The 140,828-nt window shown below is 54.6% G+C and overlaps 3 protein-coding genes across 3 annotated transcripts; 2 read left to right on the top strand and 1 right to left on the bottom strand.

Annotated features, from left to right (window-relative positions):
* Nucleotides 1–44,002: 44,002 nt before the first annotated feature.
* LOC142823864 (uncharacterized) lies at nucleotides 44,003–45,645 on the top strand. The gene is made up of 2 exons (XM_075915528.1): nucleotides 44,003–44,839; nucleotides 45,035–45,645. The coding sequence occupies exons 1-2, from the start codon at nucleotides 44,290–44,292 to the stop codon at nucleotides 45,505–45,507; spliced, it is 1,023 nt and encodes a 340-aa protein (XP_075771643.1). The 5' UTR covers nucleotides 44,003–44,289; the 3' UTR covers nucleotides 45,508–45,645.
* Nucleotides 45,646–61,035: 15,390 nt separating this feature from the next.
* LOC142823756 (T-cell-interacting, activating receptor on myeloid cells protein 1-like) lies at nucleotides 61,036–92,601 on the bottom strand. The gene is made up of 6 exons (XM_075915077.1): nucleotides 92,529–92,601; nucleotides 90,445–90,480; nucleotides 85,574–85,858; nucleotides 82,023–82,313; nucleotides 61,473–61,748; nucleotides 61,036–61,130 (listed from the first exon to the last, which is right to left on the bottom strand). Exons 1-6 carry the CDS (start codon nucleotides 92,599–92,601, stop codon nucleotides 61,036–61,038), a joined length of 1,056 nt encoding a protein of 351 aa, XP_075771192.1.
* Nucleotides 92,602–97,845: 5,244 nt separating this feature from the next.
* On the top strand, nucleotides 97,846–100,819 carry LOC142823797 (osteoclast-associated immunoglobulin-like receptor). The gene is made up of 3 exons (XM_075915239.1): nucleotides 97,846–98,124; nucleotides 98,694–98,981; nucleotides 99,711–100,819. The coding sequence occupies exons 1-3, from the start codon at nucleotides 97,938–97,940 to the stop codon at nucleotides 99,809–99,811; spliced, it is 576 nt and encodes a 191-aa protein (XP_075771354.1). The 5' UTR covers nucleotides 97,846–97,937; the 3' UTR covers nucleotides 99,812–100,819.
* Nucleotides 100,820–140,828: the final 40,009 nt, after the last annotated feature.

Below are 140,828 nucleotides of genomic sequence, written 5' to 3'. Positions count from 1 at the left end.
AGAAGGCCGGAATGGACAGCAGCCCCCACTACATCACACCTACATAAAGGGCACCTGCACATTTGAGGCACCCCTGGGTCTTCCTATTCCCTTTCTGTTTCCTCTGGAGAGCAGCTAGTTAACTGAATCTGGAACAGCCTGAGACAGGTATCAGCTGACAATGTACGTGAGAAAGAGCCAGGGAAGTGGTAATGTACCATTCAACGGGCATCTGCCAAGCCCAGGGCTGAACTGTCCATTTCTGAATTTACCTGGTGAGTCCTCAGAGCCTTAGTTTTAAATTGGCTTTAAAAATATTTCATTAGAGTGCGGCTGATTCTAACCGCAGCTCTAAAAAGTCTTGTCTCGTCCCTGGCTGCCACCGGCACACCCATTTCATAGTCCTGCATAGGGCCCAGTCATCCCTGCCTGGGCAGCTGGTCTGCAGAGCTGACTCCATGCCAGCATAACATGCGCTCAGTCACCATCCCAGGACAATCCGCTTTTGCATCAGTTGCACTGAAAAGTTGCTCTGGTTTATGATCCCGTCGGATTTCCCATGCGGCGCTCGGCTCTTTGGCTTTCCCCAGAGGTGTTAATGCCTGTTCGCAAGATGCCCACGTGATTCTTTGGCCTTACCCGCTGGTTTAGTCCCACTGATCCCAGGTCCCACCTGCTCAGAGGTCACTTCCGGATGCTCTTTCCCAGCTGCCTTGTGTCCTTCCCCATCTAGCCTGGGCCCTGGTGCCCATCGCTCAGCAGGGACAAGAGACCCCTCAGCAGCCCAGAGAGAGGAAGGATTGGTGGCAGTTAGCGCAGAGTGGACAGAAATGGCTGGAGCTGGGTGTGGAGCACAGAGCAAGTGGAGGCTTAGCAGGTGGGAAGCCCCATGGAGCCCTGTGGCAGATGTTCTTTGGGGGTGAAATTCACCCCTGGGCAGAGGGTCCCACATGAGGTGCAGGCCCCATTTATTTCCCTCAACTCCAGAGAGTCAATTTCCCCCTGGGGGAGCTGGGTCCTTCTCACCAGGGACTGGAGACCAGGGTGGAGACAAAAGGTTCAAGCTCCTCCAACATCCCAGGCCCCACAATCACCCAGTGACCATTCCCCCTGGCCTGGCTGTGCGTGTAGCCAGCGGCTGTCTGGGTGAGGTGAGGGGGGGGGATGTTTCCTCGGTGATTGTTCAGACACAAACAAGCAAACCAGCCCCTTCCGTTCTCAGTCCTCCAGCCCTGAATAGAGACGCTGTGGCCAGTGCGGGGTTGGTGGTGTGGGGCAGGAAATGGGAGCGGTGACAAATATCAGCCCGGAGGAGGCGACAGAGCAGGGCAGAAAGAGGCTGCAGCACCTCTGCTGCCTGAGCCCCGTTGCTCCCAGGGGGGTTGGGAGCAGGGAGAGGGGCTGCCTGAAACACCCAACATCCAACCAACATTTCACTTGTGGCCTTGTGCTGCCCCCTGCCTACGGAGTAGGAACCCCCCACCCCTGCAGTGAGCCACGCTCCGGGCCTAGTGCTGGCACCGCAGGGCCACACACTGCTCTGCACACGGCCCTCACCACGGCCCTTTCCATTTGCAGGGCCACTGCATATTTCATGGACTATTCGCTGCATCCTGGTCCTGCTGCTCCTGGTGTCTGCGCCCGTCATCACCTTCGTGCTGGAGAAACGGGGCCGGCTTGAGCCTGCGGGGCTGGAGGAGACTCGTGGCAGGAGCGTCGGCATTTTGCGGTGGATGCAGGGGAGGTTAAGGAGGGGGCCCGCCCAAGGAGCTCAGGACAGCCCAAGTAACCGACCTTTTTGTGAAGTCCCCTTAGGCCAGTGGCCTGACCTGCAATCAGGAGAGCCCCTGCGCTCTGGCCCTGCCCACAACCCGGGCTGGGAAGCTCCTTCCGTGAGCTCCCCTCGTCAGCAGGATCTGTCCCCGTGGCTCCCATTGGCTGAGAATCGTGGCCAAGGGGAGCAGTGGGGGGCGGGGCCTGCGGGCAAGCAAAAGGCAGCGCACAAAGCCACCAGGCCCCTCCCTGCACCACCAAATACCTCAGGAGATGCCCCAGGTACACGCCCTACCCCTAAGCCCCAGCTTTGAGCTCCCTCCTGACCCCAAATACCTCAGCCCCACCCCAGAGCCTGCACCCTGGGTCAGAACCCTCATCCCCCCGCAACTACCCCCCTGCCTCAGCACACGGCCCACTCCCACACTCTGAACCCCTAATTTTTGTCCCCACCCTGGAGGTCCTTAAAATCTAATAGCCCCAGCCTTGAGGAGAGTTAATCCCGCCCTGCACTTGGCATTGGCATCCCTCTGCCTGGCACCCTGCGGCCCTCAGCTCACTGCCAGCCAGGCCAGGGCCACGCTGAGCCCTGACATGAACTGCCCCCTCCAGAGAAGCCCAGCCCAGCTCCTTCCTTCCTTCCTTCCTGCCTTCCACACAAACTCTCTCTCCTTCCAGAAAGACTGTATGATGGAGAACGGGAGGTTGAGCTCGAGCTTGTGGCTAACATACCAGGGTAGAAGTTTTAGGAGATTGGGGTTCAAATCCCAGCTCTGCTTCAGAGTCCTAGGGCCTGTCCCTGCCTTTCCCTGGGCCTCAGCTCCCATCTGTGAAATGGGGCCAATTATTCTGCCTCGTCTCAAGGGAAAATTTCCAAAGACCCTAAGGGATTCAGGAGCCCAAGTGTGTGACTGTGCTCTGTGCCCACCGCCTGGTGCTCCTAAATCCCTGAAGTATTTGGGCTGCATTTGTCTGCACAGGAACTGACCAGCAGATCTATCCTATAAAGAATCACTGCTGTGATCTCGGGATAACTCCCCTGGGGGACACCTCTAGTCCGGAATTAGAGAGTGCAGTCACACCAGGAGGGAACCTGCACAAAGCCCGTCATGCGCTGGAGTGAGAGCGTCCCCACAGGGAGTTCTCCCGGGAGAGCTGGAGTGGGTTAGCCAGACCAGGAGAGTTCTGCTGGCCAGGTTCCCAGGCAGACGAGCCCTTGGCATCTGTGCATCACCAATGCAAAGGGGCCTGATCTAGGCTGCTGTACAGGGGCTGCTGTGATGTATAATCACAGGGAAGGAAATGCGGGGGGGGGGGGGGGGGTGCAGAGGAGCCAAGGAACGAGGTCTCTGTTTCTGTGAATAAATTGTGGAGTCAGTGGCTTGGTCACATCCTGGTTTGTTCTGAAGTGTGTTCAAGAGCCAAATAGCCAATGTCAGGCAGGTTTATTGCTCTAAACCAACAATAACACAGCACAGGGGAAAGGCTCCACACGACACCAGTCTCTGGGGAGCCCCTCATGCAGCCTTGTTACATTCCCCTGACACAAAAAATGGCTCTCCAAGTTACACCCCTAACACCACGTTTGTCTAACCTACCTGTGTGTAGACATAAGGTGCTGTGTCCGTCACCTGAGACTGCACGGCTATTTCTGGATATGCCAGGTAACCCGAAAGAGCTGCCCCACATCTACACAAGCTGCCTGTTATTTGAAATGTTTTTCGAAATGACAGGCATGCTATTTCTCCATCCTGTATCGCTGGTTGCACGAGGGATAAAGGATGGCTCGAAATAGCGCGTTATTCCAAAATTTGGCACTGTGTTAATGTGCCAAAGTTCAAAATAAGCTATTTTGAAATAGATTTGAGATAAAATATGGAATTTGCATAGTGCAAACCACGTCTCATTTTGAGTTCAGGGTGCTCTGTAGACACACCCTCGATGTAACCAATCAGCTTTCCATCTTGTTTCTCTGGTACCATCGGGTGTCTCTTATTTCTTTGTCCTGAACACATGGCACCAAAGAGCCTAATGACACCTCCTAGCTCTGCACGAGGCCGGAATAATCACATCTTGCCCTCTTCCTTTGACATTTGCATGCAGGACTAAAATAAAGCTGCAGGTCAGAACACATAATTGCCCTAATATTTGTGCTTGATACTAGTTATGCCTAATGCATGTATACATGGGGGCTGTGTCTACATTGCATCCCTTTTCCGGAAAAGGGATGCAGATTAGACAAGTCGCAATTGCAAATGAAGCGGGGATTTAAATCTCCCCCGCTCCATTTGCGTGAACATGGCTACCGCTTTTTTCCGGCTCAGGGCTTTGCCGGAAAAAAGCACCAGTCTAGACGGGGATATTTCGGAAAATAAAGCCTTTTCTGAAAGATCCCTTATTCCTGATTTTAAGAGGAATAAGGGACCTTTCGGAAAAGGCTTTATTTTCCGAAATATCCCCGTCTAGACTGGCACTTTTTTCTGGCAAAGCCCAAAAATTTAAATCCCCACTTCATTTGCAATAACGATGTGTCTAATCTGCATCCCTTTTCTGGAAAAGGGGTGCAGTGTAGACACAGGCACGGAGGATAATACATATTGATAACATGAAAGATATGGATGCTAGCCAATGTATATTGGTCAAAAGTATTTTACTGGGGTATTCTTCTGTCTCCAGTGGATGGTTGGGCTTCAGATACTAGACTGTGAGCTCTCTGGGGCAGGAGCTGTCATTTGCTGTATGTACAGTGCCTAGCACAGCAGAGTTCTGACCCGGTTGGTTTCTAGGTGCCTATTAATTATTTGGGTTACTCGTGTCACCCTCCCCCCATGCTTTATGAAAATTGGCAATGATCTGTAAATAGTTTTGTTTTTCCTGAAAACCCAAACTGAGGTCAGGTGACCAGGCCACCTGGTGCTGGAATCCATCTTGAATCTGGTAATTTTTCCATGGGGATGGGGAGTATTAAACAAAGGATTGCTGCCTTGGGGAAAGTCTTTTTAAGAATTGGAAAGCAAATAGTCTTTGACTTCAGCTGGCCTTTGAAACCATCTTCCCACCCAAGGAGGACACAGAAGTGGCTGTTAGACCCAAGACAGAGGAAGATCAACTTTGTCTTGTGAACAATTGCACGTGAATAAGAATTAGGGTGAGGAGTACGAAATGTTAGGCTCTCTCGTATTAGGGTTTTGTTTATTTTGTCTTGCTAACTTACTTTGATCTGTCTGTTTTCACTTGCAACCATTTAAATCCTGGTTTTTACACTTAATAAAAACATGTTTGTTTATTATCACACCCAGAGAAATAACTGTTTGAGGTTTTGGTTCCCTCCGAGGGTTGTGCTCAAGGTCGTATAAATGAGCCCTCAGAGCTGAGCTGGGTTAGCATTTTTTGTTGCTCTGTTGGGGGGCAAAATCTCGGCCTTGGCTGCGGGAGACCAGAGCTTCTGGCCTAGTGGGACAGAGCGGGGGTGGGGAGGAGTGTGCCCCAGAGGGCAGGTAGGTAGACTCAGTGACATGATCAGCACACCGGGTGACAGCTCCCAAGTAGACCTCTGTGACCGGACCCATCCCACCTCCCACCTGTTCGTTTCTTTACTGTGTATTTTCTGCACAATGTAAAGTTGCCATCAGGAAAGCACAGGGTGACTGGCTAGAGCGCAGTGACTAGGGAAAATCAGTGGGTGGGTGAGGGGGCATTTCCCACCACAAGAAGGGCACATGCCCCCTTAGATATATCACATCCACGGAGGCCTTCAGTGATATGCACTGGGCTACGTTTCACCCCTGGGAACATCAGTGGTGCTGTGGAGTTATTAGCCAATGTGCAATTCTTACAGTAGAGGAGCAGAGATTAAAAAATAAAAACCTGAAAGCTTGGCCAGGTGACCGCACCGTCCTACCCACTGGCACTTTGCACCAATCCCAGTGAAAAAGCCCATCGTACACTTTGTCCAATAAAGGATGTTAACTCTCAGGTCCTCTTGCCTCACTTAACCCACATCACACAGTATTGCCCCCATCTACTGGCCAACACTATAATTGCAACTGTGCAGATTTGTCATGGTTTTTATCTCTGCAACAGAAATTCTCCATCCCGTGGAGCTGACTGTAGCAGACAGACTGTCCAGCAAACATCTCCCCTGCCATGAGCACCCGCGTAACATCCCTGTGGCCTCCCCACAAAGACGTCTCCTCACATTCAGCATTAGGAAAGGGCTGGTTTCTCAGCAGGAAACTCTCTCTCCCCCGCCATCTGGTTCTGTCCCTTCTGTTCTAACCCCCTGACACTCCTAAACCAGCAGGGCACCTTGTCACATCCTCAGCTTAAAACAGGGATCTATTGGTTTCAACCTTCCAATCTCAGTTGGGCTGGATTAAGCTCTTTGTAGGCCCTAAACACTCTCATTGTAGGCTCTTAAATTAGACTAGTGATTGGTGCTCGGTGGAACCCCAGGGTTCCACAAAGCGAAAGTAAGGGTTCCCGGAGAACCTGGCACTTCCCGCGCCCCCTCTTAAAGAGACAGAGACAAATTGCGGTGGGAGTCAGCATGGTGGGGGTAGGCAGCTCTGGCACTGACCCCTCCCAGCCACTGGGGAGGGCCAGGCCAAGGTATGGCAGGCTTGGCCTGCCCCAGCTCTCTTGGCCCAGCTCTCTTCCCCCCCAACAAAGCCAGGCTAGCCCCAGCTCTCCTCTCCTGCCCCCTAACCCCTGGGGGTTGGGCCAGGACGAGGGTCTCCCTTCCCCTACTGTGTCGAGGGAGGGGGAGCTGCTCTGAATCTTTGCTCCTGCCCCCACGGGTACCCTGCTCTTGCCTTTTCACCCTGTATCCACTGGCCCTGGCTCTTTCCTCCCCCCCAGCCACCAGGGAGGGGGACCTGAGTGAGGTTGTGCCTCACTCTTCCCACAGCCATGAGGGGAATAACAGCTTGTTGTGTAGAAGCACCTCTTTATTATTTCGGAATAATGTCCATTATGCTGAAATAACACTGCTGTGTAGACAGAGCCATAGACTGGTGGATTTCTGGGTTTTATTCCCAGCTGTGTCACTGACTCATCCTGGGTACGTCTACACTACAACGTTAATTCGAACTAAGCTAATTCGAACTAACAGCTCCAGACTAAAAAACTAGTTTGAAATAGCGTTTTGCTAATTCGACCTAGCATGTCCACATTAAGTGGACCCTGAACCAGGCTTAAGGATGGCTGGAAGCAGTGCCGGCAGGGCATCAGAGGAGGACTTAGAGCATTGAGATGCTGTCTCAGGCTAGCCGAGGGCAGTGCTTAAAGGGTCCCGAACCCCACCCCGGACAGACAGTTCTCAGGGGTGCCCCGCTTGCAAAGCAGTCCTGGCTTGGATTGCCCGGAGTACCCACACTGGGCACATCACACCACTCGGCCATCAGCCCGGCTGCACTTGCCGCAGGTTGCCATCTGGAGAGAGGGGGTAATTGGGGGGCTGCAGGAGAGCTTTCACCCCCAGAAGCCCGCAGAGCCAGCCCAGTCCTCCCCATTGGGGGCGCGTACCCCAATCCTCCCTCACCTGCTTCCACTTACCCTTCCCTAGCCCCTCTTTTTGATGTACAAAATAAAGGACAATTGTGTTCAAAAATAGAATCTCTCTTTATTGAACAAAACTGGGGGAGACTGGGAAAAGGAGGTGGGAGAGGGGAAGAGAGAGGGTGGGAGAGGGGAGGGCAACTAAAATGATCAGGGGATGGGAACAGATCCCATATGAAGAGAGGCTAAAGAGACTGGGACTTTTCAGCTTAGAAAAGAGGAGACGGAGGGGGTACAGGATAGAGGTCTATAAAAGCAGGAGTTGGGTGGAGACGGTGCATACAGAAAAGTTCTTCATTAGTTCCCATAAATAAGGATTAGAGGACACCAAAGGAAAGGAATGGGTAGCAGGCTTCAAAGTAGTAAAAGAAAGTTGTTCTTCACAAAGCGAAGAGTCAACCTGTGGAACTCCTTGCTGCAGGAGGCTGTGAAGGCTACAACTAGAACAGAGTTTAAAGGGAAGTGAGATCAAGTCATGGAGGTTGGGTCCATGGAGTGCTATTAGCCAGGGGGTAGGAGTGGTGTCCCTGCCCAAGGTTTGTGGAAGGCTGGAGAGGGATGGCACGAGACAAATAGCTTGGTCACTGTCTTCGGTCCATCCCCTCCAGGGTCCCTAGGGTTGGCCGCTGTTGGCAGACAGGCTACTGGGCTAGATGGACCTTTGGTCTGACCCAGGACGGCCATTGTAAGCTCAGGGCTCAGGGTCGGGGGTCTCAGTGGACCACCTTGATTTTCATGCACACCTGCTCCTGGGTGGCCAGGCTGGCAGCTCTCCTGCCCTAGCCGGCCACTTTCCTGTGCCTAGTGCGGAGGTCGTGGACAAGGTCCACGATGTCCGCACTAGCCCAGGCGGGTGCCCGCCTCTTACGGTCCCGGGCAAGCTCCCGGGAGCCGCCAGCCTGGTCCCGGGAAGAGGGGGAGGGCTGGGGGGCATCGGGTGGGTGGCTCGATCTGTGCCATGTGCAGGGTCTGCTGGCTGGGTGCTGGCAGGCTTCCACCTGGCACGGGCACCATAGCCAGCCCGTGCCCCTTTAAGGAGTCCGGGGCCAGGAGGGGGGCAGACGAGTTTCCCTGGTATTGGCCAGAGTGGCCACCAGGGAAACCTGGGGAGGGCTAGCCTCCCACTAGTTCGAATTAAGGGGCTACATTCGAATTAAATTTGAACTAGCGCTAGTGTAGCGCCTATTAAAGTTAGTTCGAACTAACATCCGTTAGTTTGAACTAACTTTGTAGTGTAGACATACCCCCTGAGAGCTTTGGTAATTCCCCCTCCAGTCTAGATGCTCAGTTTGCCCGTCAAAAGCCAGGGCACTTAACATCTGGGCTCTTCATAGGGGTGTTAAATAACCATGCAAATCTGAAAGCAGGCATGGAAAAGCCACACACCAGTGTGTGAGTAGAGCCAGCGTCTGACCCTACGATCACAAAGCTGCATGCGCAGCCCAGCAGCATCAAAGGCCTCTACAACATAAAAAAGCAACAGTATTGGAGGAAAAAAACCGGTAACCAGCACTGACGTTGCCAAACACACGTGCAGTAGGAAAAACTATGTAAGAATCTAGTGCACTCACCTCTCTGTCTCTGCTGCTCGCTGCATCCTTGCGGGGCTTGGCTGCCACTCCCTGACATTTCCCGATATCTTGGGTTCAAAGGCCCAGGTTTCTGCTCAGGGTATGGCCAGTGAGATGGGAAATGGCCTCTTTTCCTCCAGCAGCACATTTGGGGTGTGTTCACTACTGTGACTGCCCCTGCTCCCTCAGGGTATGTCTAGACTATATCCCTTTTTCGATAAAGGATGTAAGAATAAGAGCCTCCGGAAAAGGGCACTTTTTCCGGAGGATCGGGACCAGTCTAGACGCTCTTTTCCGGCTTTTTTAAAAGCCGGAAAAAAGCGGCGGACATTTTTATTTAAATGCCGCGGGTGATATTTAAATCCCCCGCGGATTTCCCTACGACGACTGCTGAAATTTACATGCCCCTTCCGGAAGAGGGGCCAGTGTAGACGTAGCCCTGGGGTTTTTTGTTTTTTTGAAAAAGCCCCGTTTCGAAAAAAAAGCAGCAGCCGCCATTATGCTAAAGAAGCATGGGAAATACAAATCCCGGCTTCATTTGCACTTTCGATATATCTAATTTACATCCCTTTATCAAAAAAGGGATTTAGTCCAGACATACCCTCAGTCACACCGTGTATCAGAATGGGGTCCTGACATGAGAGGGAACCCTCTGACCTTCTCCCCACACTTCACTATCTTGATCTCTCTTGTGTAAGAGAAACAGGAAGGCCCCTGAGTGTGCAAAGCCCAAACCCTACGTCTGCCCGTATCCCAGCAGTGGGACTTATATGAAAGAGCCTCACCCCACATGGCATTTACACATGGAAACAGCTGGGGGAATCTCATTCCACTTCACATAGGTCTTAACTCACCCGGCTTTCAAGAGTAACCCGACAATAACAACCCCCTGCGACCGCAACCCCACAGCAACAATCCAGTGTGATCACAGTCCATGCACTCACGTGCAGCACTACAAAGGCACACCAGCAAGGGAGGCCCCAGCACTCCTAAAAAGACCCTTTGATAACACACCGGTGCACATGCAGCCCCACGATATGTGTTGCCTCAGTAGTTACAGAGAACCCTGTGGTTTCAATCCCACATGGAAAGTTTTCCAGTGCTCATGGAGGCACCTACACAAATAAATCAAAATGCTACTGCAGCAGTCACAAGCCTCCAAACAAACCCCTTTGTGCGCTGTCCTGGCGCAAACAATCCCACAATAAACCAGCTTGTGTGCTCGCAAGCAGAGCTGGGTGACAGACCCTGGGCGTACAGTTTACTCGCAGAACAACGCAGCATCGGCCGACCTAAAACCATTCACAAATTTAACCTGATCAGTTTTAACTGGGCAAAAGTTGATCATACATTTTGGGGCCATTACAACTGACTTTGGGCTCCCCTCATTCCCTTGGGTGACAGCTGGGGCTCCCGCACCCTTCCTGAAGTGACAATTGGGCTCCTCCCATCCCCCCAGGTGACAGTTGGGCTCCTCCCCCACCCTTCCTGAAGTGACAGTTGGGCTCCTCCCATCCCCCCAGGTGACAGTTGGGCTCCTCCCCCACCTTTCCTGAAGTGACAGTTGGGCTCCTCCCATCCCCCCAGGTGATAGTTGGGCTCCTCCCCCACCCTTCCTGAGGTGACAGTTGGGCTCCCCCCATCTCCCGAGGTGACAGTTGGGCTCCCCCCATGCACCCAGGTGACAGTTGGGCTCCTCCCCCACCCTTCCTGAGGTGACAGTTGGGCTCCCCCCATCCCCCCAGGTGACAGTTGGGCTCCCCCCATCCACCCAAGTGACAGTTGGGCTCCTCCCCCACCCTTCCTGAGGTGACAGTTGGGCTCCTCCCATGCACCCAGGTGACAGTTGGGCTCCTCCCCCACCCTTCCTGAGATGACAGTTGGGCTTCCCCCATCCCCCTCCTGTGGCGAACCCCCCCAACTCTGGGAGCCGACCTGGAACCCAGCTGGGTCAGGGGCTGCCGGGCCCAGGCTGTGGGTGTGTCTGGGTTTTATTAGCCACCTTTTCTCCCTCTAGGGTGGTTTTCACATGAGCGGCCATTTTGCCAGACCAGGTTGGGCACCCAAGTGAATGTAGAGAAGAAACACAGGCCTGGCCGGCAGTGGTATCAGGCCCATAATCCCATCACACAAAGTGGCCGAGTGGCTGAGGTGGTGGATTCATTGTGGGCTGCCCACGGGTGTTTGAATCCCCTTTGGTTGTTGGCCCGCTGGTCTCCTCTGCCTGGAGGCTCCTGCTGGCTTGTTCTCCCAGGCCTCCGCTGCTCAGTGGCCAAAAGAAGAAAAGCTCCCCCCAGACTGGGGGCCCCAGCACTTCCCACGCCAGCTACGGTTCCACCCCAGCTTAAAAGAACATGACTGATGCATGATGCCTCTACATGGGTGGTCTGTTTGCAGGCCTCCCCTCTGTATCTGCTCTCCCCTGGCATGGTGCCTGGCCTTGGCTGGCCGAGGGATAGTTGGTGGCAAAGGAGCCATTTTGGCTGAGTGGTTGAGACACTGGATTGTTAATCTGTTGCACTCTGAGTGTCTCAGTTCACAGGGTACCAGAGCAACTGGCATATGAGCTGTTGCTTTTTCTGGCATGTCCAGAGCACTGGAGCAGGGCAATTATGGCATCTGTCTTTTAAAGGGGGAACTGGACCCAGGGAGTGACAGACAAGTCAATCTCACTTCCTTACTTAGAGAGCTACGGGAACAGATTATTAGACAATCAGACAGTAAGCACAAGGAATAGCCAGCATGGACTAGCCAAGAACAAATCATGCCAAACCAATTTAACTTCCTTCCTTGACAGAGTTACTGGCTTAAGGATAGCAGGGAAACAGCGGACAGGATCTAGATTTTAGTAAAGCTTCTGACACAGTCCCATATGGTACTCTTGTAATAAGACAATGGAAATGTGGCGTAGATTAAATTTTTTGTAAGGTGCGTGCACAAGTGGTTTCAGAGGAAAAGTCCCCACACTTGGACTCTTAGGACGTGTCTAAACTACATGGCTCCGTCGACGGAGCCATGTAGATGAGGCTGATCGGCAGAGGGAAATGAAGCCGCGATTTAAATAATTGCGGTTTCATTTAAATTTAAATGGCTGCCGTGCTCTGCCGACCAGCTGATGATCAGCTGTTTGTCGGCAGACCGGGGCAGTCTAGGTGCTCCCTCGTCGACATGAAAGTCCTTTGTCGACCTCCCCCTTATACCGCGTGGGATGAGGTTTTCATTTTCCAAAGTTTCCATTTTTTCAAAGAAAAAAAAATTGGAAAATTTTTTAAAAAATAAATGAATAACTTAGTAGAGATTTTAAAAAAAAACACAATTTTTTTATTTCCCAGCCCTCCGTTTTTACCCGTTTCCCACCAAAAGTTGGGAAGAAATTAGGGGAAATATATTTTTACAAAAGGATTTGAAATAGGGATCAAATATTGCAAAAGGATTTAGCCTTCCCTCCCCCCGCTCTCTTCTAGGCCCTGCTCTAACAGCTAGTGTCACACTGAACTCCTCTGGCCCTCACCTGGGCCTCTGAGCTCCCCCAAGTACCACTTGCCCAGCTGCTCTGCAGAGCTGACTCCGTCCCAGGGGTGAAATGTGCCCAGCCTCCATCCCAGGACAATCCGGTTCTGCATCAATTACTGTGCACAACTGCCCTGCCCTGTGCTCCTGACACATTGCCCTTGGGCCTTCTCCTGTTGGGCTTCCTGCAGGGGCGATAACCTCTGTTCACAAGACTCCTTCATCTTCCTTTGTCCTCTTGCCCTGGTTCCCCCACTGGCTTTAGTCCCACTGATTCCAGCTCCCACCTGCTCAGAGGTCACTTCTGGATGCTCTTTCCCAGCTGCCTCGTGTCCTTCGCCATCCGGCCGGGCCCTGGTGCCCGTCACTCAGCAGGGACAGCAGCCTCCTTGGGAGCCCAGAATGGGAAGCAGGATCCAGTCACGGCAAGGCAGGCAGAAGCGGCTGGAGCTGGGTGACGAGGATGGAGTGAAGGACACTAAGCAGGTGGGGAGGCCAGTGGAGTCCTATGGTTGCTGTTCAAGGGGTGACATTCACCCCTATTCAGAGGGTCCCTGATCCCATTTATTCTAGAGAGTGAATTTCCCCCTGGGGGAGCTGGGTCTTTCTCACCAGGGACTGGAGACCAGAGGGGCGATAAAAGGTTCAGGCCCCGCCAGCACCCAGTGACCTTTAGCCCTGGCCCAGCTGTGCCTTTAGCCAGGGGCTGTCTCAGTCCCCAGGCAGTGAGATGGGATAGGGGAGGGGGGATATTTTCTCAGTGACATGTTTAGACTCAGACACGTACTCAAGTCCCTTCCATTCTCAGTCCTATAGCCCGAAATAGTGACGCTGCGGTTGCAGCGGGGTAGGGGGCGGAGCGGGGCAGGAAATGGGGAGCAGTGATGAACATCTGACCTGAGGATGGGACAGAGAAGGTCAGAAAGGCAGTGGGCTCTCTGCTACCTGAGCCCTAAAGACCCCAGTGTGCTCTCAGCTGCCTGAGCCCTACAGACCCCTGGGGGCCTGGGAGCAGGAGGAGGGGCTGCCTGGAGTATCCAGCCCTGGGGAGCAGACAGAACGGTGTAGAGAGACCCCAGAGCAGCTCATGTCCTGAACCTGGGCAGAGCAGAGGGGGCAGGTGGGATCTGAGTACAACTAAGGTTTGTGCCCATCAGAAACCATCAGGAGGGAACACTGGGGGGCTGTTTTCATCCCGATCTGCTTCCCCCACCGCCCGGATGCTCCTGTCTCTGTGCCTCTTGCTGCCCGGTGAGTACACGGGAATCTGCGCTAATTCGTAGCAGGCTGGGAGGACACAGAACCAAGAGCAGCCCCAGGCCCAGGCAGTCAGCTGATCTCCTGAAGTGGCACAGAGGGTTGCTCTGTTCAGGGCAGGCGCCGGGGAGGATGCTTCTGGGGTGACAGCGCAGCCTGAAGGCAGAGAGCAGGGTGGCCATAGTCATTGGAGGGTGGGAGGTTATTGGGGTCCAGCCCCAGGGTTCTCTGATACCAATGGGAGGGGTTGGGATCAGGGGCTCTGCTCTGGGCCTGTCTTTCAAACGTCCGTATGAGGTCTGGGCCATGTCCCTCTGTCTCTCTGTAGCGCATTCCATGCTGCAGGCTCCGCTGGGGAGGTGAGGGGCTGAGCTCGGCTGACAGGGCCAAGGATGAACGAAGCTGCTGCTAGACTCTGAGCAGAGCCCTGGGCAGAGACGCTCAGGGCTGATCCCTGGGCCATGGGAACCCTCCAGGCTGCCCTCATGGGAGTCACTGGCCCAGAAGGGACTCTGGAGTCAGGGCTCTGCGCAGAGCCTGGCCCAGCCCCCGGAGCAGGGAGAGTGCCCTGGTGGGACGGGTGAGGCTGGAACTGGGCCCTGTGTTCCTCTGCATTGTAGAGGGAGGGGCCCTGGCTCCCAGCTGCCTGTGTGTGAGTCCCATTCAGTGCAGGGGGCTGGGGAGGGTGATGGAACATGTGACACATCCAGACCCACCCGTCCCTACAGGGGGTGCAGTCACCTGGGGAGCAGGGACCTGGGGGGAGCAGGGCCCCCATCAGCTGCTCAGGGCGTCTCACCGCAGGGGAGATTCCATCCGGCACTGACCCCACGTCCCCTTTCTGTTCCCAGCACTGAGCCCCAGCAGCCAGGAGATCTGCTCAGCTCCCGGTGAGTACAAATGTCTGTCCCTAATGTATCCAGGGCCTTTATCCCTCCCCCTCCAAGGTGTCGAGCCACCACCCTTCGGGCCATGCCCTGCTCTGTGCGGTCCCAGCAACTAGGTCTGTGGGGGATCCAAGGTCTCCTGCAGCTGTCCTGGCTGGCTCCTCCCAGCCCTGTTGCCTCTCTGCTGTGTCCCGGACACAGTATGAAATGCAAATGGGGAGTCACATCCTCATCCCACCTCACCCTGGGGCACAGGCCCTAGGAAGCAGAGAGCTCCCTGTCTGTCTGCCCCAATGGGATTTACCTTCCCATGACACCGCCTACCTGCCCTTTGTACCTAGAGGGCTGCCCCTGGATCTCAAGAGGTCACAGCCAGGAAGGACAACGAGTTCACCCAGACTGAGCTCATTCCCCTAAGGCCCCGGGCGGAGAGCTGTGCCCAGCAACCCTCCCCCAGCCCAGAGGGGCTGGCTGAGCTGGGATGTGGCTTTTTGTTTGTGGCCACGGGGATGCTGCCGGCCAAGGCCCCAGTAGGGAATGCTGTTGGGCCAGGGGAGTTGATGGGCAGAGATTAACCTGCCCAGCAGCAGCAATTCAGAGCTGGGTCCCATCCCCTTGGTGATTCCTGGGAAAGGGGGGTTCTGCTCCCTGGCACAGGTACAGGGACTTCCCTTAGCCTGGGCCTGGAACAGCCCTTAAGGATATTAAAATGCGATTATCTGGCTAATGATCTGCCTTAAAGCCTGTTCCCCCCAGTGCCGGCTCCTGCTCCCCCCACTCTTGCTACCAATCTCTGACAGAAGCAGCAAGGTGGGGGGAAGTGACTAGTTGACAGGTCACTTACATCCCTATTAGCCCCCAGTGCACCCTGTGCCATCTGGGGACCAGGTGATGGGTGGGGGAGAAGAGTAGGGAGGATGTTTTAGCAGATGTCAAAGGGTTAGGACTGGACAGAGCTCCTGGACTGTTGCCTGGCAAGCCCCCTGTGACAGCGACTGGCCTTCACTGCATGGGCTGTGCAGACAGCTTTGGGTGTTGGCCATGCCCTAGACAGCTCCCAATAACACAGTGCAGGGCCAGATTAAGAAGCAGACTTTAGGGGCTACAGACCAGGGCACCCTGCTAACGGGGGCCCTGCAAAAAGATCTTCAGGCCACCAAACTCGGCAGTTTTGTTGACGGTGGTAAACCTCATTCTACGAGGAATAACGCCTTTTGTCGACAGAGTTCTGTTGATAGAAGACATTATTGCATCCACACGGTCCTTTGCGTCTACACTGTCATGTCGACAAAGCGGTTTGCTTTGTCAACAGAACTGGATATAGTCTAGATGCTCTTTGTCGACAGAAGCTTTGTCGAGAGTATCTGTCGACAAAGCCTCTGTCAACAAAAGCCTGTGTCTAGACGTACCCCTAGTGTTTATTTACACCAGGGGCTGGTCTAGGAGTAGGGTCACATCTCTCCCAACTGGGATGGACTCAGAGCCCCCTACCAAGTGGCGGCACATCACACCTGCCATTTTCCTCCTGTCCCATTGTTGGCCATGCCCCATTCTCCTCCCCAGGTACTCTCCCTGCCCCCACCCTCCACTTCAGCCAGATGTGGGCCCGGCCAGGGGACTCCGTGAGGCTCCAGTGCTTTGTGATCTCCCAGCGCTGGGTCACCCGCATCGTCTTCTGTGAGGATGGGGAGGAGGTGTCATCCCAGAGGGGCTTGTTGGGGAAACTCACCTACGTCTATGACCATGCGGTGTCCGGGGGCAGCTCTGGGAATTACTCCTGTGGGTACGAGATCAAGAACAGCAACAGCCGGGTGACCAGATCCCAGCTCAGCCCTGCCCAGCACCTCAGTGTCACCGGTAAGTCCAGCTCATCCATGCCCAGCAACTCAGCATCCCAAAAAGGTGAAAGGGGTGAACGGCAGTGCGAGGCTGAGGGCTTCCGAAGGGCTATAGACCAAATGGCCATCAGATCTCCCACGCTGCGTTCCCATTCAACTTGGGACAGGGAGCTGGGCTCAGTGAACCTATGTCCAGCTCTGCCAGAGCTGGTGGAGTTGGATGTGGCATTCAGTCATGACCGCAGTTCTTTGCTGGCTGAGCAGCAAGGGCAGGGGATGCTACTGGACGAGGCACTCTCAGGGGCACCACTGGATGCAGAAGATGACAGGCGGATATTGACCTACCCGGAGGCAGCAGCACTTTTCCTGTGAGATCTTAGCTGGGTCTCAGGTGATTCATGGAAAGTGGATCTACTCCCTGCCGCTCCTGCGGGATCTTCCCTTAACCTGGGCCTGGAACTGCCTCTGGTGCCTTGTGCCAACTGGGCAATGGGAGGGGTAGAAGTGCAGGGAGGATGTTAGAACAGACACCAGAGGGCTTAGGGACTGGGCACAGCTGCTTGGCTGTCAGCTACACAGTTCCTTGGGGCAGTGATTGGCCATCACCACATGGGCTGCAGAGGCAGGCCGAGGTGCTGCCTGGGCCCTAGACAGCTCCCATTGGCTGGGGCTGCCTCTCTCCCGGTCGTACAGTCCCAGCTGGGTCAGTGACCCCAGGGCCCATTGTAGGACGCTTCGCAGCACCAGGCACTGGGAGCCCAGCCCACCCAGCCCTTGGGCTCTTCTGCAGCCCCAGTGATCCCAGGGAATGAAGCTCCTGGGCCCTGGAGAGAGCTCATCCCCACACTGCCCAGCTGGGTTGGGATCAGAGCCTCCATCGGAGACATGGCCCAGCCCCCTGCCATTTACCTCCTGCCCCACTAAGAGCATCAGGCACCAGCAACACCCCACTGACAGCTCTGACCCCTTCTCTTGGCCAGGTGCTCTCCCTGCCCCCACTCTCTTCCTGAACCAGACGTCGGCCCGGCCAGGGGACTCCGTGCGGCTCCAGTGCTCCCTGTTCTCCTGGGTCCAGGCCACCCGCATCATCTTCTACAAGGACGGGGAGGAGGTTTCATCCCAGAGGAGCTTATTGGGGATACTCACCTACGACTATGACCACGCGGTGTCTGGGAATAGCTCTGGGAATTACTCCTGTGGGTACGAGATCAAGGACAGCGACAGCCGGGTGACCAGATCCCAGCTCAGCCCTGCCCAGCACCTCAGTGTCACTGGTAAAGCACATGTGTGTGTCTGTCTCTCAGCTCAGCTCTGCTCAGCCACTGTGCATCATGGGAAAGGAGGTGAACAGACAACAATTCAATAACAACCCTCTGAAAATTCAAACACTGAAATTCATCACTTTTCAAAAAGTAAAATGAAAAATTTCTAACATCACATCAGGTCATCAATCCAGCCATCAATCCTCTGTCACCTATTCCCAACTTCTGACAAACAGAGGCTAGGGACACCATTCCTTCCCATCTTGGCGAATAGCCATTCATGGACCTATTCCCCATAAATTTACCTAGGGTTTTTTTTTCATTGCTGGACTTCACACATACAAAGAGTTCCACAGTTGACTGTGCTGTGTGAAGAAATACTTCCTTTTGCTTGTTTTAAACCTGCTGCCTATTAATTTCACTCGGTTCTTGTGTTATGAGAAGGAGTAATAACTCTCCTTTATTCATGTTTTCTACACCAGACATGATTTTATAGGCCTCTATCATATTCCCACTTAGTCTACTCTTTTCTAAGCCGAAAAGTCCCAGTTTTATTAATCACTCCTCAGACTTTCCATAACCCTAATCATTTCTGTTGCCTTTTTCTGAACTTTTTCCAGTGCCAAGATATCTTTTTTGACATCAGGTGACCACATCTTCACGCAGTATTCAAGATGAGGGAGTAGCAGGAATTTATATAGAGACATTAAGATATTCTCTGTCTTATTCTCTATCCCTTTTTAAATTGTTCCTAACATTCTGTTTGCTTTTTTAACTGTTGCTGCACACTGAGTGGATGTTTTCAGAGATCTATACACAATGACTTCAAGATCTCTCTCTTGAGTGCTAAGAGCTATTTTATTCCCCATCATATAGTATGTACAGTTGGGATTATTTTTTCCAATATGCATTATGTTGCATTTGTCAACATTTAAATTCATCTCCCATTTTGTTGTCAGGTCACCTAATTTAGTGAGATCTTTTTGAAGCTCTTCAAAGAACGCTTTGGTCTTAACTATCTTGAGCATTTTTGTATCATCTGCAATTTTTTCCACCTCACTGTTTATCCTTTTTCCAGATCATTTATAAATAGTTTGAATAGGATTGGTCCCAGGACAGACCCTTGGGAGACCCCACTAGTTACCTCTCTCCATTCAGAAAACTTACCATTTATTCCTACCCTTTATTCCCTATCTTGTAACCAGTTATCAATCCGTGAAAGAACCTTACCTCTTATCTCATCAGAACTTACTTTACTTAAGAGTCTTTGGTGAGGAACCTTATCACAGGCTTTCTGGAAATTTAAGTACATTATATTCACTGGTTCCCCCTTACCCATATGCTTGTTGAAACCCTGAAAGAATTCTAGTAGAGTAGTGAGGCATGATTTCCTATTTCAGAAACCATGTTGAACTTTCCACCAATACATTATGTTCATCTAGGGCTAGGGCTAGCCAACACTCTTTTATCTGAACCGATTGCTTTTCCGGAAGAGGCTTTTTGGCCATTTGGTTCCATCTAGATGGGGCCAAATGGTGGAAAAGCCTCCTCTTTCAGAGGAGTTCTTATTCTTCATAGAACGAGATATACAGGGCTCCCCAAAAGAGCGCGTCTGCTCTTCTGCAAAAAAAAGCAGAAGAGCAAACGCATTTCCTGGATGTGGCAGAGTTTTTCCGGGATGCCTCCTTTCTATTTTCCTCATTAGGATTTAACTTCCACTATTTAAGCAATGCCTTTTTATCTCTCACTGCTTCTTACAGGGTCTGGGCCACTCTGTCTGTCACTGGCTCCTGTGGGGCCTAGTGCAGCTTGAGCAAACTGTGGCAAGAGTCTCCCTGTGCTGCACAAAGGCAGGAGTCTCCCCAACGGCCTCCATCACTTAGGCCTCCCATCAGGGGAACGTGCCCCCTGCAGCATGATCCCCCCTCCCCATAGAGTGAGCCTCTGGGAGCTCACACAGGGTCCCTGTTACACAGCAGCTGCTCTGGGTCTAGAGCTGGCACACGCTGCTCTGCACACGGCCCTCACCACGTCCCTTTCCATTTGCAGGGCCGGCCTCGTCCATCACCATCTGGGCTGCCCGCTGCGTCCTGGTCCTGCTGCTCCTGGTCTCTGCACCCATCATCACCTTTGTGCTGGAGAAACGGGGCCTGCCCCAGACTGGAGGGCAACAGCACCTCATGAGTGGGAGAGGGGCTGGGAGTGGAAAACCTCATTGAAAAGCCATGGGTTGGGCAGATACCAGTGCTCAGCTCTGAGCAGGGTGTTGAGGAGACGCCACAGGTCAGTACTGCCCAATAGGGCCCTGCAGTGACAATCTTTGCCCAGGTAACTCCTCCAGCCTCCTTCTGTCCCCTTCCTGCTTCTCTAATCCGGACACTGTCAGTCGCTCTGCTCTGCAGCCCTTGGCTCACTCCCAGCTAAGCCCGGGCCATGCGGAGCTCTGTCAGAGCTGAGCCCTGCCATGAACTGCCCCTGCCAGACAACCCAGCGTGTCACCCAGACCTGGATGTTTTTCTCTCACTGCACCCTCACCGAAGTTCTCACACTCGCTGCACCCGGGTGTCAGGAGACACACCCGCCGGGGTGCGGGCTGACGTCCCACGGCAGCCTGATACTCGGCTCCAGGAAGGGCTCCTCAGAAAACAAAATTATCCCAAAGATTCCAGGTGTGAAGTGGCTTAAACCTGCTTTCTAGCTCTCAGCCCAGGGCCCAGTGTCTCTGTCCCTTGGTGTCCATCCAGAGCTGGACACCTCAAACATCCCTCAGCTCTGCCCCTGGATGCACTGCTGTTCAGATTCTTCTTGTTCTTCCCTGAACCCTGTTGTGCGCAGACGGACCTTCCTCTGTTTTCGTAAAGCTCGTGGACCTTCACTCTCCCTTGTCAGTGGCTTCCATCCTTGTGGGTTACACTGTGGCTGTGTCTACATTGGCCACTTATTCCGGAAAATCAGCCGCTTTTCCAGAATAACTTGCCAGCTGTTTACACTGGCCCCCTGAATTTCTGGAAAAGCACTGACGATCTACTGTAAAATCATCAGTGCTTTTCCGGAAAAACTATGCTGCTCCCGTTTGGGCAAAAGTCCTTTTCCAGAAAACTGATCCAGAAAAGGGCCAGTGTAGACAGCACAGATTTCTTTTCCGCAAAAAAGCCCCGATCGCAAAAATGCTTTTCCGGAAAAGCATCCTGCCAATGTAGACACGCTTTTTCCGGAAATACTTATAACGGAAAACTGTTCCGTTTTAAGCATTTCCGAAAAAGGGTGCCAGTGTAGACGTAGCCTGTGGGTTACACTGTGACTCCACACACTGCTTAACTCTGTCAAAGTCGGGTTTCCTTCCGCCTGTCTGGGAGAAAATCCGTTCTCCCTCAGCTTGGTGACAGCCCTCAAAACCCAGCGTCAGTGAGTCTGTAATTCCCTCTCTAGGGTATAAAGGGTTAATATTAACACAAGCCTTGTACAACTTTAATTGACTGAACAGTAACACTGACTGATGCAATTGCTTATGCTACAGGACTCCCTGTTCTCCCCGTGGGGTGTTGGGACCCTGGTTGTCACAGTCAGCCCAGCTCCCACCTTCTTCTGCATGAAGAATTCCTCTTCCAAGAATTGGCACATGTGAAGGAAGGTGGACTTCTGGTTAAGGCACCAGGGTGGATCTTCTGGGAGACTGAGATTCTAGTCCCAGCCCTTCTCAGAGTCCTCGGGCCTGTCACCTCTTCTCCCTGGGCCTCAGCTCCCTTCTGTGAAATGGGCTAATTGTTCTGCCTCGTCTCAGGAGAGAATTTCCAAAGCCCCTAAGGGAGTTAGGAGCACAAGTGTGTGGCTGTGATCTGTGCTCACTGCTTGGTGCTCCTAAATCCCTCGGGTGCTTTTGAAAATCTCCTTGCCCTTAGATTCTGAATTTTTCTGGGCCAGTGGTGTCTCTCACCAAGGGTTCATCTGCACAACGAAATGAAGCCACTGCTGTCAGCCTGGGATATCTCCCCATGGGGACACTTCCCTGGAGCATGGGTAAGGAGGCCCCTGACCCTGGAGGTACCTTGAAGTCTAGGCAGCCCTGGGAGACTGGAGGAACATAAGAACATAAGAACGGCCGTACTGGGTCAGACCAAAGGTCCATCTAGCCCAGTAGCCTGTCTGCCGACAGTGGCCAGCACCAGGTGCCCCAAAGGGGTGGACTGAAGACAACGATCAAGCGATTTGTCTCCTGCCATCCCTCTCCAGCCTCTGATAAACAGAGGCCAGGGACACTATTTCTATCCCCTGGCTAATAGCCTTTTATGGACCTAACCTCCATGAAATTATCTAGCTTCTCTTTAAACTCTGTGATAGTCCTAGCCTTCACAGCCTCCTCTGGCAAGGAGTTCCACAGGTTGGCTCTGCGCCGTGTGAAGAAGAACTTTCTTGTATTAGTTTTAAACCTGCTACCCATTCATTTCATTTGGTGTCCTCTAGTTCTTCTATTATGGGAACTAATAAATAACTTTTCTTTATTTACTCTCTCTACACCACTCATGATTTTATAGACCTCTATCATATCCCCCCTCAGTCTCCTCTTTTCCAAGCTGAAAAGTCGCAGTCGCTTTAGCCTCTCTTCATATGAGAGGAGATGCTCTGAAGGGGGCAGGGCTGGGGGCAGAGTGTGTGTGGGGCCAGGCTGGCAGTTTAAGGCAAAGCCTTCCCCTGACTCTTAATATCCGCCACCTTAGCGAAGGGGGTGAGGTGTTAAAGGGGTATTTGCCCATTGAACTTCCACATGGGTTGAAAACGGAGGCAAAAGGCAGTGCCCAAGATGCTATGAGGCCAGTTTTTACTTTTCATCATTTTTCTAGCAGTTACTGACTTCTGAGTCGTTGTGGGGAAGTAGCGGCTCTTTGAGGGACCCAAAAATGGGGTTTACCTGGCCCTAACTCTGGAACCCAGCCCTTGACAGCAGCCCTTGGCAACAAATAGAAAGGTACGATTTGCCTCACTGTTGTTATTATTTGTCCTATCTCCAAGCCCAGGCTGCAAGGGGCTGCACAGAGCTAGAGCGGCAGGATGGCGTGAGCATCCAGTGACGACAAGAAATTGCCTGGTCTGTGTGGGCCTGGCTTGAGGTTTGGCCAAAGGGGGCTTGAGAACAGCCCCAGCCTTTTCCCAGGGCCCCTCAGAGCCGATGACGTAGGAAGAAGGGGACGCAGAGCAGTGACCCCAGCGCCAGGGGAGCGAGCGTGTAGCAACCGGGCTCTGGTCTCAGCTCCCTGCTATTTCTGCACTGGACACGGCTACTGTGCAAGCTGCTGCTGGTGAGAACAGGCTCCCGGTGGAGGACGTGGCTTCCCACAGGGTGCTGTGAACACACAGCCCGGGGCTGTGGCTAAGTGCAGAGCAGAGGGGTGCACGTGCATCTGAGCCACGACTAGAAATAGCTCCCTGCACATGGGCTGGGCCGGCCGGGGCTTCGGTTCCTGCCTCTGCACTTTGCTGCAGATTCAACCCTCCTGTCGCGTGAGCTGCGTCTGGTTTTTCCAGCCATGGTGCTCTTTACTCCGGGGCTCTCTGCTAGTACCTGCTGATGGGCCTTGCCCCACAGAGCTCTGGAGGTGCAGGTCCTGGCACGGGCCGGGCCCTGCTCTTGGCTGGGCCTGGCTGTCATGATACCCCCACCCAGTCAGAACAGGGAGGAGGCCAATGTTTCCTGTAAGCTGAGCACTTGGACGGCCACCCAGAAGAGATTCAGGTGTCACCCAGCGGATTCATGGAGTACCCACAGCCGGCTGTGTGTGTCTCCTGGCAGTGCACATCCACACATGGCTTGGTGCACATAACATTTATTCTGCATGTAGATGGGGGAAACATAGAGGGAACACTGCTCCTGGTGACCCACTGGGAGCCTTAAAGATCTTAGGCCCAGGTGCAGGGCTTGGTAGTGGCGCCATAACAAGGAGTCTGGTCTGGCCCCTTCTCACTAGCCATCACCAGCCGACAGCTTGTGCAGGCAAGGTGGGGGTGGCTGGCTCTGTGCTCCCAGACTGGGTGGGGCCTCAGGTGGAAGGGGCGTGGCCAGGGTAGCCAGATCTCCATGCTGCAGAGTGTGCAGCCTGGCTCTCTGGCAGTGATTTAAAGGGCCAGAGGCTTCAGGCACGTCCACAGCTGCAGTAGCAGTGGTGGGGAATCCTGGACCCCTTTGAATCACCGGGCCTCAGGCTCCCTTTGCCCTCCTGTCCACAGGCCTGTCTGGCAGACACCACCAAATGCACGCAAAGCCCCATGCACACCTGCCCGCTGACACCCGCTGACACCCATCAGACCAACACCCTACACACACCATTAACACCTACACCCAGCCAACCTGTCACACCCACAGTGTAACTGACACTGCCTGGGTCTGCTGAGAGCTGGAAATACATGGGATTTGCAATCCTACTAATGAGAGCAGAGTGTGGCTGTTCTGGGGGAAGATGCTCATATATTCCGCCAATAAAACAGAGAGCCTGCAGACAGCAGGGAGCTTGTGTCTTCCTCGGGTTTAATGCCAGAGGCATTGCGTGAAACAAACCCCCTTTATTCAGAATGCCCCAGACACCCAGCAGCCCCCAGCCCAAATCCTGCAGAATAGCTACAGAGGCAATGCTGAGAGAGCACCCCAGCTCACCCCACACCCTTCCCCTCCAGACGTGCCTCCCCCCACAACAGCCCCCTACAACCTTGCCCTGTGCTGATTTGGCCCTGCCGGTTACTTACCCCTGGAATGCCAAGGCCTGTAACAGCAGCGGTGCCCAGCGGGCCAGGTTCTGACCCCCGATTCCTGGCCCTGGGTGTTGATCTAGAGCAGGCATGTCCAAAGTCCGGCCCGCGGGCCAATTGCGGCCCGCGGTCGGATTTAATACGGCCCCCCACTTCTCCCGGCTCCCCGGTGCTTTTTTCAACTGGCGCGCGCAGCGCCGCTTCGGGCCGCGCTGCCACCGCCGCCGCAGTCCTAGACCCTGCCCTGTAGGGCACGTCCGCAGCCCCGCTCCCCCGCTTGGCTGCGGGTTCGCCCTGCCCCCGGGCCGCCGTGAGGCCAGCGTGCCCTGCGCTCTCCTGTGCTGCAGTCCAGATCTCAGTTTCACCCTTCACATTAGTGTAGGCAAGTTTTTTTTTCAATTGAGATGAATACATTGTAAAATCTCAGTTAATGTCAGTTGGTCTAAATCAGTTATAAATATATTTGGACACAGCATGTATAGTTGGTGTTATGTTCCTGTTCATATTTTTTTAACTTAAAAGTTGATAATATGTAATGTACTTTACAATGTTCCTGACATATATTTCAGCTTCCTGGATTTTTTTTTCATCTGGCCTTCAGATATGAAAGGCAGAGTGATTTAACACCTGTTTAGATTTGTCATCCATGTGACGAAATGAAAAGTATGCCGTTTGCAATAAACTTTGCATAAAATAGTTAATTTGCATTTAATTTTAATGGTTCAAAGAATGTCAGGCAAAATGGTCGGCCCTCACGCATGTTCACTTTTTCAAATCTGGCCCTCTTTGAAAAAAGTTTGGACACCCCTGATCTAGAGTCAACCCAGAGAGCAACTTGAGCTGCAGAGCCAGCGGTTCATTAACCTGGCCATCTGCTGCCATCTGCTGGTGAACAGCAGGAAGACACATGCTGAGCTCAGGGAAGGGACCCTAGTTTGCATGTTTCCTATCACTGGCTGGATGGGACAGGAGGGAAGGTTACAGAGTGAGGGGAGACCCAACCCTTGGTGGGATGGAGCAGAGGGGAGGTCAGGGCAGATCTACCCTGTACGCGCTGGGCTGGGAGCACGAAGACACAGAACCGGCAGGGGGATTTGCACATGCCCCATCGCTCCACGGAGACCTTCTGCTCAGGGGATGAGGCTGCAGTTAGTAGCTGGAGTCCCTGGGGTACCACCGTGGGGATAGAGGATGGGAGAGACAGTTAGATGGAAGCCTGGCCTGGCGTGGTGAATCGTCACCCAGCTTCTCTCTTTGAGCTAGTCTCACCCACTTGTTAACCAAACAGGGCTCAGCTGGTGTGGACTGGTGCAATGTTTCTCGCCCAGTGGTATGAGTACTCTCAGGGGAACTTGAGAGATATCTGGGGGGTATGTCAGCACGATTGAAATTTGGAGAAAACTGAATTTTTCTTTTAAGTTTTACAGCACTTTTATTATTTTTGTACTTTTTACACACAAACATTTCACCACCCACCTGGCTACGATTAAGTTGTTTAAACAAATGTGTTGCAATGGTATAAAAAAATGTTGTGTCTGAAAACTGTAGGTACTGGGGGTACTTATAATTTTTTTAAAAAAGGAGGGTACTTATTTTTTTTTTGAAAAAGGAGTACTTTATTTAAAAAAAAAGGTTGAGAAACATTGGACTATTGGGTGGGGAAGGTCTTGCTTCTTAAGATAACTCAGAGGAGAAGAAAGACGTTTCTTGTTCTGTGATGGCAGCTCTAACTAAGCAGAAAAGAAGCCCACGAAAGCCTAAAAATCTAGGCAATGCCCAGGAAGGACTTGTAACAGCCAGAACGAATTCCATTTAGTGGAAAATTCTGCAAGTGGAAAGCAGTGCAACTCAGAAGTGAAAAGGAAAGATGTGTCTGTCCGGCCCCACTGTGCCATTGCCCACACAGCTGCTGATGACTTTTCTTTCGTGGCCATCCCCCAAGGGCCAGGGGCGCCATTTCAGGAGGCGGGAGGCTGGTGAATAAAGAGAAGTTATTTATTAGTTCCCATAATATAAGAAGTAGAAGACACCAAATGAAATTAATGGGTAGAAGGTTTAAAACTAATAAAAGAAAGTTCTTCTTCACACAGCCTGTAGTCAACCTGCGGAACTCCTTGCCAGAGGAGGCTGTGAAGGCTAGGACTATCACAGAGTTTAAAGAGAAGCTAGATAAATTCATGGAGGTTAGGTCCATAAAAAGCTATTAGCCAGGGGATAGAAATGGTGTCCCTGGCCTCTGTTTGTCAGAGGCTGGAAATGGATGACACGAGACAAATCGCTTGATTGTTTGACTTCAGTCCACCCTCTCTGGGGCACCTGGTGCTGGCCACTGTCAGCAGACAGGCTACTGGGCTAATTGGACCTTTGGTCTGACCCAGTACAGCCGTTCTTATGTTCCTCTCCCCACCATTCGGAGATTTGCAGAGATGTACTCTCAGGTGGGACCCTTCGCTGCAGCACAGCCTGAACCTGGACAGTATGTCTGCAGAGATGCTCCCAGCTTGTGCTCCTAGGGCAGAGAGTCATTATTTTATTTACAGAGGCCGGGTGCTTGAGTACTTAACTAGAGGACCTGGAAGTGGCTAGATGAGCCTGCTAAACAGGAGTCTCTGTATGGAGGGAGAGAGGATGCTGAAGAGAGAATGCAAGGGCTGTCGCATTACTGAATTTGAGGGAAGCAACCAGATCACTGCTGCACCCATAGGAGGGGGTGTTGGCCCCAAAAATGGTATAAAAGGGGGCCATGTGGGGTGTTGAATAGAAGCTCACTGTCTGCTAATCCTATGTACGCTAGTCATGTGATTGTATAATGTCTGTGTGTGTAGTTAGGAATCTGTAATCTGTGTGGATACTGAATATTTCTCTGCATGTGGTTGAGCATTGGGCAGAGCCCGGCCTATGGACATGCTAATTAGTGAGGCCCTGTGGGACAATGGCACTCAATGGGCCAAGGACACACCTAAAGAATGAGGGCTGACACCTAAGGGCTGCCAGCAGGGAGCACAGGGATAGGTCGCTGGCCAGGAGACCTGCTGCAGCCAAGAAGAGACCAGGAAGGAGGTATAAAGAGGCCATGCGGCGGACTCCATCTTGGTACTCAGCTCAGCACTTTATCCCAGAGGCAGCAGTGCAGGGATTGAAAGGCCAGAAAGAACTGTGGACCCATCCTGATCTAGGATGCGCAACAAGGACTTTTAAACCAGCAGCTGTAACGTCTCTGCTAGAGCCTGCATCGAGAACTGGGAGATTCGATGCATGTAACGTATGATTCTTTAGCAACCTTGCTCTCATGCTTTTCTTTATTGTAGTAATAAACCTTTAGATGTTAGATGCTAAAGGATTGGCTCAGCGTGATTTGTGGGTAAGATCCAGAAGGTAAATTGACCAGGGATCTGTGGCTGGTTTCTTGGAACCAGACAGAACTTGTTCGGGGTAGGTGGGATTGGGTGCTAGGACCCCCCACCTGTGTATAGGCCCGGGGCCATCTGGGGCACGGATATTGCTGAGGTGTCGGAGGGGTTTTGCTTGTGAGGCTTCAGGCAGGCAGCTGAAGCGCCCTGTGGGACTGGTTTGTGGCCTGTTTGGGAAGGTCACCAGTCTGGGGACTGTAAGGAGCCCTGAAGTTGAGCAATTCGCCCTGAGTGGACACCCTCAGCTGTGCCCAGACACGGCCTGGTCCATCACAAGAGCTAGAGATGAAATACAACCAAGCCCCCTGAGAGCGTTCCCTATAATCTGGCTCCATGTGCGGCTGCTCAGGAGAAATTCAAGTTCCACCCAGCAGATTAGCAAAGCACCCACAGCTGGTGGTGCACACGCCTCAGTGCACATGAAAATTATTCCACACAGGGATGGAAATAACATCTGCACGTGGATGGAAAAAAACAGCAGGAACATTGCTTCTAAGCCACGCTTCTCTTTAGAAATGAGAGAGATTTGAAGAATGTGGGTGAAAAGAAAAGGCTCTAACCAAGGAAAGGGACAGCAGTAGTACAGAGAAGTTAATGTGCCCCCATCTCCATAATATGGGAGTGCTTCACAGTGTCTAACCTATTTATCCTCTTGTGCCCTTGGTAGCACAGTTCTGTTACCCCCATTGTGCAGATGGGGCACTGAGGCACAGCGAGAATAAATATCAGAGTTTCAAAGGGATTCAAGCACCTACAGAGATTTTCCAAAGCTCCTAGAAGGTTTTGGTGCTTTGTAAAAACCCACCACTGGCTGCTGAGCTGCACCTTTGGGGGCCTAAAAACATTTCTTCCAAAGGCATTGGCTTGCGGTCAGTCAGGAAGGAGCCTGTAAGGAGAGTCCAACTCAGATCTCTCAGGGCCAGCTCCCCATCCGCTGGACCAGCCTCTCTCCCTGCACCCTGCAAAAATGGATAGACAGGAGCCAAACCAAACCAGCCAGTTCTCCAGGACTCTGGCAAATGGTCCCAGGTGGATGGGAAGGACGTCACGGTTGACAGTATGAAAAGCAGCACAGAGGTCAGGAAGGATGAAGCCGGAATGACAGTGAGATGAGAAATCACTTAGGGTGTGTCTAGACTACATGCCTCCTTCGACGGAGGCATGTAGATTAGCCAGATCGGAAGAGGGAAATGAAGCCGCGATTAAAATAATCGCGGCTTCATTTAAATTTAAATGGCTGCCCCGATCTGCCGATCAGCTGTTTGTCGGCAGATCGGGGGAGTCTGGACGCGATGCCCCGACAAAGAAGCCTTTCTTCATCGACACAGGTAAGCCTGGTTTCACGAGGCTTACCTGTGTCGATGAAGAAAGGCTTCTTTGTCGGGGCATCGCGTCCAGACTCCCCCGATCTGCCGACAAACAGCTGATCGGCAGATCGGGGCAGCCATTTAAATTTAAATGAAGCCGCGATTATTTTAATCGCGGCTTCATTTCCCTCTTCCGATCTGGCTAATCTACATGCCTCCGTCGAAGGAGGCATGTAGTCTAGACACACCCTTAATGTTCAAGGGGTGGCAGGTTCTGCCCCCTGCTGGATTGCAGAGTGAAAGCTGCTGAGCTGTTTTACACTTTCATTGAAAACCATTTTGTTTTGTCATTTTTAATTCAGAATTCAAGGAAAGGAAGGAAGGAAAAAGCACCATAGGAGTACCAGACGCATGTACACCTCAGAGTCCTCTGGTTTCAGCTGTATTCAGGCCAGTTCCAGAACACAACATAGAAACTGAATCCAGAGTCCATTAAGTCAAATTTTATTAACTGTGTGCTCCGTGCTTTTGAGAATATGCCCAAAATGTAGCTCCTGAGCCAATGTACATAAAATGCTTAGTTCTAAATAAGATGCCTCAGATGTTGAAGTGTGAAGTGTATCATTACTGAGCACATGCTAATATCTGCAAGTGGAGGTACTGATGGCAATAGAAGTTTTCCTTGATTAAACACTAAGGTTACGTCTACATCGTGCATTCTTGCACAGTAAGCTATGTAAATGAGGTGCGGCGATGGAAATCTGTCAAAATAAATGGTGACGAAATCTATAAGCAGTATACTACCCAGACACAGGAGCGCGGAAGGAGATATGCAAATGAGGTGTGGTGATGAATATCGCCACACCTCATTTGCTTACCTAATGAGATAACATTTTGCACAAGGGGCTTTTGCACAGTCTACACTGCTCCTTGCACAAGAGCCATTCTGCCTTAAAATAAGTGGCAGAATGGCTCTTGCGCAAGAGGGGTTTTTGCACAAGAAGGAACAGTGTAGACTGCTCCTTCTTATGCAAAAGCCCCTTGTGCGGAAATGGCGGCTCAGTAGGTATGCAAATGAGGTGCGGTGATATTCATCGCCAGGCCTCATTTGCATATGTTCTTGCGCAAGAATGAGTAATGTAGATGTAGCCTAAAAGATTTGACTCTCCAACTTTATTTATAGAGGAAGAGTTGCGCAGCGCTCCTGTGTCCAGGTATTATACAAACCATAAAACAATAAACCTGACACATTAGCTAGACTTTTCCCTACTTCCACATATTGAGGAGACTTTTCTTGCAGAGACGGGCCTCCCATCTCCCTGTTACCTGGAAGAAACTGCTCTGACTCAGACAAAGGAGGGAAATGTTAAAAATTCCTTTGTCCCAGTTTGAAATCCCTACCTGCATTGTTATTGGCTGACCAGATACCTGGCTAGAGACAGGAGACATAGTTAACCCCTTAGTCCCCAGGTGCTGGCCAGCCCTTATATGATCAAGCTCAAGGACTTACCATTACTCCTGTAACTCTCATTGTACAAGGAATACGAGGAATAAAGGGAGTCAGAGGAAGAGTGCTCGAAATAAGTTCTGTAAGGATGCTCCCTATTCGAAACAAGCTATTTCTAAATAAGATAGACAATTGAAATAGCTCCATTTGCATTGTTTATTTTGAGTTAAGCCCTGCTGTGAAGACACAAGATTAATGAGCTACAGCATAGGGAGAGGATCTTAATAAGGGCTTTAGAAAAAACAAGTAATTTTATTTAAAAGGGAAAAGATGTATTTTGAAATAAAAGTATAGAAAACAGGAAGAGACAGGAGCAAAGAGGGTTTTTTAAAGTGCTTAAAAAGGTTATTTTGAAAATTAAAGAGACAAAAAGAGAATTGTAAAGAATTGGTGCTTGAGTTTGTGTATGTGTGTGTGTGTCACCTCTCCTCTCTGTGTGTCTTAGTAGGCCCCTTCTTGGGGTCTTCTAGTCTATTTTTTATATATTGTGTTTTAAAATTTTGTAAGCCTTGAATATTTTAAATAGAGAGGCAGGGTAAAAATATTTTTGAATGAATGAATGAATTAATGAATGAATGGGTTGTTTTGAATTAAAGAATAAAGAAATCCAATAAAGAAGTAAACAAATTTTCATAAAGAAGAGGAAAATGAGGGAAAGTGTTTTCAAGAATAGAGAGAAATAGGAAAGAGAAAGAAAACGAGGATTTTGTTGTTAGATTGAGAGAAAGCTTAGTGATCACATGGCAGAGAGGAGAAAAGACATGGCTAGCTGGCTGAAAGAAACATCCTTTCTTGCTAGTGAGCAGATTACAGAGAGCAGAAAAAGAGAGGGAGCACATAGCATAGAGCCAATCCTATCATACCAAACTTTTAAAACATGTATCACCTCTTCACTCCTCTCTGCTTGTAGATGTAACAAAACCCTTTTCTTTATTCTTTTGCTAACAGTGAAATAAAAATGTTCTACCTCTCTTGAAAAAAATCGAATAATAGAATCTTGAAGAGTCATCGAGTCCAGCACCCTACCCAAAGCTGGACCAATCCCAACTAAATCAACCCAGCCAGGGCTTTGTCAAGCTGGGATTTAAAAACCTCTAGGGATGGAGATTCCACCCCCGCCCTAGGGAACCCATCCCAGTGTTTCACTGCCCTCCTAGGGAAATAGTTGTTCTTAATATCCAACCTAGACCACCCCCACTGCAACTTGAGACCATTGTTCCTTGTTCTGCCATCCATCACTACTGTGAATAGCCTCTCTCCATCCTCTTTGGAACCCCCCTTCAGGCAGTTGAAGGCTCCCCTTCCATCCACCCCCTCCCACATACCCTCTTCTCTTCTGCAGACTAAATAAGTCCAAATTCCTCAGCCTCTCCTCACAAGTCTTGTGCTCCAGACCCCAATCATTTCCATTGCTCCCTTCCAATTTGTCCCCACCCTTTCTATAGTAAGGGTCCCCAAACAGGACACAATACTCTAGATGAGGCCTCATCAATGCTGAATAACAGGGAATAATCACTTCCCTAGATCTGCTGGCAATGTTCTTCTTAATGCACCTTAATATGTCATTACCCTTCCTGGTTACAAGGGCACACTTGTAGCTTCTCATCCACTGTATCCCCCAGGTCCTTTTCTGCCAAACTGCTACTTAGCCAGTTGGTCCCCAGCCTGTAACAATGCTTGGGATTCTTCCGTTTCACGTGTAAAAGTCTGCACTTGTCCTCATCAGATTTCTTTCGACCAATGATCCAATTTGTCTAGGCTGGTCTGGACCCTCTCCCTGCCCTCCAGTGTATCTACATCTCCCCACAGCTTAGTGTCACCTGAAAACTTGCTGAGGGTCCAATCCATCTCCTCATCCAGGTCATTAATAAAGATGTTGAACAAAACTGGCTCTCGGATCGATCCTTGGAGCACTCCACTTGAAACTGACCACCAACCTGACATAGAGCCATTGATCACTTCCCGTTGGCCTCGACAATCTCTCCAGCTTTCACTCCACCTTACAGTCCATTATCCAATCCATACTCCCATGCTGGAAAGAATATTATGGGCGACTGTATCAAAAGCTTTGCTGAAGTCAAGATATATCACATCCACTGACTTTCCCATGTCCACACAGCTAGTTACCTCATCCTAGAAAACAATCAAGTTGATCAGACATGACTTGCCCTTGGTGAATCCATGTTGACTATTTCTGATAATTTCTCCCTCTTCTAAGAGCTTCATAATGGATTCCTTGAGGACCTGCTCCATGAATTTTCCAGGCTCTGAAGTGAGGCTGACCCGTTGGTAGTTCCCTGGATTCTCCTTCTTCCCTTTTAAAAGATGGGTATTACATTTGCCCTTTTCTGATCGTCCCTCCCCACATCGCCACAAGTTTACAGAAATCATGGCCAAAGCTCTGCAATCACATCACCCAACCCCTCCTGCAAACTCGGATGCATTAGATTTGGCTCCATGGATTTGTGTAATTTACCAGTTTGTTTTTAGGAAAAAGTCTGTACTGAAATTATACAAAACATACACAGGATAACTTAAGGGGAAATTTATCCAAAACATGAAAAGCAATTTACATAAAAGAGTTAATATATTTTACCAGAGATAAGAAATCTCTTTTCCCCACCCTACACTTTTCTTTCCTATTTTTTTTAAATGTAAACCAAGGACAAAAAAAAACTTTTGAAACATTCCTTAATGTGACGAGGCATGTAGAGGAGTGTACTGAGATGAAATTACACTCAAAGACACTTATAAAATTATATCAAGCTTCCTTATTCCATTCACTGGAAATTGACTTTAGCAGAAAGCATTGTGAACAGAGAGGGATGATCTACATGGCAGGGCTAAAGCTGAAATAAGCTACGCAACCTCAGCTCTGACAATTGTGTAGCTGAAGTTGAAATAGCTTAACTCGGCTTTGGGCGCTGTCTCGCCAGCTGGAAGTTGAAGGAAGAAAGTTCTTCCTCCCACTTCCCTTACTTCTTGTGAAATGAGGATTACAGGAGTTGGAGTAAGCAGTCCTCCAGCTCAACATTATTTCGACATTATGTCAAAATAACTGCTTGTAGTGTAGACACGGACTATGTTACTTTAGAATAACAATAGTTATTCTGAAATAACGCTGCTGTGTAGACATGCCCAGAATGTCCTATCTCAGGCATCTGAAATAGAAGGTTTGTGCTCCTACCTGATAGGAATAAAGCTACATTTCCAGGGTTTTTTATATTAGAGCACATTAAGAAAGCAGCTCATACAAAGAGAGAAGCTACTTTTCCAGTTTTCAGAGGAAAACCTTATGTTGTGACCATACAACAAGAACCACGCAACTCCTTCTAGATTCCTTGAAGATGTCTGATAAGCATCCAAAGAAACAAACCATTTTAAAAATGCTTTTGCTAACGGTGAAATAAAGAGGTTACTTGTCTCTCTCAAAAAAAACCCCCCCAAAAAACGTTTGCTTTTCAGAGATTCGATTTATATAAAACATGAAAACAGGGAGGCTACGTCTACACTGGCCCCTTCTTCGGAAGGGGCATGCTAATTTTGAAAGTGGGAATAGGGAAATCCGCGGGGGATTTAAATAAACATGTCTGCTGCTTTTTTTCCGGCTTGGGGAAAAGCCGGAAAAAAGCGTCTAGACTGGCCCGATCCTCCGGAAAAGGGCTTTATTTCGGAGGATCGGGCCAGTCTAGACGCTTTTTTCCGGCTTTTCCCCAAGCTGGAAAAAAAGCGGCGGACATGTTTATTTAAATCCCGAGGGGGATATTTAAATCCCCCGCGGATTTCCCTATTCCCACTTTCAAAATTAGCATGCCCCTTCCGAAGTGTAGACGTAGCCGGACTGTATAGCCCCATCATTGACAATAAAAGTTGTCAAGTCTCACCTTGTTAGACTGTATTTGCAAAAACAACAAGAAGTCCTGTGGCACCTTAAAGGCTAAAAAAGTGGGAGGTTTCTCCACGAAAGCTGATGCCCAAATACATCTGTTAGTCTTTAAGGTGCCACAGGACTCCTTGTTGTTTTTAATAAAAGTTGTATCAGCTTTCTGATTTCATCTGGATTCTGACTTCAGCTGTAAGCTTCGTAAAGAGAGGCTGTCCTGTGCCCAGGATTTATAACTAGAGGACTTACCTGGCATTGCATGGGCCCAGAACCAGCTGGAGCAGGGGGTGGGGGTCAGCAGCTGCTCCGCAGGGGCAACCCCGGACGGAAGAGACTGCGCACTGGCCAGCAGCTGCTCTCTGGAGCAGACTGGGGGTGGTAGAGGATCTGCTGTTGGCCAGTGGCTGTTCCCTGGAGCTGGGAGCCGATTTGCCTTTAATGCTGGGCTCTGGGCCAACAGGCACTGCTCTTCCAGGGTATGTCTACACTACCACCCTAGTTCGAACTAGGGTGGTTAATGTAGGCATCCGAAGTTGCAAATGAAGCCTGGGATTTGAATTTCCCGGGCTTCATTTGCATCTTGCCGGGCGCCGCCATTTTTAAATCCCGGCTAGTTCGGACTCCGTGCCCGCGGCTACACGCGGCACGGACTAGGTAGTTCGGATTAGGCTTCCTATTCCGAACTACCTGTACACCTTGTTCCACGAGGTATGAAACCTGTGACTTTTCAAATTCTGTGACTATGAAATTGACCAAAATTCACCGTAAATTCAGTAGGGCTCTACCTAAAGTGCTCTCCCATGTTATCAGGGGGAGGGTGTTCGTTTTGGGCATGGAAGGCAGCACATTAGAATGAATATTCATGAGACCCTATTGTAGGGCAAAGCGTCCTAAACCCAGCTTCACACACACACACACTCCAGAGGCTAAGGGCTCCAGCCGAGGTTGGGGGGGATCTCCCATGTCAGCTGCCGAGTGCACCTCACAGCCCTTGTTACTGATCTGTCACCTGCTTACTCTAGGGCACCCCACCTGCGTACCCCACCAGTGTAATGTTGGCTCTTCCATGCTTTCCCGATTCCTAGGCCTCATCAGGAGGTTGCTGCAGACTCATTGAAGGGGGTTCTCGGTTGGAGCTCGGCACACAGTGTGGGTTGTCTTCTGTGCTCAACAGGGGCAGATTTTCCCTCTGGAATGTACAACACACTCTGCAGCCTCTGTCGATCCACATCAACAGCATCTCACCCTCCACCCCAGCCTCCTGGGGACAGTGGGATGCAGGTTTGGTTTTTACATTGGTCCCCTCCAATTGGCTTGCTCCTGGGTATCAGTGGGGCTGCATCCCAGGTGAGGGGAAACTGAGGCAGACCACACCTGGCCTTCAAAGGGTGCAATGGTACAAACATAGGGACAAGGTGGGAGGAGGCCTGGAAGGGGCGGGGCCTACGGCAGTCAGCCCTCAGCACCACCAGGATTGCCCCCCTCCCATGGCTGTTCAAAATGGTCAGGAGTTCCAGGCCCCCCATGAATGGGTGGGCCCAGGGGCAATTCCCCCCCTTATCCCTCCTGTTGGGGGCCTGAGCGGGTCTCTCCCTCCCCCGCACTGAGCTACCAACGGCCCCGGCCCAGCTTCCCCTCCTGGGGCCACCGCAGCTTGAGAAATAAATGGCCTTTGTGGCTGGGACGGTGGCGTAAGAGCCACGGGGCCGGCAGCCTCCAGCCCCTGAGGCAGCAGCTGCGGGCGACCTCTTCTGTGGCCGGGAGTGGGGAGCGGGTGAGGGCCAAGCTCCTGAGCCCTTCTCCCTTCTTCTGGGAGGCAAAGAGCACCCCCTCCCACCCCACCCATGCCTCTCCAGGAGAATGCGTCCGGGAGCCGGGTTCAAAGGAGGGAGCAGGCAGAGCGGGGTCCCCATTGGGCAGGAGGGCGCTGGAGCAGCACAGTGAGGGCAGCTGTGGGGGGACGAGGAGAAGGTGTTTCTGGCAGGTTGGGGGAGAGCAGGGGGCATGCAGGAGAACAGGAGGCCACAGGGGGCCACAGGGGGCACAGGGGAGGGCCAGCGTGCAGCTGTTGCTCAATCTGCCCTGCAGCTTCCCCGCACCTCATCTGGCTCCTGGCCTGGAGGCAGTCGTGGCCCTGGAGAGTCATTGCCCCCGGCTGGCACCACTGGCCAGGCCTCAGGACACTCAGACCCTTGGGGAGACAGGAGCCCAGAGACCAGCAGGAGGGATCGGGGCGGAGGGGGCGGCTCCCCAGAGGGAGGGGACGATTCCCCGTCATTGGGGCTCCGTGTTGTTTTCACTCCGGCTGTGCCAAGGCTGTAGTCAATTGAGGGTCGGTAACATGGAGTCAGCAGGCCTAAATAGAGGCCTGTAACATGAAAACAGCAACAGGCCTGCAATCTAGTGAGCAAGACTTTGGTTCAGTAAAATAGGAGCCAAGAAAGAGGCCCTGCTGATAACTAGATAATTGGGTAAGTTCGGAAGGACACAGGGAGGCCCTGAATGCAGACTGTAAGCCAAAAGGCAGTAACAGAACATCTTACGGGATGTCCTGGTTCAAGAACTCCCTAGGAACTAGGCACATACCGACCTAGGTTCAGGACCAGGTCAGAATTGACAGCATGAAGGATAGTAAGTAAACCCTCCTTCCGTAAGGTGAGGGGTGGTAACTAGGCAACAGAGGGTAGCACCTGGTACGTAGAGAATTGATGTAAGTTGTTTGTACCTGTCTATAAAAGGACACCGCAGAGGGTGCTCTCTGGGCGAGGTGGAGGGGGGTGCACCAGGCTTCTGAACGGCAGGTGTCATTGCCTAAACTTACAAAATGCACAGTGGATTAACTCTGGCTAACCGCTGTTCATATAAGTTACATGGCAATAGGCCTGCCCGGTGTTGGTACCTTGTCAACGCGGGCCATAGTGCCCAGTGGTGTAACATTGTAGGATCTCTTCTACCGACTGTTAGAGTTCCACATTTGACAATAAACCTGCTCGATTGATTTCAAACCTTGCCTGCCTCTGTCGTTTCTGGGAGCTCTCGGAGATCTCCTGTGTTGACCCAAATGCAGGGGGTCTAACGCTAGATAAAGGGAGCACCGATTGTTACGCACGCAGCCGAAAATGTATCATCCCTGACGGAGTAGAGGTCCTGTCAGGAGCGCGCCAGGACAACCCTGACCAGACGACGCTGACACCGACAGTTCAGACCACTGAAGTTACCGAAGTACGACAAAAGGGAATGTGGGCTTGGGGCGAAGGAGTCCGGCTAGCCCTTTGCTCGCTGTGTAGCATGCACTGAGGGCAGGACCCTGGATGGGATTCCTGCCAGCCCCCCACCTTCCTGGAGCTTCTGGTCCTGTGTCTGCAAGTGACAGCCTCGTGGGGATGGGCTGGATGTGTGGCTGAAGGGAGGATATTTGGGGCTAGGGTTTGGAAGGGAGGCACTGAGACCCTAACAATTGGGGGAGCCATCTGACTGCTGCCCAGTCTCTGCCCAGCCGGTGCCCCCGCCCCAGAGAGGCTGCGTGTGGAGCCAGTCTCCCGCTACGGCCCATGGGATGGGGGGGTCGTGTCACACATTGGCAGGGCTGGGGGCCTATCCCCATGGGGCCCTCACCTGACAAAGGGGCTCATGGCCCAGCCTGGGTATACAACACCCCCCCCCCGCCCAAACTGTGCCAGGCCCTGGGCGCCCCTGTTGACCAAGCTTCCCCCAGGGCCGCAAACGAGGCTTGGGAAATAAACCGCCCTGGTGGAGGAGCCAGGGGTGCAAGAACGGGGAGGCCTGGAGGCTTCTCTCCTGCACCTCACACTGCTCCGGCGCCTCAGCCCTGGCTGGGCTTCCCCTCCTGGCACAACGGCCGGTTGAGAAATAAACGGCGCCGGCAGCCGTTGGAGTGGGGCAAGCGCTGCCGGGCCACCGGCCTCCCGCCTCAGAGGGGGCAGCCTCACCTCCTGCAGGGAGCCCCTCATCCTTCCGGGGCTGAGGCGCCAGTTAGGGTGGCAGAGGGGGTGGCTGTAGCCACCCTTCCCCCCAGAAGCAGGGGTGGGAAGAGGCCAGGCAGGGCAGGGCTTGCAGGAAGGGAGGGTGTAAAGCAGGGCCTGGAGGGGGGGCAGGGGTGGTGCCAGGCCCTGAACCCTCCTTTCCAGAGAAACAGCCTGCAACTGAGAAGCAGGAGCTGGCACCACCCCCTACCCCACCCCACCCCATCCCCAGGGCAGGGCAGGGTCAGGGATCAGGGCTATAAGAAAAGGGGCTGGGAGCTGAGAGCCCATCACTTGGGATCGTGCGTGAGCATCTGTCAGCGAGTCCCGGCACCTCCTGCTCCTGCCCCATGGAAACCCTGGTGAGTCCCCCCCACCTCCTTCTGCCCCGTGGATCCCAAGGGCTTGCCCTCTGCCCCCATCTCACACACACTGTGGCTATGTCTACTCTGCAAAGTTTTTGTTTTTTTCAGAAGAAGTTACGCAAACTACAACCCACGCTTTGTGTACCTTCCTCTGATTCTTTTGTTGCTCGATGCTTTTCTGACATTTAGCCCATCTACCCAGGCCAAATGTGTGAAAACCTCCTCTTTTGGGGAAGCCCTTCTTCCTCAGAAAACGAGGAATACAGGGATGCCGAAAGAACACACCGACATTTCTGGAAACAAAAAAGCGGACGCGTTCCCTGGATACAGCTGAGTTTTCCCAGGATACTTCTGGTAACCCGGAAAAACTCTGTAGGGTAGACATAGCCTGAGTGGGGTTCAACCCCTCCCGCTGGGGCAGTCGTGTCTCACACACACCCCTGCCTGAGACCAATCACGTACATAACTGATTGCTGCTATCCAGCCTGGTACCTGGATACAGTTACTATGCTCAGAGCCTGCCCCCGCCCCTCACTGCATCTGTCTCCCCCCCGCCCCCGCATGGCTGAAGGGCCCAAGTCCCAGAAGCAGTGTGTCCTCTCAGGGTGGGATGCTGCTGTCACTGCTGATGCTCCATCTCTCCCCAGGTGCCTGGCCGGCTGCCCCGCAGCACCCTCTGGATGGCCGCCCTGCTGCTCTGCCTGGGGACAGGGACGCTCGGGGACCTCAATCTAAAAGCCCTCGACACCGTCATGAAACACATCACAGCGTGAGTGACTTCCGTCTGCTCCAGAGGCAGGGGCTGCAGCAGGAGGGGGGTTTATAGAGCTAATCCTGCCTCACTGGAGACACCCTCCTCCCAAGCCCACATTGTGTCCATGCAGAGCAATACAAGGTGCACTGGGATGGGAAGCAGGAGCTCCACTCCCATCTCTGCCATCTGGCAGCCATCACAGCCCTTCATACAGAGCAGGGCTCTGTTGCGCCGCCCTGGCTGCAGTTGGCTGGGAGTCCCCAGTCCTCTGTGACTCAGCTGTACCCAGCCACGTCAGGTGGGGGGGTGAGCACCCAGCTCTCAGACACAGCTGTTCCCAGTGAAGGTGCCACGTGTCTGTGCTGTTTGCCTCTCAACCTCCCTCCCAATCCCCTCTCCAAGGCATGGGGAGCATGGAGGAGCCCCGATCCCCAGTGTTTATCTCTGCCACATGGCACTGTGCATCCCGGGGGCTGGCTGTGTGCCTCAGGCCTGTGTAAACGCTCTGGATGGCCCCTGGGGCTCATGGGCAGGGCCGGCCCTGGGCACCCACAGAATACGCAGCCGCGCCAGTCCCCTGAATGTCCTGGGGCCCAAGGCAGCCATGTCCTAAGTATGAGGCGACGGCGACTCCAGCCGAAGGGAAAACTGCCACATGTCTCTGGCTGTGGCTCCTCCACTGCCGCCCCCTGCCCTATCTCCCCCCCGCAGGTCATGCTGCTCCCTGCCTGGCCCCTCCTGCCTCCTCCCCTGCCCTGTACCTGTCCCAACCCCCGCCCCATAACCCCTCTGCACAGCCCCCTTTCAGCTTCCCCCGCACTGGGGAGGGTGCAGGCGCTCACAAGACACCACACTTGGTGAGCAGGGCCCTGCTCCAGCGGGAACACGCAGCCCGGTGGCGCAGATGGACCAAAGCTCACCCTAGGCTGCTGATTTCCAGGAGGTGCCTGGGGCAGTGTCTGATCTTCTGAAAACCACCCTCCCGTGTATCCATTGGCCCAAGGCCCAACGAGCCCCTGCCCCAGCCTGTCGCCCTGAGAGCCTTGTACTGACCAGCAAGGGCACTGCATGCCCCCACCCCCAGAGTCCTGTGCTGCAGCCATTGGCTGCTCCAGGCCCTCATAGACTCATAGACTTTACGGTCAGAAGGAACCACTATGATCATCTAGTCTGACCCCCTGCACAGTGCAGGCCACAGACACTCACCCACCCACCCCTGGAAGAATCCTCTCACCTATATCTCAGATACTGAGGTCCTCAAATGATGATTTAAAGACCCCAAAATGCAGAGAATCCCCCCATAAGTCACCCATGCCCCATGCTACAGAGGAAGGCGAAAAAAACCTCCAGGGCCTCTGCCAATCTACCCTGGAGGAAAATTCCTTCCCGACCCCAAATATGACCTCACAGCCCTTTGCTTTGCCTTCCCTTAGGTATGGGGTGAATAATCAATACTCCTTCGCTGTCAGCCTGCCCTTACGCGTTTGCAGAGATCCATCTGGCCTGGGAAAGGCGCTGCCCGACAAAGAGCTGCAGGACATGAAGAACATCATGGGAAAACGGGAAGCCCTGTATGTCCGAGACAAAGGGCACATTGTAGCGTCCCGGCCGAAGTTTGGTAAAAAGGGGACTGAGACGCAGCACTCTGAGTGGCGCCTGCTCAATGGCGACCAGAACAACCCCAGACCTGTGCAGAAGCTCCTGGCCGAGACCTACAGGAATCACAGCTGCCTGATCTTCTTCACCCTCAACTCGCCCTGCCTGGGGATCTGCCTGAACGAGAGCAGTCCCTACTACATCCTGCCGATGGTGCGCACCACCTTCTCCCTTGCCAAGAAAGGCTACAGGGCCTTCGTCTTCCAGCAGATCTTCCATTCTGACGAGGGGAAGGGCCAGCAGCTGCTGAACAAATGGAAAACGCTGCAAAGGATCGCGCCCTTGATACGCTGCGACAATAACGGCTGCCGGAGATACAATGGGGAAGGCATGTCAAACCGGCACAACCTCTGCCTGGAAGGGAGGCCAGTTGTGAGGCGGCGGCTGCACCCACCACGCAGGGGGGCAGTAGGGTGAGCAGGGGGCACCCTCAGGGCATAGGAAATGCGGGGGAGAGGGCACTGTTGGAGGATGCTGGGAGAGGGATGGGGGTGGAGGGCTATTGAGCACCACTGGGGCAATGGGCAAAGGTCGGGGGTGGAGGTGGAGGGATTTTTTTTTGCAAGGCCTGTAATTTTGCTGAGTTTTCCTCCCATGTGATTAACACCAATAAAGTGTCAGAGCATCCTGGGCCTCCTGTCTCTGTCCGTGTCTGGGCTTTCCACAGCGCGGGAGGCCCCCCAGTGTCCCTGGCAGTGCCCCCGTCATCCCCTTTTCCCTGGGGCTCTCCCAAGCCCCAGGCTCTTGGCAGCCTTTGCTCGCTGGGGATCAAACCAGTGCATACTGCCTGTCACAAGTCCACGCTCGTAGCTTAGGCAGATTCCACCCTTTTATTTAACTGTGCGTCCCCTGTTCTCCAGGTACCGTCTGTTTTGCAACCAAACGCGGGTAGATCGCTGCATGCGACGAATAACCGCCCCAGCTGGAGCCTCTAAGATTGCCGCCGACGGCGGAGAAGGGGGCCCACCCACTCTCCTGGGCCCTGTCCCAGGGCCACAATGCAGGGAGCTAAGCTCCCTACCATAGCAAACAGGGATGAGAGGGGATTTTCTCATTTGAGAGATCTGGGTCCTGGATATTTCTCCCCATTTTCCCCACCCATCATCTTTGTCCTCAAACTGAAATTTGGCAGCTTCAAATGGCAGCACAAAATTGTCTCCTTAAAAAGTTTTTAAAAACCCCCATGTGTGTACCTAAAAACGACTCTCTTGGAACACCTGGTCCGGGCAAATGGGGGCCATTTCTGTGAACAGATCTTTCACTTTCAGTTTCACTTTGAGCCTGGGGGGTGGAAGAGAGTTTTAGTTTCTGTCTGGAGTCATGGAGGAAGCAGCCTAAACAAGGGGGCTGGGATTTAGGGGCCCAGTCTCCCCCATCTCAAGGGGGGTTGAGGCATCCTAGGCCTGCCCTGTAACCAGATCACATCTCGGCTACGTCTACACTGGCATGATTTTCTGAAAATGCTTTTAACGGAAAAGTTTTCTGTTAAAAGCATTTTCGGAAAAACGCGTCTAGATTGGCAGGATGCTTTTCCGCAAAAGCACTTTTTGTGGAAAAACGTCGGTGGCCAATCTAGACGCGTTTTTCTGCAAAAAAAGCCCCGATCGCCATTTTTGCGATCGGGGCTTTTTTGCGGAAAACAGTACTATGCTGTCTACACGGGCCCTTTTGAGCAAAAGTCTTCCGGAAAAGCACTGACAATCTTACATGAGATCATCAGTGCTTTTCTGGAAATTCAAGCGGCCAGTGTAGACAGCTGGCAAGTTTTTCTGTAAAAGCGGCTGATTTTCCGGAAAAACTTGCCAGTCTAGACACAGCCCTATGCTCTGCTGTATCCTGGAGAAGCAATAAACTCCCTCTTTGTTCTACTGGCTGGTGGAGTCTGTTCGTGCCACTACGGGGGTGCAAGAGTTGGGGGAACCCCGACACACCACCGCACGCACTCTAGCACAGTAAATGCAGAAGTGGGGGCCTGCAAAAGCACCCCAAAACCTGATCTCTACAAGCTCTGGTACAGAAACTTCTCCCCAAATCCTACCACCTAGACTTTAGAGAATAAAAATCGCTGCCACCACCCAAGTATTCCAAAGAGATCACTTGGGAAACCTCCTCCCTAGAACCTCAGGGGTACCTCAAGCTCTTTTCTGCAGGAGAGAAAAGACGAGCTGCCGTCTGTGGTAGCTGCCCCCTAGTCAGAGGCAGGCAGATACCCACAGACAGATTTTCCAGGACACAGAAATGAACCAATACCCGGCTAATTAGAAAAAGAAAACAAACTTTTATTATCAAAACAAAACCGCAGTTGCAAGCAAAATAAAATGGCTAGATGAAAAAAAGCCACCAATTAATATACTCATTAGGGGACCCCCCTGGGCTCAAATCTTAGTTACAAAAAAGAGGAAAACCCCACTTTTAACAGCACAGAGATCCTTTCCCCATTCCCAAACCATAAAACAACAAACCTGATGCATTATCTAGACTTTTCCCTACTTACACAAACTGAGGTGACTCTTCTGTTACCTGGAAGAAACTGCTCTGACTCAGACAAAGGAGGGAAAAGTTAAAATTCCCTTGTCCCAGTTTAAAATCCCTACCTGCATTGTTATTGGCTGACCAGATACCTGGCTAGAGACAGGAGACATAGTTAACCCCTTAGTCCCCAAGGGTATGTCTACACTAGAAAGTTAGTTCGAACTAACGGACGTTAGTTCGAACTAACTTTCCTAGGCGCTACACTAGCGGTCCGTTAGTTCGAACTTAATTCGAACTAACGGAGCGCTTAGTTCGAACTAGGTAAACCTCATTTTACGAGGACTAACGCCTAGTTCGAACTAGCTAGTTCGAACTAAGGGCTGTGTAGCCCTTTAGTTCGAACTAGTGGGAGGCTAAGGCTTCCCAGGTTTCCCTGGTGGCCACTCTGGCCAACACCAGGGAAACTCTATTGCCCCCCTCCCGGCCCCGGAGCCCTTAAAGGGCCACGGGCTGGCTACTCACTTTGTGCCAGTTGCAAGGCTGCAAGCACCCGTGCCTGCACAGCCTGCACCTGCCACAGGATGAGCCAGCCATCCGAGGGTTCCCAGCCCTCCACTGCTCCCCACGACCAGCCTGGCGGCTCCCGGGAGCCTGCCCGGGGGCGCAAAAGGCGGGCGCCCGCCTGGTCAAGTGCGGAGATCGTGGACCTCATCGAGGTTTGGGGGGAAGCCTCCAATGTCCACGATCTCCGCACTAGCCACCGGAACGCGGCCGTCTATGGACGCATGGCTGCCAGTCTGGCCGCCAGGGGCCACCAGCGCAGCCGGGAGCAGGTGCGCTGCAAAATTAAGGACTTGCGGCAGTCCTACTCCCGGGCCTGCCTGCCAGGGGCTGACCCGGAGGCCTGCCCCCACTTCCATGCCCTGGACCGCATCCTGGGGCCTCATGCCGTCCCTGCCCCCCGGGACGTGATTGACCCCGGGGCAGAGGGACCGCTCCTGGACACCGAGGAGGAGGAAGAGGGCTCTGAGAGCCAGGAGCCTGCTGCCAGCCTTCCCAGGACCCGGGACCCCCGAGGCACCCCACAGAGCCGCTCGCCTGCATCATCAGAGGCCGGGGAGGCGTCCACCTGTGAGTACCCTCGTGTTCCCCTTATGTGTACGGTGGGCTGGGGCGAGAGGGAGCCCCGGGACCGTGCGCCTGGGCCTTGCCCACCACGGAACAGCAGCTGGGGATCCTGCAGGGGCCCTGGCCTTGCAGAGGGGAGCTGGGTTTCACACACCTGGGCCCCTGGGGTCATTGACCGCTGGTCTTCTTGCACCACAGCTGCAGCACCGGGGCCTGCAGGGCGCACCACACCGCCTGCAGCAGCCGCCCGCGCCCGGGCAAGCAGGTCAGCCAGGAACCAGGAGGACTACCAGAGGCGGCATCTCCGGTTCCTGGACCGACAGCTCCGTCTCCAGGACCACTGGGTCCAGGAGGACCTCAGGCTGCGCCAGAGGAGTCTGGAGGCCCTGGAGGAGCAGGGCCGTGCCCTGCGAGGCCACCTCCAGAGCCTGCTGGACCGCTTCCCGTTTCCTCCTCCCCCTGCTCCCCCTCTTGCTCCCCCTCTTGCTCCCCCTGCTCCCCCTCTTTCTCCCCCTCTTGCTCCCCCTGCTCCCCCTGCTCCTCCTGCTTCCGCTCCTGCTTCCTCCACACCCCCTGTCCTCTCTGCCCCCCCCTCCACAACCATTCCCCACCGACGCCCCCGGACCCGCAGTGTGGCGAGACGGGAGAGGCAGCCGGACTCCCACCCCTGAGCTTTCCTTTCCCTTCCTCCCTTCCCTCCCCTCCCCTTCCAGCTCCCTCGTCCCAGGTTTCCCCCTCCCTTCTCCCACCTTCATTCCTCCCTCCCCCACCCCAGTTCTGTGAAATAAACAGACGTTTTTGTTGGAAAAACAGGTGTCTTTATTTGACAGTAGGTAGGGAGGGGAAAGGGGAAGGGGGGGGTAGGGTGGAAGAAGGCCCCGGTGGGGCATGCAGTGAGAGGTCAGTCCTCCTCCTCCTCCACCTGGAAGCTCTCCCGCAGGGCTTCCCGGATCCGGATGGCCCCCCGCTGGGCTTCCCGGACGGCGGCGGTGCGGGGCTGACCGTAGTGTCCAGCCATGCGGTCAGCCTCAGCCATCCAGGCTGGCAGGAAAGCCTCCCCCTTCCGCTCACACAAATTGTGGAGCACACAACATGCCGCCACCACGGGAGGGATGTTGTGCTCGGCCAGGTCCAGACGGGTGAGGAGGCATCGAAAGCGGGCTTTCAGTCGCCCGAAGGCCCCCTCCACCACGATGCGGGCCCTGCTCAGCCTGTTATTGAAGGCCTGGCGGGAGGGATTGAGGTGCCCCGTGTAGGGCTTCATGAGCCACGGCTGCAGTGGGTAGGCGGCATCCCCCACCAGGCAGACGGGCATGTCCACGTCCCCGACCCTGATGTGGCGGTTGGGGAAGAAGGTCCCGTCCTGCAGCCGCTGGCACACGGAGGAGTTGCGGTACACCCGTGCGTCGTGTGCTTTGCCGGACCAGCCCACATTGATGTCCGTGAACTGTCCCCGGTGGTCACACACGGCCTGCAGGATGACGGAGAAGTACCCCTTTCTGTTGACGTACCGGGACGCCTGGTGTTCCGGGGCACGGATGGGGATGTGCGTCCCGTCGATGGCCCCCCCGCAGTTGGGGAAGCCGAGGGCGCCGAATCCCCGGATGACGGCGTCCGGGTCGGCGAGGCGGACCACCCTGCGGAGCAGCACCCGGTTGATGGCCTTGACCACCTGCGGAGAGAGACACAGCAAAGCGTCAATCAGTGGGGCGCCTGGGTGGCTGGGAGCCCACTCCCGGAAGCAACCCCCCTGGCGGCGTGTAGTACGGCCGGGACAGCCCGACCCCTCCGGTGCGGGGCGCCTTCGCCTCCTCCCGCCCCCCCCTTTGTCCCTGGGGCGGCCCATCCCCTCCTCGCAGCCCCCCTCCCCCCCGGCTCGGTGGCCGACGAGCGCCGTACCTGCATGAGCACTGCTCCGACAGTGGATCTCCCCACGCCGAACTGGTTCCCGACGGATCGGTAGCTGTCCGGCGTGGAGAGCTTCCAGAGGGCGATGGCCACCCGCTTCTGGAGGGGGATGGCGGGCCTCATGCGAGTGTCCCTTCTTTGCAGGGCAGGGGCGAGCCACTCGCAGAGCTCCAGGAAGGTGTCCCTCCTCATCCTAAAGTTCTGGGTCCACTGTCGGTCGTCCCAGCGCTCCAGGACGATGCGGTCCCACCAGTCGCTGCTGGTGTCCAGACGCCAGATGCGGCGGGGCACGCCGGTGCCGGGGCGCCGCCGCGGCTCCTCCACGGCCCCCAGGGCGGCCAGGCGGAGAGGCAGGGGGCTGACATTCCCCAGGTGGTGCCAGGCAGCCTCGAGCCATTGGTGGCAGGCTTGCAGCAGCAAGTCCAGAACGTGCACCAGAAGGTACAGGGCGAGCCGTGGCTCCATGTTGCCACCTGCGGCAGTCCCCCCCGAAGGGAAGCACCGACACAGACGGGCACAGAGACCGACGCTTTGCTGTCCCTCGGCGAGGTTGGCAAGCAAGCAGGAAAAGCTGAGAACCGGCTGTCCGGGGGGGTCCCTTTAAGCACGAGCCTCAGATAGCCTCAGACAGCAGCCACACAAAGCAACTGCTGACCTGATGCCCTGCCAGAACCGGTTTCAGCTGCCCTTAAATGCCCCCCTGCATCCAATCAGTGTGGACGCGCTAGTTCGAACTAGCAAAACGCTAGTTCGAACTAGTTTTTAGTTCTAGATGCGCTAGTTCGAACTAGCTTAGTTCGAATTAACTAATTCGAACTAAGTTAGTTCGAACTAGCGCTGTAGTGTAGACGTACCCCAAGTGCTGGCCAGCCCTCATGGTCAAAATACTGTCAAGCTGGAGGACTTACCAGGAGTAACTCTCATTATACGAGGAATAAGGGAAGTTGGAGGAAGAGCGCTCTTCGAAATAAGTGCTGTGTAGATGCTCCCAATTTCAAAACTAACCAAATAACCCGTCATAAAACGGGATTTTCAGGTCTCTCCCTGTCGGTCTTCTCTCCTGAGCCTCTGGTCTCTCTCTCCATCTCTCTCTCTCCTCCTCCTCCTACTGCCTCCCCCCCTCTCTCTCAGCTCTCCTCTGCCTCCTGCCCCTCTCTCTCTGACTGTCTCTTTCTCTTCTCCTCCTCCCTCCTGCCTGTCACTTGGGGGACCGCGGAGCTCAAATGGTGGCCGGGGGGGGGGGGGGGGGAGGGGGAGAAGCGGCAGCAAGCGGCCATTTGGGGAATGTGGACCCTAAACTACTGCCTGCCTCCCCCCCATGGTAGCCCAGCTGAGCGGCGCCACACACAGTGGAGTGCCACAGTGGGAGAGGAAGGGGGCTAAGGTACACGGGCAGGGGGCGGGGCCATGTACGTCAGTGTTACAGACTCACAGACATTGGGCTACTCTATAGGGGTATGTCTACACTACAAAGTTAGTTCGAACTAACTTTCCTAGGTGCTACACTAGCGCTCCGTTAGTTCGAACTTAATTCGAACTAACGGAGCGCTTAGTTCGAACTAGGTAAACCTCATTCTACGAGGACTAACGCCTAGTTCGAATAAGGGGTGTGTAGCCCTTTAGATCGAGCAAGTGGGAGGCTAAGGCTTCCCAGGTTTCCCTGGTGGCCACTCTGGCCAACACCAGGGAAACTCTATTGCCCCCCTCCCGGCCCCGGAGCCCTTAAAGGGCCATGGGCTGGCTACTCACTTTGTGCCAGTTGCAAGGCTGCAAGCACCCGTGCCTGCACAGCCTGCACCTGCCACAGGATGAGCCAGCCATCCGAGGGCTCCCAGCCCTCCACTGCTCCCCAGGACCAGCCTGGCGGCTCCCGGGAGCCTGCCCGGGGGCGCAAAAGGCGGGCGCCCGCCTGGTCAAGTGCGGAGATCGTGGACCTCATCGAGGTTTGGGGGAAGTCTCCAATGTCCACGATCTCCGCACTAGCCACAGGAACGCGGCCGTCTACGGCCGCATGGCTGCCAGTTTGGCCGCCAGGGGCCACCAGCGCAGCCGGGAGCAGGTGCGCAGCAAAATAAAGGACTTGCGGCAGTCCTACTCCCGGGCTTGCCTGCCAGGGGCCGACCCAGAGGCCAGCCCCCACTTCCATGCCCTGGACTGCATCCTGGGGCCTCATGCTGTCCCTGCCCCCCGGGACGTGATTGACCCCGGGGCAGAGGGACCGCTCCTGGACACCGAGGAGGAGGAAGAGGGCTCTGAGAGCCGGGAGCCTGCCGCCAGCCTGCCCAGGACCCGGGACCCCCGAGGCACCCCACAGAGCCGCTCGCCTGCATCGTCAGAGGCCGGGGAGGCGTCCACCTGTGAGTACCCTCATGTTCCCCTTATGTGTACTGGGGGGCTGGGGCGAGAGGGAGCCCCGGGACCGTGCGCCTGGGCCTTGCCCACCACGGAGCAGCAGCTGGGGATCCTGCAGGGGCCCTGGCCTTGCAGAGGGGAGCTGGGTTTCACACACCTGGGCCCCTGGGGAAATTGACCGCTGGTCTTCTTGCACCACAGCTGCAGCACCTGGGCCTGCAGGGCGCACCACACCGCCTGCAGCAGCCGCCTGCGCCCGGGCAAGCAGGACAGCCAGGAACCAGGAGGAGTACCAGAGGCGGCACCTCTGGTTCCTGGACCGACAGCTCCGTCTCCAGGACCACTGGGTCCAGGAGGACCTCAGGCTGCGCCGGAGGAGTCTGGAGGCCCTGGAGGAGCAGGGCCGTGCCCTGCAAGGCCACCTCCAGAGCCTGCTGGACCGCTTTCCATTTCCTCCTCCCCCTGCTCCCCCTCTTGCTCCCCCACTTGCTCCCCCTGCTCCCCCTGCTCCTCCTGCTTCCGCTCCTGCTTCCGCTCCTGCTTCCTCCACACCCCCTGTCCCCTCTGCCCCCCCCTCCACAACCATTTCCCACCGACGCCCCCGGACCCGCAGTGTGGCGAGACGGGAGAGGCAGCCGGACTCCACCCCTGAGCTTTCCTTTCCCTTCCTCCCTTCCCTCCCCATCCCTTCCAGCTCCCTCGTCCCAGGTTTCCTCCTCCCTTCTCCCACCTTCATTCCTCCCTCCCCCACCCCAGTTCTGTGAAATAAACAGACGTTTTTGTTTGAAAAACAGGTGTCTTTATTTGACAGTAGGTAGGGAGGGGAAAGGGGAGGGGGGGGGTAGGGTGGAAGAAGGCCCCAGTGGGGCATGCAGGGAGAGGTCAGTCCTCCTCCTCCACCTGGAAGCTCTCCCGCAGGGCTTCCCGGATCCGGATGGCCCCCCGCTGGGCTTCCCGGACGGCGGCGGTGCGGGGCTGACCGTAGTGTCCAGCCATGCGGTCAGCCTCAGCCATCCAGGCTGGCAGGAAAGCCTCCCCCTTCCGCTCACACAAATTGTGGAGCACACAACATGCTGCCACCACGGGAGGGATGTTGTGCTCGGCCAGGTCCAGACAGGTGAGGAGGCATCGAAAGCAGGCTTTCAGTCGCCCGAAGGCCCCCTCCACCACGATGCGGGCCCTGGTGAGCCTGTTATTGAAGGCCTGGCGGGAGGGATTGAGGTGCCCCGTGTAGGGCTTCATGAGCCACGGCTGCAGTGGGTAGGCGGCATCCCCCACCAGGCAGATGGGCATGTCCACGTCCCCGACCCTGATGTGGCGGTCGGGGAAGAAGGTCCCGTCCTGCAGCCGCTGGCACATGGAGGAGTTGCGGTACACCCGGGCGTCGTGTGCTTTGCCAGACCAGCCCACATTTATGTCCGTGAACTGTCCCCGGTGGTCACACACGGCCTGCAGGATCACGGAGAAGTACCCCTTTCTGTTGACGTACCGGGACGCCTGGTGTTCCGGGGCACGGATGGGGATGTGCGTCCCGTCGATGGCCCCCCCGCAGTTGGGGAAGCCGAGGGCGCCGAATCCCCGGATGACGGCGTCCGGGTCGGCGAGGCGGACCACCCGGCGGAGCAGCACCCGGTTGATGGCCTTGACCACCTGCGGAGAGAGACACAGCAAAGCGCCAATCAGTGGGGCGCCCGGGTGGCTGGGAGCGTGCGTGTCCTGGCAGTGCCCCGCGCCCCACTCCCGGAAGCAACCCCCCTGGCAGCGTGTAGTACAGCCGGGACAGCCCGACCCCTCCGGTGCGGGGCACTTTCGCCTCCTCCTGCCCCCCCTTTGTCCCTGGGGCAGCCCATCCCCTCCTCGCAGCCCCCCTCCCACCCGGCTCGGTGGCCGACGAGCGCCGTACCTGCATGAGCACCGCTCCGACGGTGGATCTCCCCACGCCGATCTGGTTCCCGACGGATCGGTAGCTGTCCGGCGTGGAGAGCTTCCAGAGGGCGATGGCCACCCGCTTCTGGAGGGGGATGGCGGGTCTCATGCGAGTGTCCCTTCTGCGCAGGGCAGGGGCGAGCCACTCGCAGAGCTCCAGGAAGGCGTCCCTCCTCATCCTAAAGTTCTGGGTCCACTGTCGGTCGTCCCAGCGTTCCAGGATGATGCGGTCCCACCAGTCGCTGCTGGTGTCCAGACGCCAAACGCGGCGGGGCACGCCGGTGCCGGGGCGCCACCGCGGCTCCTCCACGGCCCCCAGGGCGGCCAGGCGGAGAGGCAGGGGGCTGACGTTCCCCAGGTGGTGCCAGGCAGCCTCGAGCCATTGCTGGCAGGCTTGCAGCAGCAAGTCCAGAACGTGCACCAGAAGGTGCAGGGCGAGCCGTGGCTCCATGTTGCCACCTGCGGCGGTCCCCCCCGAAGGGAAGCACCGACACAGATGGGCACAGAGACCGACGCTTTGCTGTCCCTCGGCGAGGTTGGCAAGCAAGCAGGAAAAGCTGAGAACCGGCTGTCCAGGGGGGTCCCTTTAAGCACGAGCCTCAGATAGCCTCAGACAGCAGCCACACAAAGCAACTACTGACCTGATGCCCTGCCAGAACCGGTTTCAGCTGCCCTTAAATGCCCCCCTGCGTCCAATCAGTGTGGATGCGCTAGTTCGAATTAGCAAAACGCTAATTCGAACTAGTTTTTAGTTCTAGATGCGTTAGTTCGAACTAGCTTAGTTCGAATTAACTAATTCGAACTAAGTTAGTTCTAACTAGCGCTGTAGTGTAGACGTACCCTAGGTGATAAGCTATTTTGAAATAAGATACGCAATCGACATAGCTCAATTTGCGTAGCTTATTTTGAGTTAAGCACCGCGAGTAGACAGAGGATTAGTGAGCTACAGGATAGGGAGGAGATTTTAATAAGGGATTTAGAAAAAGCAATATTTTTATTTAAAAGAAAAAAAGATTTATTTTGAGAGTAAAGTATAGAAACCAGGAGGAGACCGGAGCAAAGAGGGCTTTCAAAAGGCTATTTTGAAAACTAGAGACAAAAAGAGAATTGTAAAGAATTGGTGCTTGAGTTTGTGTGTGTGTGTCTGTGTGTCACTTCTCCTCTCCATGTGTCTTAGTAGGTTTTATGCCCCGTATAGGGGTCTTCTAGTCTATTTTTATATATATTGTGTTTTAAAATTTTGTAAGCCATCCTGAATATTTTAAATAGAGAGGCAGGGTAAAAATATTTTTAAATGAATGAATGAATGAATGAATGAATGAATGAATGAATGAATGAATGGGTTGTTTTGAATTAAACAATAAAGAAATCCAATAAAAAGTAAACAAAGCTTCATAAAGAAGAGGAAAATGAGGGGAAGGGTTTTCATGAATAGAGAGAAATAGGAAAAGAAACAAAAATGAGGATTTTGTTGTTAGATTGAGAGAAAGTTTAGTGATCACATGGCAGAGAGGAGAAAAGACATGGCTAGCTGGCTGAAAGAAACATCCTTCTTTGTTAGTGAGCAAATTTCAGAGAGCAGAAAAGACAGGGAGTACATGGCATAGAGCGAGTGAGAGATCATGAACCAATCCTATCATACCAAGCTTTTAAAACATGATCACCTCTTCCCTCCTTTCTGATTGTAGAAGTCAGAAAACCCCTTTTCTTCATTCTTTTGCTAACCGTGAAATAAAGATGTTCTACCTCTCTTGAAAAAAATAGAATCATAGAATCCCAGGGCTGGAAGAGACCTCAGGAGGTCATCAAGTCCAGCCTCCTGCCCAAAGCAGGACCAACCCCAACTAAATCATCCAAGCCAGGGTTTTGTCAAGCTGGGACTTAAACATTTCTAGGGATGGAGATTCCATCCCCTCCGTAGGTAACCCATTCCAGTGCTTCACCACCCTCCTAGGGAAATAGATTTTCCTAATATCCCCCACTGCAACTTGAGACCATTGCTTCTTGTTCTGCCATCTGTCACCACTGAGAACAGCCTCTCTCCATCCTCTTTGGAACCTCCCTTCAGGGAGTTGAAGGCTGCTATCAAATATGTTGACTATTACTGATTATTTTCCCCTGTTCTAAGAGCTTCATAATGGATACTTTGAGGACCTGCTCTATGATTTTTCCAGGCTCTGAAGTGAGGCTGACCCGTCTGTAGTTCTCTGTATTCTCCTTCTTCCATTTTTTAAAGATGGGCACTACGTTTGCTTTTTTCCAATCGTCCCTCTCCAGGTCACCGCGAGTTTTCAGAGAAAATGGCCAAAGGCTCTGCAGTCACATCAGCCAACTCCCCCTGCAACCTCAGATGCATTAGATTTGGCCCCATGGACTTGTGTAATTTACCAGCTTGCTTTTAGGAAAAAGTCTGTACTGAAATGATACAAAACGCACACAGGATAACGTAAGAGGAAATTTATCCAAACCATGAAAAGCTGTTTACATAAAAGAGTGAATATATTTTACCAGGAATAAGAAATCTGCTTTTCCCCACCCTACACTTTACTTTCCTATATTTTTAAAATGTAAACCAAGGACAAAGAAACATTTAAAACATTCCTTAATGGGACGAAGCATGTAGAGGAGTGTACTGGGGTGAAATTACACTCAAAGACACTTATAAAAGTTATATCAAGCTTCCTTATTCCATTCTTTGGAAAGTGACGTTAGCAGAAAGCATTGTGAACACAGAGGGATGATCTACATGGCAGGGCTAAAGCCGAAATAAGCTACGCAACCTCAGCTCTGTCAATTACGTAGCTGAAGTTAAATAGCTTAACTCGGCTTTGGGCGCTGTCTCGCCAGCAGGAAGTCGAAGGAAGAAAGTTCTTCCTCCCACTTCCCTTACTCCTTGTGAAATGAGGATTACAAGAGCTGGAGTAAGCAGTCCTCCAGCTCGATATTATTTTGATATTATGTTGAAATAACTGCTTGTAATATAGACGCAGACTGTTATTCTGAAATAACGCTGATGTGTAGACATTCCCAGAATGTCCTGTCCCAGGCATCTGAAATAGAAGATTTGTGTTCCTGCGTGATAGGAATAAAGCTACATTTCCAGGGTTTTTATATTAGAGCACTTTAAGAAAGCAGTTCACACAAAGAGAGAAGCTACTTTTTCACTTTTCAAAGGAAAACCTTATGCTGTAACCATACAACAAGAACTACACAACCCCTTCTAGCTGCTTTGAAGATGTCCCATGGGTTGTCTTCTGGTGCTCAAGAGTGGCAGATTTTCCTTCTGGAATCTACAGCACACTCTGCAGCCTCTGCTGATCCACATCAACAGCATCACCTCCCCTCCCCCGCCAGCCTCCTAGGGACAGTGAGATTCAGGTTTGGTTTTTACGTTGGTCCCCTACAAATGGTTTGCTCCTGGGTATCTGTGGGTCTGCTTCCCAGGCCAGGGGAAACTGAGGCAAGACTCCCCCATGGTGCCACAGTACGGACATTGGGACAAGGTGGGAGAAGTCCTGGAAGGGGCGGGCCAAGGACACATGGGGCGGGGTGAAGGGCAGTCAGCCCTCGGCACCACCAGGATTGCTCCCCTTCACAGCAGTTCAAAGGGGTCGGGAGTTCCAGAGTTCCAGGCCCCCCATGAATGGGTGGGCCCAAGAGCAATTTTCCCCCTCCCATCCCTCCTGTTGGGGGCCTGAGCGGGTCTCTCCCTCCCCGCACTGAGCTACCAACGGCCCCGGCCCAGCTTCCCCTCCTGGGGACACCGCAGCTTGAGAAATAAACGGCCTTTGTGGCTGGGACGGTGGCGTAAGAGCCACGGGGCCGTCAGCCTCCAGCCCCTGAGGCAGCAGCTGCGGGCGACATCTTCTGTGGCTGGGGGTGGGGAGCGGGTGAGGGCCTCCCACCTGAGCCCCTCGTCCTTCTTCTGGGAGGCGAAGGGCACCCCCCCGCCCATGCCCACGTAGGAGAATGCGTCCAGGAGCCGGGTTCGAAGGAGGGAGCAGGCAGAGTGGGGATCCCATTGGGCAGGAGGGCGCTGGAGCAGCACAGAGAGGGCAGCTCTGGGGGGATGAGGAGAAGGTGTTTCTGGCAGGTTGGGGGAAAGCAGGGGGTGTGTGAGAGGCCACAGGGGACACAGGGGCTCAATCTGCCCTGCAGCTCCCCAGCACCATGTCCGGCTCCTGGCCTGGACGCCCCTTGTTAGGAGGGGGTCGTGGCCCTTGAGGGACATTTCCCCTGGCTGGTGCCACTGGCCAAGGCTCCAGGACACTCAGGCCCTTGGGGAGGCAGGAGCCCAGAGGCCAGCAGGAGGGATCGGGGCTGAGGGGCGGCTCCCCAGAGGGATGGGATGATTCCCCATCATTGGGGCTCTATGTTTTTTCACTCTGGCTGCGCCAAGGCTGGATACAGGGAGTGTGGGCCTGAGGCACAGGAGTCCGGCTGGGACCTGCCAGCCCCATCCTAGCTGTGGATCCTGCACTGAGGGCAGGACCCTGGGTGCGATTCCTGCCAGCCCCCCACCTTCCCGGAGCTTCCAGTCCCGTCCCTGCCAGTGACAGCCTCGTGGGGATGGGCTGGACGTGTGGCTGAAGGGCGGATATCTGGGGTCAGGGTTTGGGAGGGGGCACTGAGCCCCTAACAACTGGGGAGCCATCAGACTGGTATCCGGTCTGTGCCCCCACCTCAGAGAGGCTGCATGTGGGAGCCAGAGCCCCGCTGCGGCCCATGAGATGGGGGGGGGGTCGTGTCACACATTGGCAGGGCTGGGGGCCTATCCCCATGGGGCCCTCACCTGGCAAAGGGGCTCATGGTTCAACCTGGGTGAGTGAACCCCTCCCCCCCCCAAACTGTGCCGTGCCCCGGGCGCCCCTGCTGACCAAGCTTCCCCTGCAGTCGCAAATGCAGCTTGAGAAATAAACCGCCCTGGCGGAGGAGCCGGGGGTGCAAGAACGGGGAGGCCTGGAGGCTTCTCTCCGGCGCCTCAGCCCTGGCTGGGCTTCCCCTGCTGGCACAACGGCCGGTTGGGAAATAAACGGCGCTGGCAGCCGTTGGAGTGGGGCAAGCGCTGCCGGGCCACCGGCCTCCCGCCTCAGAGGGGGCAGCCTCACCTCCTGCAGGGAGCCCCTCATCCTTCCGGGGCTGAGGCGCCAGTTAGGGTGGGATAGGAGGTGTCTGTAGCCCAGCCTTGGAAGCAGGGGTGGGAAGAGGTCAGGCAGGGCAGGGGCTTGCGGGAAGGGAGGGAGTGAAAGCAGGGCCTGGAGGGGGGGCAGGGGTGGTCCCAGGCCCTGCACCCTGCTAGGCACGGCCCTGGGTGCCAAATAAACAGCCTGCAACTGGGCTGCAGGAGCTGGCACCGCCCCCCACCCCACCCCCTGCGCAGGGCAGGGTTGGGGATCGGGGCTATAAGAAAAGGGGCTGGGAGCCGAGAACCCATCACTTGGGATCGTGCGTGAGCATCTGTCAGCGAGTCCTGGCACCTCCTGCTCCTGTCCCATGGAAACCCTGGTGAGTCCTCCCCTCCCTACTGCCCCATAGAACCCAGGGGCTTGCCCTCTCCCCCCCATCTCACACACACACTGAGTGGGTTTCAACCCCTCCAACTGGGGCAGTCGTGTGTCACACACACCCCAGCAGAGACCAATCACATGCATGACTGACTTTTGCTGCCCAGCCAGGTGCCTGGATAGCGTTCGAAGTCCTAGAGCCTGACCCCACCCCTCACTGCATCTGTCTACCCCCTCCCTGGAAGGCTGATGTCCCAGAAGCAGTGTGTTCTCAGAGGCTGGGATGTCACTGTCATGGCTGATGCTCTGTCTCTCCTCAGGTGCCTGGCTGGCTGTCCCACAGCACCCTCTGGATGGCTGCCCTGCTGCTCTGCCTGGGGGACGGGGCACTCGGCGGGGACATCGACACAGATCACCTCCACACCATCATCCAACACATCCAACAGCTGAAGCCGTGAGTGATTCCTTTCTGCTCCAGAGGCTGGGGGCTTATAGAGCTAGCCCTGCCCCACAGGAGATCCCTGCACCCTCCACCTGAGCCCACATTGTGTCCACGCAGAACAAGATTACAGTGGATTGTAATCCACTGGGGGTTACAGTGGATGAGAAGCTGGATATAACTCAGCAGTGTGTCCTTGTAGCCAAGAAGGCTAATGGCATATTACGTTGCATTAGGAGGAGCATTGCCAGCAGATCCAGAGGTGTCATTATTCCCCTTTATTCGGCTCTGGTGAGGCCACATCTGGAGTATTGTGTCCAGTTCTGGGCCGCCCACTACAAAAAGGATGCGGACGCATTGGAGAGGGTCCAGTGAAGAGCAACCAAAATGATTAGGGGGCTGGGACATATGACTTATGAGGAGAGGCTGAGGGAGTTGGGTCTGTTTAGTCTGCAGAAGCGAAGAGTGAGGGGGGATTTGATAGCAGCCTTCAACTTCCTGAAGGGAGGTTCCAAAGAGGATGGAGAGAGGCTGTTCTCAGTAGTGACAGATGGCAGAACAAGGAGCAATGGTCTCAAGTTGTGGTGGGAGAGGTCCAGGTTGGATATTAGGAAAAACTATTTCCCTAGGAGGGTTGTGAAGCACTGGGATGGGTTCCCTGGGGAAATCGTGGAGTCTCCATCCCTAGAGGTGTTTAAGTCTCGGCTTGACAAAGCCCTGGCCGGGTTGATTTAGTTGGGATTGGTCCTGCCTAGAGCAGGGGGCTGGACTTGATGACCTTCTGAGATCTCTTCCAGTTCTATGGTTCTATGATTCTGTGATTCTAAGATTCCCTCCCAGTACAAGGTGGCCAGGGCAAAGGTGCACTGGGCTGGGAGTCAAGAGCTCCGTTCCCATCTCGGCTGTCTCTGCCTTGGTATGGAGCATGGCCCTGTAGTGCCACCCTGTTTCCAGCTGTCTGGAAGTCCCCAGTCCTCTGCAACTCAGCTGCACCCAGCCACTTCAGGCCCTGTGTGAATGCTCTGGATGGCCCCTGGGGCTCATGGGCAGGGCTGGCCATGGGCACCAACAGAATACACAGCTGCACCAGTCCCCTGAACGTCCTGGGGCCTGAGGCAGTCATGTGCTAAGTATGAGGCAGCAATGACTCTCAAGGCCACCCCAGTCCCCAGCTGCTCCCCCATGGACTGTGCCCCACAGCCACTCGCCAGCTGTTTCCCCTTCTGGCCAAAGGGAAAACTGCCACGTCTCTGGCCGTAGCCCCTTCACAGCCCCCCCTTTCTCTGTTGTGGTGCTTCCCCTCCCCCCTCTGCAGCTCATGCTGCTCTCTGCCTGGCCCCTCCTGCCTGCTCCCCTGCCAGACTCCCTGCCCTGCTCCTGTCCCTGCAGCCCTGGACCTACCCCCACACCACAAATGCCCCTGCAGTACCACAGCCCTTGTGCACACTCCCCTCTCAGCCTCCCCCCACCCTTAGGTGCAGGTGCTCCTAAGACACCACACTTGGTGAGCAGGGCCCTGCACCAGAGGGAACATGCAGCCCGGTGGTACTGACAGACCAAAGCTCACCCCAGGCTGTGGATTCCTGTGATCACCCTCCACATTGATTTCATTCGCTTGGGGCACAGCCAGCCCCTGCCCCAGGCTGGAGCCCTGAGAGCCTCAAGCCTGCCAGTGATGGTGCCACATGCACCTGACCCTGTTCGCCACTCAGGGCCAGAAGCAGGGCGGTCAGGAGCCCCATGGGCTCTCATGGCCTTTTACTTTGCCTTCCCTTAGGGATAAGATGATGGCTCAATACGCTTTCGCCGTCAGCCTGGGCCAAACCTATTGCTCTAATGCAGATGGTCTGAAGAAAGTGCTGCCCAAAGTCAAGCTGGAGAATATGTACAAAGGTATAAGCCATGACGGTGACCTGTACGTCCCGGAAAAAGAGAACCTTGTGGCAGCCCGGGTGAGGTACCTGGACGAGACTCGGAGGGAGCATGCTGAGTGGCGCCTGCTCCAGGGTGGCAATAACAGCCCCGTGCAGAAGCTTCTGGCCCAGACCTACGAGAATAACAGCTGCCTGATCTTCTTCACCCTCAACTCACCCTGCCTGGAGACCTGCCTGAGGAAGAACAGTCGCTACAACATCCTGCCAATGGTGAACGACACCTTCCGCCTCATCAACAACAACTACAAGGCCTTCGTCTTCCAGCAGATCTACGACAAGGACCAGGGGAAGGGCCAGGAGCTGCTGCAGGCCTGGTCCGAGCTGCGCGGGACCGTGCCCCTGATGCGCTGCGACAACAACGGCTGCCGGAACTACGCGGGAGACGGCACGTCCAACCGGCGCAACCGCTGACTGGACGGGAGGCAGCGGCTGCACCCGCCTGGCAGGGGGCAGTAGAGAGACCAGGGGGCACTGTCAGGGGAGAGGAGATGTGGGGGAGGGGCACTGTGGGAGGGATGGGGGATGGAGGGTGAGGAGTGGGGGCACTGTGGGAGGGAGGGATGGGCTATTGGGTACCACTGGGGAAATGGGCAGATGTTGGGGGTGGAGGTGGAGGGACTTTTTTTTTGCAAGGTCTGTAATTTTGCCCTGTTTTCCTCCCCATGTGATTAACACCAATAAAGGGTCAGAGCATCCTGGGTCCTCCTGTCTCTGTCCGTGTCTGGGCTTTCCACAGCGCGAGAGGCCTCCCAGTCTCCCTAGCAGTACCCCCTTCACCCCCTTTTCTATGGGGCTCCCCCGGCCCAGACCCCTGACAGAATCACCCCTTGGAAGGGAGGCCGGGCAGCCTTTGCTCGCTATGGATCAACCCAGCATGTGCTGCCCCCTGCTGGTTGAGTGGAAGGAGACCTGTTAGGAGCACAAAGTGCAAACCCCAGTTTGCAAGTCCCCTGCTAGTCCCTCTCTGCCAGGGTGACTGGTGAATGGGAATTGGGGGTAAGGGGGACCGATCACATTAATACTAAATACGGGAATTGTGAGATATGACCACCCATGCTTATCGTTACTGGAGGAATGCAGAAAAGTCAAACTGTGTTTAACTCAGCTCTAAGGGAAGAGACACTGACAGTGAAAATAACCTCAGATGGACATAAGGAGTCTCTTTTTTTATTTTAAATGTTTTTCCATGGGTCCTGGAATTTCTTGCGGATGGACTGTGCTTTGAGCCAAGAGCCAAATCCACCACAATCCAAAGGAAGATGCAGCCAGCAGAGGGCAGCACATCTCTGAACTCTGGCCTGTCCTGACCAAGGGCAGCAACTGTGAATGGGGTGCAGAGAAGGGTTGGCGTGTGTGTGACATGGAGCAGAGGGCACACCTGGGGCTACATGGGACAGAAGGCAAGTGGGGGCAGAGGGAGTTTTGCTGGGTCTCAATGGGGCAGGTTGAAGGTGGGGGTGGGGGGAAGAGGACAGGGGTATGTGGTGAGGGAGCTCATCAGAGTTTCCATGGGTCAGGAGCAGGAGGTGCTGTCACTCACTGACAGATGCTTACCCAGCCCTCAGCAATGAACTCTCAGCTTCCAGCCCCCCATCTTATAGCCCCATTCACACCCCTCCCCCCAGAACAAGCCCACTCCTGCTGTCCCTATGCCCAGGCCAGAGGAGATGACCCCAAGTGGGACTCAGCTTCTTCATTCAATATTGCCTTGAAGAAAACTCCCTGGGGCTGAGCTAGGAGAGCTGGGGCAGATGGGGGATGGGATGGGAAGTGGTGAGGGGTGACAAAGATGAGGTTAGGCTGGGACATGGAGAGGGCAGATGAGGGCTAGGACATGGCAAAGGATTACAAGGATGGGGGATGGCAGGTGGTCAAGTAAAGAGAGGAGGGGCATGGTGAGGACACTGGGACAGTTGAGTGGGGGATGGGAGGTGGCAAAGGCTAGGACAGATGTGCAGGGGCATGGGAGATGGCCAGCTGAGGGCAGTATAAATAAAGGCTCCTGGAGGAGAGAAAGGCAGACAGGGTAGGCAAAGGCAGCAGGTCCATATCCTCTTGCCAATGATGAGTGGCCATGTCAGACTGCAATTTGCTCCTGAGTTAAGGGGCTAGATGAAGACTGGCAGTGCAGTCGGGTCACTGAGGCAAGGTGGGCATAGGGGTCTGTAGGTTCTCAGAAGGGAAGGGGACCTCAGCATGTGAGGGCACTGTGGCAGGGAGGATGCCACAGTCTGGAAGGGGTGCAGAAGTGGAAGAAAAATAGGTAACAGTGGGTGAAACTGTCATTGTGTGTTGGGGGGGGGGGTTCCAAAGACAAAGAGCTGCAGCTCCCTAGTTGTTGGATCACAGACCCCTGCTCTGTAGCTCTACCTGGGTGCAGGGATCCCCTTTCTTCAGCCCCAAACATCCAGCGGCTGCTGCTCCTCCCCCTGCTTGGGACCCCCACAGTGACTCCATCCCTGCTCCTTGGCCAGACGTCCCCTCTGCAGGGCCAAAGACCCTGGGCAGAGCCTGACTCTGAGCAGCCAAGCAGCCGAACCTCTCTAAGGTTCCACCTGAGCCGGGCCCCTCACCTGCTACCACCAGCTCCACGGGGTCGCTGGGATGTGACCAGGTGGGACGAAAGTGGCAGTGGTAGCTCCCTGCGTCTGCCTGGCTCACGGAAGGGAAGGGAAACTCGGCCACGTGCCCAGCTGGCTCCGCAAACCCCATCGCGGTCGGGTTCCCATCTTTGTACAGCCGGTACTGAGCATGCCAGTACGAACCCTGACACCGGACGGTTGTGGCTGCTCCCAGGGTGACTCTCCTGCTGGGGTGCAGGGAGATGGAGGGTTTGGGGAAGCTGGTCTCTGCAGTGGGAAGGGAACAGGCCATGAGACAGATCCCGGCACAGTCACTGTGCCCTTTGCCTCACAGAGACATGCCTGGGAGAAACCCAGCCAGAGGAATCTCTCCCAGACCCCGGACAGTCCTTGGAGCTATGAACACAACTGCCCCAGGCCCTAAACCCAGAGCTCCTCTCTGTGCCCATCGGTCTGCCTCGTGGGCCCCCCACATCGCCACCTGGGAGCTGGGGGTTCTATCCCCAGCTCTGGGAGCTGCAAGGTGTCTAGTGGTTAGGGCAGAGGAGAGACTGGGAGTCAGAGATGCTGCTGGCGGCACAGAAAGTGAGAAAAAGCCCCTGCCCTGAAGCCATATAGAAGGGGCAAAGGAGGGTGATTAGCCCTTGATTATACAAGGGTAAGTGGTGCCGTGGGCAGCCCCAGAGCCTCCTGTGGTGATGTGGGGGCTTTGTGGGTGGTTTGAAGGGTTCACATGAGAGGGGGGGGTCTCAGTGTCCCTCGGTGTTACTGGTATAATGAGGGGAGGGGAAGGGAGTTTGGTGTTACAGGGACCAGCACAGAACTGGAGCCCCCAGCGACTGGTGACCGGGAGACCCAGCTCGGGTGGCACAGCCCGGTCTAGCCAGTGGGAGCCAATGGGCAGCAGGGAGAGGCTCCCAGTGACCTGCCCAGCTGGTCCCAGCCAGGAGAGAACAAAGGCGGGAGGAGAGGAAAGGAGAAAGGGGCCCAGGCAATCCCAGTTACCTGGCTAGAATACAATGGACATGGGCGGGGCTGCTGTCGGGGGATACAGGAGGCTCGGCTGGAAGAAGGGGGCTTCTGCACTGCAGAAGGGGCAGGTGGAGCCCACCTGATTGCTGGGGAGACTCAGACGTGCTGGGCCAAGGAGGGGCCAGGCCGACAGGCCTGAGAGATCCTTTGATGTTATGTACCCTCCTATGCCGGCTGAGAGTCGCTCTGGGCTGGAGAACAGGGCTGCTCCATTCCCTCCGCGAGTGAGGGCCCTGTGGGTCCAGAGTGAGGGGCCTCTGTCACATTACTGAATTGGAGGGAAGCAGCCAGATCGCTGCACCCCTAGGTGGGGGTGTTGGCCCCAGAAATCTGTATGAAAGGGAGCCATGTGGGGTATTGAAAGGGAGCTTGTTGTTTTCTGATCCTGTGTACACTGTTTATGTGAGTATATAATGTCTGTGTGTGTAGATCTGTAATCTGTGTGGAAACTGAAGATTTCCCTGCATGTGGTTAAGCATTGGGCAGGGCCGAGCCTGTGGAGCCTGTGGACATGCTAATTACCTATGGAACAATGGTTCTCAATGGGCCAAAGACACACCCAAAGAATGGGGGCTGTCCTGAGAGCAGCCAGCAGGGAACACAGAGAGGCTGAGGACCAGGTGACCTGCTGCATACAAGAAGAGGCCAGGAAGGGGATAAAAGAGGCCATGTGGTCGATGCTATTTTGTTCTCAGCTCAGCACTTCATCCCAGAGGCAGCAGTGCAGGGATTGAAGAGCCCGGAAGACCTGTGAACCCATCCTGATCGTAGGATGTGCAATAAGAACTTTTAACCAGCAGCTGCAACATCTCTGCTAGAGCCTGCATCGAGAACTGGGAGATTCGGTGCATGTAACGTACTATCCTTTAACAACCTTACTCTCATGCTTTTCTTTCCTGTAATAATAAACCTTTAGATATAGATTCTAAAGGATTGGCCCAGCGTGATTTGTGGGTAAGGTCCAGAGGGTAAATTGACCAGGGATCTGTGGCTGGTTTCTTGGAACTGGACAGAACTTGTTCGGGGTAGGTGGGATTGGGTGCTAGGACCCCCCACCTGTGTATAGGCCCGGGGCCATCTGGGGCACGGATATTGCTGGGGTGTCGGAGGGGTTTTGCTCGGGAAGCTTCAGGCAGGCTGCTGAAGCGCTCTGTGAGACTGGTTTGTGGCCTGTGTGGAGAGGTCGCCAGTCGGGGGCTGTAAGGAGCCCCGGATTTGAGCAATTCGCCCTGAGCGGACGCACTCAGCTGTGCCCAGACAAGGCCTGGTCCGTCACACGGACAGAACTTGTTCGGGGTAGGTGGGATTGGGTGCTAGGACCCCCCACCTGTGTATGAGGCCCGGGGCCATCTGGGGCACGGATATTGCTGGGGTGTCGGAGGGGTTTTGCTCGGGAGGCTTCAGGCAGGTTGCTGAAGCGCTCTGTGAGACTGGTTTTTGGCCTGTGTGGAGAGGTCGCCAGTCGGGGGCTGTAAGGAGCCCCGGATTTGAGCAATTCGCCCTGAGCGGACTGTGACGTAGTGGGGGTACTTGCTGGGATGTGGTGACCCCTGCTGTCTGGAGCAAGACCCAGCAGGGAAAGCCTCACTAGGCAGAGGTAAGGCCAAACTGGTTGAACCAGTGGCCAGACACCCCCCATGGAGAGGAACAAAGGAAGGTGGATGCTGCCCTGGCTTGGGGGGCAGGGCTGGAGGAGGCTGGGTTAGTTCCTCGCTGGAAGGCAGGGTATAAGGAGCTGGGGAGGGGGCTGGGACTCCCCTATCTAAAAGGGGGGGCACTGAGGCCTCTTAGCCCCAGTTCCTGTAACCAGATTACATCTGTGCTGCGCTGTGCTGGAGGAGCAATAAACCACCCTCAATTCCACTGGCTGGTGCAGTCTGTTTGTGCCATTTCGGGGTGCAGGAGACGGGGAACCCCCAACGCGCCGTCACACTGGTGTCAGAAGTGGGATGCACTGCACCCCGTGGATGAAGCTCCCAGCGGCAAGCGACAAGGCGCCGTAGAAGCAAGAGCCCTGGAGCCAGGCATGCTTGAGGCAGAGCGAAGCGGTTCCGGGGAATCGTGGGGCGCTGCAGCACTAGACTGGTGAGTCTGCACCAAGGGGACCAGCGGGCAGATGGCCTACGCCCAACTCTTGAAGGCAGAGCTGGTGGGGCTGTGCAGAGAGAGGGGCTTGCCTGTGCGGAAAGCAACCAAGGCCCAACTGATTACCCAGCTGGAAGATAATGACCAGCCACAGGGCCAGGATCTTGTCCCCAGGGGAAGCAGCCAGACCCCCCCTGAGAGTGTGTCAGGCTCAGAGAGGGGGAGGAGCGCTGGAACCCAACGGAGAGATGAGACAGCGTCTCCCGGGAGGCCTGCAAGCCGTAGCCCATCTAGGGCAGGGGCCAGCCCAGCGGAGCTGCGGCAGCTGGAGATCCAGCTGCGGATGAAGGAATTGGAAGTACAGGACCGAGAGAAGGAACGCCAAGATCGAGAGAGGGACCGCCAGGATCGAGAGAAGGAGCGCCAAGATCGAGAGAGGCAGCGACAGCATGAGCTGGCCATGGCAGAGCGGAGAACCTGCGGGGCCCCGGCTGCGCCAAGAGTGGATGGGCCCCAGGGTCCCGGGGATGCCAGGCGCTTGAAGAGGCTCACGGTGGCCCAATTGAAGGACGTGGGCGACATAGACGGGTTCCTCAGCTCCTTTGAGAGGGCCTGTGGGCTGCAACAGGTCCCCCCAGCTGACTGGCTACAGGAGCTCGTCCCCGCACTGAACCAGGAGGCGGCCGGAGTGCTCAGTCAGCTGGAGGACCTACAGCCCGGGGATTACAACCGAGTCAAGGAGGCCCTGCTGCACAAGTTCGGGCTGACCCCCGAGATGTACAGGAAGAAGTTCCGGGGGGGTACAGAAAGGGCCACGGGAAACCTATGTGGACCTGGCCTCCCGCCTGGCGCAATACTGCCGCAAGTGGGTGTCTGGAGTCGGAGCCCAGACCGCAGAGGAGCTGCTCAAGCTGGTCATGATGGAGCAGCTCTATGAAGCGTGCCCACCCAAACTGAGGCTGTGGCTCAAGGACCGGAGACCAGAGAACCCCCAGGAGGCCGGGAGACTGGCGGATGAGTTCATGGAGAGCCGGTCCGGGGGTGAACGGGAGTCCCGGAGAGAAAGAGAATCGCGCAGAGACCGGTTCTCGGCGGAGCAACGGAGAGAGACACCTCCGAGGCGAGCCCCAGGGACCAGGACCAGTCATCGATACCCCAGAAAACCAGCCAGGGCCCGGGCAGAGCTGACCCGAATGGGCCCACAGAACCTAACTTGCCATTGCTGTGGGCAACGAGGCCACAAGAGGGCTCAATGCCCCAGGCGCAAGAACAGGTCCCATGACCTGGGACGTTCCAGGGTTAACTGGCTGGGGCGGGAGGAAGGGCAGGCTGGCCCAGAGGCAGGGGCTGGCCGGCAAACCTCCGCTCGGGGAGAGGGGAAGGATGCTCAGTGCACCTCCCCTGGGAGGTCTGACCCTCGGGAGACAGATTTATCCGTGCACCGGGTGGGGGCGGGGCGACCCCTACGGAGGGACTGCCTCGTACCCCTGGAGGTGGATGGCAGGAAGGTGACGGGTTTCTGGGACACGGGGGCGGAGGTGACGCTGGCCCGGCCCGACATAGTGGCCCCAGACCGTATGCTACCCGACACTCAGCTGACACTGAGGGGCATAGGCGGCACCCCCTTTAAGGTACCCGTAGCCAGGGTGCATCTGAAATGGGAGGCCAAGGAGGGCCCCAAGGAAGTGGGGGTGCACCCGCACTTGCCCACCGACGTGCTAATGGGGAGTGACCTAGAGGAGTGGCCAGACGGACCCCACAGGACGCTGGTCACCACCCGTAGCCAGAGCAAGCGAGGGGCTGGCGGCCCGGAACTCGAGGAGGTTCCCCAACAGGGGGCCCAGGGCCCCGTCCCAGCAGACCTAGAGTTGGACCTAGGCAGTGGGGGGAACCACGGCCCTGTCCCAGCCCCAGCCGCTGAATTCCAGGCGGAGGTGCGAGCGGATCCCTCCTTGCAGGCCCTGAGGGACCGGGCTGACCTGGGCGCCGCTCAACCCCTAGGAGGAGATTGCCAGGAGAAGTTCCGGTGGGAGAGGGGATTTCTGTACCGGGAATGGCTTTCCCCCGGGACGGTAGGCAAGTGGGGGCTCCAGCGGCAGCTGGTGGTTCCCCAAAGGTATCGCCGCAAGCTGCTACACCTGGCCCATGACATCCCGTTCTCGGGACACCAGGGGATCCGGCGCACGCGGCTGAGGCTGCTCCAAAACTTCTATTGGCCGGGGATGTTTGCAGCTGTCCAGCGGTACTGCCGGTCCTGCGACTCCTGCCAACGGGTGGGGAAGGCCCAAGACAGGAAGAAAGCTGCATTGAGACCCTTGCCCATCATAGAGGAGCCTTTCCAGAAGGTGGCGATGGATATTGTGGGGCCCTTCAACAGAGCGACCCGGACAGGGAAGAAATACATCCTGGTGGTGGTGGACTTTGCCACCCGCTACCCCGAGGCCGTGGCCCTGCCCTCCATCGAGGCAGACACGGTGGCAGACGCACTGCTGGCTATTTTCAGCAGGGTGGGGTTTCCCCAGGAGGTTCTCACGGACCAGGGATCCAACTTCATGTCGGCCCTGCTCCGGTGCTTGTGGGAGAAGAGTGGGGTGCAACACACCTGGGCCTCAGCGTATCACCCCCAGACCAACGGGTTGGTGGAGAGGTTCAATGGGACTCTGAAGCAGATGCTACGGACCTTTATGCACAAACACCCGCAGGACTGGGACAAGTACCTACCCCACCTGCTGTTTGCGTACAGGGAAGTGCCCCAGGAGTCCACGGGGTTCTCGCCGTTCGAGCTGTTATATGGGAGGCGAGTGAGGGGCCCCCTGGACTTATTGAAAGACGAGTGGGAGGGGAAGGTCTCCCCGGAGGGTGAGCCGGTCGTGGAATACGTCCTGACATTCCGGGAAAGACTTGCCGAGCTCATGGGCCTGGCCAGAGAGAACCTGAGCAGGGCCCAGAGGAAGCAGAAGGTCTGGTACGACCGCAATGCACGGGCCCGCGCCTATGCTACCGGGGACCAGGTGATGGTCCTGATCCCCGTGCGGAAGAACAAGCTGCAAGCCGCCTGGGATGGCCCCTTCAAGGTGGTTAAGCAGCTGAACGAGGTGAACTACGTGGTGGAGCTGACGGGCCGGACGCGCGGCCAGCGGGTATATCATGTTAACATGATGAAGCCGTACTGGGACAGGGAGAACTTGGTGCTGGCCGTGTGTAAGCCCTGGGAGGAGCAGGGGGAGGATCCCCTGGTGGGCCTGTTCCCTGGGACCGGAGAGGACTCTTCGCTGGAGTCAATTTCCCTCTCGGACCAGCTCACCCCGGCCCAGCAGGCCAAGATCGGGGAGGTGCTGCGCTCCCACCAGCAGCTGTTCTCCAACAAGCCGGGTCTCACCAACCTGGCTGTCCACCGGGTGCAGACGGGCACTCACCCCCCGGTGCGCTGCTCCCCATTCAGGGTCACAGGGAAAACAGCCCAGGACCTGGAGAGAGAGGTCCAGGACATGTTGGCCCTTGGGGTGATCCAGCCATCCTCCAGCCCCTGGGCCTCTCCCGTGGTGCTGGTTCCCAAGAAGGACGGGTCGATCCGGTTCTGCGTGGACTACCGGAAGCTCAACGCCATCACGGTGTCCGACGCCTACCCAATGCCAAGGCCCGACGAGCTCCTGGACAAGCTGGGGGGAGCTCGCTACCTCACCACCCTGGACCTCACCAAGGGCTACTGGCAGGTGCCGCTAGACCAGGAGGCCAGACTGAAATCGGCTTTCATCACGCCACTGGGCCTCTATGAGTTCCTGGTCCTGCCCTTTGGCCTCAAAGGGGCGCCGGCCACCTTCCAGCGCCTGGTGGACCAGCTGCTGCGGGGAATGGAGAACTGTGCCCTAGCGTACATCGATGACATCTGCGTCTTCAACCAGTCCTGGGAGGACCACGTGGCCCAGGTCAGCCAGGTACTGGATCGGCTGAGGGAGGCTGGGCTGACCGTAAAGGCTGGGAAGTGCAAGGTTGGAATGGCCGAAGTGTCCTACCTGGGCCATAAGGTGGGGAGTGGCTGCTTGAAGCCAGAGCCGGCCAAAGTGGAGGCCATCCGGGACTGGCCTGTGCCCCAGACCAAGAAGCAGGTCCAGGCTTTCATTGGGATGGCGGGGTACTACCGGAGGTTTGTGCCCAACTTCAGCTCCATCGCTGCCCCGATCACGGAGCTGTGCAGGAAGGGGAGGCCAGACAGGGTGGTCTGGACGGAGCAGTGCCAGAGGGCTCTCTGTGCACTGAAGGGAGCCCTGGCCAAGGCCCCAGTGCTGGTAAACCCAGACTTCGACAAGCCCTTTATCGTGTTTACTGACGCCTCGGACACTGGGCTGGGGGCGGTGCTGATGCAGGCGGACGAGAAAGGGGAACGTCACCCCATCGTGTACCTGAGCAGGAAGCTGCTGCCCCGGGAGCGGAGCTACGCGACCGTAGAGAGGGAATGCCTGGCCATGGTGTGGGCCCTGCAAAAGCTGCAGCCGTACCTGTTTGGCCGGCGTTTCACGGTGTTCACCGACCACTGCCCCCTGACCTGGCTACACCAGATGAAAGGGACGAACGCCAAGCTGCTGCGGTGGAGCCTGCTCCTGCAGGACTACGACATGGAAGTGATCCACGTCAAGGGGAGCGCCAACATCATCGCCGACGCGCTGTCCCGTAGCGAGGGGCCCGAACTTCCCCAGGTCACGAGCGGAGTGACCCTGCTCAGTTCGCTCTCGGAGGGGGGAGAACTGTGACGTAGTGGGGGTACTTGCTGGGATGTGGTGACCCCTGCTGTCTGGAGCAAGACCCAGCAGGGAAAGCCTCACTAGGCAGAGGTAAGGCCAAACTGGTTGAACCAGTGGCCAGACACCCCCCATGGAGAGGAACAAAGGAAGGTGGAATGCTGCCCTGGCTTGGGGGGCAGGGCTGGAGGAGGCTGGGTTAGTTCCTCGCTGGAAGGCAGGGTATAAGGAGCTGGGGAGGGGGCTGGGACTCCCCTATCTAAAAGGGGGGGCACTGAGGCCTCTTAGCCCCAGTTCCTGTAACCAGATTACATCTGTGCTGCGCTGTGCTGGAGGAGCAATAAACCACCCTCAATTCCACTGGCTGGTGCAGTCTGTTTGTGCCATTTCGGGGTGCAGGAGACGGGGAACCCCCAACGCGCCGTCACACGGACGCACTCAGCTGTGCCCAGACACGGCCCGGTCCGTCACCCTCACAGCAGAGAAAGGCTAGGGGTTCAGAGAGGTGCGGTCCCAGGAGGCAGGGGGCTGCACCCTTAAGAGAAGGGTCTGTCGCTCTGACACCTCCCTGCATCCACAGGGACCCTGCGGGCTGGAATCTGATCTCAGAACCCCCAGTGTCAAAACAAGAAGGTGGAATCTAGTTTTGGGGTAAACATGCAGGAATCAGCAACTCTTCCCCACCCTCCACCTGTCCCTAACAGAGATACTCACGTCCCAACACCCTGAGTTGCTCAGCCAGCCAGCAGCCTGGAGAGGAGACAGCTCATTAGGGACCAGAACTCAGAGCGATTGTTGTTACAGGGACCAGCACAAAACTGGAGCCCCCAGCCACTGGTGCCCTGGTGACCCACAGACCCAGGTCGGGTGGCACAGCCAGGTCTGGCCAGAGAAAGGCCATTGGGCTGCAGGGAGAGGCCCCCGGATGACCTACCCAGCTGGTTCCAGCCAGCAGGGTCTTAGATCCCTCCGCCCCGCCATAGGCCCACACTCTGGCTGTCTCTGATACTCACAGAAGAAGAGGACGGTGAGAGCAGATGCCATGATGGGCAGTGAGGAGCTCAGATGCTGGCTGCAGCTACAGGAAGCTGACGGTGTCTTGTCTCTTTGTGCATCCATCATGCCTTGGCTCTATCTGCAGATGAAATCTGGTGCGGTCACAGTAAGCAGCAGAGGTCCCTGCCCAAATCAGGAAACCCTGCGGCCAAGTGTCAGATAGCTCGCAGCTGGTCTGTTTGTCTTGGGGGGGGGGGACTGGTCACTGTCAAACTACCCTGTGTCCTTAGCTAACGTGCGTCTGAGTGGGATCTAGGAAGCCGCAGAGTCTCATCTTCAGTCTTTGATTGGCGACTATTTCCTGCAAATTGCACTCACCCCTTTTTTACAGGCAATCCAATTGCAATTATGCAATGAAACGATGGCGCCACAAACCACATGAATGAGGGGGCAGAGTTAAGGGTGTTTGGGACACAGTCACTGTGGCATTTCCTGTTGCTGGAGAGTTTGACTCTGCAGCCTCCCCTCCCAGCCTGCAAACCTGCCCATGTGCAGCACGTATCCTGGCACCATGCAAGTAGCAGGCGTGATAGGGAGCTGCATCTGGGTTTGCTGCCCCTTGTGCCGTAGCTGAGCGGTGATGATGGTTTTACACTGTAACACCTGGTTCTAAGGGTCTTTTCTCAGCCTTGGAATTAAATAAACCAGCTTCAAAAGAAAACGGGAGCAAGAGAAGTTCCATCCTGTGTCCCTGCCATGGCATATGCACACCCTGTCCCTTGGGGGGCGGGGTATCCCAGGGTATGGGCATCGCCTAGTCTCTGCTGGCAACCTACTTCTGTCAATAAAAAGCAAGCCTCTGTCTATGGTAATACAGTCTAAGGGTATGTTTACACTAGCTCGTTAATTTGAGCTAGGTAGGCAAATCAGGGAACCGGAGTTGCAAATGAAGCCCGGGATTTAAATATCCTGGGCTTTATTTGCATGTTCCCATCCGGCCGCCATTTTTAAATCCCCCTTAGTCCAAACGAACTGTCCGCGGCTACACGCAGCAGTTTAAAGTTAATCCGAACTAAGTCCTTGGATTAACTGTTACTCCTCATTCCACCTACAGCAGCCGCTCCTCTGTCCATTGTCTTCTCTCCAGATAACAGGGTTGCCTGGGCCCCTCTCTTCTCCCCTCTCCTCTCCTCCATCCAGTGTTCTTTCCTGGATGGAACCAGCTGGGCAGGGCACCAAGGTCTCCCCTCCGCAGCCCTCCCACTGGCCAGAACCAGTTGTGTCCTCTGAGCAGGGCCCGCCGGACACCAGGGCGCCGGATGCCAGGGCTCCAGTTCTAGGCTGTTCTCTGCAACAACAAACTCCCTCTTCCCCTTGTCACATTTAACCAGTAACATCCTGGGGCACTGAGTGCCCCCCTTTGCAGGCAGCCCCCCTTTGAGCCCCCAAAACTCCCCACTTCCTCATACTGGGTCACCTGTAAAAAGGGGAGGAGGGTTAAATCTGCATGGAGGTTGTGGTCAGTCAAAGACTAAAAGCCAGACCCTGGAACCTTCTGGCTCCCAGCTTAGTGCAGCTTCTTCAAGGCTGCTGAGCAGCGGCGGATTTAGGGCAGGGTGAGCGGGGCAGCTGCCCCGGGCCCTGCGCTTCCCGAGGCCCCGCACATGCGCCTTGGTGCCACAGCGCAGGCGCCATGTCAAAGGAGGGGCCCCGCGGCACTGCACTGGGCCCCGCGGCGCTCTCATCTGCCCCTGCTGCTGAGTATTTTTGTAGGGGGTGGGTGGAAACTGGTCGCTGTGAGATACATAGACAAGCGGTGAGCGATGGGCCCAGAGTTTCCTGGTTGTGCTGGGAACTCTGCTTGCTGTGACCACACTAGATGTGGCCTGCAGATTAGAGACAAGATGTGACGGACACAGGAAGAGACGCGGCATCGTCACCTTCCTGTAGCTGCAACCAGCATCAAAGCTTCTTATTTTGAGCTGGGTGGAGCTGGGCACCAGGGCTTCTCACTGCCCAGTCATGGCATCTGCTCTCACCATGCTCTTCCTCGGTGAGTGTTGGAGACAGCCAGGGCATGTGCCCTTCGGGGAGGATCTGAGACCAGGGCGTGTGCCCATGGCAGGAGGAGGGATCTGAGACCTCCCAGAGCCAGGAACAGAACCCAGGCATCCTGGCTCCCTGGCTGGGGGCCCACTAAGCAGACAGATGAGAGTTTAGGGCCTCAGGCATTTGCGGTCGTGGCTCCCAGGAATCTCTGGGATCTGGGAGAGATTCCTCTGTCTGGGTTTCTCCCTGGCCTGTCTCAGTGCAGCGAGAGCACTGAGACAGGTGCAGTGACTGTGCTGGGGTCTGTCTTATGGCCTGTCCCCTTCCCACTGCAGAGACCAGCTACCCCAAACCCTCCATCTCTGTGCGCCCCAGCGAGCGGATTGCCCTGGGGGCAGCCGTGACTGTCTGGTGTCAGATTCAGCACCAGAACATGAGGATCCTTCTGTATTTCGATGGGAATCCAACCGTAATGCAGGACACAGACCCCACGGCAGACAGAGCTGAGGCTCCTACCTGCAATGTGAGCTGGAGAGACGCAGGGAGCTACCGCTGCTATTATCACACCAACTGGGACCCTCCCATCTGGACAGAGCCCAGCGACCCCAGGGAGCTGGAGTTAGAAGAGCAGAGCCCCTTGTTCAGTGTCCCCACTCTCTGCTCCAATTTTCCCATCTCTCCAGGGCTCTCTACACCTGGGCTCAGCAGGAGGAGCACCTGACTGTGGATGGGATAAGATTACTGACAGGTGGGTCTCCAACCAGGAAGGAGCAGCAGCATGGGAGGTTTGGTGCCAAGAGGGGGATCCCTGTGCCCAGGGGGAGCTGCAGAGCAGGGGCCTTTTCCAGGGGCTACTCCCCCAGCTGGCCCACCCTGGGGATGCACAGAGGAGTTAAGGTTAGGGCAGAAAGCAGCCAAGGGAGAGATTCTCAGGCCGGAAGCCGGCCAGTGGCTGGAGGAGAAGCTGTAGTGGTTTGAGCTAGAACTCTGGGTCATCGTGACTTTACTGGAGTTTTGATGTGAACATGCAGAACATTGTTGACTGTTGTGTGATTGCCTCAAATTTGGTACAAAGTGGGCCCAGTGACATGTCTATTGAAAGCTTGTACTTTGCTGAGTCTGTTTATACCACTCATAGGCCTGTAGAATTTGTGTATTTTAAGTTATACATATTGGCTGTGTCTACATTGGCACCCCTTTCCGGAAAAGGGATGCTAAATGTAGACTTCAGAATTGCAAATTCCACGGGGGATTTAAATATCCCCCGCGGCATTTGCATTTACATGGCTGCTGCTTTTTTTCCGGAAAATAAGCCCTTTTCCGGAGGATTTCGTATTCCTACTTGAAAAGAATAAGAAATCCTCTGGAAAAGGGCTTATTTTCTGGAGAATCACGTCTAGACTGGCGCTTTTCTCCGGCTTATCCCCAAGCTGGAAAAAAGCGGCAGCCATGTAAATGCAAATGCCGCGGGGGATATTTAAATCCCCCGCAGAATTTGCAATTCCGAAGTCTACATTAGCATCCCTTTTTCGGAAAGGGGTGCCAATGTAGACGTAGCCATTGGCTCTGGCATTCCAAATATTTGCATCTGAGAGATATCAACAGGGCTCACCCACCTTTTGTACAAAGGGGGATAGTCAAGGGAATGGCAACAGTTGACTGACAATGGTCCTTAAGTGGTGCCGATCCACATCCAAGGAATTTCCCTGTGAACCAGCAGGTAGGCCATCACCACTCGATGTGCTTAAAGGATATTTTCCAGGGGGTTAAGGCCACACGTCACATTTACTGAACATACATAAATCAATCAACACTTTATTATATGCATATGATACATTACACTCATACACCCTCTCTCTCTCTCACACACAAGCACACTCCATCTTGTTGTTACCAATAGTTGCTCCCCCAACTGCACTGGCCAGGTGAGTTAGATGGAGGAGGGGTGGAGCCAGGCTTCTGCCAATCTGGATTGATGCTCTGATGTTGATAAGATGAAAAACCCGGGGTCCCTCTGCAAGATACCTCATGTTTGTCCCTCTCTTGCAGCCAGTTAGTCATCACCTTGCCTTTATAATGCTTCAAAGAGAGTTCTTTCAAGGGCGGGCACTTGCTGCTGGACTCCCAAGTCATCTGTATGTCCAGTCTTCTTAATGAGCTCACTTCACAGGTATTATCTTGGATCTGGCTCCCAGCCTCTCTCCACCCTTGCAACTGTTTCTGGAGGTGCTCATCTTTCATTCTCCATTCACACCTCATTCATTTCAACAGGACAATCAAGGAAAGTGCAGAGATCTCAAAAGACATTTTCCTTTTCCTTATACAAAGTTTCTTAATACAATGGATTCTGTAAGAAGGCTTACAAGATCTATATCTATATGAAAAGGAAAGTTTCTCTTAATACAAAGTTATATGAGAACGATACATGGTTATATGGAAATGCTACAGAGATTCTATAAGAACACTTTACAAATACAAAGTTATATGAGAATGATAATATTATAGGGATTTATCCACACACTTGACATGGACATAGACCAGTAATTTGCTCATGTAACAAACTCACACTTGTTCCGGGACTGGGTTATGACATTAACCAGATTAAACGCATTGGTCTCACCATAATCTAACTCGATCTGGAGTTTAAGTCTGGCAACTCTCTCCTCAGCTTGTCTGATTCGTTCTTCTGCTGCCAGTCACTCTGCTCACCTTGCCTGGACTTTGTTCTCTCTTTCAGCCTCTTCCCTCTCCAGTTCAGCCATTGGCTGCTTCTCCTTTCAATGCATTTCTGCACATTTTTTTCATGTCCAAACTCTGCTTTCTTCTATGACTCCTACACTCTACTTGTATTGGTGGCATTAGGTGGGGGCTGTACTCCTGCCTGCTGGTCACTGCTCATTAGCCGGGATCTCAGTTCTTGGTTTGTGGCTTTGTTTCTAAAGATGCCATTTCTCTGAGCACAAGTCTTCCAGGTCTTTTTTGCAAACACCCTCATATTGTAGCTCACTCATTGCAACTGCTCTTTAACTAGCCTAACCCTCAATTCCAAGATTTAAATTTAGAACAACGTGGGGTTCTGATCCAAAGCTTATAGACCTGTTTCTCTGGATCCTGCCAACTATGTCATGGTAACATAACACGTTCTGGGGGTACCTTTGAGAGAGTCAAATCAGAGTGAATTGCTTTTAGACAGGGCTACTTACCAGACTGGTTTGGTGTCCATTGTAAGACACCAAACCAGTCACACAGAGCACGTTGGTTTGCCACTTTGGCCAGCAAGAAGTGACACAGGCAAATCCACTTAGATGCCGCAGCTTTACCTGTGGCACAACCAGCACCACTCCTTTCACAGATGAGAGGTTATGAAAACCAGTCTCACCAAATCCCAAAGAACCAGCCCACATTCCCAGTTTAATTTACACCTCAGATCTTACCCAAAAGAGCGCACTGCACCAAACCTTTCAAATCTGAAATCTTGGGCTGTGTCTACACTGGCACGATCTCACGCAAAAGCGGCCGCTCTTGAGCCAAAACTTGCTGCCTGTCTACACTGTCCGCATGTTCTTGCGCAAGTAAACTGACTTTCTAATGTATAAAATCAAGGCTTCTTGCGCGAGAACTCTGATGCTCCCACTCAGGAAGAAGTCCTTTTGCACAAGAGCTCTTCCAGAAGAGGCCAGTGTAGACAGCCAACATGAATTTCTTGCTCAAGAAAGCCCTATGGTTAAAATGGCCATCATTTTGCTCTTGCATAAAAGCACATCTCTTCTGCAAAAGCACATGCCAGTGCAGACGCTCTCTTCTGGAAGAGTTTTTGCAGAAGAACTCTTCCGCAAAAGAGTTTTTGCGTGAGAACGCGCCCGTGTAGACGTAGCCTAAATGTTTATGAAAGAAAGAAAGTGTCACAAGAGGGTGCTGTGATCTGGCTGATCAGGCCATATCCTAATGTGCATTTGGTACAGCTTTCACAGAACAAAAGAGGCACCCACAGTATTTCCACTATACCTTTAACAAGTTTTATTGCAAGCAATTCAGGAGCAAGTTTTAAAAGCACTATATGTAGAGAGAGAGAGTACTAAGCACTTAAAAGGCATGTTAAAAAGCAACATTTTAGACTGAATAGTTAACAGTCTAAATCTAATCCTTAACCCAATTTAGCAGCCTAATTCTTAATCCAGTTTAACACGCACACTCTCATACACACATCTCACTCACCCCCTGGGGCTGGCCAGACCTCAGGTCATGTTGATGAATTTGGTTGAAGCAGAAATCTAACGTGCACATCACCCCAATATGCCAAATTGATGGACTCCAACTCGTGGGGCAAACTGGTGTAGTATAAAACCCCTCGGGGGAGGGGAAATCAGTCCATGTGGAGTGATATCCATTGGTAACACATAGTCCGGGTCTAGGTGGGGTGATGTCCATAAGTTGTCCTCCCCTTCCTTCTTCGGGTGTTCTCACGACTGATCTTGGAGCATCCTGTTTACACCACCCAATTTGCTTGCCTCACCACGAGTGAAACAATAGAATATACTTGACTACCTTGTTACTCCTTCTTGTCTGGGAAAGTTGCCTTCTTCTGTACTGTTTTGTCTTCTCAGAACACATACACAAATCTTTTATTCCATGCTGTCCTTTTTCTCAAAGTTATAAACAAGTCCATAATCCTCCAGGGCACTAGCTCAAACCTTAGTGTGGCCTCTCTTCAGCTCACTTATTGTTAATTCGTGAAGAAAGAAAGAAAGAAAGAAAGAAAGAAAGAAAGAAAGAAAGAAAGAAAGAAAGAAAGAAAGAAAGAAAGAAAATTTATAGTAAAATTGTTAAAGAAATTACATTACATACATCAATGCAAAATTCCTGGTGCAGGCTTGTAGCAGAGAGCTAATAAACTGCTAACTTAAAAGTCTGTGGGTCAAGTCCTTTGTTGGGATGGATCGTCAGTCCTTTCAGGCCCCAGTTCATAGCAAAGCTGCTTCTGAAGTGATGAGCTGGAATGAAGACAAACGAAAGAACCTCTAGGACCCCTTTTTATATTATCTTGCCCATGTGGAGGGAATCCCATTGTTCTCGCTGTGCGAAGGTACTGCCACAAAAGGGAGTTTGTCCGAAGAGCAAGCCGCCTGTCCATGTCCTTTTTAGGCCAGCGGCCAGGGGGTACATGTTTGACTGCAGATTAGTGTCAGGAGCCAGGGGACCAGACTGTGAAATCCAGGCCCTATCAGCACAGAGGGCACATGGGGCTTGACAGACATCTCCCCTGCCCTGGCCTACAGTACAGCCCCTTGCCATTGGCCCAGTCACTAGTATCCACAATCCCATCTGCTCCTGCGCCCCCTCTAGCCTTGCAGCAGTTCTGCTGTGGGTCCCTGAGGCCATGACAGGGAGGGGCTGAGGCGGCAGGTAACAAACCAGGCTGTTCCCAGTGCTCAGGGCCTCCTGCAGCTTCCCAGGCAGATGGGAACTGAAGCTGAACCACCCCATCATCTCTGGGGTGATTGCAGGGGCCCCCTGCCTCCTCCTCCTCCTCCTCTTCCTCCTGGCCTTCCTCTGCCACAGAGGCACCTAAGCAGGTGAGGGCTCCAGCAAGGAAAGGGTTAAACCTGCTGCTAAGCAGAGCTGGGAAGGGGCTGGTCTTGGATGGGAGACAGGCCAGGAACCCAGGGGATGGAGCAGGGGGCTCAGCAGGGGGCGCCGTTCCCTGGCACTCGGTGCTAGCCCCAAAGGCCCTCGGCAGTGCTAGGGGGCGCTGTGCTGCACAGTGTGGGGCAGAGGGAGCTGTACTGTAAGTGGAAGGGCTCAGCAGAGGGGTCAGGGCTCCCCGGCAGACCAGGGTGGGGGATTTCCATCCCAGCTGTCCTGTGGGGCGGAGGGGCAGGGCTGGCACAGGGGGACCCAGGTCAACTCATGAACAATTCTGCTTCCTGTCTCTGCAGGGAAGGGACCAGCAGCGAGACAGAGCAGGTGAGACCCCAGTTCTGACCCCTCCCCCGAATCGACCTTCCTCAGGACTCCTGGGTTCTCTCCAGGGCTCTGGGAGAAGTGGGGCCTAGTGGTTAGAGCTGGGGGGCCAGGGGTTGGGAGCTACAACTCCTGAGCTTGTTTCTCTCTCTCTCTCTCTCTCTCTCAATCCCTGCAGGGAATCCAAGGCTGCAGCCACAGTGTTTAAGTTTGACATATGAGGGTGTCCCCTGGGGGGGCATGTTGATGTGGAGTGCAGCCCTGGCTTGCTCTGCACCTTTGGGGGTGACCCTGCCCTGATCTGTGCCTCAGTTTCTCCTGTGGCACCATGGGACTAGTGACTCTGCCCCACCCCGGTGTACTGGGGAGCCAGCAGGCCAGTCTGCGAAGGGCTCACATGTGAGCTGGGGAGCTGGGCCCGAGGCAGGGACGGTGTCTCTGTTCCAAAGATGTTCTCATGGGCCAAGGGAAGCTGCAGGATGTCCTGTTAAGTGCCTCCCATCCTGAGGCCTCTTGGTCCCTCCCTTGTGTCCCCCCACCACAGCAATGCACCACGTACCCCCCTCCCCATCTGGGCCTGCACAGGTCACACTAGGGCCATGTTGAGCTCTGCCTGGCTCAGTTGGGCACTGACTACAGGCCCCAGGCTGGCCTGGAGAGAGAGACCCTCGGCCCATCCCCCACCTGGGACCAGAAGGATCTCAGAGAAGAGCCCCTGGCTCCTTCGTAGGCTTTGTCCACACTATGGCTACGTCTAGACTGGCATGATTTTCCGCAAATGCTTTTAACGGAAAAGTTTTTCCGTTAAAAGCATTTGTGGAAAAGAGCGTCTAGATTGGCATGGACGCTTTTCCGCAAAAGCACTTTTTGCGGAAAAGCGTCCATGTCTAATCTAGACGCGCTTTTGTGCAAAAAAAGCCCCAATCGCCATTTTCGCCATCGGGGCTTTTTTGCACAAAACAAATCCGAGCTGTCTACACTGGCCCTTTTACGCAAAAGCTTTTGCGCAAGAGAACTTTTGCCTGAATGGGAGCAGCACAGTATTTCCGCAAGAAGCACTGATTTCTTACATGAGATCGTCAGTGTTCTTGTGGAAATTCAATCGGCCAATGCAGACTGCTTTTGCGGAAAAACTTGCCAGTCTAGACACAGCCCTTGACTTTTCCGCAAGAGGCAATGCAAATGAAGTGCAGATTAGCATTTTCCCGCGCTTCGTTTGCATGCTCTCTTTCGTTCCGTGTTTGCGCTAGGGGGTTTTTACACAAAAACAGGCAGCGTGGCAGTTTTGTGCAAAAAACCTTCTTCTGCAAGATCCTTATGCCTGTCCAGGACACTGAACATTTGAAGCCATGAGCCGTTCCATACCCCATATTTCTAACGTTACATACAAGAACGATACATACACCAAAATAAGACACAGACCAGCCGACTGAGCCATTACAATGGTCAGGTTACATGGGGTATTTTATCCAAAGCATCTTTATGGATACAAGTCTGCATAACTCAATGTCATACAACGTGTGGGGGGAGAGGGGGCAGGGCTCCAGCCAGGTCTGTGCTTGGCCTTAGGTCCCTGCTTATCCTGGAATGGCTGGGGGAGTAAGTCCTCCTGGAGGGCCCTGTCCCTCCTCTCTCTGCTCCAGGCTGGGTCCCTGCTCCATAGGCTGGGCACCCGACACTGACTGCAACACCCGATGGGAAGCCAGGAGAGAGAGACAGGAGGGAGGGGAGCCCCAAACCCCACTGCCAGGGAACGGGAAAGGATCCCAGAGCCTTGGGGCTGCTAATCAGTTCTCCCTGCAGGCGGCTGGAGTGCGTCACGGCCACGGGGTGACTTGCCGCTGGCAGAGAGGAGAGCGAAGGCCCTGGCACAAGAACCAGGCCAGCTGTCACCGCCCCTTGAGGGAGAGAGTCCTGTGGCTGATGGAGCTGAGCCGCAGCGTGGTCAGGCCAAGCCGGGCTGGGCGAAGGTGACGACCCGACAAGCTGAGCCAGGGTGCGGGGTGAGAAGCGGGAGGGGAGAAAGTTGAGCCCATTGTGAGGTTTCACCAAAAGCCCTTTGTAAAGGTCCCAGCGAGGGGGCAACCTGGTCCCACCCCCTAAGTGTTTTGCATGATGTACCCTTCCCCCCAGTGTGGGTCTGTTACCTCTGGTTCCAGTCCCTGCCCCCAGCACCATGGGGACAGTCGCGGGGCTGCAGCCGGGGGCTTTTCAAGTCAGCTCAGCCCAGCGCGGGGCTGGTTCTTGCCTGGTTACAACGATTGGTGTTGTCCCCAGTTCCCCTGGGTGCTGGGCCCAGCCGGAAAGGTGCCCGTGGGTTTGACACATGCTGGGGGCTGGGCTGCTCTGTAGGCTGGACAACACCAGCACGATGGGCACAGGGGCTCAGGCTGGGGGGACGATCCCACGTCCTCACTGGTGTGGCTGTATCACAGCCTGTCCCACGGGCAACGGGCGTGGATGGGGCTGCCCCTAAGCCATGGCCCCTAAGGCACCCCCCCACAGCCTCACCTTATAGGACCCAGAACTCTCCCCAGGACGCCCCATGGCGCAGGCTCCCCATCCCACTGGTGTGAGCCATTTCTGCCACCCCCAGCTGGAGGCCCTGGCACAGCCCCAGATGCTCTGGGGCCACTCAGCGGGGCTGGTTCAGTTGGGTTTCACTGCACTGGTCCTTCCGGCTCCATCCTCGTGTCACAGTATCACATTCCTTGGGGTGATGGTGACCCCACTGCCCTTCTCCCAGTGCCAGGACTGCCAGGCTTACGGGTGGAGGACTGGTGGGGGATCACCTCACCTAGTGCCCATCCCTCCTCCAGCTGTGGGCAGCCTCAGCCAAGATCAGCGCCAGGACCCCAGCACCCAGGCCCAGATGGACGATGCTCCCCTGGGTGTAATCTAGGGTGACAAAGGGGAGTGTCAGCAGGTGCTGTAGGGGGTGGAGTGGGGGGGTCCCGCCCGGGTCCCGCCCTCTCCCATCCAATCCATCCCAACCCACCTCGCTGTGTCCTAGGGCAGTAGAACAATGAGGTTCGGGGACATGCCCCCCCCTCCACATTTTACTAGTGGTTCAGGTGGGTGGAGGGCACAGAGCAGCCCCTTGCTGGCTGCTCCTGAAAACACAGCCTGCCCCCACCCCCACCCCGTGACTGCTGATGGGCCTAAAGGAAGTGTCCGGCTGCTTCTTAGCAGCAGGTCTGTGTTTGAGCCTGAGGCTTCGCTTCCCTCCCAAGTCCCTCAGCGCATGGGCTGCGGGAGGAGACACGGCCCCATGAACAGCCTCCATCCCTCCACCTGGGCAAACACTGCAGGAAGCTGCCCCCTAATCTGGGGCTCCAGAGAACCCACCTGCCCTGCTCCGGTACCTGGCCCTGTGCTGCTTGGGTGGGTGGGAGCCGGCGCCGCTCCAGGCTGGGTCAAGTCAGTTCTGCCAGTGGGGGTAGAACCAGTGTCTCTCAGAGCCGGGAGAAGGACGGGGCCAGAACAGCCTCTGCTCTGCAGCTCCCCCGGGGCAGGGATCCCTCCTTCCTCAGCAACAAATCTCCAGACTCCCCAGTGTCTCTGTCCCTGCTTCCTGGCCAGGCGTCCCCTCTGCTGGGCCCAGGACTCAGGGCAGAGCCTGGCTCTGAGGGTCCCATCAGTTCTGAGCCTCCCCAAGGACCCAGCCTGCCGGGCCCCTCACCTGCTACCACCAGCTCCACGGGGTCACTGGGCTGCGAGGAGATGAAGGGCTCTGACTGGGGCCGGTAGCTGCAGCTGTAGCTCCCTCCGTGCTGCCGGCCCACGGGGTGGATGTGGAACTCGGCCCCGTCCCCAGCAGGCTCCATGGGTCGCGGCCGGTTCAGGTCTCCAGCCTGGTGCAGGAAGAACCTCACGTCCTGCCGCGGCCCCTGGCACCGGATGGTGACGTTTGCCCCTAGGGTGGTGACCCCAGTGGGGCTCAGAGAGATGGAGGGTCTGGGCAGGCTGGGATCTGGGCGCAGGAGACAGGCTGTGAGAGCCAGGTCCAGGCAGCCCCCCAGCCCTGTTCTCCCTGGCCAGCCCCATCCACGCGCAGAGCCAGGGGCCCCGGCAGAGATTCTCTCCCAGACCCCAGAGTCTCCCTGACCCAGAATCCCACCCTGAGAGCTGGGTCCCAGCCTCACAGACATGGAGCCGAGGTCCCTAGTTCTTGTGATCCTCATGTGCCATCTGAGGCCCCAGCCACATTCACTGTGCCCTGGACACCGAGCGACTCGGGCACCCAGCAGGGCCCGAGCCTCCCACAGGAAGGGAGTCAGCCTCCCACCCCCAGGAGACAGACAGGAGCTTTATCCCCATTGTACACTGGGGGAAACTGAGGCACAGACAGATTCATCTTCCTTAGCGAGCTCTGGGGGGGAGGCGCTAGCTCCATAATCTGTGTTTACGTCGCACCTGGCAACACAGGGCCTTGCTCATGGCTGGGGCCCTACCTGCTCCCACAGCACAAGGGATCCAGCGCTGCTGAGGCCAAAGTTAGCAAAGATCTCCACGAACTATGGGTTTATAGGGTCCCGGCCTGAGATCCCCAAAGTCTGAGGTGCCTCCCAAAGGGCCACTGTGGGGATCTCAGGCCGGGATCCTATAAACCCATCACACTGGGAGCCCATGGCCATACTAGGAGCTGGGCTAGATCCCCTGAGTCCCAGCCTACCACTGTCCCTACTAAGCCACTGCTTGTCCTGCAGCCCCTGCCTCATTCAGCTCGTCCTGGGCACTGCATGGGGCAGGGACCGGAGAACACAGGGGCCGGGGTCAAGGCAGAGCTGGATTTACTCACTAGTTACGGCCTCAGATTACCAAACTTCATTTTTTTCTTGTAATGCAGTGGGGCCTCGTCAACTTGGGGCCTGAGCATCTGTGACCCCCAAGGAGATTACCTGGATTCCTGGGGCTCTGCCTGCTGGCAGCTCAGGGAGAGGCAAACTGAGTTTCCCTTGTCTCCCCCTCCCTACCAGGGCCAGAGTCTGCCCCGCAACCCTTAGGGAGTGAGATGCTCCTCCCAGAGAGCTCAGGGAGGGGAGGAGTAGCCAGTGTTGGAGGAGTCTGGAGCCAGCCAGGGCAAGGGGAGGACTGGCTGTGTGGGAGCTAGTAAGCCCCAGGCCTGCATGCAGGGTTTTCCCTTGAGAACTGGCCTCTAGGGTTAGCAAGACCCCTCAGCTGAGTTTTATTTCTCCACTGTTGATTCCCAGTTTGTAGAATTTGCTGGGAAACCTCCCCAGCCAGGCTGAGTTGGCTCTCCAGCTCCCTAGGTGAGATCCGTCACCACATGGTCAGCTCCGCTCTGTCTGCTAGTTTAGGGCTGCTGCCTGCTGTGTCTACATTGGCGTGAAGTTTTGCGCCAAAACTTGCTGCCTATCTACACTGGCCACAAGTTCTTGCGCAAGTAAACAGATGCTCTAATGTGTGAAATCAGGGCTTCTTGCGCAAGAACTATGATGCTCCCACTCAGGAATAAGCCCTTTTGCGCAACTGTTCTTGCGCCAGAGGCCCGTGTAGACAGGCAACATGAATTTATTTAGCAAGAAAGTCCTATGGTTAAAATGGCCATTGGAGCTTTCTTGCACAAAAGAGCGTCTACACTGGCACGGATGCTCTTGCACAAAAGCACATCTCTTGTGCAAAGGCACATGCCAGTGTAGACGCTCTCTTCTGGAAGAGTTTTTGCACAAGAATTCTTCCGCAAAAGAGTTCTTGCACAAAATCATGCCAGTGTAGACATAGCCACGTGTGTCTGAATGCTGGGGTAGGAGATTAGTTTTAATTGTAGTGAAGTTGTGTAACCTGCACTTTGAGCCCTGCACCCCTTTGTGGTGAGGGGAAATTCTGGGACCAAAGCAGCCTGATTCCTGCCTGAAGAGGATCCCTGCCAGAAGAGACCAGCCCCTCTGCAGTGACTGAGTCATCTCTCAACCTGAGGCTCATCCATGGAGTGTGTGAGTGCACCATCTTTTAGTCAGGGAATTTGATTGGGGATTTTATAACCTGCTGCATGTTAAACCTGTGGAGGGATTTACCACCTTCTCCCACTTGTGATTCCTTTGGGCTGTACTGGACCCAGTCAGCCCTACTGCAGAGAAGAATTTTGTGGTCATAAGTCATCAAGGACCCCAACAGAGTATGCGTACTAACGGGACACTGAACTTACAGTTGCTGGGCACCGGTGATCCTAAAAATAGTGTTTTACCCTGTTCTGTTTTATTTGTCTCCTGTTTAATATAATTGTGTTTAATATAGTGTATGGCTGCGTCTACACTGGCATGATTTTGTGCAAATACTTTTAACGAAAAAGTTTTTCCGTTAAAAGTATTTGTGCAAGAGAGCGTCTATACTGGCATGTGCCTTTGTGCAAAAGATTTGCTTTTGCGAAAAAGCATTCGTGCCAGTGTAGACGCTCTCTTGTGCAAGAAAGCTCCAATGGCCATTTTAGCCATCGGGCTTTCTTGTGCAAGAAATTGATATTACCTGTCTACACTGGCCTCTTGCACAAGAACACTTGCACAAGAGGGCTTATCCCTGAGTGGGAGCGTCAGAGTATTTGCGCAAGAACCACTGATTTCATACAGTAGAACATCAGTGTCCTTGCGCAAATACTCACGGCCAGTGTAGACAGGCGGCAAGATTTTGTGCAAAAGCACCCACTTTTGCTCAAAATCTTGCCATTGTAGACACAGCCTATGAGTTTGTGTTATTTTCTGGGAGTCTCCAACTACCTGGCAAGACCGTGGGAATTACCCTGGGTTAGAATTTTCCTCCCAAGCTGCCCTGGTGACCCTGACAGGAAGGAGTGAGGGGGGTGGAGGCACCGCCAAATAAATCCATAGGAAAAAATAAAGTTGAGTGTGTGGCGGGATCCAGAAGAGCCCAGACCTGTCCATCCAAACCTGTAAGCAGACTGGCATTAAAGAAGGTAACCAGGTGGAGAGGGGGCGCTGCACATCTCTTAATCCAGCCTTGGACCATGGCATTAAATAGCAACCCACAGTTTAGACTCTTTAGAGGGACAAGGGGCAGCATTCAAGTAGCCAGCCCCGAGTCTCCAGGGGCTACTGCTTCCCGCTGGCTGGGAACCCCCCAGTGACTCCACCCCGGACCTCCAACGTGGTGTCCCCTCAGCGGGGCCCAGGGCAGAGCCTGACTCTGTGCATCCCATCGGGTCTGAGCTCCCTGCCTGTGTGGGTGGGAGCAGGGAGGCCGAGATGGGCCCCTCACCTCTCAGCACCAGCTCTACGGGGTCACTGGGGTACGACACGGTGAATGGCTCCGATTTGCTGTGATAGAAGCAGCTGTAGCTCCCGCCCTGCTCCCGGTGCAGGCTGCTGAGGAGAAACTCTGCCCCAAGCCCATCTGGATCCTCGTGCAGAAAATAGCCTCCCTCTCTCTTCAGCACGAACCGCCTGTCCTGGCGCAGCCCCTGGCACCAGATGGTCACGTCTCTTCCCAGGGACACCCCTTCACTAGGGCGCAGGGAGATGCTGGGCTTGGGGTCGCTGGGCTCTGCAGTGGGAAGCAGACAGGCCGTGAGACGAGCCCTGTCACTCAGCCCTGGGGCCCGTCCTCACAACGCGATCTAAGCGGAGGGTAATAGGGCAGCCCAGTCTCCAGGGTCCATTCACTCCCTGGCTTCTCCTTGGGAGGTCTGGGAGCCAGGACTCCTGGGTTCTCTCCTGGCTCTGGGAGGGCAGTGGGGGCTAGTGGTTGAAGCAGGGGCTGAAGGTGAGAACTTCTGATTTCTGTCCCTGGCTTGGGTTTCCAGGCGTACATTTTTTGACCAAAACTCTCTGCTGAAAAGGGACCCTGTGTCCCAGTCAGCAGTGCAGGGGGGCTAAGGCAGACACCCTGCCTGCGTTGCGCTCGAAGTGTGTGGGGGCAGGGCCTCAGGGAAAAAGTGGGGCAGGGCCATGCCTTGGAGAAGGCGTGGAGCTGAGGGCTTTTGCCAATAGAAACTTGAGAAACCGCGTCTCTGGCTCTGGGAGTCTGTCACGCTGCTGGATTTTAATGTGAACAGGCAAATCATTATTGCACCCTCTGTTGTGTATTTGTCCCCAAATTCTTTGCAAAGTGGGCCAGGCGGGGCGTCTAATGAACGCGCATGCTTAGCTGAGTCTATTTATCCTACGTACATGCATGTATAATGTTGGTAGGTAGGTAAAGTTATGACTATGGGCACTGTACTTGTATTTTACATGTTTTCTGTCTGGGATACAGCAGAGGCAGGCGTCACCCACCTATTGGACAATGGCTCTTAAGCGTTGCCAATAGGCACCTGAGGAATTCTGATGCAAACCTGCAGACCAGCAGGTACGCCGTGGCCTCTTGCCTAAAAGGACATGGGCAAGTTAGTTGATCAGCTCCATTTTGGGCCTCTTGAAATGCTTCCTAGAATACTCAAGGAGCTGATAGAGGAGGTATCTGAACCTTTAGCTATTGTCTTTGAAAAGTCATAGAAGTCAGAAGAGATTCCAGAAGACTGGAAAAGGGAAAGAAAAGTGGCCATCTATAGAAAGGGAAATAAGGACAACCCAGGAAAGTATAGACCAGTCAGTTTAACTTCTGTGCCAGGGAAGATAATGGAGTAAATAATTAAGGAATTCATCTGCAAATATCCGGAAGATAATAAGGGGATAGGTAACAGACAGCATGGGTTTGTAAAGAACAAATCATGTCAAACCAATCTGATAGCTTTCTTTGATAGGATAAGTCTTGTGGATAAGGGAGAAGCAGTGGACGTGATATGCCTACATTTTAGTAAAGCATTTGATATGGTCTCGCGTGACCTTCTTATCAATAAACTAGGGAAATGAATCATAGATGGGGCTTCTATAATGCGGGTGCATAACTGGCTGGATAACCATTCTAAGAGAGTAGTTATTAACAGTTCACAATCCTGCTGGAAAAGCATATCAAGTGAGTTCCACGGGGGTCTGTTCAATATCTTCATCAACGATTTGACGATGGAATAGATAGTACACTTATTAAGTTTGCAGATGATACCAAGCTGGGAGGGGTTGCAGCTGCTTTGGAGGATCGGGTCATAACTCAAAATGATCTGGATAAACTAGAGAAATGGGCTGAGATAAACAGGATGATGTTTAATAAGGAAAAATGCAAACTACTCCATTTAGGAAGGAACAATCCATTTCACACATACAGAATAGGAAGTGACTGTCTAGGAAGGAGTCCCGCAGAAAGGGATTTAGGGGTCATAGTGGAATGCAAGCTAAATAAGTGTCAAGAGTGTGATACTGTTGCAAAAAAAGCCAACATGATTCTGGGATGTGTTAACAGGAGTTTTGTGAGCAAGACACAAGAAGTCATTCCTACACTCTACTCTGCACTGATTAGGCCTCAGTTGGAGTATTGTGTCCAGTTCTGGCCATCACATTTCAAGAAAGATGTGGAGAAATTGGAGAACATCCAGAGAAGAGCAACAAAAATAATAAAAGGTCTAGAAAACATGATCTATGAGGGAAGACTGAAAGAATTGGGCTAGTTTAATTTGGAAAAGAGGAGACTGAGAGGGGACATGATAGCAGTTTTCAAGTATCTAAAAAGAGTGTTACAAGGAGGAAGGAGAAAACATTTTCTCTTTGGCCTCTGATGGCAAGACAAGTAACAATGGGCTTAAACTGCAACAAGGGAGGTTAAAGTTGGACATTAGAAAAATCTTCCTAAGTGTCAGGGTGGTTAAGCACTGGAATCAATTGCCTAGGGAGGTTGTGGAATCTCCATCTCTGGAGATAGTTAGGAGCTGGTTGGATAGACATCTATCAGGGATGATCTAGACGGTGTTTGGTCCTACCATAAGGGCAGGGGACTGGACTTGATGATCTCGTGAGGTCCCTTCCAGTTCTGATGTTCTATAATCACTCAGGAGAACAATGGATTTCTCTCTAAATGGGCAAGGTGATAAAAGGATCCTGGGGGTTCCTCCATCTTTGTCTTCAATCCTGTTCTTGTTTCAGAAGCATCTTTGTGGTAAACAGAGAGCCAGGAAGAAGCGTTGGCCCATCGTAATAAAGGATGTACTTCAGAAACTTTTAAGCTAGCAGTTTGCTACATCTCTGCTAAGAACTTGCATCAAGAACTTGATGATTGATGTACGTGATGTGCCATCTTTAACAATCCTACTCTCAACCTTTTCTTTCTTTTTATCCATAAACCTTTAGGCTGTGTCTAGACTGGCAAGTTTTTCCACAAAATCATCTGCTTTTGCGGAAAAACTTGCCAGCTGTCTACACTGGCCGCTTGAATTTCCGGAAAAGCACTGACGATCTCATGTAAGATTGTCAGTGCTTTTCCGGAAATACTATGCTGCTCCCATTCGGGCAAAAGTCTTTTTCCGAAAGACTTTTGTGCCAAAGGGCCCGTGTAGACAGCACAGTACTGTTTTCCGCAAAAAAGCCCCGATCGCAAAAATGGTGATCGGGGCTTTTTTGCGGAAAAGCGCGTCTAGATTGGCCACGGATGCTTTTCCACAAAAAGTGCTTTTGTGGAAAAGCATCCTGCCAATCTAAACGTGCTTTCCCGAAAATGCTTTTAATGGAAAAGTTTTCCATTAAAAGCATTTTTGGAAAATCATGCCAGTGTAGACGAAGCCTTAGATTTTAGATTCTAAAGGACAGGCCCAGAGTGCTCCTTTGGATAAGATCTAAGATGTAAATTGACCTTGGACTGTGGCTGGTCCTTTGGGCCTGGGAGAACCCTTTTGGGTTTGGTGAGAGGGGTTTCCTTAGCCTCTCACCTGTGGAAGGTGCGGTGCTGGTTGTGGCACAGGTAAAGCTGGAGTATCTAAGGTGATTTGCTTGTATCATTTCCTGCTGGCCAGAGTGGCAGCTGAAGTGCTCTGTGTGACTGGTTTGGTGCCTTATAGAGGGGGGCCCCATACCTTGGACTGTCAGTAGACCTGGTTCTAAGAAGTTTGCTCTGATTTGACCTCTAAGCGGTGCCCCCAGACCACCTGTTACATTACAGGGTGGGAGGGGGGCTGGGGTCTAGTGGATGACAGCAAGGCTCCTGGGTTCTCTGCACAAAGCCATCCCTGATGTGCAGGCATGTGTGGAATTCTTCCCCACACTGCGGTTAGGAACCTTCAGCTCTTGCGTCACCCCATAACTTATCTGTCACCTGGGAAAGGCCCCCTGCCCTGCAGCTCCCCCCTGGGGCAGGGATCACTCCTCCCTCTGCCCTGTATCTCCAGCAACAACAGCTGCCCCCTGGCTGGGGACCCCCCACCCCAGTGACTCCCTAGCCAGGCATCCCCTCTGCTGCGCCCAAGGCTGGGTGCAGAGCCTGTCCGAGCAATAGGACCCCCAAGGGCCTGGCCAGGTGTGGGCCTGGGAGCGGGACACTGAGCTAGGCCCCTCACCTGCGACAATGATCTTGATGAGGTTGCTGGGATGTGACCAGCGACTTGGTTCCATTATGGAACGATATTCGCAGGTGTAGTTCCCGGCATCTCCCTGGCCGACACTGGGGAGGGGAAACTCAGCCACGCTCCCAGCAGGCACCAACTGTTGCTGCAGGTTCAGGTGCCCAGTTTTATGCAGAAAGAACTTGAGTCTCAGGTGCTGACCCTGACAACGGACAGTGACGTTTTCCCCGGTCATCACCACCGCACTGGGGCTCACCCAGACGAGGGGCTTGGGGTATTCACACTCTGCATTCAACAAAAGACAGGAGATAAACAGGGAGATACAAGCTCCCCCTCCCACCCTGCTGACTCAGCCCATGTCGTGGTTATACAGAGGGGAGCTAGAGCCCACAGACGCTGTTAGTGTCTGTATGAGCTCAAATAAATTCATGTCGTCCCCACCGACCTGCATAGCCCTGGGGGCAGGACACTGAACCAGGAGACGGATCAGACCCCGGCTGCTTCCTCAGACCCCAGGAGCCAGATTCGGTTCCTAGTTACTCTGTGAAATGTGTGTGCAGGGGAGGGGTCAGCAGGGAAGGGGTCTGAGCTCACAGGGCGATTTTGGGTTGAGTTCTGGGGAAGGTTCAGGCTCTGTTCCTCTTTTCCTCACCCACAAAAGCCCCCTCCCATCCCCGATCCCACCTTCCTCCCACAGACAGATACTCACCTGCCCACACCCCTCTGTGCCCGGCCAGCCAGCAGCCTGGAGAGGAGAAAGCTCCTCAGTGACCAAGCCCCAGAGATTCAATTTCCCCCCTTGAATTCCCAGGATTCCCCGACCGTGGGCACACACTCTGGACTCAGATCCCGCTCCACTTGGCACACCCTGGTCTCAGATCTCCACCCCCCCCCCCCATGGGCACACACCCTGGTCTCAGATCCTCCCTCCCCCATGGACACACGCTCTGGCTGTCTCTGATAGTCACTGAGGGTATGTCTACACTACAGCGCTAATTCGAACTAACGCGTCTAGAACTAAAAACTAGTTCGAATTAGCATTTTGCTAATTCGAACTAGCAAGTCCACATTGAGTGGACTCTGAACAGGGCTTAAGGATGGCCGGAAGCAGTGCCGGCAGGGCATCAGAGGAGGACTTAGAGCGTGGAGATGCTGTCTCAGGCTAGCCGAGGGCTGCGCTTAAAGGGTCCCAAGCCCCACCCCGGACAGACAGTTCTAAGGGGTGCCCCGCTTGAAAACCAGTCCTGGCTTGGATTGCCCGGAGTACCCACACTGGGCACATCACACCACTCGGTCATCAGCCCGGCTGCACTTGCCGCAGGCTGCCATCTGGGGAGAGGGGGCAATCGGGGGGCTGCAGGAGAGCTTCCAGCCCCAGAAGCCCGCAGAGCCAGCCCAGTCCTCCCCATCAGGGGCTCGTACCCCATTCCTCCCTCTCCTCCTTCCACTTACCCTTCCCTAGCCTCCCTTCTTATTGATGTACAAAATAAAGATAACGTTTCTTCCAACATTGACTCTGTCTTTATTGAACAAAACTGGGGGAGACTGGGAAAAGGAGGTGGGAGAGGGGAAGAGAAAGGCTGGGAGAGGGGAGGGCAACTAACATGATCAGGGGTTGGGAACAGGTCCCAGATGAAGAGAGGCTACAGAGATTGGGACTGTTCAGCTTAGAAAAGAGGAGACTGAGGGGGGATATGATAGAGGTCTATAAAAGCACGAGTGGTGTGGAGAGGGTGCATAAGAAAAGGTCTTCATGAGTTCCCATAAAGAAGGACTAGAGGACACCAAAGGAAAGGAATGGGTAGCAGGCTTGAAACTAGTAAGAGCAAGTTGTTGTTGACAAAGCAAATAGTCAACCTGCGGAACTCCTTGCTGCAGGAGGCTGTGAAGGCTAGAACTAGAACAGAGTTTAAAGGGAAGTGAGATCAAGTCATGGAGGTTGGGTCCATGGAGTCCTATTAGCCAGAGGGTAGGAGTGGTGTCCCTGCCCAAAGTTTGTGGAAGGCTGGAGAGGGATGGCACGAGACAAATGGCTTGGTCACTGTCTTCGGTCCATCCCCTCCAGGGTCCCTAGGGTTGGCCGCTGTCGGCACACAGGCTACTGGGCTAGATGGACCTTTGGTCTGACCCAGGACGGCCATTGTAAGCTCAGGGCTCAGGGTCGGGGGTCTCAGTGGACCCCCTTGATTTTCATGCACACCCCCTCCTGGGTGGCCAGGCTGGCAGCTCTCCTGCCCTAGCCAGCCACTTTCCTGTGCCTAGTGCAGAGATCGTGGACGAGGTCCACGATGTCCGCACTAGCCCAGGAAAGTACCCGCCTCTTGCGGTCCAGGGCAAGCTCCCGGGAGCCGCCATCCTGGTCCCGGGAAGAGGGGGTGGGCTGGGGGACATCGGGTGGGTGCCTCTGTGCCGTGCCAGGTGCAGGGTCTGCTGGCTGGGTGCTGGCAGGCTTGCACCTGGCACCGGCACCATAGCCAGCCCGTGCCCCTTTAAGGGGTCCGGGGCCGGGAGGGGGGCATAGAGTTTCCCTGGTGTTGGCCAGAGTGGCCACCAGGGAAAGCTGGGGAGGGCTAGCCTCCCACTAGTTCGAATTAAGGGGCTACACACCCCTTAATTCGAACTAGTAAGTTCGAACTAGGCTTAATCCTCGTAAAATGAGGTTTTCCTAGTTCGAACTAAGCGCTCCGCTAGTTCGATTTAAATTCGAACTAGCGGAGCGCTAGTGTAGCGGCTATGAATGTTAGTTCGAACTAACGTCCGTTAGTTCGAACTAACATTGTAGTGTAGACATACCCTGAGGAAGAGGAGTGTGAGAGCTGATGTCATGACAGAGCAATGAGGGCCCCTTCAGTGCTGTCTCCAACATCCCAAATCTGGCTGCACCCAGCCCCGAATCAAGCCCTGAGCCGGGGCTGCACTTACTGGAAGCCGGCGATGGCTTGTCTCTTGCTGCGCTCTTCACACCTTGTCTCTAAGCTGCCAGGAAAATCTCTTGTGGTCAGAATAAGCAAAGGTACCTGCAAAACCAGGAAATTAAGGGACCGTGCCCTGACCAAGTGTCATGTAGTTCTCAGCTCCTCTGTCCCTGTGTGTGGGTGGGTCACTTCCCTTGAGAGGGTATGTCTACACTACCACTCTAGTTCGCACTAGGGTGGTTAATGTAGTCATACAAACTGGTAAATGAAGCCCAGGATTTGAATTTCCCGGGCTTCATTTGCATCTTGCCGGGCGCCGCCATTTTTAAATGTCCGTTAGTTCGGACTCCGTGCCCACGGCTACACGCGGCACGAACTAGGTAGTTCAGATTAGGCTTCCTATTCCAAACTATCTGTACTCTTTGTGGAACGAGGTGTAACGATAGTTCGGAAAAGGAATCCTAATCCGCACTATCTAGTCCGTGCCGCGTGTAGCTGCGGGCACGGAGTCCGCACTAATGGACATTTAAAAATGGTGGCAGCCGGCAACATGCAAATGAAGCCTGGGAAATTCAAATCCCGGGCTTCATTTGCCAGTTCGTATGACTACATTAACCACCCTAGTGCGAACTAGGGTGGTAGTGTAGACATACCCTCCTTGTTCTGTTCAGTTGCCCCCTTCTTCCCGCCGAGCCTCCAATACCCCCCTCCAACAGCCTCTCCTCTGTCCTTTGTCTTCTGTCCAAGCAAACAGGGTCACTTGGGCCCCTTTTTTCTCCCCTCCCCTCTCCTCCACCCTGTTCTTGTTTCAGAAGCATCTTTGTGGTAAACAGAGAGCCGGGGAGAAGCGTTGGCCCATCGTAATAAAGGATGTACTTCAGAAACTTTTAAGCTAGCAGTTTGCTACATCTCTGCTAAGAGCTTGCATCAAGAACTATACTATGCTGCTCCCGTTCGGGCAAAAGGGCCAGTGTAGACAGCACAGTACTGTTTTCCGCAAAAAAGCCCTGATCGCAAAAAGTGCTTTTGCGGAAAAGCATCCCCCCACTCCAGGCTGGAACCAGCTGGACAGGTCTCTGGGGGCCGCTCTCTGCAGCCCAATGTCTTCCCACTGGTTAGACCCAGCTGGGCTACGCAAGCCGGGGTCTCCCGGTCACCAGGGCACCGGTCACTGGGGGCTCCGGTTCCTCTAGTTCCTGTAACAACAAATCCCCTCCCCCTCCTTTTGCTACACCAGTGACTCCCAGGGGCAGTGAGTGCACCCCTGCCCCCATGCAAACCCCTTTTGAACTCCCCCAGCTCCCCCGCTCCTTCACAGGGGAAGTGACTCGCCCACACACGGAGGAGCTGAGAACTGCATGACACTTAGCCAGGTGATGGTCAACTCAGTTTCCTGGTTTTGCCGAGACCTCTGCTTACCCTGACCACATGAGAGTTACCCGGCGGCTTAGACATAAGGTGTGTGGTGCTCAACAAGAAACAAGCCATCGCCGGCTTCCAGTAAGTGCAGCCCCTGGCTCAGGGCTTGATTTGGGTGCAGCTGAACATGGGAAATTGGTGGCAGTGCTGAGGGGTCCCTCACTGCTCTGTCATGACATCGGCTCTCACGGTCCTCTTCCTCGGTGAGTATCAGAGACAGCCAGAGCGTGTGCCCATGGGGGGGGGGAATAAGAGACCAGGGCGTGTGCCCATGGGGGGATCTGAGACCAGGGCGTGTGCCCATGGGGGGGGGAATAAGAGACCAGGGCGTGTGCCCATGGGGGGATAAGAGACCAGGGCGTGTGCCCATGGGAGGATAAGAGACCAGGGCGTGTGCCCATGGGGGGATAAGAGACCAGGGCGTGTGCCCATGGGGGGATAAGAGACCAGGGCACGTGCCCATGGGGGGATCTGAGACCAGGGCGTGTGCCCATGGGGGGGATAAGAGACCAGGGCGTGTGCCCATGGGGGGATAAGAGACCAGGGCGTGTGCCCATGGGGGGATAAGAGACCAGGGCACGTGCCCATGGGGGGATCTGAGACCAGGGCGTGTGCCCATGGGGGGGATAAGAGACCAGAGCGTGTGCCCATGGGGGGGATAAGAGACCAGGGCGTGTGCCCATGGGGGGATAAGGGACCAGGGCGTGTGCCCATGGGGGGGATCTGAGACCAGGGCGTGTGCCCATGGGGGGGATAAGAGACCAGGGCGTGTGCCCATGGGGGGGATAAGAGACCAGGGCGTGTGCCCATGGGGGGGGGATCTGAGACCAGGGCGTGTGCCCATGGGGGGGGATAAGAGACCAGGGCGTGTGCCCATGGGGGGGATAAGAGACCAGGGCGTGTGCCCTTGGGGGGGGATAAGAGACCAGGGCGTGTGCCCATGGGGGGATAAGAGACCAGGGCGTGTGCCCTTGGGGGGGGATAAGAGACCAGGGCGTGTGCCCATGGGGGGATAAGAGACCAGGGCGTGTGCCCTTGGGGGGGGATAAGAGACCAGGGCGTGTGCCCATGGGGGGATCTGAGACCAGGGCGTGTGCCCATGGGGGGATAAGAGACCAGGGCGTGTGCCCATGGGGGGGGGATAAGAGACCAGGGCGTGTGCCCATGGGGGGGGATAAGAGACCAGGGCGTGTGCCCATGGGGGGGGGATAAGAGACCAGGGCGTGTGCCCATGGGGGGGGATAAGAGACCAGGGCGTGTGCCCATGGGGGGGGATAAGAGACCAGGGCGTGTGCCCATGGGGGGGGATAAGAGACCAGGGCGTGTGCCCATGGGGGGATAAGAGACCAGGGCGTGTGCCCATGGGGGGGATAAGAGACCAGGGCGTGTGCCCATGGGGGGGATAAGAGACCAGGGCGTGTGCCCATGGGGGGGGGATAAGAGACCAGGGCGTGTGCCCATGGGGGGGGATAAGAGACCAGGGCGTGTGCCCATGGGGGGGGATAAGAGTCCAGGGCGTGTGCCCATGGGGGGATAAGAGACCAGGGCATGTGCCCATGGGGGGGATAAGAGACCAGGGCGTGTGCCCATGGGGGGATAAGAGACCAGGGCGTGTGCCCATGGGGGGATCTGAGACCAGGGCGTGTGCCCATGGGGGGGATAAGAGACCAGGGCGTGTGCCCATGGGGGGATAAGAGACCAGGGCGTGTGCCCATGGGGGGGATAAGGGACCAGGGCGTGTGCCCATGGGGGGGATAAGGGACCAGGGCGTGTGCCCATGGGGGGGATAAGAGACCAGGGCGTGTGCCCATGGGGGGGATAAGGGACCAGGGCGTGTGCCCATGGGGGGATAAGAGACCAGGGCGTGTGCCCATGGGGGGATCTGAGACCAGGGCGTGTGCCCATGGGGGGGATAAGAGACCAGGGTGTGTGCCCATGGGGGGATAAGAGACCAGGGCGTGTGCCCATGGGGGGATCTGAGACCAGGGCGTGTGCCCATGGGGGGGATAAGAGACCAGGGCGTGTGCCCATGGGGGGATCTGAGACCAGGGCGTGTGCCCATGGGGGGATAAGAGACCAGGGCGTGTGCCCATGGGGGGGATAAGAGACCAGGGCGTGTGCCCATGGGGGGATCTGAGACCAGGGCGTGTGCCCATGGGGGGATAAGAGACCAGGGCGTGTGCCCATGGGGGGGATAAGAGACCAGGGCGTGTGCCCATGTGGGGGATAAGAGACCAGGGCACGTGCCCATGGGGGGGATAAGAGACCAGGGCGTGTGCCCATGGGGGGGGATAAGAGACCAGGGCGTGTGCCCATGGGGGGGGGAATAAGAGACCAGGGCGTGTGCCCATGGGGGGATAAGGGACCAGGGCGTGTGCCCATGGGGGGGATAAGAGACCAGGGCGTGTGCCCATGGGGGGATAAGGGACCAGGGCGTGTGCCCATGGGGGGGGATAAGAGACCAGGGCATGTGCCCATGGGGGGGGATAAGAGACCAGGGCGTGTGCCCATGGGGGGGGATAAGAGACCATGGTTAGGATGCAGTCGCTCTGGGTCTGGTCCTAATGAAGCGTCTCTTCTCCAGGCTGCTGGTTGGCTGGGCAGAGCAAGGTTTCAGAACGTGAGTATCTGTGGGGCAATGGGGGGCCAGGGAACATTAATGACATGGATGGGGGAGGGGAAAAGAATTGAACTCTGAATCTTCCACTCCCAAAACACTCAAATCAATCTCCCTGAATTTACCTAGGGGCAAGCTAAGTGACTGTGGATTGAATCCAGGAGTGACCTGGCCCTGCCCCCAGTGCAGTCAGGAGTGACTCTGGATTGACCCCAGGGGCTGAGATCAGAGTCTGACATGGTGGATCAAGAGGTGGCAAAGCCGAAATGTGTGTTTGCCAAGTCTGTGAGGACAGGGCTGTCTCTGGACACCCAGGGGCTGGGTGGGGAGGAGGCAGGACGTACAGACAGACACACACCGACAGGACAGGGCTGTCTCTGGACACCCAGGGGCTGGGTGGGGCCGAGGCAGGACGTACAGACAGACACACACCGACAGGACAGGGCTGTCTCTGGACACCCAGGGGCTGGGTGGGGCGGAGGCAGGACGTACAGACAGACACACACCGACAGGACAGGGCTGTCTCTGGACGCCCAGGGGCTGGGTGGGGCCGAGGCAGGACGTACAGACAGACACACACCAACAGGACAGGGCTGTCTCTGGACACCCAGGGGCTGGGTGGGGCCGAGGCAGGGCGTACAGACAGACACACACCGACAGGACAGGGCTGTCTCTGGACACCCAGGGGATGCGTGGGGCGGAGGCCGGATGTACAGACAGACACACACCGACAGGACAGGGCTGTCTCTGGACACCCAGGGGCTGGGTGGGGCGGGGGCAGGACGTACAGACAGACACACACCGACAGGACAGGGCTGTCTCTGGACACCCAGGGGCTGGGTGGGGCGGAGGCAGGATGTACAGACAGACACACCGACAGGACAGGGCTGTCTCTGGACACCCAGGGGCTGGGTGGGGCGGAGGCAGGACGTACAGACAGACACACACCGACAGGACAGGGCTGTCTCTGGACACCCAGGGGCTGGGTGGGGCGGAGGCAGGACGTACAGACAGACACACACCGACAGGACAGGGCTGTCTCTGGACACCCAGGAGCTGGGTGGGGCGGAGGCAGGACGTACAGACAGACACACACCAACAGGACAGGGCTGGCTCCTACCCCACTCGCCTGTTGGGTTTTTTTTTCATCCAGAGAGAAAATTCCCTAAACCCTCCCTGTCCGTGAGCCCCTGGAGGGTGGCTGCGCTGGGGGAAAATGTCACCTTCCAGTGTGAGGGGGAGCAGCCAAACATGAGGTTTGTTCTGTATAACAACGGACGCCAGGTGAGGACGCAGGAGCCATCTGGGCGTGTGGCCGTATTCCCCATGCCGGGCGTGGGACTGAAAACCAGAGGGAGCTACACCTGCCAGTTTCACACCACATCCAACACCACTGAGTGGTCACGGTACAGCGACCCCGTGGAGCTGGCGGTAGCAGGTGAGGGGCCCGACTCAGCATCCCCAATCCCAGCCTCACACCTAGCCAGACCCCCTTGGCCCAATGGGACACTCTGAGCCTGGTGGACAGCAGGGATGGGGTCACTGGCGGGTTCCCCGAACCAGGGAGAGCTGCAGAGCAGGAGAATTTCCATACGAGACCCTGCCCTGGGCTCTGGGAAGGTACAGAGGGGTGGGACCCAGGGCAGGGTACCGCTGGTTCGGGTCCATCGGCTGATTGGTTCTGTTGGGTCTCATCGCTCTCTGGTTTCAGCTGTGGTTCTGTTTGGACCTGCAGTGGAGAGGTCTCACCTAGGGCAGTGGGTGGAGTGAGATGGGAACTCCCTGGCATGGGTCAGAGGTACATTGGGGGCAGTCCCAGGCCAGGGCAGCCAGTGACGCTGGGGGTCCCCCTCCTGGCCAGTGGGGCTGGGTCGTTCTGGGTTGCCCAGTCCCAGGGAGACGAGGGTACAGTGACTCAGGGCAGCCTGTGGGCCGCAAAGGGTGAAAACTGCGAGACTCCAGGGAGCGGCTGGGGTCAGTGTCTCACCCTCTGTCTCCTGAGTACAGATAAATACCCCAAACCCGCCATCTCTCTGAGCCCCGCTGGAGCAGCTGCCCTGGGGCAGGATGTCGCCGTTCGTTGCTGGGCTGCTCTCCTGGATGCCAAGTTCTTTCTGGTGAAGGTCAGGGATCGGACCCCACTGGGACGCGCAGAGCCTGTCGGGGTCGGGGGGGAGTTTCTCCTCCGTGGTGTGAGATGGGGAGACGGAGGCAACTACGCCTGCTATTACCACCTCGCGGCAGATCCCTTCGCCTGGTCCCAGCCCAGCAACCCTGTGGAGCTGGTGATAGCAGGTGAGGGGCCGGGCTCAGTGTCCCTGCTCCCAGCCCCCTGCCCGGCTGGACTCCCACACCGCAGGGAGCTACGGAGCTGGGATCTTTCCAAGAGGATGCTCCCCGCAGCCTGCCCCACTCTAGGGACACACACAGACATCAGGGCCAGGGGCTGCTCCCTCCGCATTGGTTGCCAGGGGAGGGATGGAGGAGGGGCAGCAACTTCTCCATCCAGTTGTGAGATTGGGGAGGGGAGTGAGCCTCTTGCTCAGACACAAACCAGTTGCTCACAGGGCAGCCAGAGGCTCCCTCTGCGACAGGTGGGGCCATCAGTGGCCATGGGAATGCCCTGGAGGTCCCTCTGACGCAGCCAGGAGCAGCCAGCATGGCAGGCGGGACACCGGGCTAGATGGGCCCATTAGCTGGCGCTGCGAAGCCTGGCTCCTGCCGTGGTGATGAGGGAGGTTGGGACTGGAAATGACTGAGACAAACAGACAGATGCTGGAGGAGCCAGTGTCCACCTAGAGCAGGTTCAAGCCACTGGCTGGATCTCAAGGGGCGGGAGGAACAGGTAGAGCAAGAGGAGGCAGATGGGATCCATACATGGCTGGATGGGGGGTGGCACGGAGGTAGGGTGCTGCGGTGGGGTTGTGCGCTGGGGGGAAAAAAGGCAGAGGGGCCCCTGTGCATCCCGCTGTCTCATCCCCTGGAAACAGCTCCTGACACCCCCTCCCTCTCTGTCTCCCCCAGATTACACCTGGGGCAACATCGTCCGTCTGGCCCTGGGCACCGGGGTCCTGCTGGCCTTGGTGCTGATGGTGGCGCAGGCTGCTGACAGAGACGGGCGGTAATTGCAATGACCTGCCTGTACCCCCCACTCCCCCAGTCACTACAGCCGGGCAGTCCCAGCATGGGGGAGGGTCAGCAGGGTCACCATCACCCCGAGCGACGTGACGCCACATCGTCAGGATGAAGCTGGAAGGATCAGAGCATCCGAACCCATCTGAGCAGGCCCTGCTGAACGGCCCCAGGGCATCTGGATGGGCCCGGATCAGCGTGGGGCTGGGGGAGGAGCTACGCCAGGGTCTTTGGGGGTGGCAGAAATGGCTAACAGCAGTGGGCTGGGGAGACTGTGCCATGGGGCGCCTGTGGAGAGCTCTGGGCGCTGCAAGCTGGGTGGGGCCATGGGGCTGGAACCAGGAGTGAACAGCCCCAGAAGGGGAGGGAGCAGCGTCACGTCCAGGCTGCTCCCTACTCCCTCGCTGGGTCCCTTACAAAGGGCCTTTGGTAAAACCCTTCAATGGGCTGAACTCTCTCTCCTCCCCCATCCCACCCTGCGTCCCGGCTCAGCTTGTCTGGTCCTCACCTTCCCCAGCCCACCCCAGCAGCCTAGCTCCATGTGGCCACACAGGACTGTCCATGAAGGCACCAGGATCCTATCCCCTCCCCTGGCAGTGGGATTTTCCACCCCTCTGGGGCTCCCCCTTCTCCTGGCTTCCCATCCGGTGCTGCACGCGGTGCCCAGTGTGAGGCCAAACGTGTCACTGCCCAGGGGTCAGGGTCACCGTGCAGCTAACGCACCCACTTGTCACCCACCTGCGCCCAGCACCCAACACCGGACCCACAAGATAGATTTCACCTGCTGTTTCCAGCCTGTCTCCCCCGCCACACGCCTGCCCGTTTTCGAATGTGTGGAAGACGCACTGCAAAGAGCGGCAGGGACACAAGTGTTTGAGGGACAGGCTGAGGGCCGGGTGCAGGAGAGAACAGGAATTTGAGAGCAGACAAAAGGAGAGCTGGGGTCTTGTCAGAGGGGAGACGGGCTGAGGTTGGGGAGGCTGCAGGGGGCAGGATGGGAATCTGAGAGGAGATGGGATGGGGAATGAGGGTTGCAGAGGGAAGGGGGGAGATGTGCCGAGGTTGGTACAAGGAGCGAAGCGGGGAGAGACAGGCAGGGTCAGATTATCCAGTCAGTACAGTGACTAGGGGCCACAGAAAATGTAGGGCCTACAAAATATTCCTAATTGATGCAAAAATAAGAAAAGAAAACTGTTAAATCATACTTACTAATTTGCTATTATTAGAATACACATGCAAATGATATCGTACCTGTTGTTAATATTTGTATCTCTTCAAAAACAGCCCTGTTCAAGTATTAGCACTTTATCATTGGGTCTTAAGCGGGGTTGCATATACATGCACATATGTATGGAGACAGTTTCTTTCACACTGATGGGCATTAATACAAAGATTAAGGCAAGACTACACAACACACAGGCCCCATTTAAGTCAGTTCTGCTGATATTAATAAAATGCATTTTTTACCCAATTTCCACCCATCTGACAGCACTTTTAATGACCAATGACAGTCCAGGAATTTAGCTACTAAAATGCATACCAACAGGAGACCATTATATAGACTCCTTTTTTGTTTTGGCTTCCACCCATAGGCTGTAAACAAATGGGCTGTTCCACCCATAGCCCTGTTCTAAAGCCTGAAGGGGCCAATATCAGCAGCCCTATGGATCTTACACTCATCTAGGATGGGGACGATTCAAGGTCCAGTTTCTGATGCAGACTGGAGACCTGTAACAGGATTCACCATACCCCAGAGCAGGCCTGTGAAGAGAATTTTTTTGCTCAGGAGGGTAGCATATGCCCTGGGCCTTGCTATCTCTCCTGTTACGGACATTTGAGGCAGGGGAAACAATTGTCAGTGAGGTCAAATAAATCTAGATTCCTGTTCTGTGAGGATGATGCTGGAGAGAGACGGGAAGTGAGAGGAAATGAGGACTCCAGGGACACTAAAGAGAGAGAAAGGCAGAGAGAAAAACGAAGAAGCAGGCACCTGAGACAATGAGAAGCCATTCAGTCCCCACATCAACCTGAACAATCTGTGGTTTGAGGCTGAACTTTCCACTCAGCTGCCTGCCCTGTCTCTGCTCTCACAAAAAACAACAGCTGCTTCCCCTGCCGGGCCACAGACATGGAGATACAATGACTCCGGCCCCAGGGACCGCAGACAGTGCTAACCCGGAGCATGTATCAGCTCAAACACAGTTGAGGCAGAAATAGCACTTCATGTACATGTGGCGTAGGGCTGAGCCCTGCAACCATAGGACTAAGGTGACCCGCTAAGACTAAGGAGCACTAGGATATTGTGCAGCACGGGCTCCTTTGCAGGTTGGGGGAGCACTCTTAATGCTGGCAGCCTGCACTCCCTGGCTGCCCCACCCCTGCACAAGCCGCAGGGCCACGTGCATGTGTGAATAACGAGCCACAGGGGAGGGGGGCGTGGTGCTTTGTGTGCAGCCTGTTTTTCAAACAGGAAGCTCCCATTGGCCAGGAACCAACCAATAGGATAATTATGGGGATAGCTCATGAAGTCTTCGGCCCCAACTCCACGCTCACAGTTCGGAAAGAAAAATGGCCCATCAGCCACTTTTCTGAGCGGCGTGCGGGTGGGGTGAAGCAAGCAGGGAGCTGGCATGAGTCTAAGGGCTGGATCCAGCCCACGGGCCGTATTTTGCCCAGCCTTGGGCTAAACTAAGGGCAGCAGTGGGCCCCTGTGGCGAGTGGTGGGATTAGGGGTAGCTGTTCCCTGAAGGGGAGGCACCCTGGGGTGGGCATTGGCCGAGGGCAGTAGCCAGGGGAGAGGAGGGAAGGTCACGGTGGGATGTGGGTCCTGCCATTGAGGAGACAGAGAAGGCAGGTGACTAAGTGAGACACGGCTGGGGGCAGAGCCGGCAAGAGTTAATTCCCTGGGAGACCAGCAGGAGGTGAGAAGACTGCAGGTGTTATAGTGTAAAACCACCTCCACTACTCAGCTGTGTTGCAAGGGGCAGCAAACCCAAGTGATCACCATTGCGCCTGCTGTTTGCACGGTGCCAGGACTTGTGACACACGTGGGCAGGTTTGCAGGCTGGGAGGGAAGGCTGCAGCATCAAAGCCTCCAGCGCCAGGAAGTGCCATAATTAAATTTCCTGAACACCCTTAACTCTGCCCCTCATTCACGTGGATTAGGACACTGTCCTTTAAGTGCATGAGCCTGTGTTTATTTTGGCGACATCGGTCACCTGTGAAAGGGGAGGAGGGGGTAAATCTGCATGGAGATTGTGGTCTGTCAGAGACTGAAAGCCAGACCCGGTGGCCTCCCGGCCCCCAGCCTGGTGCAGCTTCCCCGAGGCAGCAGGGTACTTTGCAGGGCGGGGGTGGGGAGGGAGGAGCAGAAACTGGTCACTGTGAGACACACAGACAAGCCGTGAGCTACATGATACTTAGCCAGGCCGAGGGCCCAGGGTTTCCTGGTTAGGCAGGGACCTCTGCTTGCTGAGACCGCACTAGATTTCGCCTGCAGTGAGAAACAACGTGTGATGGCCACAGGAAGAAATGAGATGTCATTGCCTTCCTGTAGCAACAGCCAGCATCTGAGCTCCTTATTTGGGGCTCAGTGGAGCTGGACACTTTGGGGTTGGTGGCAGCGCTGAGGGGCCCCTCACTGCCCATCATGGCATCTGCTCTCACCGTCTTCTTCCTCGGTAAGTTTTGGAGGCTGCCTGGGCATGGGCCAATGGGGGGGATCTGAGACCAGGACGTGGGCCCATGGAGAGGTAGATCTGAGACCAGGACGTGGGCCCATGGGGGGGATCTGAGACCAGGACGTGGGCCCATGGAGAGGTAGATCTGAGACCAGGACGTGGGCCCATGGGGGGGATCTGAGACCAGGACGTGGGCCCATGGAGAGGTAGATCTGAGACCAGGGCATGTGCCCAGGGTACACAGGTATCTGGTCTCTAATGACTGTCTCTTCTCCAGGCTGCTGGCTGGCCAGACAGAGCGGGGTGATGGGAGGTGAGTATCCCTGGGGCTGGGGAAACTCTTGAGTGAGGGACCTTTGGGGAAAGTGGAGCTGAGCCGTGAATGTTCACTCAAAACTCAGTTCAACCTCCTTGTGTTGACCCAGGGGCTGAGATCAGACCCCAGCCCACAGGGCCCCTGTGGGTGCAGGAAGGTGTCTGTGAGCCCAGGCGCTGTCCCCGGGACTAGTACTAAGGGCCGGTCACACACACACGGAGAGGGGTTTATGTCTCCCCATCTCACTCCTGCCTGTGTGAGCAGAGCTCCCTGCACCCGGACCCGCCATCTCCACCAGCCCCAGTGGGTGGGTCGCTGTGGGGGGAGCTGTCGCCATCCGCGGTCGGTGTCGGTGCCAGGGCAGGAGGTTCTCGTTGTATAAAGGTGTTGTTGAAATCTGGGAGCTGGATGTTGCTGGAGCTGGGGGTGAATTCCCCACACAAATCCCTCAACTGCCCCACATCATCACAGGGTGTTAGTAGATCCTCCTGTGCCTCCATTTACCCTGGTATAGACAAGGGCTAATCACCTTCCCTGCCTCTTGCTCCGGCTTCAGGGCAGGGGCTTTTTCTGAATGTCTGCAGCCACCAGCATCTCTGACTCCCAGCCCCTCCCCTGCTCTAACCACTAGACCCCTTTCCGCTCCCAGAGCTAGGGATAGAACCCAGGCATCCTGGGTATGTGGGTGGGGGCCCACTAAGCAGACAGACAGGCACAAGGCGGGGGAGGGGGGAGCTCTGGGTTTAGGGCCTCAGGCAGCTGTGGTCTTAGCTCCCAGGAATCTTCGATATATCGGAGAGATCCCTCTGGCTGGGTTTCCCCCAGGCCCATCTCTGTGCAGCGAGGGCGGCGCCATGACTGTGCCGGGGTCTGTCTCACGGCCTCTCCCCTTCCCACTGCAGAGACCAGCTACCCCAAACCCTCCATCTCCCTGCGCCCTGGGGAGCTGGGTGTAGATTACACTGGGGGCAGATGTGACCGTCCTGTGTCAGGGTCGGCACCGAAATGTGAGGTTCCTGCTGTACAAAGAGAGGAACCCGACTGCGCTGCAGGAAGTGGAGCCAGCTGGGGACGTGGCTGAGTTTCCCGTCCGCTCCGTGAGCCGGAGAGACGCAGGCAGCTATCGCTGCCAATATCGCACCAAATCGCACCTGTTCATCTGGTCAGAGCCCAGCGACCCCGTGGAGCTGGGGTTAGTAGGTTTGAGACCCTTGTTCAGGGTCCCTGGTCCCAACCCCACCCCCAGCCAATTTTCCCATCCCTCGGGGGATCTGTGCTCATGGGATCTGGCTGGGCCCTGAGCCTGGGGCTCTGCTGAGGGGGCGTCTGACTGGAGATGGGATTGAAACCACTTGTAGGGGGGACATCCCCAGCCAGGGGCCACCAGCAGCTGCTGGAGGTTGAGTGCTGAGGGCGGGGGGTTCCCTGCCTCCAGGAGAGCTGCAGAGCAGGGACCTTTCCCAGGGAGCTACCCCCCGGCTGCCCCACCAGTGGACGCACAGAGCTGTCGGGCCCAGGGGCTGCCCAGCCGGCACTGTCCCATCCTGAGGCCACTTTCCAGGACTGGCTGCATGATGCCCTCTAGGCAGGGGCTGGGGGTTAATGCGCAGTGGGAGCTGCACAAGGGGGCTACTCAGATGCAGCGTGTACACAGCCACCGTGGGGGGAGTCCCCAGGGTTCCCGGGCAGCTGCTGTGGGGGAGCTGGAGCCCAGGATGGTCTTTTTGGTGGGAGATAAAACAGCTGGGGACACAGGGAGCAGCCCCACCTCCGCAGCAGACCTCGGAGTGATGCCGGCGGGAAGGGCTGGCAGAGACTGGAGGGAGGCTGCCCCGTGTGGGGAGAAACCAGTAGCTGGCAAGACAGGAGCCAGCCCCAGGAATGAAGAGACCCAGTGAGGAGGAAGCCAATGGCTAGGATCCCAGTGGCAGAGCTGGGCTGTGGAAGGGCGCCAGGCCCGGAGCTGGCAGGGAGAAAGCCCCGCGCAGATGGGAGAGGGGTGGCAGGGACAGGAGGGGGCAGACGGGGAGAGACAGAGGCACAAGGGGGAAGTTACAGGATGAGCTGGGCAGTGAAACAAGAAGGAAAATAACAAGTGACCTGAGAAATGGCCGGCAAACAGCGAGCGATGCCCGGCGAGGAACCGGGACCGACACTGGCTGTGAGCCAAGGGAAACAGGCTACAGGAACAAGGAGGAAATAAGCTAAAGCGACAATAAAGCAAATAGCTCAGAGAAAACCTCCCCTCAGCACCTTCTGCTGCAGGGACAGGAAAGAGGAGCTGTCAGAGCAAAGGGACCGTGCACAGGGAGAGATGCTCAGGCCAGAGCTGGTCCATGGCTGGAGGAGGAGTTGCAGCGATTGGAGCTGGATCTCTGGGCAGTTGTGACTTTACTGCATTTCGATGTGAACATGCACAACATTGTTGCACCCTGTGACCGTGTCCCCCTGTCCTCGGTCTGTCTCGGGGTACGGTCACCCGTCCTTACAAGTCCGGGACCTCGCTCCGGGAGTTAGTTCTTGGCTATGTCTGCCTCTCCCTTGGAAGGGGGAAGGAAGGGGGGCCCGGGCCCGGGCCCGCCCTCACTCACGGGCCCCAGCCCAGGGCCCTAGGGACAGAGACTACACTTGAGTCTCTGTCCGACTGGCGGGGGTGTGCCCCTAAACACACCAGCCCACAGGCTACTTCACCGCCCTGCCCTGGGCTACTTCCTTCTTCCCCCTATCCCGTCCTCAGGGTGTCGATACTCACGAGGTTGTGTCTCTCTCCGCGGAGACCGTCGTGAGCGCGTCTGGGTCTCCCTCCACGTCAGGGAGCCCCCGCGCTCTTTCCCACCTCGTCTCCGGCGGCCGGCAAGCTTTTAAACTTCCCGCCGACCTCGGAGGAGTTTACGCGCCCCGCCCCCTTGCCGTCTGATGTGGGATGTTCTCTTCTCCCGTCTCGCCGGAGGGGCTGAGTTCAACTCAGCTGTGCTGGGACGTCTCTCCAGCTGAGCCGCGGCGCGAGAGCAACCGGTGCACCGGTGGTAGGTGCTCTGTTGCCCCTCTGTAAGGGCGCAAAGCCTCGGGGATTGGGTGCGGGGTCTCGGCGCCCCGTCACACACCCACTGTTGTAGGTTTGCCCCAAAGTTGTACAAAGTGGGCCCAGTGAGGTGTCTATTGAGAGCTTGTGTTTTGCTGAGTGTGTTTATGCCATTCATAGGCCTGTAGAATCTGTGTTTCAATGTGTAAGTACCGGCTCTGGATGGGTATCCCAAGTATTGGCTTTGAAGAGATATTAACAAGCCTCACCCACCCGTTGTGGAAAGGCGGCTAGTCAAGTGACTGTTGGTGCTGATCCACATCTAAGGACTTTCCCTGTAAATCTGCAGCTCATCAGCTGGGCCATGGCTACTTGCCCAAAAAGGACACGAGCAGGTGGCTTTCTAACGTGACTCACTCCATTGGGGGGGGGGGTCACACTTGTTTTGGGCTGGGCTATGGCATGAACTGGACTAAACCCACCCGCCCGCCGCGCCATCATCTCCCTGCATCCCCACTTCCTTATACACTGAACTTCTGCTGTTCTGCTCATTTTTTCTCAGTCTGGAGTTTAAATCTGGCAACTGTCTCCTCAGCGTGTCTGAGTCGCTCCCTGCTGCTGGCTGCTCCTGCCATCTTGCCTGGACCTCGTTCTCTCTTTCAACACTTTCTCTCTCCAGTTCAGCCATCGTCTGCTTCTCCTTTCAACGCATTTCTGCACGTTTTTGGTCAATGTTCCAGCTCCACTTCCTTCAACCAGCCAATCTCTCGATTCCAAAATTCCTATTGAGAACAACGTGGGGTTCTGATGCCAAGCGTCATTCACCTGGTTCTGTGGATCCTGCCGACTACACCGCTGTAACATGGCAGGTCTGGGGGAGGATCGAATCAGGGTGAATTGCTTAGAGCCCAGCACTGCGGGTCCTCCCCTGTCAGGCAACAAACCAGTGACAAAGAGCACGTCTGCCTGCCACACAGACCAGCAATAAGTCACACGAGCAACAGCTCTTCAGAACAGTTAGCAGCTCCCTCCAGGTACCTGTACCCCGGCAGTGGGAGGAGACTTTGTGAGTTCTCCCCTGCTGCCCCCACCTCACTCAGGGCCTGGGGAGGGAGAGGGTGTGACGTCTCTTGCTCCATGTCTCCCCTCACCCCCCGCAAGGGAGTCACCCGCCAGCTGAGCAGCAGGACTATTCATGGTGTTTAAAGTTTTCCCATAGCTCATGTTTTCTAGACTTTTAATCATTTTTGTTGCTCTTCTCTGGATCTTTTCCAATTTCTCCACATCCTTCCTGAAACATGGTGCCCAGAACTAGACACAATACTGCAACGGAGGCCTCAGCAGTGCAGAGTAGCGAGGAAGAATGACTTCTCGTGTCTTGCTCACCACAGTCATAGAATCAGAGAACCATAGAGCTGGAAGAGACCTTAGAACTGACCGACCAGTCGATCGCGAGGCGTTCCAGGCCCCCCATTCCCCCCACCCTCGAGAAGCCCCACTACCCACCTCCAGCGATAATGGAGGTCGTGGCAGCTTCCCGCGGGGTGGACGGAAGTCCTGCAGCTGTGTGTCACTGCTGGGAGTTCCGGAAACGCGCTGGTTGCTTCCTTGCCCCAGGGCTCTGGCGTGCTGGGAACTTACTGGGTGAGCTCCCAGAGGCACGCACTGGGACTTCTCTTCTCTGCGGGAGGGGAGAGTCGGGCCCAGAGGGGGCATGTGTGTGGGCTTCCCTGCTCCATGGGAGGGGGAGTTGGTTGGCCCCAGAGGGGGCGCACGATGGGGCTTCCCTGCTCTGCAGGAACGGGGAGTCAGGCCTGGAGGAAGAGTGTGACACAGCTTCCCTCCTCTGGGGGGGGATCCTGGGAGGAGGCGGGTGCAGGGGACTCTCTGCCCCCACTGGCACCCTGTCCCCTGCCATAGAACCCTGTTCCCTGCCCTCCCGGCACCCTGTTTCCTCTCCCCTGCCCCTAGCTGCAGAGCTCTGTCCCCACTGGCACCCTGTCTCCTGCCCCAGCACCCACTAGCACCCTTCCCCAGTACCATGTCCCGTGCTCCCACCAGCACAGTTGGGGCCACATTAGTGAGGCTTGGGGCAGGGGGGTTGGAGGAGGGTTTTTTTGCATCTCACTTGTGTGGCCCCAACTGACTTTTCTGTGGGTCAGTGACCCCTGACTCAAAACAGGTTCCTCGCCCTGCTCAGAAATAAAGACAATGCAGAAACTTTTTGTGTTTGACACAGTATTTTATTTAAAAATGAAGCCTGGCCAACAAACCCCCAGTTGGGGCCAGGCCCCCATCTGCCCACAGTATCATGACACTCCTGCGCTCCTCCTTCCCCCAGACCCTACATCTGAGCCTATCATACACTGGAACCCCCTGCCCTGAGCCCCTCACATACCCCAACCCAGATTCCTGAACCTTCACATCCAGAAGTCTGTGGCTTGCTTAGTACCCAACCCTACATCTGACCCCAACACTGCCCAGACTGGAGTCCCCTCCTCGAGCCAGCGTCCCCTTCTCCACCTCCTCCTACATCCAGATTTCCTCCCAGAGCTTGCACCTCTCACCCCTTCCCACACCCAAATCCCTCATTCCCACCCCAGAGCCTACACATCCTGTGTCAACCCAGCGAGGGTCCGGCTAGACTGCAGGAGTTTTTCTGGATTCCAGAGATATCCCAGAAAAACTCTTCTGCATCCAAGGATGCGTTTGTTCTTCCACTTCTTTTACTGGAAGAGCAAACATGGTCTTTCAGTCACCCCTATATTCCTCGTTCCACAAGGAATAAGGGGGCTTCCAAAAGAAGGGTTTTTCTGACATTTGGTCCAGTCTAGACAGGCCAAATGTTGGAAAAACCTCTTCCTACAGAAGAATTGGGGGAAAAAGCAGCAGTATAAAGGTTGGGGATAACAAGTGATGGAGAGGAGGAGAATAGAGAGGGTGGGGCTTCAAGGAAGGGGTGGGACAGTAAATCTTGGCTTGTTCATTGAAAAAGTGATCTTGGGTATAAAAAGGTTGGAGACCACTGCCTTAGAAGGGCATCAAGCCCAGCCCTCTGCCCTAGACAGGACCAATCCCAACTAAATGAACCCAGCCAGGGCTTTGTCAAGGCTTCAGTCCTGTTAATGCAGCCCAGAATCATGTTTGCTTTTTTTGCTACAGTTGATTCATATTTAGCTTGTGGTCCACTCAGATCCCTAGATCCCTTTCTCCAGTGCTCTTCGCTAGACAGTCGCTTCCCATTCTGTGTGTGAAACTGATTGTTCCTTCCTACGGGGAGCCCTTTCCTTTTGTCCTTGTTAAACTTCACCCTGTTTCCCTCAGAAACCAGTTCTGTTTCCTCCGCAGGACCCAACCTGACTCACTCGAGTACAGTGCCGAGTTCAACCCTCACAAGCAGTGTGGAGACAAGTACCAGCAGTTCTGGTAACAGCAGTTCCACATCATCAGGTCCAAAACCAGGTGCATGCTGCATGAGGAGCCACTCTCTGGTGGAGCTATGAACAGCTGCTGGGTGGGATGGGGGGCAGATCTCCACAGCGAATGCCCCGTCTGGGCTGAAACCCCCCTGGACTCATTTCAGGTGCTGGGGGAAGGGTGTCACTGAACAGTTGCCAGATTGACTTGGCGGGTGCAGGGCCAAAAGAGCTCCCACCCCAGCACGCAGCCCCTCCCCAGGTGCCCCTGGACCAGGATGCTGTGCTGCTGCTCACCGGCACCACAAACTCATTAGTGTGGGGCACAGCTCACTGCGTATCCCCCTGGGAGAACAGGGCAGAGGATGGGGAGCTGGCTATAACAGTCCCATGTATCTCCTGTGTCTGCCTGAGCCTGGGGGAACAGCCCAGAAGCAGGGCTTGGGGCTACTCAGGAGGGTATTAACCCCGAGACCCACTGACCCAGGTAAAAATGGGGTTAGCACTTGAACCCGCCTCCATTCACACTGATACATGGTTGACACTAGAACCTACTGATGACTGTTGAGACAACAGAGCGGTTAACGTCTTCTGCTGCTGATCACTTCAGGGGGCCCGGTTCTCCCAGCAGTCTCAAAGCCCCTCCCCAGGCAAAAGCCCCATCCTCCATATGATTCCTATGCAGAGGTGAACTGCAGTTACTGGGGAATTTCCAGGACAGGGGTAGGTCCCAAGGGGGTTGGGCCGTGGGATCTTGGTCCAACCGTGTCTCAGGGCACATGGGGCCTGAGGTCCATCCCCCCTGCCCCCTGTGAATGCTCTCCACATTTCCCTCTCTTCGTACCCACCTCTAGCTCCATTGCGGTGCGTCCCTCAGACCACAAGGGGGAGAGACTGGGCAGCAGGTAATGCACCAGCCACTCCCAGTGCTCACGGCCTCCTCCTGCTTCCCAGGTGGGTGTGATTGGAATCTGAACAATCCCATCGTCGCCGGGATGATCGGGGGAGCCCCCGGCTTCCTCCTCCTCCTCCTCTTCCTGGCCTTCCTCTGCTACAGATGCACCCGATCCAGTGAGTGCCCCAGCGAGGGAAGGGTCAAACCTGCTGCTAAGCAGGGCTGGGAAGGGGCAGGGGTTGGATGGGAGACAGGCCAGGAATCCTGAGGGTGGGGCAGGGGGTTCAGCAGGGGGCGCTGTCTCCTGGCTCTCAGTGCAGGTCCCAGAGCCCCCAGGCAGCGCAAAGGGGCGCTGTGCTGCACAGTGTGGGGTGGGGGGTCTGCAGGGTGTGTGGTGATCTCTAGGGGGCGCTGTGCTGCCGGGGTCAGGGCTGAGCCTGTCTCCGGGGTGTCCCAGCTCAGTGGCTGGATGGGACGTGGCTCTCCCGGCTGCCCTGTGAGGCCAGGGGCAGGGCTGGCGCACGGGGAAACGAGTTGACTCATGGACAATTCTGTTTCATGTCTCTGCAGGGAAGGGAACAGCAGCAAGACAGAGAAGGTGGGACCCCAGTTCTGCTCCCCACCCCTGAGCTACCTGCTTCAGGACTCCTGGGCTCTCTCCAAATTAAATTAATGGGTAGAAGTTTTAAAACTAATAAAAGAAAGTTCTTCTTCACACAGAGCAGAGCCAACCTGTGGAACTCCTTGCCAGAGGAGGCTGTGAAGGCTAGAACTATAACAGAGTTTAAAGAGAAGCTAGATAATTTCATGGAGGTTAGGGCCATAAAAGGCTATTAGCCAGGGGATAGAAATGGTGTCCCTGGCCTCTATTTGTCAGAGGCTGGAGAGGGATGGCAGGAGACAAATCACTTGGTCATTGTCATCGGTCCACCCTCTCTGGGGCACCCGGTGTTGGCCACTGTCGGCAGACAGGCTACTGGGCTAGATGGACCTTTGGTCTGACCCAGTACAGCCGTTCTTATGTTCTTATGTTCTCAGCTCCAGGTGGGGCCTAGTGGTTAGAGCCAGGGCTCCTGTGCTCTGTTAGGCTGTGTCTTGACTACACCTCTCTGTCGACAGAGAGATATAGATTAGGCACGTTGAATTTGCTAATGAAGCAGGTATTTAAATATCCCACAGTTCATTAGCATAAACATGGCCGCTGCTTTTTTTTCCAAAATTGAGCTTTTTCCAAAAAAAACCCCCCGGCAGTCTAGATGCACATCTTTCAAAAAATAAACCCTTGTTCGAAAGATCCTGTTAACCTCATTGTATGAGGGAAAAAGGACTTTTCGAAAAGGGGTTTATTTTTTGAAAGATGCGCGTCTAGACTGCCGGGGTGGGGGGGTTTCGAAAAAGCTCAATTTCGAAAAAAAGCAGCGGCCATGTTTATGCTAATGAAGCGCGGGATATTTAAATTCCCGCTTCATTAGGAGTTTCGATACACCTAGTCTACATCTCTTTCTCGACAGAGAGGTGTAGTCTAGGCACAGCCTTACTGTCTCTCTCTCTGTCCCAGCAGGAAGTCCGAGGCTGCAGACCCAGTGTGTAAGTTCGACATGACGGCCTGTCCCTGGAGAACAGAGGGGAGGGGTGACTCCTGGGGGGGGGGGCATGTTGATGTGGGGTACAGGCCTGGCTCACTGTACATCTTTTGGGGGTACTCATGCCCTGCTCTGTGCCTCTGTTTCCCCCACTACACCATAGGGCTAGTGACTGTGCCCCAACACAGTGCGCTGGGGGGCAGGCAGGCCAGTCTGCAAAGGGTTCACCTGAAAGCTGTGGGGCTGGGCCTAGAGCCTGATCCGGGCCCAGCTACTCACCTGGGATGGGGTCTCTGTTCCACAGACGGCCTCGTGGGCCAAGGGAAGCAGCAGGATGTCCTGGTAAGTGCCCCCCCCCCCACAAAGCTCCCCCATTTCCCTGCATTGCCCCCACACCAGTGCACCATAGATTCTCCCCACCCCTATTCTGGGCCTGCCCAGGTTCCACTAGGGCCTTGTTGACACCAGCCCCCAGACCCACCTGGGCTCCTACATCCACGTGGACAGACGCTGGCACTGGGCTCCGCGCTGGGGCTCCCTCCATCCCAGTATCAGGGGTAGAGAGGAGCGGGCGGGAGGCCCAGAGCACAGAGAGTCACAGTCTGGCTCTGCCCCCCCAACTCACCCTGAGCCCCCCAAACCCGTCAAAACATTTGTGTACGTCTGAGCTTTGCAGGGGCAGCAGAATTGCATGGGGACAGGTGCTTAGGATGGGGGGGGGGGATTTCCCTGACACACAAAAAGATGGTTATTTTTTTCCTCCCAGCCCCAGGAGATTGACCCCAGTGCTGAGGGACTCATCTATGCTGAGCTGGACCCACAGATGCTGCAGATCAAGCGAGAAACTCCAGGCCCTGCCCCCGAACCCACCCTTTACAGCGCCATCCATGCCTCTCCCTTACCCCCACAGCCTGAACCTGGGGCAGGGAGTGTAACCCCCACAGAGTGACAGAGGGTGTGTCTAGACTACATGCCTCCTTCGACGGAGGCATGTAGATTAGCCAGATCGGAAGAGGGAAATGAAGCCGCGATTAAAATAATCGCGGCTTCATTTAAATTTAAATGGCTGCCCCGATCTGCCGATCAGCTGTTTGTCGGCAGATCGGGGGAGTCTGGACGCGATGCCCCGACAAAGAAGCCTTTCTTCATCGACACAGGTAAGCCTCGTGAAACCAGGTTTACCTGTGTCGATGAAGAAAGGCTTCTTTGTCGGGGCATCGCGTCCAGACTCCCCCGATCTGCCGACAAACAGCTGATCGGCAGATCGGGGCAGCCATTTAAATTTAAATGAAGCCGCGATTATTTTAATCGCGGCTTCATTTCCCTCTTCCGATCTCGCTAATCTACATGCCTCCGTCGAAGGAGGCATGTAGTCTAGACACACCCACAGTTACACTCTCCTCCCCCCCGCCTCCCGCCCACCAGAGAACAGGCTGGGCTTGTGGTCTCTGCTGTGTGTTGTGATACACCTTGTTATTGTCATAGTAACTGAGGGTATGTCTGCACTTGCTTCCCCTTTCGAGAGAGGAATGCAAATGTAGACATCCGAAATGGCAAATGACGCTGGGATTTAAATACGCCGTGCTTCATTTGCATATTCACAAAATGGCGCGATTTCAAAATACCTTGTTTTGAAATAAAAAACGCTGTTTAGATGCAGTTATTTAGGGAGAAACCCCTTCTTCCAAAAGAACCCTTGGTTTAAGAGTTATTTTGAAAGTGGGTTTTCTCCTGAAATAACCGCGTCTAAACAGCATTTTTATTTCAAAATAAGATGTTTCGAAATAGCGCCATGTTGTGACTATGCAAATGAAGCATGGGATATTTAAATCCCGGCTTCATTTGCAATTTCGGACGTCTACATTTGCATTCCTCTTTCGAAAGAGGGGGCAAGTGTAGACATACCCTGAGTTAGGTCACTAGCAGTCAGCCCCGCCAGTTTTGGCCAACTCTAGCTAGTTCTGAGTTTTGGAATAAACTAAAAGCTTGCAACTGCTGCAGCTCTCCGTCTTTCAAGCGGTTTCTTCCTAAACTCTGTAAATCCAAGTGGTATAACAAAGTGGCGACATGGACAGGATCCCTGTGCTGCCTCCAGCAACGGAAGAAAGCGAGGCCGATGTGAGAAAACAAACCTTTTTGCTGCTCTGAAAGGGGCGAGGGTGAGAACTGACTGTTACACTGACAGCATAAACTGAAACTAGAATGAAGGTTTGCTTTGTTCTGGTCAGAGTGAAGCCCAGAGGCTGGGAGACAGAAAAAGCAGAGAAAGAAGGAAGGGAGCTGCAGCAGCTATGGCCACGCTAACAGGGCTGCTGGGACCTTTTGGGGAGACCACAGAGCACGTAGATACTGAGCATTTTGAGATTTTTGTGATTGCGAATGACAATAAGGAAGAGAAGACGAGTTGGTGGGCTAAGACCTGCACCCTGCTACACAGTTTGTTACTGCCTGTTAAAACAGAGACCAGACCTCAACTTTGGAAGCCCTGGGGGCTGCAGTGATACAGTGACACTGTGGAAATCCTGGGGTCACATTGTGCTCCAGAGCCATTGGTAACTGCAGGAAGGTCCAGCCTCCACAGCAGAGACTAAAAAGAAAGTGAAACAGGTGTACAATCTGAACTAACTTGTGGAACACTGAATTTTGGAAGATGTTAAATGACACCATACGTGGCAGGTTAGTGTGTGGCCTACACAGTGAAGCTCTACGGAAGTGACTATTAACAGAATCCCCAGTTCACCCTACAGAAGACCGTTGATATTGTGGTCTTCATGGAACTGGCCACACGGGAGCCGCAATATCTCAGTGCACCCCTTAGGGTACATACAGTGTCCCAAGTACGTACCCACAAAACAATGGGGAGCCAGGAACATTACCGCTGTGGTAAGCTGGGTCACCATGCACCAGAATGTGGGTGTAAGGACCTAGTGTGTCGACAGTGTGGCAAAAAGGGACACATTGAGCATCCCTGAAAACAAAAGAAAAAAGGGCCTGTGGTCTGACGGGCCAAAAAGGAAACTCTGCATCCCATCAAGCAGACTCCTGATGACCAAGGTGACACCCCTTCCAAAGAAGAAGTGCCCTGCTGTGTTTTGTCCTTGGCAGGGGGCTCACATGAATACTCAGTAACTCCATTGTTGGAAGGCAAACCTGTACACATGGAAGTGGACACTGGTGCAGCAGTTTCACTAGTATCAGATACTGTATAAGGAAAAGCAAAGTACTTAAGGCAACAAAGATTGTTCTGGGGACATATATGGGAGAAGCCGTACCCCTGTTGGGCACTACAGATGTTAAGGTGGAGCTCAATGGACAAACTGCAAAATTGCCACTGTTTGTGGTGAAAGGCGTAATGGGTAGATCGTGGCTTAGGGCAGAAGTGCACCGGATGACTAAAGAAGAAACAGGTCTGACCAATGTATTAAAGAAACATGCTGCTGTTTTTGGAGAGGATCTGGGAATGAGGAGACTCACCCTGAAATTGAACATTAAACCTGACAGCCAACCAAAATATCTGAAGGGCAGAACGGTGTCATATGGCATCAGGTCAAAAGTTGAAGTGGATCGGAAGTGCCCCGTCGAAAACGAGTCCTAACACCAGTTACCCATAGCTCACGTGCAGCTCCAATTGTTCCAACATTGAAGAAAGACAGTTCCATTCAGATTTGCAGAGATTTTAAGGTCACTGTTAACCCAGTGTTGTGTGCAGAACAATAACCTCTTCCCCACATTGATGACCTCTTTGCAGGCCAGGCTGGGGGACAAAAGTTCAGCAAGATTGATCCAAGTCAAGTGTACTTACAGATGCACGTTGATGAGAAGTCTCAAGAGCTGTTGACTATTATGACACATAAAGGGCTTTATTGTTACTGTCACTCACCTTTCGGAATAATGTCTGCCCCAGCTTTGTTCTAGAGGGCTGTGGACCAGATCTTGTGTGGCTTGCCAGGAGTCCAGTGTTATCTTCATGACATCCTTGTCACAGGTAAGAATGAGGCACCGTAAGAACTCAGAGGCTACCCTACAAAGACTGGAAGAGTATGGCCTACGAGTCTGCAAAGGCAAGTACTCATTCTTTCAGCCCTCTGCTGAAAATTTGGGGCTCATCATTGATGCTATTGGACTTTGTAAATCCTCTTCAAAAGCTCAGGCTATTGTGGACGCTCCACCCACTGAAAATGTTAGTCAACATCACTGGTTTCTAGGACTATTGAACTATTATATAAAGTTTATCTCACAGTTAGCCACACTGCTAAAACCACTTCATGAGCTCCTTGGCCAGAACAAGGCCTGTAAGTGGACTGAAGCCGTGATGTTGCATTTAACAAGGCTAAATGTGCATTGCTAAACTTGCATTTTGATGCATTTTGATCCATCCTTACTTTTATAGTTGGCTTGTGATATCTCCCCATATGGAGTGGGAACAGTCTTGTCACACATTATGCCTTTGGAAGAAGAGAAACCAATTGCTTTTGTTTCATGCACTCTAAGCAAGGCAGAAACTAACCATGCACAAATCGAGCGTGAAGCATTGGGAATTGTTTTTGGGATGTGGAAAATTCATCAGTACTTGTTTGGACAGAAGTTTACACTTCTCACTGACCATCGACTTCTTACTGTAATTTTTGGTCCACACGCAGATTGCATGCAATTGTAATGAGTAAGAGGAATGCCTGCCAGTACATGGTGACTAAGGGGTTAAACTTAAGTAATTAGCAAGGGGGTTATCAGAAAGCCAGAAGAACCAATCGGGATAAACGGCTCAAATTTGAATAGTATAGGGTACCTTGCCTGCTTGCTTGGTGTGGGAGAGTTAAGCCAGTAGTTGAGAAACACAGAAGGATTTAAACCCAGGCAAGACTACCATGTCTCGAAGGAATTCGTGGCGTGGAAGTGAGTTGAACAAACAGAGGATCATGAGTAAATAAAAGGGAAAAAAAGTGAATCCTAGTCAGGATCAGGGTATTTATTTTGTGGTTTGGTTTCAACTGCTCTGTGTGAATCTATGCCTCTCCTCCCCATTTACCATCTAAGAATTGTTCCCAGAGATTTTCTCTGTGTTTTTATTTGTTTTCCTGAGTTGCTCTGTAATACCTGGCAACCAAGTATGCTTTATCAAATATATCTTTAGTTTTATAATAAAAATCACTTTTTTAAGGTAATGATTTGATTCTTGTGTCCTGGAAGGTTCAGGAGGTGTGTCTGTCTGGGTGTGTCTCATGCCTCAGACTGAGAGGTCAGCTACCAGAGACTGTGGCTGGTTTTTCTCTTTTCCTTTGTCAAGCTCTTTCAGGGCAAAAGAACTTGGGGTACCTCTGGGGATAAATTCAAGTGTTTGCTTCCATTTCTTAAGGAAAATCACTTGATGGTGGCAGCTACCCTCCCCCCCACAAAAAATATCTGTGCATTTGTGATTCTGGAGGAAGTTGTGTAACCAATGCCTGTAGAGGCGGGGGTTGTAATCTCTCTTGCAGGCCCCCACCTTCTGCACTTGGAGTGCAGAGTGGGGAACAGCCTTGACAGCCACAATGGACACCGTGACTGTCTGGACACACTTATGAAATTGGAAATCCATGCTGCATGGCAATGCCGATGGTCTCTCTAGGCTGCCTTTGCCAGTCAAATATCAAGAGATTGGCCAGGAGGAAATGTACTACTTTGAACAGGTAGAAAACACGCCCATCACTGCTGTGCAAGTTAAGAGAGCAACCCATGTTGACCCAGTACTGTCCCACATTATGGACCTAGGAATGCATGGAACATCTCTACAGATTCTCAGGTCTCACTGAACCATATTCCTTACATGTCCAGGAGGATGGAAATTTGATCCATTCCGGGTGCTTGTTGTGAGGAATGCGTGTCATTATCCCAAAGATACTGAGACAACAAATGTACAACAGCTACCTTCAGGTCACTGAGGAATGATGCACATGAAAGAAATTGCACAAAGCTATTTTTTTATGGCCTGTCTTGGCCAGTGCCATTGAAGAAAAGGCAAGAGCTTGTATTCATGCCAAAGTGTGAAGAATGCACCTCAGTTGGCACCTCTTCCCATGGAACTATCATGGCAGCTTATTCACATTGGTTTTGGTGACCCATTTGAAGGAAGCATGTTCTTGGTGGTGGTAGACGCCCATTCCAATTGGCCAGAAGCCTCTGTAATGCTGTTCACTATTGCTGAGAGTTCAATACAAAACTGTTTGGAAGTTTTAGTCCTCTCTTGGGAGTTTGACAATTTTATGAAAGCCATTGGCAGGGCTTGGCGAGCCATGGCGAGCCCCACTCACCAGGCATGCTGTCCGGAGATCTGCACATGTGCAGATCGTTCTGCGCCTCCACACACGTCCCTCGTCCTTAATGTGCAAATTCCTCAGCTGTCCTGTTCCTCACAGATGTCTCCTCACAGATGTTCCAGCCAGCAGCCTGGAAAAGAGATGGGTCATTGGGGAGCAAATGCCAGAACAAGTGGATCCTACAGATCTGAGATCCACACACTCCCCCTCCAGACACATGCCTCAGCTCCCCCTGCCCCATGGGCACACGCCCTGATCTCAGATCCCCTCCCAGGGGCACATGCCCTGGCTCTGTCTAATACGCAACGAGAAAGAGGAGGATGAGAGCAGATGCCATGATGAGGGTCCCCTCAGCTCTGCCATCAACGCCCCAGTGCCCAGCTCCACCAAGCCCCAAATAAGGAGCTCGGATGTTGGCTGCAGCTAAAGGAGGTTGACGAAGTCTCATCCATGACAAGTCTCCAATCTGCAGGACAAATCTGTTGTGGCCAAAGACAGCAGAAATTCCTGCATCACCCAGCATGTTGCAGCTCACAGCTTGTCTGCGTCTGTGAGGAGGGGAACACGTCACCCTCCATGTGCCCTGCAACCTTGGGCATGGTGCACTGGGCTAGCAGCCAGGAGACCACAGGGGCTGGTCTTCTATCTTAATAAAAATGAGACCATCAGAATGGCCAGACTGACTCAGACCAATGCCCATCTCGCCATGTATCCTGTCTTCTGGCAGCGGCCAATGCCAGGTACCCAGAGGGAGTGAACAGAAGAGAGAATCATCATGTGATCCATCCCCTATTGCTGATTTGCAGCTTCTGACAAACAGAGGCTAGGGACACCGTTCCTACACATTCTGGCATCTTTTAAAATGGAATTTATCTAGTTCTATTTTGAACCCAGTTAAAGACCTGGACTTCACAACATCCTCTCGCAAGGAGTTCCACAGGTTGACTGTGCATTGCATGAAAAAATACTTCGTTGTGTTTGTTTTTCACCTGCTAACGATTCCAGGGTCTGGTTTGTGGTTCTGTCTTTATTACAAATCTGGAGATGAACAGGATGCAAAATAACACAAACAGATTATTCGGCATGTCCTTTCCCCCTCCCTGTGCTGGGCCCCCCTCAAACACTCCATTTGTGTGGTTGGGTGGAGCTGAACTAGCTGCAGAGGTGTTTGTGGGAGACCATAAGCCAAGTCTGTAGTCTGGGTGGCGGGAGGAATCATTGCATCACTCCCTGATGGCCACCCTAAGCTCGCTGCCCCATCGTTCCAGTGACTCCCCCAAGTTCATACTATGGGGGCAGGGCGGGGGTGCCGATGGTGGCCTACAGATTGAGCTGAGGGCCTTCCAGCTCAATGTAGAAGAGTTCCTCATCACCGGGGACTGGCTTTTGGGGAGGGGAGAGAGTCACCCCATGTCTGTGTCAACACAATCACTGCACAGCCACACACCAGAGAGCTCTGATCCCAGCCAGCAGGGGGCATGAGCACGTGTGCGCACACGCACGCACACACACACTCCCTGCCCAACAGGGGGCACCAGAGAGTCCAGTGACACCCTCCCCTCTGCACACAGCAGCCCCCAGAGTCCCACGGGCAGAGCTCAGGGAAATCCCCCTCCCCACTTTGATACCTGCCCCCCAATGCAATTCTGCTGGCCCCTGCAAAGCTCCGACAAATGCAAATGTTTGGGGGGAGGTTTGGGAGTCTCAGGGTGAGTTGCGGGGGGGGTAGGGCCAAGATCTGACTGTGCTCTGGGCCTCCGGCCCCTTCCTCTCCCCGCTGATACTGGGGGGGGGAAGGGAGTCCCAGTGCAGAGCCCAGAACTGGGGTCTGTCCATGTGGATGTAGGACCGCAGGTTGGACTGGGGGGCTGGCATCCACATGGTCCGAGTGGGACCTGTGCAGGCCCAGATGGGGGAGGGGGGGCGGATCCATGATACATTGGCATGCCGGGGGGGGGGGGGGGGGAAGGCTGGGAGCTGGGGAGCCTCAGGAAGGGGCCAATTACCAGGACATCCTGCAGCTTCCCTTGGCCCATGATGGCATCTGCGGAACAGAGACACCCCTGCTGAGGAGCTGGGCCCAGACCAAGCCCCTGGCCCATCCCCCCCATCCCACACGTGAGCCCTTTGCAGACAGGCCTGCCTGCCCCACAGCACACCGGGGTGGGGCAGGGTCCCTCGCCTCATGGTGCAGCAGACAGAAACCGAGGCACAGAACAGGGCAGCGTCACCCCACAGGTGCACAGCGAACCACAGCTGCCCCTCCCCATCAACATGTCCCCCAGGAGACACCCCTCCCCTCCGCTTCCCATGGACGCCCCTTGATGTCTAACTTACACACTGTGGCTGCAGCCTCGGATTCCCTGCGGGGACAGAGAGAGAGACTATACGATCCCAGAAGCCCCGATTTCTGACCTCTGCCCTCCTGGCTCTAACCACTAGGCAGCACTCCACCCAGAGCTGGGGAAAGAACCCAGGGGGGAGGTAGATCAGAGGCAGAGAGCAAAACGAGGGTCTCACCTCTCTGTCACTTCCCTGCACAGACACGAAGCAGGATTGTCCACGAACCAACCCGGGACCCCATGTGCCAGCCCTGCCCCTGCACCCCACAGGGATGGGAGTCCCCCACCCTGCTCTGCCAGGGGAGCCCCAATTCCTCCAGACACTGAGTCTGGGTATCCCAGAGCTAGGCTGAGCCCTGCCCCCTGCAGCACAGCACCTCCACCCACTGAAGACCCCCCCCCAATCCCACGCTGTATAGCACAGTGCCTCCTAGTGCTGCCTGGGGACTCTGGGACCAGCACTGGCTGCCAGGGGACAGCACCCCCTGCAGAGCCCCCTGCCCCTGGCCTGTCTCCCATCCAAGCTCTGCCTCTTTCGGGTTTAACCCTTCCCTCGCTGGGGCACTCACTGGCTCAGGTGCATGTGTGGCAGAGGAAGGCCAGGAGGAGGAGACAGGGGTCCCCTGCAATCACCTTGCTGATGATGGGGTTCCTCACATTTGATACGATCTACCGGGGAAGCAGCAGGAGGTGGGGAGCGCCGGGAGCAGCTTGTTTGTAACTTGCCGCTCCAGCCCCTTCCCCTCAAAGACTCAGAGACCCACAGCAATGGGGCAAGTGGGGGGCAGGAGCCAGTCATGGGCCATTCTCCCCGGAGTCCCTGCTGGGCCAGTGTCCGTGCGGTGTCCCTTTTGTGAGGGAAGAACCCTCTGTCCCCAGGGAGCGACGGCGAGCTTGGTTGCCTGTAGCTACCAAAGTCCTGGAGGTCAAATTTAGGTTGCTAGATAAGAGACTGAAATCCAGGAGCTTCATGGCAGCTTTCTGTGAAATGCTTCCAGTTCCACGTGCAGAGCCAGGTACGTAGGGAAGTGTTGCAGGGTCTCAGTGCCTGGATGAGACACTGGTGTAGGGACGAGGGGGTTAGGTTTCTTAGGAACTGGGGAAACTTTGGAGAAAGGGGGAGCCTATCCAAGAAGGCGGGGCACCACCTAACCCAAAATGGGACCAGACGGCTGGCACTTAACATTAAAAAGATCCTAGAGCAGTTTTTAAACTAAGCTGGGCGGAAGCCGACAGTGGGAAGAAGCACGTGGATCGGACAGAGACATCCTGAGTAAAGAGGAAAGGCGGGAAGATGATAAAAGATGGGTAAGGTCAGATGAGAAAGGAAGAAGAGTCCCGTTCAGTGACACGTTTTTAAAGCGCTGGCACACGAATGCTAGAGACTGAAATAATGTGATGGGTGAACTAGAGAGAGTGCCTGGTATGGAATGAGCACACTGATAGAACGGGCAGCACAGAAACGTGGCAGAGTGAGGACAATCGAGGGGACACAGTCACACCAGGGTACAAAACGTATCAGAAGGAGACAGCAGGCCCTGCTGGGGGAGGGGCGCTACGTCTGAAAGGAAGCGTAGAATCGAATGACGTTAAAATCGTAAATGTACCAAACTGTCCCGTAGAATCTCTGTGGGTGGTAATTGCTGTAATAATAGGAATACAGCAGCGGTGGGGTGGGGTGGGGACAATCACTGGGTCACTGTTTTTTCTCTCTGGCACTGCAAAGACATTGGCTCTATTCCCACAGAGGGAACCAACCCGACCCAGCCCGGGGCAGGTCTCACTCCCACCCACCCGGGCAGCTTGGGGCCAGGTACGGGGACTGGGGAGGAATCACCATCAAACCAGCCCTGGGAACAGGTTCTTACAGGCAAGCAGCTGCCTCTGGAGCATGGGGCTGGTTGAAGGGCGTGGGACAGTGAATTGGGGAGTGTGGGGAGGGGGGGTGTGGACAGACAGCCCCACTGCCCCTCCCCCACTGCCAGCTCCAAGTGACTCTCCCCTTCCCCCACAGCAGACCCCATGTCGTGCCTGGATTTCAGCCACAGCAACATCGCCCGCCTGGGACTAGTCGCCATGGTCCTGGTCATCCTGGGGCTGATCCTGGCTGAGGCCTATTGCAGCCGCCCGAGGGGGGGCCCTAGGTGAGGTGAAGCCCCTCCCCCTGTCTGTGTCCCTTGCTCCCCCAGGGCTGTGCCCAGGGCGACAGGGATGCCTCTAACTTGTTGTCTCTCTGCGCCCACAGAAGCCTGGATCCAGCCGTACAGAGAAGAGAATCTCCCAGGGGACGAGCTGCTGCCCTTTAGGGGGCTGAGATGCCGGCACAAAACCCCAAGCCCCAAAGCCCCAAGCCCCAAAGCCCCTTCCTCAGGGAATCTCTCCACCCAACGCCTCCCAGCCTGAGGGCCACACCCCAGAATTAACCCAGCTCCAAGGCAACAGCTAGCGGAGCCACCCCTGTGCTGGATACATTGGGGTCCCCTTGGAGTAGCCTCTGGGGATCTCGGGGTCCCCTCTGTCTGGCCAGACTCTGCCAGGGCTGTCAGTGGGGAGCAGGGACACAGTGTCTGACTCTGGCACTGGAATAATGGTCTCTACTGTCCCAGGGCTCTGTCCTCCTCCACATTCTGCAGCAGGTTCCCAGCCCCTTTGCTCTCCCCCTTTCTTCCTCATCCTCCCTGACCTGTATTTCCACTGTACCAACCCCCAGTGCTCCCTTCTCCCCTGCTCCCAAATCTCCCCACCAAGGGGCAGCTGGGATAACGGAGCCCCCGACATCCCCTCCCTGTGGGTTCAGCCAGTGCAAGGCGAAGGAGAAGTTCCAGCAGAGGCAGGAGAACCTGGACTAATAAATGTCGGGAGAGAAAGAGGGTTTAACTCAAACCAAGCGGCTGCTGGATAGAACTCAAGGGCTGGGTTGGGGCACCCCTGGGACTGAGAGAAGTGAGGGAGTAGAAATCCATGACCTGAAATTGGGGTGTCAGGAATGAGCCCTCCTCAGTGTACAAGGCATGGAGGGGAAGGTCTGTCCCTCCTTCTAGCCCTTGTGGGCTAATCCGTGACTGTGGAGCCAGTAAGTAAAGAAACCGGAGTGGTCTGGTAGCTTCTTAATTACGTGTCTTTTTCCATCAGAAAAAAAGTCATGGCTGTTAAGATTAGAGTTCATAAAACTATTGGCTAACAAAATTAAAATCTAGTCACCTTTTCAACTGTCATTTTAGTGCAGAGAAAAATGTTATGATTACAAATCAGGAAATAATTCAAATTAGTTCTGGAAAGATTAATAGAAGCTTTATACATTTCTGATTCAAATGTACTGTTATAGAATCCTTCCCCGCCCTGGCACGATAAATGCAGAAGTGGGGGCCTGAAAAAGTACCCTAAAACTTTATCTTTCTAGGCTTTCTAGGCTTCGATATAAAACTTCCTCCCAAAATCTTAAAAACCTAGATTTTGGGGATAAAATCTGCTGCCACCATCCAAGTAATGATAAAGAAACCAGGGAGATATCACTTGAGAAATCTCAGCCCCAACAGAAAAAACCAGGACATAAAAGTTAACCAATACCAGGTTAATACAAAGAAAGGAGAAAGAACTTTTATTATCACAATATTCTTGTTGCAAGCATAATGACTAGGTGTAAAAGTCACAAATTAATATACAGACAGTCCCCGACTTACGCGGATCCAACTTACGAACGGGGCCCCGGAGGACACAGACTGCAGGACCTTGCGGTCCTGCCGCCCATGTATTCCGGGGCTTTCTCCGCATCTCCCTGGTCTGCAGACCAGGAAGACGCGGAGCAAAGCCGCTGCCGGCTTCCCCGAGGCTTTGCAAAGCCGCGGGGGGGCTCGGGCAGCGAGGCAGCTCCCCCCCGGGGCTTTGCAAAGCCTCGGGGAAGCCGGCAGCGGAGCAGCCCAGATGCCCCGCGGCTGTCCCGCTGCTGGCGTCCTCAGAGGCTTTGCTCCCCGTCTCCCTGGTCTGCTGGTCTCCAGCAGACCAGGGAGACTGGGAGCAAAGCCGCGGAGGACCAGGCGGCGGGACCGCAGTGTGTCTCGGTCCGCCGCCCGCATCTTCCTGGTCTGCTGGGGTGGGGGGGGCGCAGCTAGTACGCCCCCCCCCCCCAGCAGACTAGGCTTTTTTCCGGACGCCTGTGGCAGAGCAGCTGGGGCGCTGCCAGTTGGTCCCGCAGCGCCGCTCTGGGCGCTACTGGACCAACCCGGCAGCACCCCAGCTGCTCTGCCCCAGGCGTCCTGATTCAGCCGCTGCTGGTCAGTTTCAGCAGCGGCTGAATCAGGATGCCTGGGGCAGAGCAGATGGGGTGCTGCTGGGTTGGTCCAGTAACGCCGAGGAGCGGCGCTACTGGAGCAACCCAGCAGCACCCCAGCTGCTCTGCCCCAGGCGTCCTCAAGTCAGCTGCTGCTGAAACTGACCAGCGCTGACTACAGGAAGCCCGAGGCAGAGTTGCTCTGCCCCGGGCTTCCTGGAATCAGCTGCTGATCAGTTTCAGCAGCAGCTGACTTGGGGACGCTTGGGGTTCTTAAGTTGATTCTGTATGTAAGTCGGAACTGGCGGTCAGTTTCAGCAGCAGCTGAATCTGGATGCCAGTTCCGACTTACATACAGATTCAACTTAAGAACAAACCTACAGTCCCTATCTTGTACGTAACCCGGGGACTGCCTGTACTCATGGAGGAAACACCACAATGGGACAAAAACTTAATTACAAAGGAGAACAAAATCCATTTTTAAATGCACAGACATCAGATTCCCATTCCCAAACCATAAAACAATAAAACCTAGCAGATTTATTTAAACTTTACCCTACTTACAGATAGTGAAGTCTGTCTCCCTCAGTGACTGGAGAGAAAACTGCCCTAGAGACAAAGGAGGGAAAACCCCCAAATTCCTTTGTCCCGGTTTGAAATTCCTACCTACGTTCCTATTGTCCAACTCTACCTGGCTTAGGTATAGTTAACCCCTTAGTCCCCAGGCAGCTGGCTAACCCTCATGATCATGAGCATGATAATTATTCAATAAAATGAATAATGTTTGAAGTTGAAATCCACAAATGTAAAACTGTTCTATTGCTTCCCTTTTGCAAGCACATTAATAAAAAATCTATGATGTATATTTAATTTATTGAACTTTCCTATAAGTGTAATCTATGCAAAATGACTTTGCCTGGTCAATGACAGCTTCATCTGCCAGTTCTACCATATATTTGAATTTGTCTTCTTTGAGTCTGTCTGTCTGTTTCTTCAAGAACAGGTAGATCTAGGACCACCAAGTACAGTAGGCAGGTGACTCTGATTATAACTTAAAGCAAGATCAGGGGTTGGTTGTGCCAGGAAAATGGGATGTACCTAGAATGGGATTGTTTCTGTGTTAGTCCTCTCTCCCTGGGATAGCCGGCGTCACGAACCCCTCAGCCCCACTCCAGAGCAATAGTTCCCATGAAGCAGGGACATTTTCATTTTATTTTCCACAAAACACAAATTACGTGAGTGACCGAGCAACGCTGGTGAATGGTGCTAGTCGGCCTGTAGCTTTGCTGCCATTTGCAGTGTGCACGCTCAGTTTCCTCTTTTTCTCCTGGGTTTGTTTTCTCAAAACTTTTGAACACTCCCTCGAGTCTGGAATGTGTTCGGAGACAGACGGTCGTTTCCTTCCGATGTTACTGGGTAAGACCTTTAAACCCTTCTCTGCCAGCAACTTGAAATGTGTCCTGATGGGGATCTGGGGTGTGAGGCTGTTTGATTTGGGGTGCATCTTCCAGGCTAACCCGTCGCAGGCAGCTCGGCACAGCCGTGCGAATTAATGTCAGGGGCTATGGAGGCCTCAGGCCAGGGTCTGTGTTTTCCTAATAAGACAAATGAGTTTCACTGGTTAAATACTTAAATGTAGCGTATAACCAGTTAACCAATTAAATAGGAGGTGGGAGGAGAGGGGGAGGCCTGGCCCAGTTGGAGTGAGTGACAGGCAAGCAACAAACTGGCCAGCAGCAGGATTCCCCAAAATGGATGGGAGAAGAGAGAGACAATAAAGGGGAATTGGCCTATTTAAAAAAAAAAAAGTGGTCTGTCCCTTTAAAATGGGACATCTGGTCACCCTATTTACTGCACCTCCATAAACGCACCAGGGCGCAGAGCAATTTAGCCTCTGTCTCTGCTGGGCCCCCCATAGCAGGTTTTTGGGGAGAGCCTGCGTGAGGGGGGGAGTTTGAGGAAAGGGGGTTGTGGGTGTAGTGGGGTAGAGGCAGAGGGACTGGAGTGGGAGCAGGAGTGTGAGGGGAGACTGGTTCCCCCCAAAGATCAGAGCTGGCAGGCAGAATTGTTGGGGTTTCTGAGGGGGTGGAGGGCACAGCCTCTTGGGCTGGCACCTCTACCCACAGCAGCATCTCTTCTTGCTGCCCCTCCTCCCCCTCCCTCCCCCCGCAACTCCAGACCCTTCACCAGAGAGTCACCCATTCACTTTTCTGCCTCAGCCTTCCTCACCTACATTTGCTGACCCATGTCCCCACCCAACAGTTGCTCCTCCCCTCTCCCTGCCTCCCCATGCGAAGGTTGCAGGGAGCGATGATGCAACCATGTTAAATGAGGGCAGCAGGGGGTCCCTGCCCTTGGGGAGCCATGGGAGATGGTGCCCATGGCCGGTGGGGGGGCATGTGAGGGGGCAGAAGGGAGAGGGGCTGAGAAGGGGCATGTCTGGGTCGCAGAATGGGGGGAGCTGAGGGTGTGAGGGAACATAGGCTGGGGTGGAAATGGGAGGGGCCGGGGTGTGATGGGACTTGAGCTGAGGGGCAGAACGGGACAAGTGCTGAGGTGAGCTCGTGTTACCAACAGCCCCTGTATCGCTAGGAACACCCTGTTTGGACACAGACAATGGCCTGTCCGGAGGCACATCAGCCCTGCCAGGCACAACGGGCTGTTAGCTTTGTCACCAGCTCCAGCCGAAGACACATTGGTCCCCGTGCAGGAAACTCACCATGGGAGCTGCGCGTTCGGTACAGTACCTGCCATGGGGAGCAAGGCCAACCTGGGCCTGCCAACAGATGGGCTCGGTTCCCAGCTGTTACCTGAGATCTGGTCACACACCAACTGACGTCATCTTCATCAGCCACGGGCATGATTTCTCCCGGCTGGTGACCTGTTAGGGGCCAGGCATGAAATGTCTCTTGCTCTGATTTTCTTTTAAACCTGGTTTATTTAATTCACAGGATGCGAAAAGACCCTTAGAACCAGGCGTAATAGTGTAAAGTCACCATCACAGCTCAGCTATGGTGCAAGGGGCAGAAAACCCAGGTATTCCCCATCATGCCCGCTCCTTGCATGGTGCCAGGGCTCATGTCGCACAAGAGGGGGTGTCTATAGGCTGAGAGAGAATGCTGCAGGGTCAAACCCTCCAGCACCATGAAATGCCACAGTGACTGTTTCCCAAACACCCTTAACTCTTCCCCCTAGTTCACATGCATTAAGAAGCCCTTCTTCAACTGCATGTTTGTGTATTAATTTTATCTACAGTGCACACAAGCCAGGTTTGTGTTAGAAAAGAGGAGGTGACCCAGAAGCGGATGGGGTAGAAGGGCTCCTTTATTGCAGATACTCATTCTGCCTCTGATCCCCAAAGCCCTGATCCGAGTGAGCAACCAATTAACCGCAGGTACAACTTTTTATCTTAGTTAATATGTAAATATGTGTATCAGTTACATCACCCCTTAAACCGCAGTTTAGTAATGCGATGACCCAGATAATGCATAACGATAAGCATGTGATGAATAGAATTATACCCACCCTTGTTTCCTATTTACAGCTTTTTAACTGAAGCAAAACTGCTAAGTAGCCCATACGACATTTCACCTACATACCATTAAGGACACAACATTTCATTACCTTGGCATTCAATCCTAAAGGGAATTTGGTGATCCCTTAGGTCTTCTTTTATTCCATATCATAAACAAATACAATGCTCGCACAATGCACAGTCAACCTGTGGAACTCCTTGCCAGAGGATGTTGTGAAGGCTCAGACTATAACAGGTTAATGTGACGGGGGAGACCTGCCCCGCATTCCCGGCTGGGAAACAGTTGGGGTGACGCGGCAAATGCCGCGTTTAGAAAAAAGCAGTGCCACATGCTGGGCCATTCCAGCAAGAGAATGGCAGCGGCCTGCAAAGGGGGTGGGGGCCACAGAAGAGCGTCTCGCTCCCAGCGTGGGCACAGGGCACAGAGGTGCCCTTGGAGGGAGTCTGCGGTGGCCCGGGAAGGGGGCCGGAATCGCAGGACAGGGGGCCGGAATCGCAGGCATGCTGACGTCAGCGGACACCCCTGCAGCGGATGCAGGGGGAGGGCGTGGCTCTGACGTGAGTAGGAGGGTGTATGGGGAGCAGCATACAAAAGAGAGGGAGGCAGGGGGAGAAAGGGGGAGGAGCGTCAACCGGCCAACTGGCCAAGTGAGCAGGATTCCACAGGAGTGGTGTGGGAAGGAAGTGACCCAGGGTAGGGCTGAGTGGACGCCCGAGGGTTGGTGCGTTTAGGGGTAACGCCCCACCAGCCAAGGGCTCCCCATCTTTAGGGCCCTGGGTCGGGACCTGGAGCGAGGATGGGCCCAGGTCCCCCTTCCTTCACCGCGTGTGGTGGCCACAAGGACACGAGTTGTGGGTGGGGGGGTTTGGCGGGCAAGGCAGAGATGGTCCTGGGAGGCAGGATGCCTTGACCCTGGAACCTGTAGAAGCGCAGATGAATAAATGTAAGAAAAGAGCGGGATAGATTCATGGAGGTGAGGTCCATCAATGGCTATTGGCCAGGATGGGCAGGGATGGTGTCTCTGGCCTCTGTTTGCCAGAAGCTGGGGATGGGGCAGGGGAGGGATCACTGGATGATTCCCTGCACTGTTCATTCCCTCTAAGGCAGGGTTTCCCAACCTATGGGTCGCCATTACCTTTCAAAAGGGTCGCCAAGTGTCTACCCAGGTGGCTCTGCCCCCCTCTCCTCCCGTTTTTTAATTGCCTTGTGTCACCAAGTCTTCCTGAATTGTCAGAATGGGTCCCCACCTGGAAAGGTTGGGAACAGCTGCTCTGGGGCATCTGGCATTGGCCAGAGACAGATGTAAATCCTACCTGGGACACCATGGGACTTGTCTGATAATTTAGGAGGGTGGTGAGAGGCTGTGATTGGAGCTGGGGAACTGGGGGCACATTGAGTGTTAAGCGGGAGACTCACAGTCTCTCAGGTCATGTTCACACTTGGCCCATGTGATTCGCGGGTGGATTCTCCAACAGTGCGACAGGCTCTTCTTGGGGGGTCCCCTCTCTCCTGGGGCTCTGCCCTTCTGCCTCCTGAGCCGGCACCTCTGAGCCTGCCTCTGCTGTGGGCCCCCTCGGGGAGTCTCCTTGCTCTGTACCCCCGGAGCCCTCGCCCCCAGAGGGGATGGGGCAGCCCTGTTCTCCAGCCCAGAGCGACTCTAGGCCCGAGCCACAAAGGAGGGTTGATTGAGCTTTGAACCCAGCACAAGAGCCCTCGGGCCTGTCGGCCTGGCCCCCTGCAGCCCAGCACGTCTGAGTCTCCCTGCAGCCAGGTGGGCTCCACTTGCTCCCTCTGCCCAACGCAGCAGCTGAGCCTCTGATATCCCTGCCCAGCAGCCCCTCCCTTGGGCTTTGTCTTTTGTCCAGGAAAACATGATCACCTGGGCCCCTGTCTCCCCTCCTCCGTCCTTTGTTCCCCCCTGGCTGGAACCAGCTGGGCAGGTCACTGAGGTCTCCTCTCTGCAGCCCTTTGGCCTCCCAATGGCCAAACCCGACTGCGCCATCCCAGCTGGGTCTGCCGGGCACGAGGGCACCTGTAGCTGGGAGTTCTAGTTCTGTGCTGGTCCCTGTAACAAAAAACTCCAGCACATTTCGGAGGCAGCCTCCCTGCCTGCCCCACCGTGTCATGTGCGTGTGAATAATGACCAGCCGGGGGGGCGTGGTGCTTTGTGAAAGCTCCCATTGTCCAGAAACCAGCCAATGGGATAGTTCTGGGGGTAGAGGTAGCTCTTGAAGTCTTCCCCCTACCTCCCCGGCTCACAATTTTGAAAGAAAAACAGCCCGGCAGCCACTTTTCTGAGCGCCGTGCGGGTGGGGCGAAGCAAACAGGGAGCTTGCTCAGGGCTGAGTCTGAGGGCTGGATCCCACAGGCCGTATTTTGCCCAGCTCTGGGTTAAACTAAGGACAGCAGTGTGATGCTGAGGTGAGCGTTGGATTTAGGGGTAGCTGTTCCCTCAAGGGGAGGCACCCTGGGATGAGCATTGGCTGAGGGCAGTACCTAGGGGAGTGGCGGTGCAGTCAGGAAGGGATATGGGTGCTGCCGTGGAAGAGACACTGTTAGGGGCAGAGCTGGCAAGAGCTAATTCCCCGGGAGACCAGTATGAGGTGAGAAAAGGCACCAGGAAGTTCCATAATTACAATTTCCCAATCACCCTTAACTCTGCCCCTCATTCCCATGGATTAGGACACTGTCCTTTAAGTGCATGAACCTGTGATTATTTTGCCTACGTGGGTCACCTGTAAAAAGGGAGTGGGGTTACATCTTCAGGGATGTTGTGGTCAGTCAAAGACTGGAAGCTAGACCTTCTATCCTCCCAGCCAGGTGCAGCTTCCCCCAGGCTTCTGGGTACATTGTGGGGGCAGGGAGCAGACACTGGTTCCTGTCAGACACACAGACAGACAGTGAGCTGCGTGATGCTTAGCCAGGTTGTGGGGCCCGGGGTTTCCTGGGTTAGGCAGGGACCTCTGCTTGCTGAGACCGCACTAGATTTCGCAGAGACGGAGTCAGGAAGAGATGAGACATCGTCACCTTCCTGTAACTACAGCCAGCGTCTGTGCTCCTTATCTGGGGCTCAGTAGAGCAGGGCACTGAGATATTCGTGGCAGCGCTGAGGAGCCCCTCATGACATCTGATCTCACCATCCTCGTCCTCAGTGAGTTTTGGAGACAGACAGGGCATGGGGCCATGGGGGGGATCTGAGGCTAAGGTGTGTGCCCCATTATGGGGGGGGGGGGGGAGATCTGAGACCAGGGCATGTGCCCATGTGGAGGGGGATCTGAAACCAGGGCACACAGGTATCTGGTCTCTAACGATCTGTCTCTTCTCCAGGCTGTTGGCTGGCCGGACAGAGCGGGGTGCTGGGCCGTGAGTATCTCTGGGGCTAGGGAAACTCTTGTGTGAGGGACCTTTGGGGAAAGTGGAGCTGAGCCGTGAATGTTCACTCAAAACTCAGTTTAAACTCCTTGTATTGACCCAGGGGCTGAGATCAGACCCCAGCCCGTAGGGCCCCTGTAGCTTCAGGAAGGTGTCTGTGAGCCGGGGCGCTGTCCCCGGGGCTGGGCGCTAAGGACCGGTCACACACACACAGGGCACGGTTTGTGTCTCCCCAGCTCACTGGCTCCTTAGCTCCCTGCACCCAGACCCTCCATCTCTGCCAGCCTTGGTGGGGGGTTGCTGTGGGGAGAGCTGTCACCATGCGCTGTCAGTGTTGGTGCTGGGGCAGGAGTTTCTTGGGGTACGTCTACACTGGCATGATTTTCCAGAAATGTTTTTAACGGAAAAGTTTTCCGTTAAAAGCATTTTCGGAAAAGCGCGTCTAGATTGGTAGGACGCTTTTCCACAAAAGCACTTTTTTGCGATCAGGGCTTTTTTGCGGAAAACAAATCTCTGCTGTCTACACTGGCCCTGTTGCGCAAAAGTTTTTCGGAAAAACTTTTGCCCGAACGGGAGCAGCATAGTATTTCCGCAAAAGCACTGACAATCTTACAGGAGATCGTCAGTGCTTTTCCGGAAATTCAAGCGGCCAGTGTAGACAGCTGGCAAGTTTTTCCGCAAAAGCAGATGATTTTGCAGAAAAACTTGCCAGTCTAGACACAGCCTTGCTGTATAACGGTGGAGTCAAATCCGAGAGCTGGCTGTTGCTGCTAACAGGGGTCAAGTTCCTTACATACATCCTTCAAACACCCACCCAACTGTCCCACTTCATCACAGGTGTCACAAGACCTGCCTGTGCCTCGATTTACCCTGGTAAAAATGAAGGCTAATCACCCGCCTTGCCCCTTGTTCTGGCTTCAGGGCAGGGGCTTTTTCTCAGTCTCTGGGCAGCCACCAGCATCTCTGACTCCCAGCCCCTCCCCTGCTCTAACCACTAGACCCCTCTCTGTTCCCAGAGCTAGGGATAGAATCCAGGTATCCTGGCTCCCAGCTGTGTATGTGGGAGCTAGTGGGTAGGATCCCGGTGGCAGAGCTGGGTGGTGGAAGGGCTCTCGGCCAGGCGCTGGCAGGGAGAAAGCTCCATGCAGAAAGGGAAGAGGTGGCAGGAACAGGAGGGAGCAGATGAGCAGAGACAGGGGTGAAAGGGGGAAGTTACAGGAAGAGCCAGGCAGTGAAGCAAGAAAGAAAATAACGGGAGTCTGAGGGAGCTGAGAAATGGCCGGCAAATGGCGAGCGGCGCCCAGTGAGGATGAAATGGGACAGACATTGGCTGTGAGCCAAGGGAAATGGGCTACCGGCACAAGGCGGAAATGAGCCAGAGCGACAGTAAAGCAAATAGCTCAGACAAAACCTCTGCCCAACACTTTCAACTGCAGCGACAGGGAGAGAGAATCCGTCAGCGCAAAGGGAGTTGGGGTCTGGGCAGAAGGCAGTGTTTCTCAGGCCAGAAGCCGGAGGAGGAGCGGTGGTGAGCTGAGCTAGAACTCTGGGCTGTTGTGACTCTATTGGAGTTCTGATGTGAACAGGGAGAAGATTGTTGCACCCTCTCTTGTGGGTTTGCCCCAGATTTGTACAAAGGGGCCCAGTGAGGTGTCTATGGAAAGCTTGTGATCTGCTGAGTCTCTTTATGTCACTCACACCTGTAGGATTTGTGCATTTAAATGTATAAGTACTGGCTCGGTAATGCTATTCCAAGTGTGTGCTTTGAAGAGATGTCAACAAGGCTCACCTGTTGTGGAAGGGTGGATAGTCTAGTGCAGTGGTCTCCAACCTTTTTACATCCAAGATCACTTTTTAAATGACAGACCAAGCCAAAATCTACCGCCCCGCCCCTTCCTTGAAGCCCCGCCCTCTCTATTCTCCTCTTCTCCATCACTTGCTATCCCCAATCCTTATACTGCTACTTAAAAAAAAAATCCCACCATTTCTCGCAGCTACTCACCTGTGCTGTTGCTCGGTGAGTAGCTGCTCCTCAAATGAGGAAATCTAATGTAAATGTACTGCGCAGGCGCACAGTTCAGAGCGGGCTCCAGAGCTACTCTTAGAGCCTCCGAGATCTACCGGTAGATCGCAATCTACTGGTTGGTGACTACGGGTCTAGTGAATAGCAGCACTTGGCTGACAATGGACCTTAAGTGGTGCCGATCCACATCTAAGAAATTTCCCTGTGACTCTGCAGAGCAGCAGGTAGGCCATGGCCACTTACCTAAAAAGGACACAAACAGGCAACTTGCTCATGTGACAAACTCCATTTGGGGAGGCACTTCCACACTTTTTTGGAGTTGGGTTATGGCATGAACTGGATTAAACTCATCGGCCACACTGTGATCTAACCGCACACCCACGTCGTTAAACACTGACCTTCCAAGAGGACACGGTCTCTGCTGTTCTGCTCATTTTTTCTCAGTCTGTATTTTAAATCCGGTAACTCTCTCCTCAGCTTGTCTGAGTCACTCCGCTGCTCCCAGTCGCTCCTCTCACTTTGCCTGGATTTTGTTCTGAACAAGAATGATTAAAGGTCTAGAGAAGATGAGCTATGAGGGAAGACCAAAAGAATTGGGCTTGTTCGGTTTAGAAAGAAGACTGAGAGGGGACATGATAGCAGTTTTCAAGTACAGTAATTCCTCATTTAAAACTATTGATATGTTTCAGAAAATGATCGTATTAAGTGAAAATGTGTTATGCGGGGTCAATTTTCCCATTGAAAATAATGAAATAGGTGGAGGTTGCATTTCAAGCAGTGGTGTCTGTTGGGACCGGGACATAAGGTTGGGGGAGAAAAGGGACTGGGTTACAGCAGGGAGGGGAGGGGAGGGGAGGTGTTTGGTTCTGGAGAAGGGAAGGGGAGTAGAGGGGAGGGGGATTGGGTTGGGAGTATGCCCCTGTGACGGGTCTGCCGGGACCCACACTGCATCCGACCAGGGGTGGTCACTGGGGAACGGTGAGGTGAGCGGCGAACCCTCCACCACTTTACAGGGAGGCAGGGGAAGCCCTGCACAGCTGCCAGGGGAAACCCAGCTGCCGGCCTGCAAGTGGGGGTGGAGGAAAGGGAGAAAGGAGTAGGGCGAGGGGGGGTTAGCAGGGAACGGCGCTGTGAATGGCAAACCCTCCGCCACTTTGCAGGGAGGCGGAAGAAGCACCACGCAGCCGCTGGCAATGGGCCAGCTGCGGAAATCATGTTATTCCGGGGATGGTCGTGTAATTCAAAAAATGTTCCCTAAAAAAAAATGGTGCTATTGCGAAAACGTGTTAAGCGGGCACATGTTAAATGAGGAATTACTGTATCTAAAAGGGTGGCAAAAGGAGAAGGGAGAAAAATTGTTCTCCTTGGCCTCTGAGGACAGGACAAGAAGCAATGGGCTTAAACTGCAGCAAGGAAGGTTTACATTGGATACTAGGAAAAACTTCTTAACTATCATGGTGGTTAAACACTGCAATAAATTGCCTATGGAGGTTGGGGAATCTCCATCACTGGAGATAGATGTCTATCCAATCTGATCTTAACTATCAGGGATTATCTAGACCGTGCTTGGACCTGCCACAAGGGCAGGGGACTGGACTCAATGACCTCTCGAGGTCCCTTCCAGTTCTAGTGTTCTATGATTAAGCATAGACACTCTAAGGCTATGTCTACACTGACCCTCTTGAGCAAAAAAATATGCAAATGAGGCAAAGTGTGGAATATCGCCATGCCTCGTTTCCATAATTAATTAGGCCCCGTTTTTGCACAAGAGGCTGAAAAAATGTGGAAGAACGGCTCTTGCATAAGAGGGGGTTTTGCACAAAAAGGAGCTGTGTAAATGGCTCCTTTTTGTGCAAAAGCCTCTGGCGCAAAAATGGAGCCTAACTGATTATGCAAATGAGGTGAGACGATTTGCCTCATTTGCTTATTTTTTTCCGCAAGAGGGTCAGTGTAGACATAGCCCCTGGCTACATCTATTGGAAGAAGCTTTTCAGGAAGAGATCTTCTGGAAAAACTTCTTTCGAAAGAGAGCATCCACACAGCAAAAGTGCATCGAAAAAACAATCTGCTTTTTCGAAAGATAGCGTGCACATTTATTGGATGCTATCTCGCAATTAAGTTGTGATTACTATGGATGGAGCGGCCATTAAGCGACCTGTGTTTTTTACTGGAGGCCTCTTCTTTTGAAAAAAACCCTCTTCCCCATCCACATATTCCTTTTTCTGAAAGAGCTCTTTTGGAAAAAGTTGTCTTCCTCGTAGACAGAGGTTTACCTCTATCAGTGTGGACGTAAATTGCAGTGTGGATGCAAGTTCAGTTTTTCCAGGAAAACTCTGCATTGTTGACATACCCTGATTGACAATATTTTTTTTCTATTTTTTCCTTCTCTTTCCCGCTCTATCCCCTCTCTTTGGGTATGTCTCCACTATAGCGCTAATTCAAACTAACTTAGTTCGAATTAGTTAATTTGAACTAAGCTAATTCGAACTAATGCATCTAGACCTACAAACTAGTTCGAATTAGCGTTTTGCTAATTCGAACTAGCATGTTCACATTGAGTGGACCTTGAACCGAGGTTAAGGATGGCCAGAAGCAGTGCCGGCAGGGCATCAGGTTAGGACTTAGAGTGTGGAGCTGCTGCCGAGGGCTAGCCGAGGGCTGTGCTTAAAGGGACCCGACCCCCACGCCGGACAGACAGTTCTCAGGGGTTCCCCGCTGGCAAAGCAGTCCTGGCTTGGAGTGCCCACACTCAGCACATCACAGCATTCACCATCAGCCCGGCTGCACTTGCAGCAGGGTGCCATCCGGAGGGGGGGGTCAATTGGGGGGCTGCAGGAGAGTTTCCACCCCGAGGAGCCCGCAGAGCCACCCCAGTCCTCCCCATTGGGGGCTCGTACCCCATTCCTCCCTCACCTCCTTTCACTTACCCCTCCCTAGCCCCCCTTCCTGATGTACAAAATAAAGGACACGTGTGTTCAAAAATAGAACCTCTCTTTATTGAACAAAACTGGGGGAGACTAGGAAAAGGAGGTGGGAGAGGGGAAGAGAGAGGGTGGAAGAGGGGAGGGCAACTAAAATGACCAGGGGTTTGGAACAGGTCCCATATGAAGAGAGGCTAAAGAGACTGGGACTTTTCAGCTTAGAAAAGAGGACACTGAGGGGGGATATGATAGAGGTCTATGAAAGCATGAGTGGTGTGGAGAGGGTGCATAAAGAAAAGTTCTTCATTAGTTCCCATAATAGAAGGACTAGAGGACACCAAATGAAATGAATGGATAGCAGGCTTCAAAGTAATAACAGAAAGTTCTTCTTCACAAAGGAAATAGTCAACCTGTGGAACTCCTTGCTGCAGGAGGCTGTGAAGGCTAGAACTAGAACAGAGTTTAAAGAGAAGTTAGATCAAGTCATGGAGGTTGGGTCCATGGAGTGCTATTAGCCAGGGGGTAGGAATGGTGTCCCTGCCCTCTGTTTTGGAAGGCTGGAGATGGATGGCACGAGACAAATGGCTTAGTCATTGTCTTCGGTCCATCCCCTCCAGGATGCCTAGTGTTGGTCGTTGTCGGCAGACAGGTTACTGGGCTAGATGGACCTTTGTTCTGATCCAGTATGGCCGTTCTAAGCTCAGGGCTCAGGGTCAGGGGTCTCACTGGACCACCTTGATTTTCATGCAAACCTGCTCCTTGGTGGCCAGGCTGGCAGCTATCCTACCATAGATGGCCACTTTCCTGTGCCTAGTGCGGACATCGTGGATGAGGTCCACGATGTCCGCACTAGACCAGGCGGGCACCCGCCTCTTGTGGCCCCGGGCAGGCTCCCGGGAGCCGCCAACCTGGTCCTGGGAAGAGGCGGAGGGCTGGGTGGCAGCGGGTGGCTGGCTCGAGCCGTGCCAGGTGCAGGGTCTGCTAGCTGGGTGCTGGCAGGCTTGCACCTGGCACGGGCACCGTAGCCAGCCCGTGTCCCTTTAAGGGGTCCGGGGCCGGGAGGGGGGCAGAAGAGTTTCCCTGGTGGTGCCCAGGGTGGCCACCAGGGAAAGCTGGGGAGGACTAGACTCCCACTAGTTCGAATTAAGTGGCTACACAGCCCTTAATTCGAACTACTTAATTCGAACTAGGCGTTAGTCCGCGTGGAATGAGGTTTACCTACTTCGAATTAAGCGCTCCGCTAGTTCGAATTAAGTTCGAACTAGCGGTTTGCTGTTAGTTCGAATTAACTTTGTAGTGTAGACATACCCTTTCTCTGCTATTTATTTGTATCCTGGAACCCTTAACTCCATTCATCTGAAGAAATGAGTTGTGCACACAAAATTTCCTGATACCATCTACATTTTTTCTTAGTTTCTAAGGTTCTTCAGGACTATTCATTGTTGTTGTTTTTTTAAAGTTCTCATACGTCATATTTTCTAGACCTTTAATCATTTTTGTTGCTGTTCTCTAGACCTTCTCCTATTTCTTCACATCTTTCTTGAAATGTGGTGCCCAGAACTGGACACAATACTCCAGCTGAGGCCTATGCAGCACAGAGTAGAGAGGAAGAATGACTTCTCATGTCTTGCTCACGACACTCCTGTGAATGCATCCCAGAATCATGTTTGCTTTTTTGCAACAGTGTCACACTGTTGATTCATGTTTAGCTTGTGGTCCACTCTGACCCCGAGATTCCTTTCTGCAGTTCTCCTTCCTAGACAGCCACTTCCCATTCTGTATGTGTGAAATGCGTTGTTCCTATCTAAATGGAGTACTTTGCATTTGTCCTTACTAATCTTTATCTTATTTTGCTCAGACCATTTCTCTAGTTTATCCAGATTGTCGGGGGGCTCGCCCCTGTCTCGGGGTTGACACCCCCATCCGGGGCCTAATTCGGCCCGTCTGGGTCTAGCCCTCAAAGTACACTGCCCCCCTCTTAGGGGAAATACGGCCCACCGGCCTAGTTCCAAAGTACAATGCCCCTCTCTTAGGGGAAATACGGCCCACTGGCCTAGTTCCAACATACAATGCCCCTCTCTTAGGGGAAATACGGCCCACTGGCCTAGTTCCAAAGTACAATGCCCCTCTCTTAGGGGAAATACGGCCCACTGGCCTAGTCCACAGTACAATGCCCCTCTCTTAGGGGAAATACGGCCCACTGGCCTAGTTCCAACATACAATGCCCCTCTCTTAGGGGAAATACGGCCCACTGGCCTAGTCCACAGTACAATGCCCCTCTCTTAGGGGAAATACGGCCCACTGGCCTAGTCCACAGTACAATGCCCCTCTCTTAGGGGAAATACGGCCCACTGGCCTAGTCCTCAGTTTGCAGGCCCAGCGGCCTAATCCACAGTTCAGGGCTTGTTGCCCTGCTCCCCACTTGCCAGGGTCTCGGGCAGCAGGGGTAGGGGGGTCCGGGCCCTCCCTCTCCACCGGACCCCGACCCAGGGCCCTAGTAGTTTCGGGTGGTTCCCACCCCTGGCTCGGTGGGGGCTCCTCCCCGCAACGCCCCGAGCCCTCAGGGGCTTCTACAGCTCCCTGCCCTGGGTCGCTTCCTACCCCTGCTCGCAGCCTGCCGCGGTCCCACCTGTCGGCGCCGGTCGATGGGCTGTAGTGGTCCTCCCCCTGGCAGCTGCAGAGTCGGCGGGGTCCGTTCCAGCGCTCGGGTCGCGGGTGGTCGGTCGGCGGCTCCGGCGTTGGGGCCGAGCCCGGCAGAGGCCCGGCAGCAGCACGCTCAGCTCCCTAGGCGACTCCCTCCCTGGCCAGTGGTCGCTAGCTCCTGCCCGGGTCACAGTCTGCCCCTTCTGAGCAGGCCAGCAGCCTTTTATACCTTTGCTCCCTTTGGAGCATGCCCAGTAGGGCTGTGTGGGTGGGGCCCTCTCCGCCCCCGGCCCCAGGTGGTTTCCCTGGGCTTGAGTGCGGGGCGGGGCCGCCCCGTCACACAGATCATTTTGAATTATGACTCTGTCCTTCAAAGCACTTGCAACCCCTCCCAGCTTGGTATCATCTGCAAACATAATACGCGTACTCTCTATGCCATCATCTAAATAATTGACAAAGATATTGAACAGAACTGGTCCCAAAATAGACTCCTGTGGAACCCCACTTGTTATGGCCTTCCAGCATGATTGTGAACCATTAATAATTACTGTCTGAGAACAGTTATCCAGCCAGTTATGCACCCACCTTACAGTACCCCGTCTCAGTTGTATTTCCCTAGTTTAATGATAAGAAGATCATGTGAGACTGTATCAAATGCCTTAGTAAAGTCTAGGTATACCACATCCACCTCTTTTCCTTTA

Source organism: Pelodiscus sinensis, unplaced genomic scaffold, assembly GCF_049634645.1.
Source record: "Pelodiscus sinensis isolate JC-2024 unplaced genomic scaffold, ASM4963464v1 ctg34, whole genome shotgun sequence".
Lineage (NCBI taxonomy): Eukaryota > Metazoa > Chordata > Testudines > Trionychidae > Pelodiscus > Pelodiscus sinensis.
Note: the sequence above shows the minus strand (reverse complement) of the source record. Positions and strands in the feature narration are given on the sequence as shown.

Coding starts and splice junctions, on each gene's coding strand:
- LOC142823756 (XM_075915077.1), bottom strand. CDS start 92,601: ATGTTGGAGACAGCACTGAAGGGGCCCTCATTGCTCTGTCATGACATC. Junction 90,481..92,528: donor TCACACTCCTCTTCCTCAGG/GTATGTCTACAC, acceptor TCTCCTCTCCAG/GCTGCTGGCTGGCCGGGCAC. Junction 61,131..61,472: donor CGTGGAGCTGGTGGTAGCAG/GTGAGGGGCCCG, acceptor CACCCCTTCCAG/ACTGTGGCATCCTCCCTGCC.
- LOC142823797 (XM_075915239.1), top strand. CDS start 97,938: ATGAGGTTTGTTCTGTATAACAACGGACGCCAGGTGAGGACGCAGGAG. Junction 98,125..98,693: donor CGTGGAGCTGGCGGTAGCAG/GTGAGGGGCCCG, acceptor TCCTGAGTACAG/ATAAATACCCCAAACCCGCC. Junction 98,982..99,710: donor TGTGGAGCTGGTGATAGCAG/GTGAGGGGCCGG, acceptor TGTCTCCCCCAG/ATTACACCTGGGGCAACATC.
- LOC142823864 (XM_075915528.1), top strand. CDS start 44,290: ATGAGCCAGCCATCCGAGGGTTCCCAGCCCTCCACTGCTCCCCACGAC. Junction 44,840..45,034: donor GGCCGGGGAGGCGTCCACCT/GTGAGTACCCTC, acceptor CTTGCACCACAG/CTGCAGCACCGGGGCCTGCA.